At 34.3% G+C, this 144,179-nt stretch overlaps 3 protein-coding genes across 3 annotated transcripts; all 3 read right to left on the bottom strand.

Moving 5' to 3' along the window:
• Positions 1-30,924: 30,924 nt before the first annotated feature.
• Positions 30,925-33,080, bottom strand: LOC139839780 (monooxygenase 1-like). Its single transcript, XM_071829935.1, has 5 exons — positions 32,808-33,080; positions 32,585-32,632; positions 32,332-32,500; positions 31,671-31,899; positions 30,925-31,593 (listed from the first exon to the last, which is right to left on the bottom strand). Exons 1-5 carry the CDS (start codon positions 33,032-33,034, stop codon positions 31,079-31,081), a joined length of 1,188 nt encoding a protein of 395 aa, XP_071686036.1. The 5' UTR covers positions 33,035-33,080; the 3' UTR covers positions 30,925-31,078.
• A 9,497-nt stretch (positions 33,081-42,577) lies between these two features.
• Positions 42,578-52,320, bottom strand: LOC139844102 (monooxygenase 1-like). The gene is made up of 5 exons (XM_071834315.1): positions 52,094-52,320; positions 51,827-51,874; positions 46,010-46,178; positions 45,544-45,772; positions 42,578-43,089 (listed from the first exon to the last, which is right to left on the bottom strand). Exons 1-5 carry the CDS (start codon positions 52,318-52,320, stop codon positions 42,578-42,580), a joined length of 1,185 nt encoding a protein of 394 aa, XP_071690416.1.
• A 745-nt stretch (positions 52,321-53,065) lies between these two features.
• On the bottom strand, positions 53,066-91,965 carry LOC139840486 (monooxygenase 1-like). Its single transcript, XM_071830752.1, has 5 exons — positions 91,760-91,965; positions 91,493-91,540; positions 90,976-91,144; positions 90,510-90,738; positions 53,066-53,070 (listed from the first exon to the last, which is right to left on the bottom strand). Exons 1-5 carry the CDS (start codon positions 91,963-91,965, stop codon positions 53,066-53,068), a joined length of 657 nt encoding a protein of 218 aa, XP_071686853.1.
• Between the last annotated feature and the right edge of the window lie 52,214 nt (positions 91,966-144,179).

Raw genomic sequence — 144,179 nt, 5'->3', positions numbered from 1 at the left:
TTATTACTTTGATTGCTGAATATCTCGGTGTGGATATAAGTCGGGGGGATTATTAGTGGAAGAACCAGAACCCCGCGATACTATAGGTTTAAATGTATACCATGGTGCGAAGGTTTTGAAGAGGCGAAATAACGCCGCAGTACCATACCATGGTAGACATCCACAGGTTGAGAGAAACCAACAGCAAGGTAATGTAGGAGGGGGGAATGAGATGCTAGAAATGCAAAGGTTTATAGCTTCTCAGGAGTACGAAAATGCTAGACAGAGAGCATTTGAAGATTGGCAAGTTCATCAGAACCAAATCATAGCTCATTGCCAACATATAGGTAGAAACTATATTCCTACACTGAAACCCATCTTCCCTCCCTGGTCTATAGAGATGCAGCCACCGTATCCTACGTATAACCCTGCCGAAGCATTCTATAGCACCTATGGTTATGCTTGAAACCCCTATTGGTATCAATATCATCCCTAGTCTACTTATTTTTTTTTATTTTGTAATTTGTAATGATTGATACGTTTAATACTTTTGTTAATATTGTAATAGTTTTTATAATTGTCTAACTTTTATTCTTAGATTTTAATAATTTTTGAATGTGGGGTAATATACCAAACTTCAAAAATATGTATATATGTTTGCAGTTTATCTTATGTACACAACAGGGTAAAACAACGCATTTTCAAAGACTGGCATTAAGTTCAGCAAAAGCAACTAATTTTGACGACAAGATGCAAAATATATGTGAAATAACAACAAGACGGAATGAACAAATGATGTGCACCATTTATCATTCAGCAAACAAACGCCAATATATTTGGAAACTTTGGTAAAAATTTAATCATTTTCACACAAATCACCCTCAATAATTTAAATTGTTACTGATTTCTTGCAAATGAGGGCATTGCAAGATCTTAAGTGTGGGAAGGGGTTAAATTCTTTCGGATTTTAAAATTTTTATCTTAAACACTTGGTTACCATTAAAAATACTAGTAAAGCAGTAGTTGTATTAGAATCTAGTGCTCTCTAATAATAAAGAACAGCCCTAGTCTTATATACTGACTACCCAATTCTAGTAAAATTTTTCAAAATTTTCAATTAAATGAACTCAAAATCATGTTTATACATATTTATGAACGATAAAACTAGGTTTTAACACCGAAATTATTGTAACCTCGGAAAGGACATAAATTGAGAAACAAACCAAAATGTTAAAATTCATTTAAAATGGAATAGAGGACGATAAAAAGGAAAATAAAAGCCAAGTGTGGGAAAATTCTCCAAGTTATTCAAAACATATATCACATATTTTCTGTAACAAATAACTGAAAATACTTTTGCTTTGGACTAAACTAAACTGTTTTACCCGATGAAAGAAAAGAAAAGATGGATCTACACGATGAATCAATTCCATCATTAAAAGGAAGTAAAGTCTTCCGAAAAAGACACGCGCTTCTTGATTTAGGTCATGAAGTTGTCATCCAGACCAGCTGTAGGTTGACGAAAAATCTAGAAAAGTCATCACTAAAATCAGCAGGAAATCCATGGACCTCAGCATTAAACAGGGTCGCCAAGTGGTCAGATTTATCCTAACCATGAGAAGGATTTATCTCGTACAATGGGGGGCACCATGCAAATTAGCTTGATAAGACTAATGAATCAGATCCCCAGAAAGGATAATCTCCTTAAAAGATCAAAAATCAGCTTTTAAGCCTGATATTACTCAATCTTTGAGATTGACCTTAAAGATTGAGAATTACAAACTCATGGAATTCAATGATATCTAAACTCGAGCTTGAACGAGAAAATATTTTGATCAAAATTACAAACCGATTTGTTTTTTGAAAACCCTATTTTCAATGCGTTCATTACCATTGAACGTAAAATCCTAGGAATTCACCTGGAATTCATTAGGTCACCTGAACTAAATCGGGTGTCAACCGTAAGAACGGTGGTTGCATAGCATGGTCAAAGACAGGACCTTGTGCCAGATCGAAAAAATCATAAGGGTGAGCTTTACTATTGCTCCTACCAAGGATAGTAATTGTGTCCGACACGTTATAGGCCATAATTAAAAGCATGTCAGGGGACATTGCCTTAACAGTTGCTTGTTCAACGCTTTCCTTTACAACCGGACGGTAGTTTACCGAAAGGTAATATACGGGACAAGTAAACTAGACGTGTTGCTTTCCAAATACAAGGTTAGCAAGTGGGTGACACAAAACCATAAGTTTTGAGCTAAAATTTTCAAATCTGAAACCCACCAAACCCACAAAAATATTTTGCAAACACCGGTAAAGGGTTATTCCGGAAAACTTATCTAGGGTAAAAACTAGATTTAATTTTCAAAAGATCAAATGTTTTCATAAAGATCCAATTTCCTTAATGGATCTAAATTTTTATAGTCATGTGGGACTGTAAATCATATCATTACTACCATTGTTTATATCTCCGTATAGAAATCACTGATGTACAAAGTGTGAAGAATAAAGAAGTGATTCTAGTATTTCAAGACGATATTGCTTGAGGACAAGCAACGCTTAAGTGTGGGAATATTTGATAATGCTAAAAACGAACTAATATTTCATAGCATTATTCCTCAAGAAAGACAAGCTTTTAGTTGAAATTGTTCTATTTACAAGTGATATTCGGTAAAATAATAAAAGGTGAAGACAAAAGACAGATTCGATGAATTGAAGACGCAAATGACCAAAAAGCTCAAAAGTACAAAAGACAATCAAAGAGGTTCCAATTATTGATAAGAAACGTCTCGAAATTACAAGAGTACAAGATTCAAAACGCAAAGTACAAGATATTAAATTGTACGCAAGGACGTTCGAAAATCCGGAACCGGGACATGAGTCAACTCTCAACGCTCGATGCAACGGACTAAAAATTACAAGTCAACTATGCACATAAATATAATATAATATATAAATAATTCTTAAAAATTATATATATATTATATTAATATTTAAAACCGTCGGCAAGAAAGACTCCAAAAGGGACTGAGCTGTAATTTCAAACTCCGCGACTCGCGGAGTTTGAAGGCAAAAATGCCGCGAGTCGCGGAGCCCCAAAAGTCGAAAATCCCTATAAAAGCAAACGAATTCTGATCGCAAAAATCACCAAATATATCCATCTCTCTATCTATATCGTATATATTTATATTTATATTTTAATTTTAATTTTAATTTTAATTTTAATCCTAATAATAAGGGTATGTTAGCGAATGTTGTAAGGGTGTAAGTCGAAATTCTGTCCATGTAACGCTACGCTATTTTTAATCATTGTAAGTTATGTTCAACCTTTTTATATTAATGTCTCGTAGCTAAATTATTATTATGCTTATTTAATCCGAAGTAATCATGATGTTGGGCTAATTACTAAAATTGGGTAATTGGGCTTTGTACCATAATTGGGGTTTGGACAAAAGAACGACACTTGTGGAAATTAGACTATGGGCTATTAATGGGTTTTATATTAACTAAACAATACCTTGTTAATTTAATATACAAACTTATAATTCGACGTATTTATATATAACCACATACGCTTGACTGGGTACGGTGGGCGGGATATCTATAAATACCAATAATTATTCATTTTACCAGATACGGAACTGGATTAATATTTAATAGACTTGTTGAAACAGGGGTGAATTACATTCAAGGGTAATTGGTGTAATTGTTAACAAAGTAGTAAAACCTTGGTTTACAAGCAGTCGATAACCTGGTGTATTCATTAAACAAAGTATTAAAACCTTGTTACAATTCGAATCCCCAATTAGTTGGAATATTTGACTTCGGGAATAAGAATAATTTGACGAAGGCTTTCGCTCTTTATATTTATGACTGATGGACTATTATGGACAAATCCGTATGGACATATTAAATAATCCAGGACAAAGGACAATTAACCCATGGGCATAAACTAAAATCAACACGTCAAACATCATGATTACGGAAGTTTAACTAAGCATAATTATTTTATTTCATATTTAATTTTCTTTATTTTATATTTAATTGCACTTCTAATTATCGCATTTTTATTGTTATTGTATTTAATTTCACTTTTAATTATCGTACTTTTTAATTATCGCAAGTTTATTTTATCGCACTTTTATTATTCGCAATTTCATTATCGTTATTTAATTTATGCTTTAAATTAAGTCTTGTATTTATTTTTAATATTTTACATTTAGTTTTAACTGCGACTAAAGTTTTAAAATCGACAAACCGGTCATTAAACGGTAAAAACTCCCCTTTATAATAATAATATTACTTATATATATATATTTGTATTTTTATAAAAGTAAACTAATATATCGTTAAGCTTTGTTTAAAAAGATTCTCCGTGGAACGAACCGGACTTACTAAAAACTACACTACTGTACGATTAGGTACACTGCCTATAAGTGTTGTAGCAAGGTTTAAGTATATCCATTCTATAAATAAATAAATATCTTGTGTAAAATTGTATCGTATTTAATAGTATTTTCTGCTAAAATTTAATAGTATTTTATACCCCTTAGCTTTGACATCACGTATCTGTGCTAGCTTCTTTGACATTATTTCCGAAAATAACAACGCAATTTCTTTCCAAATTAGCCAATTTTGTTACAGCTCCAGCAAATCAACTTCAAGTTATTTATTCAAATAAACCCTATTATAAAGATTACCCTTTCATCATCGTTACCGGAGAATTCTTTTATATTCCACCATATTACCAGCAGACGTACCAGCAACCTCGTTGTTTTGTTTTGGCTTAAATCTCTCTGACAAATCATTATATTTATCGAAACTCTACCATATACTCATCCATATCTTGTAACAAGAACTGCCATAACAATTACTGGGAATCAGCAATCAGTACTTTGAAAACTCACAGCATATTTACATCAACAGTTATATGTATGACATTCATCTCTTAGAATTATGATCTCTCCTTCTGGAATCCTGAAAAGCACTTAGTCACAAATCAATACTCTGAATGTTGAAAAAACTGAATGAAGCAGCAGAAACCATAGACAACCGTAAACGACCATAATCATCAAAAGTTTGATGATAAAGAATAGTATGTTGGAAAAGCTCAGAAAAGTTAGAACTGGAAAACGAATTGATCTAACCACGAAGGAGATCGAGGATAAATACAAGGACCATACCATATATTCAAAGAATCCAGGTAATTCTGGATCCGATGAAACCTTCAAAGAATATTTTGCTCCGAAGTCTTGTTAAAATCTTGCGGAAAATCTTTCTCCATCAACCATCGAACTTAGAAATTCCAAAATATCATCATCAATATCTTCGATATTTCTGAGGATATTTTCATAAATATTCTCGTCCGAAATTATATACCTCTTCGTGCTTCCTGTGTATCATTATATTGGAAACATTCAATAGAAAATTTAGTACCGAAAAGCAGATTATGCGAAACTATGAAGAAAGTCGTGGACAAATCACAAAGAATAAGTTTGACTTCAAAGAATCCAAATGACTCAATGTCTGCTAAAAAGTCTTTAGTGAATATCTTGCTCCTTACTCTAAACCCTTGCAGACAATAGTTTCTATCATCCTCTGATCTTAGATATTCAAAGATATTATCGTATCTTTCATTATAAATATACTCCATATTTCTGAAGATATTTTCATGACTATTGTGACATCCCAGGTAAAACGTTCCCCGTAGCATGATATTGTCCGCTTTGCATAGATAGGGACGTACCCTTGTCTCCCCCGTAGGTTGCTCACGGATTTTTCTTGGCGACCACACATGACGAACACTTTCCCAGGAGGTCACCCATCCTGGTAGTGCCCTTGCCTGAGCACGCTTAACTGCAGAGTTCTAATGGGATCTGCTGCGCTTGTGGTCCCAAAACGCGTCATGCTAGGAAAGGTCTCCACACCCTTATAAGGCATGCTTCGTTCCCCTCTCCAACTGATGTGGGACGGATGTAACATGGATGTTACAATCCTCCCCCCTAATGGGACACAGCGTCCTCGCTGTGCACGTTTGGTCCGGGGCTTGGCTCTGATACCATCTGTGACATCCCAGGTAAAACGTTCCCCGTAGCATGATATTGTCCGCTTTGCAGAGATAGGGACGTACCCTTGTCTCCCCCGTAGGTTGCTCAGGGATTTTTCTTGGCGACCACACATGACGAACACTTTCCCAGGAGGTCACCCATCCTGGTAGTGCCCTTGCCTGAGCACGCTTAACTGCAGAGTTCTAATAGGATCTGCTGCGCTTGTGGTCCGATGTTACAACTATTCTTATCTGAAATCATTAATCTCTTCGCAATATCAGTGTTACATCATATAGAAACTGTTAGTTTCTATATTCTGTAAAATTTCGAGCTTAAAAATATGGATGTTATTGAAGTAAGGTTAGGAACTGATGCATGAGTTAGTATAATATAATGACACTTGATCAACGTGATTATATTACAGTAAGTCATGCTGAGTTTGTAATAGAACGTGATGATTCACAGATCATACCGTCATCACGTGCCATGTTACATAACTCTTTCATTATGCTTAACTTCTGAACATATCAAGAAAGTATATTCTTGATAGTTCTATTCTCAGTGATTCTGGTAATTTGATAAATCAAATCATGCTAATACATTAGTTCTTATTTAAAATATGATGTTTATTCGAAATTCCATACTTACGAATTCTGGACCGTTACTCGCTTTACTAGAGGACAGGAGGATAATAAAAAGGCAAAGAGATCCAAAATATAAGAGAATATATAAAGCCCAACAACAACACCGAAATTACAAACTGTGGATATCAGTGCGTATAGCAATATAAAGACACGGGAGGATTATGAATACAATAATCCCTAGAGCATAATAGAAATAAACAGATTCTTCAGGTGGGAGTTAAAAAAGAAGAACGATCATTGCGATAGTTAGAATAAGAACAAGGATCAAAACAGGGTTAAGCATTTTCATAAATCTTTTGAATTTGGGAATTAAGTATAGAAGTCATGAAAACAAATGGAACGGAAAAGGTAAATTTATAAAGGAAATATCAGACGTAGTAATCGGGGCAGATCACCGTATTTAATTAAAGAGATCTTAATTTCCATAAATCCCGAAGAATCAGATCTTATAGATTTCCAAGATTTTCTTTAAATCCCTTGAATTCCGGAATTCAACCATGTTTAGTCAAAAGTTATGATGAAACATGTCTTTCTCATTTCACTAGTTGGTGATAGCTTCACTCGTACTCTTCGAGTAATTGAATTATCTTATCCATATTACTTAACAGTAATAAACTCTATTTATCAACTCATAATCATCATGAAAACATTTTTATTGTTAGCCATGACCACCTCACTCAAATTTCAGGGCGAAATTTCTTTAACGGGTAGGTACTGTGATGACCCGGGAATTTCCGACCAAATTCAAACTTATCTTTATATGATTTCAATACGATAAGCAAAGTCTGTAAAGATGAGTCTCAAAATTTTCGAAATACTTTATAAAATCATTTAACCTCTGACTATTCTCGACGATTCACGAACAAATAATTGTATTAGATATGTGTGTATGTATATATATAATAATTCAAAATGTAATCTGAAGTATTATATGTTATTGTTATTAAAATTTAATAAAATAAAACTAGGATATTATAATAATTCTTATTTAAAATATATCTCTATATATAAATAAAGTATATTAAAAAAAAAATATTAAATGATTGTAATACTTGTTTGATGTTTCGATGGAGATTAAGCAAGTTAAATTTAAACTTATGTGATTTTAAAATAAACGGTGATCCAAAAATGTGTAATATAAATTTTAGGCTTATTAAATATGTATATAGATATATAGGTATATATATATATATATATATATATATATATATATATATATATATATATATATATATAAGTAATTATAATAGTTTGAAATTATAAAATATAATTTAAGCATTATAATTAATTACGTAAAACGTGATACAAAATAATATACAGAATAATTAAATTGCTATTAAAAGGAATATATAAATATATGCACATGGTTGCTATATCTAATTAATGTTATAGATATGAAATATATGAGGTATTAGACAATTGATATGTGTTATTAATGATGTTATCTATAAATATGAAATTTGTTATACAAAATATGAAATTTGTTATACATATATATAAATTGTTGTAGTTATCACTAATATTATTATCATTATTATAGTTAGTATTAGTATTATTAAAAATATTAGTGAGATAAACCTTATAATTATTATTATCACTTTATCTCTATCAATAATAAAAACCATATTATTATTATTATTATTATTATTATTATTATTATTATTATTATTATTATTATTATTATTATTATTATTATTATTATTATTATTATTATATAAAGAATATTATTATTAAATAAGACTAATTTATATACAGGTATAAAATTTCGCAGATATATAAATCTATACAGATATTTATAGGTCAGATAAATTACAGATATATAACAGATACATATAATTAATTTTACGCCAGTAATTTATATCACAATCAAGCTGTGATTAAGTGTTACTCTCGTTTACAAGTTGATTCCAATCCATCTGTTATCAAACAAAATTTGTTATGAATCAAAAGCAAGAGTGTACGAAATCTGATTAAAATACAATATATGTTTCCATCTTTATCTGCTTTATATATTTTTCTTCTGTCTTCTTCTCCTTGATTAGATTATGCTGTCGACCATTCATTTTATAAAGTGACCAATTCATGAAGGAAGGCATTCAATGAAATTCATTATCACTTAAAACTCAATACAACTTTTGTTTGATAGATTTTAAAACAGAAAAATGGAAGAACCAGTCGTCTTCTCTGTTCCAACCTCATTTTTTACAAAACTCGATTTTTCAACAAATTACAAAATCTATAAATGCAATCGTGTTAGGAATCCTTCCTTTAATCTTTCTGCAAAGTCCCCGATTCCAATTATTTATATCAAAGACGAATTTTCGAGTCAAAGTTTCAATACCAAAAAGTCAACTTTTTGTTCATCGAGAAATTTGATTTCGTTCTAATGTTTTCAGTTAAATTGATTATGTAGAAAGTTTATAGAAGTGATTTGGAATCTTTTTCATGTAGAAACTTTAAGCCAAAACGTTCGAAATCTTTAATTTGATTTATGGGTTCTTCGTGTAAAAATAATAACTGATACAGTTTTCTATTTATTTTTATTTTCTGTTTCAATTAAAATTCGTTAACACAGATAATCGTTTTTGTACATGTACTAAATTCTAAAGGTTAATAAGAAAACAAAAACTGATTTGGGTAGTCTTCTGGTCGATCTCAATTGAAGGAGGAGGAAAAAGAAGAACATGTAATAATACGGGTTAAATAAATATGAATTACGTATTAAAACAGAAAACAGGCAACAACCTGGATGGTTTATGGAGGTGACGGGTATTCGAGAGGTCGGGGGGTTCGAGTCCCTGTTGGGCAGTAGTTTTTTGGGCCGATTTTCAAAGGTAGTCTTCCAATATTTTACTTATTATATTATTATTACTATTATTATTATTATTATTATTATTATTACTAATATATATTATTGTTATTATTAATATTGTTATTATTAGTTAGTATTATTATTACTAGTATTATTGTTATCATTATTATTATGACTATAAATGAAATCCTTATCATTATTATTATTATTATTACCAGTATAAGTATTATTGTTATTGTTATTATTATTATGATTATGATTATTATTATTATTATTATTATTAAGAAAACAATACAATCTATTAATATAATCATAGTAATAAGTATTATAACAATTGTTATTACTATTATCGTAAGTGTTATTAATGTTATTTTTAGTATTATTAATATGAATATAAGTATTATTATGATTAGGATTATGAATTATTATTACGAGTATCATTTAGTAAACCATTACTAAAATTATTATTAGTAATAAAATGGTTATTTTTATAGTTATTAATAATATCAATAATATTATTGTTATCATTAAAACTAGGAGTACCTTTATTTTTAAACTATAATTTTATTAAAAACTAGGTAGTATCATTATCATTAACATCACAAATATTATTAAAGTTATCATCTTATATAAATTATTATTAAATATAATAGTATTATTATCTATATCTTAATAATTTCATTAATTTAACTAGCAAATGATATTCATATAACAATATATTTAATAACACAAAAGCAAACTATATTAATATCTTATTTTTTTTTCCTTTTTCTTAAATAAATAAAATGAATACAATGAAACATATAAATTATTGATATTAAAACTTATATTACTAATAATATACATATTTGTTCGATTACAAGTATATATATTAATATATGAATGAATGATATAGGTTCGTGAATCCGAGGCCAACCTTACTTTTGTTCAATGTCGTCATATGTATTTTTACTACAAAATACAATAGGTGAGTTTCATTATTCCCTTTTTACTCATTACATTTTTGGGCTGAGAATACATGCAAATGCTTTATTAACTGTTTTTACAATATTTATATGCGTGAGTTTCATTTGCCTTTTTACCCTTTATATTTTTGGACTGAGAATACATGCGCAATTTTTATAAATGTTTTACGAAATAGACACAAGTAATTGAAACTACATTATATGGTTGAATTATCGAAATCGAATATGCTCTTTTTATTAAGTCTGGTAATCTAAGAATTAGGGAACAGACACCCTAATTGACCCGAACTCTAAAGGTAGATCTATCGGGTCCAACAAGCCCCATCCAAAGTACCGGATGCTTTAGTACTTCGAAATTTATATCATGTCCGATGGAGGATCCCGGAATGATGGGGATATTCTTATATGCATATTATGAATGTCGGTTACCAGGTGTTCAATCCATATGAATGATTTTTGTCTCTATGCATGGGACGTATGTTTATGAGAAATGGAAATATGACATCTTGTAGTCTATTAAAATTATGAAATGATTATTTATGATAAACTAATGAACTCACCAACCTTTTGGTTGACACTTGAAAGCATGTTTATTCTCAGGTACGAAAGAAATCTTCCGCTGTGCATTTGCTCATTTTAGAGAAATTACTTGGAGTCATTCATGACATATTTCAAAAGACGTTGCATTCGAGTCGTTGCGTTCTTTAAGATTTTATTAAGTCAATTATAGTTAGATATATTATGAAATGGTATGCATGCCGTCAACTTTCGATGTAACGAAAGATTGTCTTTTAAAAACGAATGCAATGTTTGTAAAATGTATCATATAGAGGTCAAATACCTCGCGATGTAAACAACTGTTGTGAATCATTTATAATCGATATGGACTTCATCCGGATGGATTAGGACGGGTCCTTTCAAGTGACGAGTCCCCTTTCGTACTTTCGAATAAAGTATTTTTCAATATGAAATGATTTTCGGCTATCGGATGGTATTCTAATTACATAGAATATCTATATATATATATATATATATATATATATATATATATATATATATATATATATATATATATATATATATATATATATATATATATAGAACAAAAGATTTTGTAGATTACGGAGGAATTTACGGCATATGTCAGTCAAATCTACAGTATCAGATACGCTAGGATATGAATTATCAGATACACTAAGATATGAATTTTGTCAATACACTATTCATGCAATCAATGCAGTAAGATGTGTCTAGACTAGGAATGATAAGCAGGTAATTTCCAAAGGATGATAAGTAGATGATTTTCGATACGAAATGATAAGCAAACTTTTGACATGCAGACACGGTCGAAGTCCAGACTCACTAATGCATCTAAACAACTATCAGTTAGACACACTAATGTAAGACCTGGTTCGCTAAGACCACCGCTCTGATACCACATATAATGACCCGTCCTAATCTATCTGGACGAATACAATAACATTTGGTTACATCGCGAGGTACTTGACCTCTATATGATACATTTTACAAACATTGCATTCGTTTTTAAAAGACAAACTTTCATTACATCGAAAGTTGACAGCATGCATACCATTTCATAATATATCCAGCTATAATTGACTTAATAATAATCTTGATGAACTCAACGACTCGAATGCAACATCTTTTGAAATATGTCATGAATGACTCCAAGTAATATCTCTAAAATGAGCAAATGCACAGCGAAAGATTTCTTTCATACCTGAGAATAAACATGCTTACAAGTGTCAACTAAAAGGTTGGTGAGTTCATAGGTTTATCGTAATTAATCATTTCCATAATTTAAATAGACCTCAAGATTTCCTTCATTCAATAATCATACACTCACAAGTGTTTAAAAATCATTCATATGGATTGAACACCTGGTAACCGACATTAACAAAATGCATATAGAATATCCCCAAAACAGAAATCCATCTGTATTAATAACTCGAAGTACTAAAGCATACCATTTTCCAGTATGGGGGGAGTTAGTGCCCGTAGATCTACCTTTAGGATTCGCGTCAATTAGGGTGTCTGTTCCCTAATTCTTAGGTTACCAAGCTAAAAGGGGTGATATTCGGTTTAATAATCCAACCATAGAATGTAGTTTTGAGTACTTGTGTCTATTTCGTCAAACATTTATAAAAGCAGCGCATGTATTCTCAGTCCCAAAAATATATATTGCAAAAGAATTTAAAAAGGGAGCAAATGAAACTCACGATACAATATTTTGTAGTAAAAATATTCATACGACGAAACTGAATAATGCAGGGTTGGCCTCGGATTCACGAACCTATATCATTTGTATATTTATTAATATACATAATTGTAATTATATATATATATATATATATATATATATATATATATATATACATTTATTAGTTATATCCTTTTTATATTAATAATATATATATGTTTCATATATTCATTTTGTATATAAATATTAATTTTTGTTATGTTATATGTATTAAACATATTTGTATATATATATATATATATATATATATATATATATATATATATATATATATATATACAAATATCATTTTATTTGTTTGTTAAAATAGTAATTATAATAATACTAAATAATATTAGTAGTGATTAAATTAATGATAAAACCATTAATAATACTTATAATAATAATAATAAAAATAATAATAATGATAATAATAATTACAAATGTGATGATACTACTAATATTAATGATAAATATATTAAATTTCATTATGATAGTAATATTAAAACTAATAATACTTAATATTAATAATTAGGGATAATATTAATAATAATAATACTAATTATACTAATAACCATATTCTAATGTTAGTAACAATAATAATAATGATAATAATACTAATAACTATATTACTAATAATAATAACAATAATACAATAACAATAATAATTATAATAACAATAATAATAATAACAATAATTATAATGATTTCTAAAAAAAATTAAAAACTACCTTAGGAGCTTTTATAAAAAAAAAATGTTCCAGTCTAGGATTGAACTCGAGACCCCTCACAAACCCGCCAAGTACCCAACCATCCGTCTGTCACGTATCATCTGCTTATACACGGATTCAAATTCATATAAACCTACTTTTCTGTTTTACCTTTTTTTTCTTCTTCTTCACTCAACCAGTCGACCAAGGGAAAAATCTTAGCATTGAATTGTATATGATTTGGCTTTGAAATTGAAGCAGAAACCACTGGTTATGTAAATTAACAGACACAGAACAACAACAAAAGATATAAAGAAATTCTGCTGTTTGCAGCTCGTCGTGAGGAAAAAAAACATAATAGTGATTTTGTAAATGATAGTGTGTTAGATAAAAGTTATAACACGAAATAGGTTAGGAAACATTCATGGAAACTTTTCAAATCATTAATTTTATCAGAAACTTCAAAACGAAAATGAATTTGGCGAAGAACAAATTAGTTGACTTTTTCAATTTATACTTTGACTTCAAAATTCGATTTCAATTCATTGAATTGAGATTTGAAAACTTTCAGACAGATTAGATAGGATATTCCTAACACAATTGCATTTATAGATTTTGAAATTTAATGCAAAATCGAGTTTTTGATTTTTACCCCAAGAACAGAGTGTGTCGAGCATTTAATTTTCAGTTTTCTTTTAATCTAATTGCAGATGATATTATATATAATGAAGGGTTTGTGAACGTGATTGAATGAGACTGGTAACAAATTCCAACAGAAACAAAAATTTGCAACAGGTTAAATGATACGTGAATCTGAATGGATCTCCTTTTCTAATTTTTTTATAAATAATTAAGTACGATCGTGATTTAACAGTATCCAATAAAACATATATGTTATTATATATTTAATATTATTAATAATAAATAAATATAATAATAATAATAATAATAATAGAGTTATTAATATTAGAATTAATAAAGATACTAATAATAATAATAATAATAGAAATAATAATAATATTAATAATAATGAAAATATCGAAACAATACTAATTATAGTAATAATAGATATAATAATAGTATTAATAATAATAATAATAATAATATTAATGATAATGATAATAATTTGCATCTTAATAATAATAACAATAATAAATTTTAATAATAATGATCCTTAATGATAATGTTAGTAATAATATCTAATAGTAATACTAGTAAAAATAAAGATTTAATAATTTACATGTTTTAAATTTTCATATTTATGTTATATATATTGTAATAATATTAATATTAACATTTAATGATAATAATGAAAGTAACAATAATAATAATATTAGTAGAATATTTATATTTTACTTGTAATTAGATTTAATATATTTATATTACATATTATTAATCATGTATTATTTAATACTTATATAATATCATATATTTAATAGTTATATATTTTATCAATATACATATAATAATAATTATGTTTATATATATATATATATATATATATATATATATATATATAAACATAATTATTATTATATGTATATATATATATACATATAATAATAATTATGTTTATATATATATATATATATATATATGTATATATATATATATATATTCAAATTATTATATTTATGTTTTACATATCCAGCTTTATTACTTAGATGAATGTATTAATTATATACATTAAAATAATTAAACTTAAAGTATAACATTATATATTTAATACTTTGTTAATCGTTGACAATTTATGTATATTCAATCTACTCTCTATATTTACATCAATAGTTATTTATATATACATTTCTATTTACAATTCAAAGGTTCGTGAATCGTCAGAACAGTCAAAGGTTAGATGAATTCATAAAAATAGTTCAAAATTTTGAGACTCAATATTACAGACTTTGCTTATCGTATCGATATCATAATAAGATAAAGTTTAAATTTGGTTGGAAATTTTCGGGTCGTCACAATAAGCGCTCAATGTTTTAGATGAGTTTGGTAACATTCATGATGCATTTCATGCATCCAGCTTATTGAAGATGCCTGTAAGGCTAAAAATATCATCTTTCCTTTTGTGGATATATATATTCAGAGGACATGTTCATGTTAACAAGAAACGAAATCAATTTGTTGATCTCTTAGGACAAGAGACTTAATTAATGGCATATACCTATTCTTACTTTTATGCGCCCAAGTACCTTTCAAGGAAACTAACTCACTTCTGAGCCCTCGAGTCTCTCGAAACTTTGATACGCTCCTTCTTATTCAAAAATGGAACCACTGTTGGTCACTCCTCAAAATTTCGGGACGAAATTTTCTTTAACAGGTGGGTAATATAACGAACCGGCTTTTTCGACTTGCTTTGTGCCTTCGCGAAACTGCGTATATGTGCGTACTGAGCTAGTTTATGCTCTGAGATCTTATTTAATGGTTAATTACTTTCATTAATACCTTACAACGTGCTATTAAGTGTGTAATCACTTAACTTGATCCCCGAATGCTTTTACGACCGTTAGTGCCACTTATTGTTTAAAACGAGCTACGTACTTAGTGCACGATAAACTTTTGTCATAATTGGACTATTATGACTACGTAAACATAATTGTTATATATTTATGACAATTACTTGGCTTTATGATTCCTTAATTATGCTTAGTGTTTACTAATGCTTACTAGTTAGTTTTAATGGACTTAAGCCCTTAATGGACCTAGCTTATTAAAGGCTCAACCTACTTAACTTAATGGGCTCACTTAATGGACTAATTAATGGACTAGTTAGCCCATGAAGCATAAGACAAAACCCATTAGTAAATAAGACAAGTAGTAAGCATGCTTGATACTAATACTTACACATTTTAACCTTACACCCCATGCCACCCAACATGTACCCACACCACCATGTACTACCACCAATGCCAAGCAAATGGTCCCCTCCCCTTGCTCCCTTAACCGTCGACCACCAACACCACCTCACCACCACTTTATTTTTTTTTTAAATTTCACTTCATTCTCTCATTTCATTTCACAAAAACACACACTCTTTTTCTCTCAAGTTTCTCTCTAACTTTTCTTGAAGAACTTGAAGGTTTAAACTCTTTTTCTTTCTTCTTTTTTTGCTTCCAAAACCGTAATCATCATCATCTTTTATTATTCTTGGATTTTGGTTCTTCTAACTTAAATCCTTATGTTATCTTGCATTCTTTAATTACTTGTATGATAAAGAAGCAAGAACAAGGATCAAAGCTTTGTAGCTTTTGGTTCTACATGAAACTTGTGATAATCAAAGGATCAAATACTTTAAGATCCTCTTTAAGTTCAAGTATTGGAACTTTAAAGTTCATTTTATGAAGATTCAAGCTTGTAACTTGACATATCATCATATAAAGGATCCAACCTTGAACTTGTTTAGTTTTAACTTTAAATTTATCATTTATGTTTGAGAAATTCGATTTATATAAGCTCCTTGGTCAAAGATTTACTTGTTAACTTTGATCTCATAAATCTTGTAACCAAAGTCTAAATTTGAAGGTTCAAGAACAAGAAAGTTTAAGCTTCCTAGCTTATAACTTTCACTCATTTAAAGTTGATCTAAGTTAAGTAACTTAGGGTCATCTAGCTTGTCAAAACAAGAATTCATTAACTTGTGTTCACTTTACTTTACAAGATCTAAGTTTTGTAACTTATGGTTGTGTAAAAGTTGAAAGTCTAAGTATTATGAATTAGGGTTTCACCAAGAACATGAGATCTAGACTTTCTAGTCTAAGGTCTTTAATACTTAGCTAAGATCTAAGTTCTATAGCTTAAGGTCTTGCTTATTTAGTTGGATTTAAAGTTTATAGCTTAATAGGACTTGTATTTGTGTTGGAACTAAGAAATTGATGTAACTTTGGTTCATCACCTTGCTCAAACTCTCACAAGAGTTGTATTCTATTTCTTAGTCCTAACTTTGTGTGTTGATGGTTAAACCTTGGTTAAAGTGATGCTAAAACATCAAGAGTTGTATACTTGAGGCTCATACTCATCAAGGATGAGAATTGTGATGAGCATCAAACACCAAGAAACCCACCGGAGCACTTGCTTTCTGTTTTTCAGGGTCTGATCAGGCTCCTGGGCTTCTAGAAAAGTTTATTTCCAGATATTTCAGTTCAATTAGATAACTTTTTGTTTAAGACTCGTCTTAATCCGATTTACTGTTTAGGATTTGTAGCCTTCCGAAAGTCACTACGCCCTCGTAACGTTGTGCTGAAATTTCTGACCTACTCGCACTTAAACTGTCGCCACGGTCAAACGAAGACGAGTTAGGTTCTGAAAATTGGTCAACGGTTATAGGACTCACAAACGGAGCCTTGGCCACTGGTCTCACATCATTTCAGTTTGTATAGAGGTCGTAGAAGCTGAACGAAGTCAGCCTCTGTGTCGATCTCTATTCTTGATTGAAAACTTACTTCACTTTTTACGTATGATGTTGATGATGATGACACTTAAGACTTAACTTACGTACATTTAAACCCTTTTGGGAAAACTTACTGACTTAGTAACTTTTGACTTAGGTTGAGGACTTTCGGACCGACTTACTTGCTTACTTATCTCGTATCGACTTTTACCGCACTTTCACTGTGAGTTATAGCTTCCCTTTTACTTTAACTATTTTTGGGACTGAGAATACATTCGCTTTTATGTTTTACATACTAGACACGAGTACTTAAACTTTATATATGTGTGGGTGACATAACGGCACAAAGATTCCCCTTAGCTCGGTAACTTTTAGTCATTGGTTTATGAACCGGTGAACGCGAATCTTAGATATGGATCCATAGGGTTTGACATCCCCACTCGGGCTAGTCGCGCTAGCATTTAACGGGTTTTTAATACTTCGTAAACTTACACACTCGCCAAGTGTACTTTTAGGGGGTGATATATACGTTAAGTTAGTTACCAAGTGCCCACGGTTAAGCATATACTTTATCATACTGTTTTGAAACGCTGTTTGAAGCACTGAAATCTCGTGGTCTACATTACTTTACTGATTACAAACAAACTATAGCTCACCAACATTCGTGTTGACTTTTTAAGCATGTTATTTCTCAGGTGCTTAGACGTTTGTCGCTACCGCTGTATTAGACTCTCGGTGTTAGACTTCTGCTGCATTGCTTAGAGATGTCTTAATTACGAAACTTTTACTTTGCATTCATAACTTATGCTATATTTGAACAGTGGCTTTGTAATGACCTTCGTGTCACGTACTTATATTAATTCTTTCTATTCGTAGAAGCACGCTATCTTCTGTAAAACGTTATCTTTCCATGAATGTAAACTTCTTTTAAAATAGCATATAGTGTTGTAACCTTGTAATGGACATGTTGTTGATGATCTGTACACGTTAATTTTGTACGGGGCATCACAGTAGCAATTAACGATATTACGGTAGGGATTTAGCATGAATCAAAGAAAGACATCATAGTTAACAGTTGAGTACTTGTGTCTAAGTGTAAAACAGTTTAAAAGCAAGCATGTGTCTCACCCCAAAGTTGTAAAACAGTTATGAAATAGTAAAAAGTGGGCTATGAAGTTCACCTTAAATAGCAGTTGAAGATAATCCACAAAGAAAAGAAATGACGTAAGTAAGTAACAAAGATCTCAACCTAGAGATATAACGTTTAGTCAGTTATGTTCTAACAGACAAAAAGTATGTTTATTAATATAGCAACCATATTAACAGTGACGGTGTAACACCCTAATTAGTTTGTACAGCAGTGTAAATATGTTACATAGAGTGTGGGTGATGTTGTGCTGTTAAACAGAAGTCACTGAGTGAGCTGAGCCTAGTGCGCGCCGCGCACACTAAAGGGAGCGCGCCGCGCACCCCTTACTGTAGCCGGGTTCCAGCTTTTTAAATCAGATATTTTGATGGGCATTTTGGTAAATTCACTTATGGACGAATTAAAGGCCCTAGATCAGTTTGGTTGAGCCTCATTACTCCATTTCTAACCACCAAACTTCATCCACTTAAATCCTAGTGATAGAGTGTGATTCAAGTGTGAGAATGCTTAAATCCAAGAGGAAGGAGCTTGTTTTGGGTTAAAGTTCAAGCATTAAAGTCGTTCATCTTATCTCTAGCTTCGTTGTGGTAGTTGTGGTATGTTCTAATTTTATTTTCCTTACTTTGATTTAGTGTAAGGGTTAGGGTTTGAGTAAATGATGAACACAAAACCCATTATTGGTGATTTTGGGTGTTCTTGGGTAAAATTGAGTCTTGAATACTAATTGGTGACTAGTCTAGGGTTTCAAAGTATTAAATGATGTTTATGAACCCTAATTGGTGAGTTAATTGCTAACACACCTAGTTATTTAGTAAATGGGTGTTGGTTAGTTAGTGGATGACCCGAAATGGGTGTGTCGTCTTAAAATAGTTATTTGGGTAATAAATTGACCTAGTTTGGAAAGATGGGTATGAATTACCCTAATTATGTATTAGTTGGTGTTGTTGGACCTTAATCACTAGCTTTAAAGTGATTAGTGGTGGTCTTGACTTTAATTGGGCGGTTTTAGTATAAATGAGCGATTTAATACATTAAGTCATTAAATGCTCATGTGTAAGTGTTAGTATTGAGTCCACTTAGCTTGTGTGTTGATCAAGTACTTATTATATTAGGTACTTTGCTTTGAAGCTTGTGGAGGTTGAAATCGTCATCTAATTGTTAAGGTGAGTGGAATAATTATATGTGTAGGTATATAATGTATCTATTTGTTGTAGCGTGAAATGTGTAGTGTCGATGTGTTAAGACACCACGTTTCACGTGAAGAGTGTAGCATCGAGGTGTTAAGATGCCACTCGGGTGTAGCATCGAGGTGTTAAGATGCCACCTAGGAGCGTAGTGTCGAGGTGTTAAGACACCACTCCGTAAAAATAATGAGTGATGCATCGAGGTGTTAAGATGCCACTCGGGGTGATGTGCCGAGGTGTTAAGGTGCCACCCTAGGGGTTAGTGGTGCGAGGTTTTAAGTGCCCTAACGGATGTTATGAACACCGATGGCGTTTTCGCGAGCGCCGTTCCCTTGTACTATTGGTTAACCATGGTTACTTGTGTTGTAAGCATATTATATCATTTCGAGTTATATTATTATGCGGTTGTTGCTAGCTTGTGGTATTGGAGATTATAGCTTGTTAATGTGACGATAAGCTAATTGTGTTGCTAGCATGTTTGCGGTTGGTGTAAGTGTATGCAAGTAGGTATAATTATATATGTATTCGTATAATTATTGCATTCACTAAGCTTTGCTTACCCTCTCGTTGTTTACCATTTTATAGGTTCGGTTTTGGACAAGGGTAAGGGCATCGTATTGGACTAGAGATCCCGCTTGATACTAGGGGACGCTTTTGGCTTTAGTAGCTCTTGGAGTTTGACCGGTAGTTGGGTAGTTTAATCCCAAACGCCATGGTCATTGTGTAGTTTGGAACTTAAACTTTTTGGTGGTCGAAACTCTAAACTTGTATTAAACTTGTATTTTGGGTCGTGTGGGCCCCGCTTGTAAAACGTCATTTTTATGTTTGATTCGTGTTAGTTTTACATATATAAGTTTGTTGTGAAAAGCGTATGGTCTAAAAGCGTCGGGAAGTCAAAGATCTTTTCGCGAAAAATGGACATTTTGATCAGAACTGTCTCAGGCCTTGTGCGCGCCGCGCATAGGCAGTGGTGCGCGCCGCGCACCCTCCAGATCAGTTTTAAATTTTTTTTTTCGCGTTTTTGGTTGGTTAACGGGTTGGGTCGTTACAAGTGGTATCAGAGCATGGTCTAAGGGATTTAGGTGACTTGAGATAGGCGCCTAGACTTAGACTTTTTGTGTGTGCGTTATGCGGGACTTGTAGGACTTTGGGTCGGATCGGGATTGGTTTGTGCATAGGTTTATGTAAACTAATCATGCGCTATTTGTTATGTATGTTTGTTGTACTAGCAAGTTAATGCGACGTGCTCGCGTAACAATGATTAGCTACCATTGTTACGGGCGCAAATCGTGTTAAACAAGCAATGTACGACGATTGTTGAGCGAGATGGAGTAGTGTGGTATATATGTATATACACATGTAATTGTCCTTTCGTTTTTGTGGTTTAACCTATTTCGTTTTATAGAATGAAGACGAAAAACGGTCCCGATCATGATAACGGAAGTACAAGCGAGGACGCCGAGTTTTCGGCCAAGGTTGAGACCGTCTTTAAAAAGTTAAAAGCGGATTTTCTTACGGACGTCCGAAAGGTCTTTCAAGATTCGGTCGATGGGCAGGTGACCGATTTGATAAATGAACGAATGAAGGCCACTATCGAAGAGGCCCTTGACGCTAGGAATATCTATCCTCGCGGTGAAGGAGGCGAAGGAAGGCGGGACTTCCACTACAAAAACTTCAAGGATGCTCAACCCCCGATGTTTAATGGGGTGCAAGATCCCTTGAAAAGTACATGTTGGATCTCCGATATTGAGGGAGCTTTCCGTACCGCGGAATGTCCTCCCGAAAAGAAGACGAGGTATGGTTCTAGCATGTTACGCGAAGAAGCTAAGTTGTGGTGGGACGATAAAATCAACTTGTATGGTGAAGAACAATGTATGGGTTTGACTTGGGAAGACTTCAAGAAAAAGTTTTTCAAAGAATACCGAACTTCTTCCGACCTCGATAGAATCCGGGACGAGTTGCACCATTTGCAACAAGGTTCCATGGATTTAGTTACCCTCAAGTCTACATTCTTGGCAAAGACTCGTTTTTGCCCGGAATATGTTGGTGATGATCATAAGCTCATGAAGGATTTCTACCGTACTTTGAATGATGAGTACAAGGGGAAGATTAGTCGGGGTATGGCTAAGACTTTTGATGAATTGTTTGAGTTGGCTCGGGGTTTTGAGCCGGAGGTTCCAAGAAAGAGTGATTTCATGTTTTCCAAAAGAAAGTTTGAAGGTTTTAGTTACTCTAACGCCTCAAGCAAGAAGAGCAAGAGGGGGGCCGAAAGTGTCAATAGTGCAAAGAAGGGAACTACCGGTGGGTTTTCTTATACGTGCTACAATTGTGGGCAACCGGGTCATATGGCTCGTGAGTGTCCGAAACCATCTTCCGGAAACAAAGTCACTTGTTTTAATTGCGGAAAAGAAGGGCATAAGAAGCCGGAGTGTCCCGACTTGCGAAACAACAATGTGAAGCGGTTAGAGAAGGCGGCGGGTACGGCTAGGGGTCGCAACTATTTGATGACCAATGATGAAGCCAAACAATCGCACGAAGTTGTCTCAGGTACTTACATGGTTAATTCTAATCCGGCAAGGATTCTTTTCGATAGCGGTGCAAATTTGTCGTTTGTGTCTCCTAAATTTGTGCCTAAACTTAATAGACCGTTAGCTAAGTTAAGTCGTCCGATAGAAGTCGAAATAGCGGACGGCAAGACGGTGCTAGTGGTTGATGTGTGTGAAAATTGTGATGTTGTTTTTGGTGCCGAAACCTTTAAAATTGATCTTATTCCAATGACCTTAGGCGACTTTGATATTGTCGTTGGTATGGATTGGTTCGATCGTTATAGAGCCGATATTGCATGCCATGATAAGTTTATTCGTGTGAAGACCCTAAGTGGGAGAGAGTTAATTATTCATGGTGATAAGCGAAGGAGACCGGTGCCGATATGCACTTTTGCACGGGCATGTCGTTTTGTTGTTACCGGTGGCATGGCTTTCCTTGCTCATGTTGTTGATACTCGCAATGAGCCACCACCTATTCGTGAAATTCCGGTTGTTAGTGAATTCGAAGATGTTTTTCCGGACGAATTACCGGGTGTTCCGGCGGAAAGACAAGTTGAGTTTCGTATTGAGTTGGTTCTGGGAGCTACTCCCATTGCTAAAACTCCTTATCGTTTAGCACCAACGGAAATGCAAGAGTTGTTAAATCAAACCCAAGAGTTGCTCGAGAAGGGTTTTATTCGACCGAGTGCTTCGCCATGGGGCGCTCCGGTGTTATTTGTGAAGAAGAAAGATGGTAGTATGCGTATGTGCATTGATTACCGTGAGTTGAATAAAGTGACGATCAAGAATCGTTATCCATTACCTAGGATTGACGATTTATTTGATCAACTTCAAGGTGCAACGTATTTCTCTAAGATCGACCTACGGTCCGGCTATCACCAAATGCGGGTCCGTGAGGAAGACATAGAGAAAACGGCTTTTTGAACGCGTTACGGGCATTATGAGTTTGTAGTTATGCCCTTTGGTCTTACGAATGCACCGGCGGCATTCATGGATCTTATGAACCGAGTGTGCCAACCTATGTTGGATAAGACGGTAATAGTGTACATTGACGACATACTAGTCTACTCGAAAAGTATGAACGAATATGAACATCATTTGCGTGAAGTATTGAAGACGCTACGAAAGGAGAAGTTGTATGCAAAGTTCTCCAAATGTGAATTTTGGCTAAGGGAAGTTCAATTCCTTGGTCATATTGTGAACAAAAACGGTATTCAAGTAGATCCGGGGAAGATCGAAACGGTGAAGAGTTGGGGACGACCGACTACGCCTACGGAAATCCGAAGTTTTCTCGGATTGGCCGGTTATTATCATCGGTTTATCCAAGATTTTTCTAAGATCGCTTCTTCGTTGACGAAATTGACAAGGAAGAATGCGAGGTTTGTTTGGGAGAACGAGCAAGAAATTGCTTTTCAATTGTTAAAAGAGAAGTTGTGTCAAGCTCCGGTGTTAGTGTTACCGGAAGGTGTTGAAGACATGGTGGTTTATTGTGATGCTTCCTTAAATGGTTTCGGGTGTGTTCTAATGCAAAGAGGTAAAGTCATAGCTTATGCCTCTCGACAATTAAAGGAACATGAAACGAGGTATCCGACTCATGATCTTGAGTTGGCGGCGGTTGTGCATGCGTTGAAAATTTGGCGCCATTACTTGTATGGTGTCAAGTGTACGATTTATTCGGATCATAAGAGTTTGAAACATCTCTTTCATCAACGAGATTTGAATTATCGCCAACGTAGGTGGATGGATGTGGTGAAAGACTACGATTGTGAAATACTTTATCATCAGGGTAAGGCGAATGTGGTCGCGGATGCGTTGAGTCGAAAGAGTCAACATCCGGCGATACGAGTTGGATCGTTACGTTTGATTATTACCAACGATTTTCTTGAAAAGCTTGGTGAGATTCAAATAGAGGCTTATGTTCACAACAAGCATAAGGAGCGAATCGTGGGCCAATCGGAGTTTATTACTATGGATCCGCATAGTTTGTTGTCTTTCCAAGGAAGGGTGTGGGTGCCTAAGATGGGTGATTACCGACGAGTGCTACTTGATGAAGCACATAAGTCAAAATATTCCATTCATCCGGGCGCGACGAAAATGTATCTTGACTTGAAGAAAGATTATTGGTGGCCGGGCATGAAGCGTGATGTTGTGAAGTATGTTGAGCAATGCGTCACGTGTTTGCAAGTAAAAGCCGAACACAAAAAGCCGTATGGTAAATTGCAACCGTTAGAAATTCCGAAATGGAAATGGGTGCACATTACCATGGATTTCATAACAAAGCTACCTAAGACGGCGAGAACCCAATTTGATACGATTTGGGTGATAGTTGACCGGTTGACGAAAAGTGCTTTGTTTCTTCCCATTAAAGAAGCGATATCGTCGAAGACCTTGGCTAAGTTGTTTATCAAGGAAGTGGTCGCTCGACATGGGGTTCCTATATCTATTATTTCGGATCGAGATACCCATTTTACATCTCGATTTTGGGAAAAGTTTCATGAGGATATGGGTACACAATTGAAGTTGAGCACGGCGTATCATCCTCAAACGGACGGTCAAACCGAACGTACGAATCAAACTTTGGAAGATATGTTACGGGCGTGCATTATTGATTTCGGTGGTAGTTGGGACGAGCATTTGCCTTTGGTGGAATTCTCGTACAATAATAGTTATCACACTAGTATCGGGATGCCACCTTATGAGATGCTATATGGGCGGAGGTGTCGAACTCCCATTTGTTGGGGAGAAGTGGGTCAAAGAGAAATCGGGAGTACCGATTTGGTTTTAGAGACGAATAACAAGATTGATATTATTCGGGAACATTTGAGAAAGGCTCAAGATAGACAAAAGTCGTATGCCGACAAACGTAGACGAACGATCGAATTTCAAGAAGGCGATATGGTGATGCTTAAGGTTTCGCCATGGAAGGGTATTATTCGATTTCGAAAATGGGGAAAGTTAGCTCCTCGGTTTATTGGTCTCTTTAAAGTTTTAGTTCGTGTTGGTGAAGTCGCGTATCGTTTGGAATTACCCGAAGAGCTTGCGGGGATTCATAATACATTTCATGTTTCCCATCTCCGTAAGTGTCTTGCGGATGATTCATCATGGGTGCCGTTAGACGAAATTGAGCTAAACAATAAGTTAGAGTATATTGAGGAGCCGATTGCCATACTCGATGAGAAGGTCAAAAGGTTGAGGCATAAAGAGGTTAGGACTTTTAAAGTTCAATGGCGTCGTAGTAAGGGTTCCGAGTTTACTTGGGAGCCCGAAGAATTCGTGTTGGTTTATCTTCCCTCTTGTCATGCGGCTTGGATTGCGAGGACGCAATCCGAATAAGTGGAGGAGAGTTGTAAGACCCTAATCAGTTTGTACAGCAGTGTAAATATGTTACATAGAGTGTGGGTGATGTTGTGCTGTTAAACAGAAGTCACTGAGTGAGCTGAGCCTAGTGCGCGCCGCGCACACTAAAGGGAGCGCGCCGCGCACCCCTTACTGTAGCCGGGTTCCAGCTTTTTAAATCAGATATTTTGATGGGCATTTTGGTAAATTCACTTATGGACGAATTAAAGGCCCTAGATCAGTTTGGTTGAGCCTCATTACTCCATTTCTAACCACCAAACTTCATGCACTTAAATCCTAGTGAGAGAGTGTGATTCAAGTGTGAGAAAGCTTAAATCCAAGAGGAAGGAGCTTGTTTTGGGTTAAAGTTCAAGCATTAAAGTCGTTCATCTTATCTCTAGCTTCGTTGTGGTAGTTGTGGTATGTTCTAATTTTATTTTTCTTACTTTGATTTAGTGTAAGGGTTAGGGTTTGAGTAAATGATGAACACAAAACCCATTATTGGTGATTTTGGGTGTTCTTGGGTAAAATTGAGTCTTGAATACTAATTGGTGACTAGTCTAGGGTTTCAAAGTATTAAATGATGTTTATGAACCCTAATTGGTGAGTTAATTGCTAACACACCTAGTTATTTAGTAAATGGGTGTTGGTTAGTTAGTGGATGACCCGAAATGGGTGTTTCGTCTTAAAATAGTTATTTGGGTAATAAATTGACCTAGTTTGGAAAGATGGGTATGAATTACCCTAATTATGTATTAGTTGGTGTTGTTGGACCTTAATCACTAGCTTTAAAGTGATTAGTGGTGGTCTTGACTTTAATTGGGCGGTTTTAGTATAAATGAGCGATTTAATACATTAAGTCATTAAATGCTCATGTGTAAGTGTTAGTATTGAGTCCACTTAGCTTGTGTGTTGATCAAGTACTTATTATATTAGGTACTTTGCTTTGAAGCTTGTGGAGGTTGAAATTGTCATCTAATTGTTAAGGTGAGTGGAATAATTATATGTGTAGGTATATAATGTATCTATTTGTTGTAGCGTGAAATGTGTAGTGTCGAGGTGTTAAGACACCACGTTTCACGTGAAGAGTGTAGCATCGAGGTGTTAAGATGCCACTCGGGTGTAGCATCGAGGTGTTAAGATGCCACCTAGGAGTGTAGTGTCGAGGTGTTAAGACACCACTCCGTAAAAATAATGAGTGATGCATCGAGGTGTTAAGATGCCACTCGGGGTGATGTGCCGAGGTGTTAAGGTGCCACCCTAGGGGTTAGTGGTGCGAGGTGTTAAGTGCCCTAACGGATGTTATGAACACCGATGGCGTTTTCGCGAGCGCCGTTCCCTTGTACTATTGGTTAACCATGGTTACTTGTGTTGTAAGCATATTATATCATTTCGAGTTATATTATTATGCGGTTGTTGCTAGCTTGTGGTATTGGAGATTATAGCTTGTTAATGTGACGATAAGCTAATTGTGTTGCTAGCATGTTTGCGGTTGGTGTAAGTGTATGCAAGTAGGTATAATTATATATGTATTCGTATAATTATTGCATTCACTAAGCTTTGCTTACCCTCTCGTTGTTTACCATTTTATAGGTTCGGTTTTGGACAAGGGTAAGGGCATCGTATTGGACTAGAGATCCCGCTTGATACTAGGGGACGCTTTTGGCTTTAGTAGCTCTTGGAGTTTGACCGGTAGTTGGGTAGTTTAATCCCAAACGCCATGCTCATTGTGTAGTTTGGAACTTAAACTTTTTGGTGGTCGAAACTCTAAACTTGTATTAAACTTGTATTTTGGGTCGTGTGGGCCCCGCTTGTAAAACGTCATTTTTATGTTTGATTCGTGTTAGTTTTACATATATAAGTTTGTTGTGAAAAGCGTATGGTCTAAAAGTGTCGGGAAGTCGAAGATCTTTTCGCGAAAAATGAACATTTTGATCAGAACTGTCTCAGGCCTTGTGCGCGCCGCGCATAGGCAGTGGTGCGCGCCGCGCACCCTCCAGATCAGTTTTAAAATTTTTTTTTTTCGCGTTTTTGGTTGGTTAACGGGTTGGGTCGTTACAGACGGTTTTCGAGAAAAGTTCCTATTTCTCAAAAGTTTCTAATTTCGGAAACCTACTATTTATGGAAAGCTTTCACTTATAGTATGTTTCTAGTTTAGGAAGTTCGGGTTATAATCCTTCACAAAGAGTTGTACAACTTTGCCCATACCTCGTTGCTATCAAGTAAGTCACTCTGATGATCTGTTGTTACCGGGCGCCCAGGACTCTTGACCAGAATCTAAGTCTTGGCATTCGAGATCTACAAGCGATTCCCATAAGGCAACAAGGACCACCCTAGGCCGTAAGTAGCGGTGAGGTTCATATAAAGTGCACGTTATCTTTTAATTATAACCTTCACGTTATAGGTGTATACACACAACGAATTATTAATGTACTTAATAATTATATATATGATAATATAACCTAAGTATTATTTAATATTTAGTTATTATACCTTAGTATGTCTTATATATATTAAATATAATTACCTTTAAATAAATACCTAAATTACTTCAAAAATAATAGTGTTTTATTAATCAAACATTATCCAAAAATGTCTAAATAATTAATTAAATATCTATAAATTATATAAATAATTTTTATAGTCTTAGTCAATCATATAGATCCGTAGAAAAATTTAAAAAAACGTTTTTATTATATTTTTGTAATTATTTTTATTTTTACCCTTAATTTATTTACAAAAAAAGTTTAATTCTACATAATTACTAAATAAACCCAAACAATTATTTTCATAATTTTTTTAAGTTTCTATCAGTCTAATAACTTGTAAAAAAATATTTAAAAAATATTTTTTATTATTTTATATTTATTCTTAATTTACCTTCGAATTACATAATAATAGAGTTTAATTATTTAATAATTACTAATTTAACCCAAGTAATTATTTTTATAATTTTTACAGATCTATATAAGTTTTATAAACTCGGAAAAAAATTATATATTTTTTATTTTTGGTTAAAAATATTTATTACCAATTTTACATTGTTTTTACGTTTAAATACTACATAATTCGTATTTAATTATAAATAATATTCCATAAATTATTAAAATTATTTTTATACATCATAATACTTATAATACTAATTATAACATATAAACATAATTAATTTTGAATTTATAAAGAATATACAAAAAAAATAAAAGCAATTCGACATAAATAAAAAAAATATAGAAAATACCTCAAGTAGTTTTCCAAGTTTTTGAGAGAGTTTTTTTTTTCAAAGATTTGATACCAGTTTTTATGAAATGGAACTGGGTATTTATAGAAAAAAATGGTTGGTGAAAAGAAAAAAATATAAATAAAAAAAGGTGCCAATTTTGACAAAAAAAATAAAACATGTTAAAAATGTTTTTAATATGTTTTTGTCTTTGAAAATATTTAGTCAAAATTCATGGGCTCATTATTTAATTTATAAAAAAAATCTTATTTCTTTTTTTATATATAAGCTAAAAATATAAATAATGATTAAAATAACTTATCATTTAATTAATAATTATGTTACATATAGTTTTATATATAATACACATTAATATTAATATTAACTAAAGTTATTTTACATAATTAGTATAAACTTTAGTTATCAAAACGTGTCGACTAAAAATAAATATTTGGTCAACGTCACATTTAATCATATATTACGTACGAATAACAACCCTAAGGGCAAATTAGTCAAATCAAGTATGGAAAAGTGAGGGTTGTTATACATGTCATAAGGGAGACTTAATAAATTGGCGTTTATAGATTTTGAAAACAATATAATTGGAGTATTGATTATAAAGAGTTGACCAATAACTTTCGTACAAAAAAAGTTACGATGCTTGTTTTATATAAAGAACACTTTAGCTATAACGAGTTAGCAACTATTTGAGAATAACACTTTACTATTTGAGAATAACACTTTGCTACGGTTGTTATGAAAAATTTTAATTCTATTGATTACGTATCATAGTATAATATTTCATACGCATTGAAAAAGTTTAACGTTTACGAAGGCATATTTTTATATTTCGCACATGGTCTTCGAAATTAGCGTGATGGCCCTGATGGTCTTGGTTATATTAGTAATTTTGTTTCCATGTTCAAACGATAGATTTTTCTTTTAACTTTATTCAACAAAACCTTTTAGATATATACATACGTAAATTTTCAATGTTGGTATGCAATTTTGGTGTATGTGTATAGAACTAACAATTTGGTGTATGTGTATACAACAAACAAAATTGTTTTTGAGCTCTATATGTTTTTGTTTACTTTGCAGGTAAAGAAATTGTCTTGTGTTAAGATTGTAATTTAAGATCACCTTCATTCATTGTACAATTCTTTTTGGCACATCAGCGTCAATTCAACACTTGCTCCCTAAAACTGTAAAAAGAATGAACTCGTACCATACATGACACGCTTCTTAAAATCACTGTAATTAAACTAAATGTGAAACATTAATGCAAAGTGTACAAATATTTAAAGCATCTAGAATTACTCGTTCGTTTGAAAAGGGTGAGTGAGGGCGAAGGTTTGAGGAAGCTCAGTGTCTCCAAAACTTATTGAGAACTTAATGTAAAGAACTTATAAGTTATGCCAATGACACTGGTCTAATACGCTTTGATTTATGTCAGTTGGTATTAGATAGGAGTACTAAACGTTCCTTGTACAAGTAATCCACTTTGTGATTCATACAAATTAATTTAACTGTGAATGTCATGTATAACATAATCATACAACATTATGTAAACAGTTTTATCATTTGCATAAATTTCTATAAAAATAAGAAAATAACACGGAGTACTAAATTTTGACCTAGTGGTATCGTGGCGCCTTTTTAACAATGTTGAGAGTTCATGTACAAACTGAAAATAATAAGTAATGCTTACATATACAATCAAACTTACATAATCCAATGCATTACACAACTTATAATTATCTTTGCCCTGAATTTATCTGTAAACACGTTTAAGCCCAAGACCATAGTTATTATACGACTCACAAACTAACGCATCAAAGAACACCACAGTCATAATCAGTATGACCAACTGGGTTGCTAAAGAGAAGAGACAACAACACGAAATACATGACCTTCTCTAGACGCGAAGCAGCACCCAAAAGCATGCCGGTGAGGTAAGTTTGCAACGAAACTTTAACCACCCTCATCCTTCGTTGTTTAACATACATCTTAAACGCTTCTCCAACTCCTTGGACCATTAACTTTCCCTCATCATTCAAACCCAATTGACCCATATTTCTAGCCAGCACGACTGCATCTTCTAACCCTGCTGAACCACCTTGACCCAAAAACGGACCCATCACATGCATTGCATCACCAGCAACTGTAACAGTACCTTTACTAAATGTCCCCGTTAACAAGTCCCATGCTGTGCGATATCTTAAACGTGCAAAAGATAACGCTTTTGTGTCGGTTTTTTCGATCATTTCTTGAACTTCTTTGGGAAAATCGCTTACCCACTCCATGGTTGTTTGACGAATCACCTCTTGATCTTCCCAAATTCTTCTATCTGTTAATTTTTTTTTTTAAATATTAGCGAAACCAGTAAACCACACACATATAACACGATAATTATGCACATAGGACCTTTAAGAATATAGGGGTGTGCACAAAACCAGTAAACCAAAGTATCAGTCATTGGAATTCGTCCCACGAGGATGTTGTCTTTCCTGAAACGAACAAACTCATGGTCGAACGGATGACCATCTGGATAAGTCGTTAAACCTCTGATTCCACATAACGGAAACATCTTTGTTGGCTTTGGGTTGAAAAATTCGGCAACGACTGATTTGCCTCCTTCACAACCAATTACAACCTATATAGCATAAGCAAGTAAATATCATTATCATTATGATATTCATAGTTTAGCACTCAAAAAAATGACAAATTCTTTAAAAATGCCAATTTTTTTAACAGCAATTTTTTGGCATCAGTAGATCATTTATTTCAACGACCCTCATCATTTGCACGTGACACACACGTTCGGGCGGAAACCCGAACCCGATCGACGATACCCGGGAACACATCCATTCGGGCAGTGGTCCGGGTAGAGGTTCGTGAACGAATCCGGTAAAACCTCCCTATAGGGTCAATATATACCACCATTGCTGGTGTTCAATTGATTTAAAGAAAATCATGTCATCCCTAAAGATCGAACTCATGACCTCTCCCTATTCCATGACACAAAGTACATGGGGAACCGTTGGGCTATGCGATTTAGTTTGATTATTACTGAAAAAGTTAGTACCTTGGGGATGATTGAAGTTCCATCAGCTAATCTAAGAACTGGTTTGTTAGTATTTTGATCCAATTTTATGGTTTCAAGTTGGCAACCAAATTTAACAGTGTCCGAAGGAAGGGCATTATAAAGAGAGTCAATAATATCCTTCCTCAATACGGCACGAAATTCACCATTCCTGTTATCATCACATGAGAAACAAGTGTTGTATAATGTTATGTTGACACATAAGTGTTTTGATTGATACAGAGTAGTAACTTACGTTGAGCCTTCTTCTTGTTTCCCCTCGTTAAGCGATACAATTCGTTGCCTACACATGTCCGAGAAGTATTTTATGACACATTAGTAGGTCCGAGAATAGAATTGAGAAATTGAATAAAGTAAAAATAATTACGAGTAAAACAAAAAATGGGAACAGAGGCAAATTTAATTAATTAATTCAAACATTTAAACAATAAAAACGAAAATTGGTAGGTACGAGGTACCTTGGACAGTTAACAGCAGAGCGACGGAGGATGTCGGCGACACCGAGTTGATGGAGAGCTTGCCAGCCATTATTCCAGATTCCGATTGCAGTTCCGGTGTCGTTTCTCAGACTCTTGGATTTCTCCAGTACTAGACTTTTTATTCCTTTTTTATCAAGAGCTACAGCCGTTGCCAACCCACAAATACCTGCTCCAATTATCACCACTTGATCATTGCTATTATCCATATCCAAATGCCTTTTTCCAATCTTTTTTTTCCCTTCTCGAATTTAAAATCTATATATGACGGTCACATATATATACATATATACATATATATATATATACAGAGCTTGTGTATAAATATTTAAATTGATGGATAAGTAATCTCACATCACACATGGATATGGAAAATAGCGCTTCGTTATCACATGTCGTCATGGTCTACTTCAGTATCCATCCATTTAAATATTAAAAAATAACTTTAAAACTAGAAAAAAATACGACCGCGCGTTGCTGTAGTTATATTCAAAGTGCGGTCGAATTTGGATATACATTGTTTGGTACCTAATATATTTAATAGGTTGGGTTATTTGTTGTACGTTTATGTATATATATGAAATATAGCCCGAAATATTTAGTGTTTTTTAAACGTTGTCTGTTTCGCATATAGTTAGTCGCGTTGTGTTCGTAAAATTATTTGGAGTTGAATGGTGGTATCGGAAATTTAACTCGCACCGAGCGAAAAGATAGGACCAATTAAAAAATCGGGTGGAATTAGGTTCTTGTAATTATTAACCTACATACTAAAACACACTAAGATTTTCGTCGTTTCAGTTGTTTAGGATTGTCGTTTTATGTTTGTGTTCACACTGTAAACGGTCCATCAACTTTGTCTCAATTTCACAACGACCCCTTCAAGTTTACATTTTTTAGGGGTAAAAAGTGTAAATATATAATTTTATTAAGGTAGAAAGTGTAAATATATAATTTTATTATTTTTAATAAAATTATATATTTACACTTTCTACCCCTAAAAATGTAAGCTTGAGGGGGTCGTTGTGTAAATTGAGACAAAGTTGATGGACCGTTTACAGTGTGAAGTGTGAACACAAATACAAAACGACAATCCTAAACAATTGAAACGACGAAAAACTATAATAAAATTATATATTTACACTTTCTACCCCTAAAAATGTAAACTTGAGGGGTCGTTGTGTAAATTGAGACAAAGTTGATGGACCGTTTACAGTGTGAAGTGTGAACACAAATACAAAACGACAATCCTAAACAATTGAAACGACGAAAAGCTTAGTGTGTTTTAGTTAGGGGTGTTCAAAATATCCGAATCCGAAATCCGAATTCGAATTATCCGAAATCCGAATCCGAAAATATCCGAAAAATCGGATATCTGAAAATTCGGATATCCGAAAATCGGATATCCGATTTTTCGGATTCGGATATCGGATGGAGTTTTTAAAATTTTCGGATATTCGGATATCCGAATATCCGAAAATTTCTAAAAAATCCGAAAAAATCCGAAAAATATCCGAAAAATATCCGAATATCCGGAAAATTATCCGAAAATATTCGAAGTTCTTCAAAAATATCGGATATTCGGATAATCCGATATCCGAATCCGAAATTTCAGATATCCGAAAATCGGATATCCGAAATTTCGGATTCGAATTTCGGATGGGGTTTTTCACTATCCGAATTTTCGGATATCCGAAAATGAACACCCCTAGTTTTAGTATGTAGGTTAATAATAATAATTAATAATTAATAATAATAATTAATAATTAATTGATTGATAAAGTGAAGAAATGTCGATTTTTTTAAGTCCAATGAAAGAAAATATTAGTGGACCAATAAAAAAATATAATAGATGAATGATTATGAAAAAACAAAACATTGGATCCCAATGTTTATGTCATATACGAGTATTTAGTTTTCGAACATGTTTTCATGTCATATACTCGTATATATTCTTGTCAAATCGTATGTGAACTAACCTTGTGTCGTAGCTCATGTGGAAGTGATTTGTCTCTTTTAGTGAGAGGTCAGAAGTTCGACTTCCGTAAGGTGCAGCATTGAACACAAAGTTGCCCCTTAACCTTTGAATTCCACCGAAAAGTGCCTTTCGCACATCGCATTGCAGTGGCAGTGGGGGAAGTGGAGTTTTACCGTCCATGTCGTTAGATTGGGTTGGTTTCCTCCTAGGCAGCAGTTGGGGTCGGTTATGCAACTGCGAGAGATAAACGCGTAGATGGTTTAGTCCCTCTGGCAATCACGATCTGCTGTTCAAAATAAAAATTAAAAACCGTATGTGAACTCTATACTCGTCACACTTCTAAACTTCACAAATAACGTCAATTCTCACTTTCTTCAACACAAACATTGTTGTTATAACTGGTTTCCTATCAAATAGATAAATAGAAAGTAAGTCGCCAGTCAATATTATGTTAGTCCATCACTTATTCATGCTAGCTTTATCAGACGTGCCTATTGTGATAGATCGATCTTTTAATAGTATTATTAAACAGAACAAGCGGTTAGTTAAATTTGGACTACATGTGAATATTTGAACTTCAGTTTAATAATAATAGATGGGTAATGATGAGAAGTTTCATTTTGAATCAATAATTTAAGTTGAGATCTAAGGGATAAATTTAAGCCCTTAGATCAATTGCAGATGATTTCTCATCACCTTCAAATTGTGGGGAACTGCAACTGTTTGTGTTCATTATTTAAATCATGAATTATGTGATGATTTAGCTTCAGTTAATGATTCACGAGTGTTTATGATTGATTTTGAACAAATTTGGTGAAGGAAGCACAGTTTGAAAGTGTTTGATTCAAAAAATCACTCAAATTCAAATTCATATGAAGACTGTCGCTCGCTACTGTTCATCATCAGTACAATTCGATAAAAGTCAATCACATGTGATTGTAAAAATCTAATCACATGTGATTCTGCATGTCAAATCCAATAACATGTGATGGAAATTTGATCCAAGGACTGAAATTTGTCCATTGAATCTCAACTTAAATTAAGGATGCAAATGAATACAACTCGGGTAATGATAAATCCATTTTAATTTTTAACAAACTCATTAACAATATACTCCGTATATAATAGCCAACAACTATGAATAGTATCCGTATGATGTCACAACTACGTCATTATAGCGTCAACACTTTTGTCGTTTTTGTATTTTTTTTTAAATGTCATATTTTCGGTTCAAGTTTTTGGCCCAACGGAGTGGGCTATGGGCCACCATCTAGTTATATTTATGGATTAAAATATTGTACAGTACTAGTGAGTCATGCATAAATATAGTTCAAAACTTGAAGGGAACTCCATACTAAATATTTGTAGTAAAAAATCAAAAATGGGCCAACCCTTCATCCATTTTATGTTACGTAGTATTTTGTTTTCAAATGAATGACGTAGGGGATGACGCTTCGTCGACGTTATGGGTGACATCAGGAGTCTTCCACTTGCAATTTTATTGCTCTATCTTTTTCTATCTTTATATTGTTGGTTTAAATATGTTTTTTATATGAATTTTTTGAAAGTTAAAGCTATAAATCAGTTCCATAATTTCATTTTTATTGTTATAATTCAGTAGGCTTATAACTACCTTTAGTGGTTTGATTCTTGATGTTATAATTCAGTAGGCTTATAACTACCTTTAGTGATTTGATTCTTGATTTAGAATACTAATAATGAAGTGTAAGAACAAAGATGATAATGGAGAGAAAGAAAGAAACACTTTGTAAGTGTGAGAAATGGTGCAAGTTTAATGCTTGCATTCATGAGTATTTATAGCCTAAAATCTCAATATAAAAATACATACTTTGTGTACCAAAATTGACTATATGTATACACCAAAATTGACTATCCATATCTATATTATTATTATTATTATAACACTCCCCCTTGGATAGCAATTTTATTTTGTTGAAGATCAACTATAAATTACTGCCTCGTTAAAAACCTTGCTAAAGAAAACCCAGTGGGAAAAAACTTTAGCTAAGGGAAAAAGAGTGCAGCATGGAGTTGACTCCCCCTCAAGTAGACATCGCTTCAGCTGTTACATCTTTTGAACATGTCTCATGCCAATGTTATGAACGTGTGTTCTGAAAATAGCAGTTGAAAGTGCTTTCGTGAAAAGATCAGCAGAGTTTTTGCTAGATTGCACATATCTCATTTCAATCTGGTTGTCCTTAATGAGATTTTGAGTGTATGAGAAGAATCTAGGTGGTATGTGTTTTGTTCGGTCACTTTTGATATACCCTTCTTTCATCTGTGCTATGCAAGCTGCATTATCTTCATAGATAGTTGTTGGACTTTTATCGCGTTCTAGTCCACAAGAATCAGTAATGAGTTGTGTCATTGATCTCAACCAAAAACATTCTCGAGTAGCTTAATGTAATGCAATCACTTCGGCATGATTTGACGATGTAGCAACAAGTGTTTGTTTTTGAGAACGCCATGATATTGCAGTACCTCCATTTAGGAATACATATCCAGTTTGAGATTTAGCTTTATGTGGATCAGATAAATAACCTGCATCTGCATAACCAACCAAATCTTGTTTTGATTCGTTAGAATAAAATAATCCTAAATCAGTAGTTCCTCGAAGGTATCGAAATATGTGTTTGATCCCATTCCAGTGTCTTTTGGTAGGAGCAGAGCTGAACCTTGCCAACAAATTAACTGCAAAAGAAATGTCAGGTCTTGTACAATTTGTAAGATACATAAGAGCTCCAATTGCACTAAGATATGGTACTTCTGGTCCAAGAATGTCTTCTTGATCTTCACATGGACGAAATGGATCAGCTTCAACATTGAGTGATCTAACAACCATAGGAGTACTTAATGGTTTTGCCTTGTCCATATTGAAACGTTTCAAAATCTTTTCAGTATATGTTGTTTGATGTACAAGTAAACCATTAGGCATATGCTCAATTTGTAAACCAAGGCAATACTTGGTTTTTCCGAGATCTTTCATTTCAAATTCTTTCTTTAGAAGTTGAATGGCTTCATGGATCTCTTTATTTGTACCTATGATGTTAAGATCATCAACATAAACAGCTATGATCACATATCCGGATGTTGTTTTCTTAATGAAAACACAAGGGCAAGTAAGATTATTTGTATACCCTTTGCTTATCAAGTAATCACTTAATCGGTTATACCACATACGTCCCGATTGTTTTAACCCATATAAAGATCTTTGTAATTTAATCGAATACATTTCTTTGGGTTTTGCATTTGATGCTTCTGGTACCTTAAATCCTTCAGGTATCTTCATATATATATCACTATCAAGTGATCCATATAGATAAGCAGTCACAACATCCATGAGATGCATTTCTAAATTTTTAGAAACTGCCAGACTGATTAAGTACCTAAAAGTAATTGCATCCATAACAGGAGAATAAGTTTCTTCATAATCAATTCCCGGTCTTTGAGAAAAACCTTGAGCTACAAGTCTAGCTTTATACCTTGTAACTTCATTTTTCTCATTTCTTTTTCGGACAAAAATCCATCTGTATCCTACAGGTTTCACATCTTTAGGAGTGAGAATGATGGATCCGAAAACTTTTCTTTTATTGAGTGATTCTAATTCAGCTCGTATTGCTTCTTTCCATTGAGCCCAATCATGTCTATTTTGACATTCAACCATAGATGTTGGTTCTGGATCATCATCATTATTCATGATGTCATATGCAACATTAAATGAAAATTTCTCATCAAGATTTTTCATTTCATTTCGGTTCCATAATATTTTTGAATATGCATAATTGATTGCAATTTCTGTATTGACATCATCAATCTCCTCTGCAGTAGGAGTACTGATTTGTGGTTCTTCTTGAACACTTTCTTTTACTTCATTATCAGCTGATTTTCTTTTTCGAGGATTTTTATCCTTTGAACCGATTGGTCTTCCACGTTTCTGACGTGGCAAAGATTCATGAGTGACGTTATTGCCAGCTTTTGGAATTTCAATTCGAGCTGGAGTATTTACTGCTGGTATATATGATTTTGTCACCGTTTTTGTATCTGTAAATGCATCAGGCAATTGATTTGCAAGTTCTTGTATATGCATTATCTTTTGAACTTCTGTCTCGCATTCTTTTGTGCGAGGATCAAGATACTTTAATTGAGGTTCACACCATGAAACATCATTTTCTTTATTTTTCATTTCTCCCCCTAATCTAGGGAACAATGTTTCATTAAAATGACAATCAGCAAAACGTGCTGTAAAAACGTCACCTGTCATAGGTTCAATATACCTTAATATTGAAGATGTTTCATATCCAACATATATTCCCAACCTCCTTTGAGGACCCATTTTTGTACGTTGTGGTGTCGCAATTGGAACATACACTGCACAACCAAATGTTCTAAGATGGGAAATATTTGGCTCTTGACCAAAAGCAAGTTGTAGGGGGGAATATTTATGACTTGCACTTGGTCTGATGCGAATCAATGCAGCAGCATGTAAAATTGCATGACCCCATATAGATACAGGGAGTTTTGTTCTCATTATCAATGGTCTAGCGATTAACTGTAAACGTTTAATCAATGACTCGGCTAAACCATTTTGTGTATGCACATGAGCAACAGAATGTTCAACAACAATTCCTATAGACATGCAATAGTCATTAAATGCTTGAGATGTAAATTCACCAGCATTATCAAGTCTCACCCTTTTAATGGTGTAATCAGGAAAATGAGCTCTCAATTTAATAATTTGGGCAAGAAATTTTGCAAATGCCACATTACGGCTTGATAACAGACAAACATGAGACCATCTGCTAGATGCGTCTATTAGAACCATGAAATATCTAAATGGTCCACATGGTGGATGAATTGGTCCACATATATCACCTTGAATTCTTTCAAGAAACATTGGTGATTCTTTCTCAACCTTAAGTGGTGAGGGTCTAGTTATCAATTTTCCAAGAGAGCAAGATGTACATGGAACCATTGTATCATGATGGATTTTTCTATCCTTTAGTGGATGTCCATGAGTACATTCAATAATCCTTTTCATCATTGTTGATCCTGGATGGCCTAATCTGTTATGCCATAAACTGAATACACCAGGATCAATATATTTTTCGTTAACTACCATATGTATTTCTGGTACATTTATATGTGTATAATGTAATCCAGAACTAAGTCTTGGCAGTTTTTCAACCACATGACTCTTGTCAGTGATACTTAAATATTTCTCATTTTCTGTTGTCACTGACTGATAATCATACCCGTTAAGGTATATGTCGGAGAAACTCAATAAATTTCTGCTTGACTTGGGAGAAAATAAGGCATCATTTATTAAAAATTTTGTACCATTTGGTAGTATGAAATTTGCCTTTCCTATCCCTTTTATCAAGTTAGCAGGTCCTGATATTGTATGTATAGTTCCTTCCGTTGGTTTTAGATCAATAAAATATTTCTCGGATTTAAGTATAGTGTGTGTAGTTCCACTGTCTGCTATACAGAGATCTCCACCACTTGATTGATGTTGTATTCCAGCAAAATTCATATTGAACTTCATATATAAGAAATAAATAGTGAGTACATTAATATTACACAATATTTTAAACGCAAATAGATAGTACTGAAACATTTAGCAAACATAATGACAAAGACAGACGATATTAAATCGTTTATTTTTCAAAAGACACACAACTTAAACATTCAAGAAATCTTCATATAAATCAGATGGTTTCTCAGTGACTGTTGGATCAATATTATCCACAAAATTTACTTCCTTTTCTTTACCTTTCAGCGAATCCTGATACATCTTAACAAGATGTTTAGATGTTCGGCAAGTATTAGCCCAGTGGCCCATTCTACCACATCTGTAGCAAGATTCTTCAGAATTTTTAGAAGAATTTTCTTCAACATCTTGTTTAATGGGCTTGTTTTGTGGTTGATATTTATATTTTCGTGGATTACTATTTCTTTGACCACCACGGCCACGACCACGACCACGTCCACGCCCATTACCATTACCATAAGGATGGTTTCTACCATAGTTATGGCTTTTGGCATGATGATGGTGATGGTTATTATAACCACGACCTTGCCCGCGTCCTTGTCCCTGTTTATAATTATTTGCAGTATTTGCTTCAGGGATTGCAAGTGTACCAGTAGGACGGGATTGCTGATTTTTCATTAATAGCTCATCATTTTGCTCTGCAACTAAGAGATATGAATGAAGTTCAGGATATGTTTTGAACTTTAGCATTCTCAAATTTCTTTGCACTGTGATGTTTGCAGCATTCATTGTGGAGAAAGTTTTCTCCATCATGTCTGCATCACTAATTTCATGTCCACAGAATTTAAGTTGTGAACATGTATTATACAGAGCTGAGCTGTATTCATTTACTTTCTTAAAGTCTTGGAACCTTAATGTTCTCCATTGTTCCATTGCAGCTGGAAGTAAAATTTCTCTTTGATTATTGAATCTGCTTTTGAGACCTTCCCATAAAACATGGGGATCTTCTACAGTCACATAATTATTTTGTAAGCATTCATCAATATGTTGATGAATAAAGCAACATGCCGTAGCTTGTTCTTTTTCAGAACAAGTGTTGTTTTCATTTATGGTTTCAAGAATGCCCATTGATTTAAGATGCATTTTTACTTTTATAACCCATGGCATGTAGTTGTTTCCAGTTGATTCTAAAGGAGTAAATTTAAGCTTTTCCAGATTCGACATTTTCTATTATCAAAAATTAAAACAAACATCATGATAAATTAGAGTCAATTTATATTCATAAGTATATAAACATTAAACATAAATTTAATATAACATAAATGATAAGTAGGTGACAGTGTCGACCATGTGTAAGCAATCATAAATAAATGTTATATAACAAAAATATAAATATTAGTAAACATAAATGAAAATTTGGCGACAGTGTCGACCATATATTTTTTCAGGTGGTATAACCGACCTATATCATTCTGGTGGTATAACCGACCATATATCATTTTGGTGGTATAACCGACCATATATCATTTTGGTGGTATAACCGACCATATATCATTTTGGTGGCAGAGCCAACCATATTTAGTATTAAGATTATCGTGCTGATAACGTGTTATAATTCAGTAGGCTTATAACTACCTTTAGTGGTTTGATTCTTGATGTTATAATTCAGTAGGCTTATAACTACCTTTAGTGGTTTGATTCTTGATGTTATAATTCAGTAGGCTTATAACTACCTTTAGTGATTTGATTCTTGATTTAGAATACTAATAATGAAGTGTAAGAACAAAGATGATAATGGAGAGAAAGAAAGAAACACTTTGTAAGTGTGAGAAATGGTGCAAGTTTAATGCTTGCATTCATGAGTATTTATAGCCTAAAATCTCAATATAAAAATACATACTTTGTGTACCAAAATTGACTATATGTATACACCAAAATTGACTATCCATATCTATATTATTATTATTATTATAACATTTATAACTTAATAATGATTTATTGACAGAAACATTATTAGCAAAATGAAATAAAGATAACCCGTATTCAAAATTAATAATTAAAATGAGTTTTAAAACTTTAATATGGTAATCTTAACGTAGCACTAATAGTTACGTTCAATATTTTTTTTTATCACGAACATAACCGTTAGGACATGGAAACAAAAGAGCAAAGAAAGCAATGCAAATAAACATATTTATATGAATAATGGTTACAAATAGTACATCAATTTTAGTTGGATCAAATGCCCCTTGATGTTTGAACCCATTAAAGACCACCACAATCGTAATCAACATGACCATTTTTGTTGCTAAAGAGAACAGCCAATAACATGACAAATGCAACCTTTTTTAGTCCTGATGAAACAACTAGCATCCCTGTAACGTAAGTTTGCAACGATAAACGAACCACTCTCATTCTTCGTTGTTTTACGTACATATTAAACGCTTCCTCAACTCCTTTGACTGTTATCTTTCTCTCACTATCCAAACCCAACTGAGCCATGTTTCTAGCCGGCACCACTGCGTCTTCTAACCCGGCTGAACCACCCTGACCCAAAAACGGACCCATCACATGCATCGCATCACCAGCAACCGTCACTGTTCCTTTACAAAATGTTCCAGTTAACAAGTCCCATGGTGCGCGATATCTTAGTTTTGAAAAAATCAATGACTCCGTGTCTGCATTCTCAATCATGTCCTGAATTTGTTGAGGATAACCGCTTAGTAACTTTAGCGTTGATTGACGAATTACCTCTGAATCTTCCCAAATTCTTTCATCTACACGTTCACCATAACTGAAAACTATGTACACAAACTGAATATCAAAAATATGAATATTTAAAGATGATGGTAATCAAACAACTGTTGGTTTGATTTTTTGACTAATGGAAGAAATGTTTTTTGCTTAGTCCCACATCGGTGGATGGAAAGAGTGGGAAGTAATCTCTTTGGTTATAAAAGGAGCTTATGGGATTATTTCCAAATTGCACCAATCAATACACTTTAAGTATTTGATTATTTCTTTCTTTCTTTCTTACCCTTGTTTGAGAGTTGTATTAGTTAAATATTTTGGAGAGTGTAGTTGGCTTAAGAGAGTCGTCTATATCATTGTAACAATTTGTTATATAGTGTATTTCTCTCTTTGGGGGCCGGTGGTTTTTCTCCTGTTTTGGAGTTTCCACGTTAAATCTTGTGTTGTGTATTGTTCTTATTTCTTGACTGTTTTTCATTGGGCGTTTGTTGAGAATTAGTGAGGCCGTAATTTCCCAACAACTGGTATCAGAGCGTCAGGTTTGACGGGGGTCTCGGTTATAGGAGTCGGAGTATGCTTTGTGGTTGCCACGGGAGTGGATCGTCCACATCATAAACGAGTTCTATTGATCGTACATGGTATCTGGTTAGACAATATTTTTTCTGATTCGTAGTAATAGTTGGATTTGTTAGTGACGAGTTATGGATTTCCGATTTAAAGGGTCCTGGCTACCTGCTACATCTTTGGCTATTCGAAACGTGAACAAAATCAGATAAAGTGTTGTTTATAGGATACGGATACGATGTCAAAGTTCAGTCCAATGAGGTTTGATGTAGAGAAATTTTATGGGATGATCAATTTTGGCTTATGTCAGGTTCAAGTCAAGGATGTGTTGATTCAGTCCGGGTTACGCAAGGCATTGAAAGGTAAACCCACCTTTGTTCCCGGCAGTGATTCTAGCAATAAGTTTGATGAAGAAGAATGAGATGATATGGATTTGAGGGCAGCAAGTGCGATTCGTTTGTGTCTTGCAAAGAACGTGCTTGCAAATGTGCACGGGTTATCAACGGCAAAGGAGCTTTGGGTTAAACTAGAGCAGTTGTACCAGTGCAAGGGCATCTCAAATCGGTTGTGTCTTAAAGAACAATTTCATACTCTGCGTATGGATGGGGGTTCAAAGATTTCAGATCATCTAAGTATTCTTAACGGTATTGTTTCAGAATTGGAGGCTATTGGAGTTAAAACGGTTGATGAAGATAAAGCTTTGAGGTTGATATTATCTTTATCATCGTCTTATGAACACATGAAACCTATTTTGATGTATGAGAAGAAAACTCTGAAGTTTGAAGACGTTACTAGCAAGCTCCTATCCGAGGAGAAAAGACTGGAAGGTAACGGGGTCTCGTCATCAGGAGATACGATAGTGTTGTGTTCGGATAGGCGAAAGAGAAACTCTGGGAAGAATCTGGTATGCTGGAGGTGCGGGAAGACTGGGCATGTAAGGGTTAATTGTCCAGGTGGAGCTAATCCGGCAAATGGCTCCAAAGACGCTAACATTGTCTCCGTTGTTACGGAGAGTGACGAATTCCTCTGAAGTCACACCATCCTCATGGTGTGTCCGCGCCACCATGAAAAGGGATGTTCGTTAGCGATTCCACAATTGCACATGGGCATTGGTTTGGCATTGATGCAGGTTGTGTGGTGGAAACTGATGTTGTTGCTGATGAAACTTCCAGGGAAAGCCAAACAGGAAGTTGCACCATAAAGTTTCAGCTGGTTGTTCAACAACATGTGCCGAGGTGAAATGCTTGGAATGTGATATTCTAAGTGTTATACTCTTAATGGTGGAGTATGATAATTCTTGTTAAGAGTTATGATTGTCTGTGATGACAATGATTGTCGGGTCTTGACAATGTTCGATGAAGATGCAAGTTTTGTCTCTTGGGAGATAATGTCAACGACATGAAGATGAGGATCTTGAAGTTGTCGTCGAAGAAGCGTCTACATCGGTTATCCTTGCAATGTGGAAGCATGGTTATCTTCTTCTATCCAAAAGGTGGAGATTTGTTGGTTTGATATTTTGGCTAATAGAAGAAATGTTTTTTGCTTAGTCCCACATAAGTGGATGGAAAGAGTGGGAAGTAATCTCTTTGGTTATAAAAGGAGCTTATGAGATTACTTTCAAATTGCACCAATAAATACACTTTAAGTATTTGATTATTTCTTTCTTTCTTTCTTACCCTTATTTGAGAGTTGTATTAGTTAAATATTTTGGAGAGTGTAGTTGACTTAAAAGAGTCGTCTATATCATTGTAACAATTTGTGATATAGTGTATTTCTCTCTTTGGGGGGCCGGTGGTTTTTCTCCTGTTTTGGAGTTTCCACGTTAAATCTTGTATTGTGTATTGTTCTTATTTCTTTACTATTTTTCATTGGGCGTTTGTTGAGAATTAGTGAGGCCGTAATTTCCCAACAACAACCTCCAGGAATATAGGGATGGCCACAAAACCAGTAAACCGATTTATCATCAATCGGTATTCTTCCTACAAGATTGTTGTCACTTCTGAAACGAACGAATTCGGCGTCGAATGAATGACCATTTGGGCAGTTTGTTACGCCTCTAACATTACATGACGGAAACATCTTTGTAGGCTTGACGTTAAGATATTCGGCAACAATCGACCTGCCTCCTTCACATCCAATCACAACCTATGTGTGAGCATCAACAAGTATTAGGATCCAATGATTGTTTAATCAAAATCCTCAAAGCTAAAACAATGGACTAATTTGAAATATTATCAGGTTTCAATTAAAAATAATAGATATTGCGTATTAGTTAGTTATTACTATTTTAAGCTTAAAAAGGACACACAATTTCTTTCATAGTCCGATGTGGACGTGTTGTTACAATTTATATGTGTAGTTAATAATAATTAAGGTTAATACCTTGGCAATGATAGACCTTCCATTGATGAACCGAAGAACTGGTTTGTTAGTAGTCAGGTTCAATTTTATTGATTTAAGTTGGCAACCGAACTTTACTGTATCTGGAGGAAGGGCATCATACAGAGTGTTTAATAAGTCCTTTCTTCTTAAGCAACGAGTTTCGCCAATCCTATATTGTCCATTAAATCAACTAACAACATAAGAGAAACTCCTTAAACAAAAATGACAAGTGGAAGTTGTCTGAAAGGTGATAAAATTAATTTAATTACTTTTTTTCTTCTTCTTTTGAACGGCTGAAATTTTATTAGATAACCCCGAGCGAGAAGCTGGGGAAAAAGAAGATTACAAAACTACAAAGGCTTTTGAAGCGAGACGTTCCAACTAATACGCTTACGACCTCTATTATAATACCAATTAATTGAAGATTTCCAGCCTACAATCTAGAAGCCCACCTTCTAGATATTCAAAGTAGGCAACCTTGACAACTCATATGGAGGTAGCAAAGTTGATGATGATGACGGTCGCCAACATTCTCCGTTCACACCATTCCACCGCCATAGAATTTTTACTATAAATAGAGGTGCAAACCTCAGTTGTAAATCATCCCAAATCATTCAGAGAAGTGTAATCACAACCTAGAGAGTGTGTGTGAGCTTGAGAGTTTTTTTTTGTAAGAGTTTTGTAATACTCTGTAAATCTATTCTTGTGAGTAATAGAGTTGTTTTTCTCTCAAATTTATATCTCCCAACGTCCAGGCGATCCCCTCTTCCTAACAAGTGGTATCAGAGCCAGGTTAGAGACGTTGGTTGAGTTTTTGGGTTTTCGGAAGTTTTCTCAAAATTCAATTTTGAGTGTACCATTGGATTCGTCTCGTCGAACCGAGTCCAACGCAAAAAATGGCGACTTAAACGGAGTTATAACGAGCCCAGAAAACTCGGTCAAAGTTTGGTCAACTCGCCGGAATTTCGCCGGAGAAGACGACCGGTGCCGGAATTTTTGCCGGAGAAGACGATCACTGTAGCAATTCACTGTAGCAGCTGGCGGTACTGTAGCAAGTCACTGTCTCAGTACTGTAGCAGTACTGTAGCGGTACTGTAGCGGTACTGTAGCAATTCTGAAATTTTACAATTTGGTCCCTGAAATTTTCAGAATTTCATTCTTGGTCCCTGAAGTTTATAAAAATTATAATTTTGCCCCGTAAGTGGAATTTAAGTCGCGAAGTGTCTATTCCACCATTTTCAACCGTTCCGGACGTAACGGTGATCTCTGTTTTCTACAATTCAACCCCGTTTGTGTTGAAAAATTATTTGTAAGGTGATAATGTCCACAGAAGAGTCAACATCATCTTTCGGAGCTATGATTATGCTCACAGCCACAAACTACACGCTGTGGAAACCTCGAATGGAAGATCTCCTCAGCTGTAAGGATTTGTTCGATCCTATTGAATTGAAGGGTATAAACCCTGATTCTGCCAAAGAGAAAGAGTGGAAGAAATCAAACCGAAAAACTATTGGTCAGATCCGTCAATGGATTGATCATAGTGTCTTCCACCATGTTGCACAAGAGACAGACGCATATGTCCTCTGGAAAAAGTTGGAGGACATGTACCAGGCCAAGACTGCGCGGAATAAAGCCCTGCTGATGAGGCGTTTAGTCAACATGAAGCTCAAAAGTGGAACTTCAGTTGCCGAGCATACCAGTGAGTTCCAGAGCTTGGTCAACCAGTTATCGTCTGTAGAGATGCCGCTTGGCGATGAAGTTCAGGCGCTACTGCTACTTAGTTCCCTTCCCGATAGTTGGGAAACGCTGGTAGTAACACTCAGCAACTCAGCCCCGAATGGCAAACTTACCATGCCAATGGTCAAGGATGCCCTATTCAGTGAAGAGGCAAGGAGAAAAGACATGGGCACAGATCAGACCCATGCCTTTGTCACAGAGAATCGGGGGAGACAGCGAATGAGTAGCAAAAATAAATGGAGAGGCAGAAGCAAGAGCAGGGGCAGGTCAGCTGATGGCAGAAAACCAACATATAAATGCCATCATTGTGGATTAGAGGGACATATGAAGAAGAACTGCTATAGATTAAAAGAGGAACAAGGTCAAAGCAGTTTACAGCCGAAGAATAAGGGTGGAGAAACATTAGTGACTATCTCTGGTGATGTAGCTTATTGTTCAACCCATGATGAGACATGCCTTCACGTCTCACGAGAAGAAACAGAATGGGTGGTAGATACTGCAGCTTCCTACCACGTGACTCCATACAAGGAATACTTCACAACATACAAAGCTGGTGACTTTGGAGTTGTGAAGATGGGAAATTCCAGTTTCGCTGAGATTGTCGGAATTGGAGATGTCAGGATAAAGACAAGTTCTGGGAGCACAATCACTCTGAAGGATGTCCGCCATGTGCCAGATCTTCGGCTGAATTTACTTTCTGGGATAGCTCTCGACAAACAGGGCTATGATAGTCATTTCAGTAAAGACACATGGAAATTGTCAAGAGGCGCTATGATAGTCGCTCGAGGACACATTTGTGGCACACTGTACAAGACTCATGTGAAGATCTGCACAGACAGTATTAATGTTGCAGAAAAGGAGGCTTCACAAAATTTATGGCACCAGAGACTCGGTCACATGAGTGAGAAAGGGTTGTTTACCCTAATAAAGAAGGAGCTTATCAATGTAGACAAGGATGCTGCACTAGATCCTTGCAATCATTGTCTGTTTGGTAAGCAGCATAGAGTCTCATTTAATTCCTCTTCAACGAAAAAATCAGAGTTACTCAGTCTGGTACACTCTGATGTTTGCGGTCCCTTGGAGGTTGAATCAATTGGCGGCAATCGATACTTTCTGACGTTTATCGATGATACTTCTCGAAAGGTGTGGGTATATTTCTTACGAATGAAGGACAAGGTGTTCGATTACTTCAAATAGTTCCATGTCATGGTAGAACGTCAGACAGGAAAGAAGTTAAAGTGTCTTCGATCCGACAACGGCGGTGAATACTCTTCCAGACAGTTCGATGCCTATTGCAGATCATATGGCATCCGACATGAGAAGACGGTCCCACGTACCCCTCAACATAATGGTATAGCAGAAAGAATGAACCGAACAATCATGGAACGTGTTCGGAGCATGCTCAGTATGGCTAAGCTGCCAAAGCCATTCTGGGGAGAAGCAGTCAGAGCCGCTTGTTATTTGATCAACCGATCTCCATCAGTACCACTGAATTTTGAAGTTCCGGAGAAACTTTGGTCTGGAAAGGATCCATCATACTCTCACTTAAGAGTATTTGGATGTTTGGCGTACGCACATGTATCCAAGGAGCTCAGGAAGAAGCTGGATGCAAGGACCACTCCATGCATATTCATAGGCTATGGAGATGAAGAATTTGGATACAGATTATGGGATCCAAAGGAGAAAAAGGTGATCAGAAGTAGGGACGTGGTGTTCCATGAAAGCCAGACAATAGAAGATATTGAAAAACCCACAATATCTCAGAAGTCAAATGTTGCTGCTCAGGTGCCAGAGGCAACAACGGAATCATTCATGAGAAATGAATTTTCAGTGCAAGAAGAAATGCCAGAAGTAGAAGATAATGAGGAAAATGACGGTGCTGAGCAGGGGGAGCCACAACCCCATCTGCCAGACGTTCCAGCACCATCACAAGGTCAAGATGATGGTGGATCTCCTCAGAATGTTCCAGAAGTTCGTAGATCTGAACGAGGTCGGATTCCATTGAGTAGATATCCAGAATCCGAGTACCTTCTACTTACTGAAGATGGAGAACCGGAGAGTTTTCATGAAGCAGTAACTCATAAGGATAAAGAAAAATGGTTGCTCGCAATGCAGGATGAGATGGATTCTCTGCAGAAAAATCAAACTTACGAGATTGTAGAACTTCCACGCGGGAAGAAGGCACTAAAAAATAAATGGGTGTTCAAGCTGAAAAAGGATGGTAGTGGAAAAGTGGTGAAATACAAAGCACGACTTGTAGTCAAAGGATTCCAACAGAAGAAAGGGATTGATTTTGACGAGATATTTTCACCAGTAGTCAAGATGACTTCAATTAGAGTCATACTTGGATTGGTCGCAAGTATGAACTTGGAGCTTGAACAGATGGATGTAAAGACAGCTTTTCTTCATGGAGATTTACATGAAGAAATTTACATGGAGCAGCCAGAAGGTTTTGAGGTTTCAGGAGATAACCTCGTATGCAAGCTGAAGAAAAGTTTGTACGGCTTGAAGCAGGCACCTAGGCAGTGGTACAAGAAGTTTGACTCGTGCATGGTGAGTCACGGGTACAAGAAAACTGCAGCAGATGAGTGTGTCTACATTCAGAAGTTTTCTGAAGGAGATTTCGTTGCTCTTCTACTTTATGTAGACGATATTTTGATCGTAGGGAAAGACGTAACGAAGATCAACCAGCTGAAGAAGGAACTCTCTAAGTCTTTTGACATGAAAGACTTAGGACAGGCTCAACAGATTTTAGGAATGCAGATAACCCGAGATAGGAAGAATAAAAGGTTATGGCTATCTCAGGAGAAGTATATTGAACGAGTGCTTTCACGTTTCAATATGAACAATGCCAAACCTGTTAGCATTCCATTAGCTAATCATTTCAAGTTAAGCAAGAGTTCTTGTCCCTCATCCAAGGAAGAGATCGGGGAGATGTCTTCAGTACCATATTCTTCAGCAGTTGGAAGTTTGATGTATGCGATGGTGTGTACAAGGCCCGATATTGCTCATGCAGTGGGAACGGTGAGTCGTTTTCTCTCGAACCCCGGAACAGAGCATTGGGAGGCGGTAAAATGGATTCTCAGATATCTTAAAGGTACAAAGAATCTATGTCTTTCTTACGGGGGAGCTGATCCAATCTTGGAAGGCTATACAGATGCGGATATGGCCAGAGATCCTGATAGTAGGAAATCTACTTCAGGATTCATTTACACTTTTGCAGGGGGAGCTGTTTCATGGCAGTCAAGACTACAGAGGTGTGTTGCATTATCCACAACTGAAGCAGAGTATATTGCTGCCGCAGAAGCTGGAAAAGAAATGTTGTGGTTAAAGCGTTATCTTCAAGAATTTGGAATCAAGCAAAAGGAGTACAAGGTATATTGTGACAGTCAAAGTGCTATAGATTTGAGCAAGAACTCCATGTACCATTCTCGTACAAAACATATTGATATTCGCTATCATTGGATACGCGAGGTAATTGATCGACAACTGTTGAGACTAGTGAAGATCCATACAAAGGAGAATCCTGCGGATATGTTAACAAAGGTGGTGACTCGAGAGAAGTTGGAGTTATGCAGAGACATAACTGGAATGTTTGTGGATTCGGCTGGAGGGGGAGAATTGAAGATTTCCAGCCTACAATCTAGAAGCCCACCTTCTAGATATTCAAAGTAGGCAATCTTGACAACTCATATGGAGGTAGCAAAGTTGATGATGATGACGGCCGCCAACTTTCTCCGTTCACACCATTCCACCGCCATAGAATTTTTACTATAAATAGAGGTGCAAACCTCAGTTGTAAATCATCCCAAATCATTCAGAGAAGTGTAATCACAACCTAGAGAGTGTGTGTGAGCTTGAGAGTTTTTTTTGTAAGAGTTTTGTAATACTCTGTAAATCTATTCTTGTGAGTAATAGAGTTGTTTTTCTCTCAAATTTATATCTCCCAACGTCCAGGCGATCCCCTCTTCCTAACATTAAATGACACATCACGAATGAAATCAAAGAGCCCATTTTTCCTAATTAAATTTATAATGTTAGAGACAATAAAATGTTTTGATCTGTATAATGGTAACTTACATTGAACTCTGCTGTTGTTTCCCCTCCTTGAGTAATACCATTCGTTCCCTAGACAAGTATTATGACATGTTACTAGTAATGTTAATACGTTAAGGGTAAGATCGATGATAACAACATGCAACCGACAAGATGTTTTAAGTTGCTAGTCATGAAAGCATGTTAGTGACTTAACAACAACCTTAAGACACTCCAAAGATACATTTATTAATGAAGCAATAACATATTCTAACTAGTGTTTCAATGTTTGATAAAAACAACTAGAGGAACCTCTGAAGAGAAATAGCAGTAGGGCGGAGGATGTCGGCAACGCCAAGCTGATCGAGAGCTCGCCAACCATTTTGGCGGATTCCGATTGCGGCTCCGGTGACGTTTCTCAGACTCTCTGATTTCTCCATTACTACACTTTTTATTCCTTTTTTATTAAGTGCCACAGCTGTCGCTAGCCCGCAAATACCTGCCCCAATTATCACCATTTCCTCATCATCATCATCCATGGCTCGTCACCTACTTCTTTAGATCAAACTGGGGTTCTCGATCGATCTAGTGTTACAATATTTATATTATTCGGAGTATACAGATTATATTGTTGTTGACTTGAAAGTAGAATATTTGTCGTATAATTCAAAGTATCAAACAACAAAATCAACAATCCATTCATTCAAGCATTACAAATCAGTAGTTTTCATACACTAAGCTACTTGCAATAAACTACTTGCAAATCGACACGTAGCTTTTCATTATCTACATTCAACCACCAAAACGGCCCCATGATTGAAATTTATTTCTGTTAGCATTTTCTTGCTGCAAAAGTCTCGTAGCCTTCGAGAATCTATTCAATCACCCCACACATACCAAAGGCTAGCGGTATTCGAAGAGCCTTTCAACCAAAGTGGTTGGGAGTTCAAACCCCGTAGTGGGCATATTCGTGAATAAATTTGTGTCGGGTGTGTGAGTTGTCGTTCTAAAAAAAATCACCCCGCACATATATACGTTATGTGTTAAATCAGTTATATAAGTTTATAACAGCCAAAACTAAAAGATTAAATGACTAAACACAACTAGGCAAGTATACCTGATCGTATAGTAGTAAAATATCAGTAAATCCAAGGAATTCGTTTCATGGGACAGTGTCGAGTATCTACTCAAAGTTCACTCTTTTGAAATATAGTTTGTGTAATTCTGTTTAGCTAATAAATTAGACATATACAAGCATAAAGTAGTTACTATTGCGGGGTGGGTCTAGCCTGAACCAAAACAAACCAATTTTCAGTTGCATATAAAATATTGTGTTTTGACCTTAACAAAATTTGACCTATTACTTACTGGCACACTCATTTTGCAGGATCAAGAGTAACCCTAAGTGTTTGTAATATGAAGAGCAACAGGTGGGAACACCCGGTTGCTTACGGTGTGAATACGCAGGTTAGTAGTTTTACCAAATACTGGCGAATTGCGTGACCTCTTGGGTTGTAATATAATTAAAATACATATATTTTACAATTTTTAGAACACTTCCACTTGTCATTTTGATGTACCGTGAACGTCGTTTATTGTAATTTTTTTTTTATATATTTGCAGTTTGACTTCTGTTAAAAAAAAAAAATGCAAATTTTCAAATGGGATTAGGTACATCCAAATGGGATCAAACCTTCTTCCCATAAAAGCACTACAAATATCCAAGAGAGATCAATTAGCAAGGTATGATCATATAAAGTAAAACTTAAATAAACAAACACATAGCTGACAAAATCTATATCAAAGACTAAGCATAGCGACAGATACAGGCATGCAACACTTACTGTGTAGCGAGACTGCCGCCATGTCCCACTAAATAAGTTCCCGACATCGGAGTGTTTCCTATTCTCGTCATAAGCATTTACCCTTCCGGCAATTTGCTCTGATTTCTTTCATTTCATTAAAGCACGTCTGATAGGCTAGTGAAAGGAGGCATGTTGCAGCTCGTCCAAACACGAAGACATTTCCAAACTATGGAAGCAATGTCACAAGCAAAGTAAACATGATTGCTATTATCTACACCGTAATTGCATATCGGACATACGATAATTCGATCTCAATCTCTTTCAAAGATAAATTTCCACCTGTGGGAAGCTTGTCTTGAGCTAATCGCCACATGAACACGTTTATTTTAGGAGGAATGAATTTGGCCCAGATAGTACTGCAATTATTATTGGTTACCGTAAGGAAACAATTCGACAAACGGATATGGCTACTTCACGCATAATTTCCCTAACATAACCCTAACATAGAATAGCTTAATATAATGTCCTAATAACTCCAGTAGAAATGAAAAATAATCGAATCGAATCGAATCGAATCGAGTCAAATGAGTAAATATATAATACCTCCGATGAGTCCGACGCCGAAACTAACACCACAACCGGCGCCAATGCCAAAATTAGGACCTAAATCTGTTAGCATTATATAATTATACTAGTTTAAAGAATCGTGAAATCACGGGCTTATTAAAAAAACTTAACTAAAAATGATTGTAAGAAAACATACATAATCATTAAATTTTTTAAAAGTAAAATCAAAACACAATAAAAACCAAGTTTTTTACAATCATAAATAAAAAGTCTTATAACCTTTATCGCACGTCTTTGTAAACTCCGTTCGTCGTCGAGGATAATTTAGTGTAATTTTAAGGGTGCATTTGATAAATCTGAATAATTAAGCACTGAATGATTCAAAACTTCTGAATGAATTCAATTCTGAATAGCAATAAGCTGTTTGATAATTATTTTAAATAAAAAATACAAATGAATTAAATCAACTTGTTATCGTTTAACATAAACAAAAACTTCAATATTTTTTTTTTTTTTTTTTTTTGAAAAGCAAAAAGTATTATTATTATATGGAATATATCAATACAAGTCCCTATATGCATCTATACAATGTTATAAACAATCGGAACAGACAAGAAAGATATGGGATAATTATCTAAACTATATGATCGGAAGAGACGTAGACTAGATAACACTATGAGGGACGAACTTGAGTAAAAAACACAAGCGGGGAAGGAGGGGGCAACCGTGCCGATCAAGCGGTGACAAAGTTGACACACAACCAACCCATTTAATCTAACCCACATATGCTAAATAGAATAACGAACACTACCCGATTTAAATTAAGACATGTTAACCGACACCTATGCGGTTTGAAGGAGGTAACACGTAAAATGACGGGTTGAGTAGCCATTGATGCCAATCGATTGGTGTTTTCTTTCGCGAACGGTTTGAGATCCAACTAAAGCTTTGAGATTGAATCTCGGAGATTATCACTGTTATGGACAAAAACCAGACGAACATATTAAATAATCCAGGACAAAGGACAATTAACCCATGGGCATAAAACTAAAATCAACACGTCAAACATCATGATTACGGAAGTTTAAATAAGCATAATTATTTTATTTCATATTTAATTTCCTTTATTTTATATTTAATTGCACTTCTAATTATCGCATTTTTATTTATTGTCATTGTATTTAATTGCACTTTTAATTATCGTACTTTTTAATTATCGCAATTTTATTTTATCGCACTTTTATTTATTGCAATTTCATTATCGTTATTTACTTTACGCTTTAAATTAAGTCTTTTATTTATTTAATATTTTACATTAGGTTTTAACTGCGACTAAAGTTTTAAAAATCGACAAACCGGTCATTAAACGGTAAAAACCCCCCTTTATAATAATAATATTACTTATTTATATATTTTTATTTTTATAAATTAAAACTACTATAGCGTTAAGCTTTGTTTAAAGATTTTTCCCTGTGGAACGAACTGGACTTACTAAAAACTACACTAGTGTACGATTAGGTACACTGCCTATAAGTGTTGTAGCAAGGTTTAAGTATATCCATTCTATAAATAAATAAATATCTTGTGTAAAATTGTAACGTATTTAATAGTTTTTCCTAGTAAAATATAAGCTATTTTATATACACCTCGCACAACATCAAGTATTTTTGGCGCCGCTGCCGGGGATTTTAATCTAGCTTAAAAGCCGGAAGCGCAACGCTAATATATATAAAAAAAAGATTTTTATTTTTAGTTTACTTTTATAAAAATACGTTTTTGTAAAAATACGTTTTAAATATTCGAAAATATAAAAAGAAAAAACAAAAATATAAATATTTTTAAGAGTTTGTTAAATATTTAAGTTTTATAAAGTTTCTTTATTTTTATTTTATAAAAATATAAGTTTTATTTAAATATTTTGTGTTTATTTAAAAAAAATAAACCGAAAAATATATATATATATATAAATCTATTTTTAAGATTTTATTTCTATTTTAATTTTAGTTTTTAAAACATAAGTTTTTATATAATTTATATAAATATTTTATTTAATTATTAAAACAAAAAATATAAAACAGAAAAATATAAAAACAAATAAATAAATAAAAAACCTGTCGAACGAAACCAGCCTGTGATTTGAATTTTCAAACCCCGCGACTCGCGGAGTTTGTTGCCAGGTGTACCGTGACTCGCGGAGCCACCCTGACACGCGTGTCAGCAACCCTAATCAGCATTAATTACGTATTATTATTAATTATTATTATTAATAAACCCTAATAAGTTTTATTATTATTATTATAATTTAGTTTAAGTTTTTAATTAATATTAATTAGTTTAAGTTATAATTTAATTAGTATAATTAATTATAATTAGTTTTAATATATATAAAAATTAAGGCTTTTATAAAATAAATATAAAAATTATATTTCTATAAAAATTGTAATCTTATCATTTTTAGCTTCTTTTTATATTTGTTTCTTTTTAATTATTTAATCGTAATATTTGTATTTTTATTGTTCGTAGTTAGTTTTAAGTTTAGTTTTGCCGTAGCTTATTATTTTTACTTCTAGATTTTTAGGCTTTGCCGTAAAATCCCTTAAGTGCTTTTTCTTTAGACTAAGATTTAGGTGCTTTAGAATTTTGCGACGCCTTTTTAAGTTTTAGTACCTTTTTAAGATATTGCCATTTGGAATATAGTTTTACTTGTAAGCTTTAATATTTTTAGACGCAACTTTTAGTTTTTAGTTTTTAGTTCCTTTTTAAGTTTCAACGCGCTATTTTCTTATTTTTTTTTCGACGCCTTTTACCTATGTATCAATTATCACTCCAATTAGTAATCTCAATTTGCAATTTTAATTTTAAGTTAGTGATAATAATAAGGTTGGGTTAGTCGAGTGTTTTAAAGTTTTATAAGTCACTCTTTTTCTTTCTTATTTTTCGACGCCTTTTATTTTTCAACCCTTTTCTTTTTCGACATTTTTCGACGCGCTCTTTTTCTTTCTTATTTCTCGCCATTCTAGTTTTAGGACATAGATTTTTATTCTACTTCTTATCTAAATTTCTTAAAATTATGAAAATTTATTTTAAGTGGTTAAATTGATAGACATCAAAATTTTCTGGTTCGTAGTAATAGTTGAATTTGTACGTGGACCGGGTTATTGGAGCCAAACAGTACTCAATTATATTGAGACCAAACGAATCCTGCCCCTCTGCTGCATCTTTTGGCTATTCGAAACGTGGGCAAAATCAGAAAAGTCTATTAATTGAATAACTTATATAATTTTTCTTTCCTTTTAAAAACTAATAGGATATTCAGTGAATGCACCGAGCAAGACGTTCACCACCTTTTGTACGTTCACCACCTGTAACTCGATCAAGACATCTAGCTAATATTACCGCCGTTGATTTTTCTTTAGAATCGTCATCCAGTCGACCAAGTACTCCAATTCAAATTTCCGATAATCCATTTTTTGAACCCGACCTCACAATTGAGAATCCGGAGAATATTCAGGGACGATTCATAGTTCCTGAACCATTAATTTTTCCTCCGGAACCACCAATTCAAACAGAGATTGTTGAGGAACGAACCATTAAATCAGAATCCTCTAGTGATTCAGATTTAACAAATTCAATCATGGAGAATCTGGAACCTTTAAGTATGGAAGACCGAATGCGAGCTAAACGCACTGGCCAAGGTCACGCAATTACTCATCCAGACATTAATGCGCCAGATTATGAAATCAAAGGACAAATTCTACACATGGTGACTAATCAATGCCAATTTAGTGGTGCGCCGAAGGAAGATCCAAATGAACAACTTCGTACCTTTAATAGGATCTGCACACTATTTAAAATAAGAGAAGTTGAGGATGAACAGATATATCTCATGTTATTTCTCTGGACTTTAAAGGGAGAAGCCAAAGATTGGTTGGAATCGTTACCAGAAGGGGCGATTGATACATGAGACGTTTTAGTTGAAAATTTTCTTAAACAATTCTTTCCGGCATCTAAAGCCGTAAGACTTCAAGGAGAAATTGTTACGTTCACACAGAAATCGAATGAAACTCTATATGAGGCGTGGACAAGATTTGAAAAGTTATTAAGAGGATGTCCGCAACATGGTTTAGACACTTGTCAAATAGTACAAATATTCTACCAAGGATGTGACATCACTACAAGGAAAGACATCGATATAGCAGCTGGTGGTTCTATTATGAAGAAAACAGAAACTGATGCTTACAAAATTATTGATAACACTGCTTCCCACTCACATGAGTGGCACCAAGAAAAAGATATCGTTAGATCATCTAAAGCAGCTAGAGCCGATTTTAGCCATGACTTAGATTCCATTTCTGCAAAGATAGATGCTGTCGAGAGACGAATGGAAAAGATGACTAAGGATATACACTCAATATGAATTAGTTGTGAGTAGTGTGGAGGACCACAATTGACAAAAGATTGTCTCAATATTGAACTAACAATGGAACAAAGAGAGAATATTTCATACATAAACCAAAGGCCTGGAAATAATTATCAGAATAATTATCAACCGCCAAGACCAATTTACAATCAAAACCAGAATTATAACCGAAATATTCCATACAACAACCAACAAGGTCCTAGCAATCAACAAGTATCCAATAATACTTACAATCAGCAAAGACCTAATTTTCAAAACAAACCACCACAACCCGATGATAAAAATCCAAATTTAGAAGATATGATGACGAAGCTAGTTGAATCTCAAACGCAGTTTTTCACATCTCAAAAACAAACAAATGAACAAAATGCTCAAGCATTTAGAAATCAACAAGCTTCTATTCAAAATTTGGAACAAGAAGTAAGTAACCTAGCAAGGTTAATAGGTGAAAGAAAACCGGGAAGTTTACCTAGTGATACAAATGCTAACCCCCGGAATGAAACAGCTAAAGCCATTACCACAAGAAGTGGTATTACACTTAAACCACCTGAAATACCTGTAACTTCTGATGAAGCTATTCCTACTCCACAAGAACCACAACCTGATCAAGATAAGGAAAAAGAACCGGTAGTTGAAAAGGTTAATGAAGATAACACAGTTAAGGCTAAACCTTATGTTAAACCATACCAACCACCACTTCCTTATCCGAGTAAAATGAAAAAAGAGAAACTTGAAGCCGAGCAATCCAAATTCTTGGATATGTTTAAACAGATAAATGTAAATCTTCCTTTCATTGATGTAATTTCAGGAATGCCTAGATATGCTAAATTTCTGAAAGATCTAATATCGAATAGAAAGAAAATGGAAGAACTCTCGGCCGTTACTATGAATGCTAATTGTTCAGCAGTGCTGTTGAATAAGATACCAGAAAAACTATCTGATTCAGAAAGTTTCACAATTCCATGTTTTCTGGGTAGTCTTAGTTCAATAGAAGCATTGGCAGACTTAGGTGCTAGTATAAATTTAATGCCGTATTCACTATACGCTAAACTAGACCTTGGAGAATTGAAACTAACAAGAATAAGTATACAACTAGCCGATCGATCAATAAAATATCCTAGAGGGATAATGGAGAACATGCTAGTTAAAGTTGGTACTTTAGTATTTCCAGTAGATTTTGTTATTCTGGACATGGAAGAAGATTCTCAAGTTCCTCTCATATTAGGAAGACCATTCTTAAACACGGCTAAAGCAATGATAGACGTGTTTGGTAAGAAATTGACCCTAAGTATAGAGGACGAGAGTGTTACCTTTTCAGTTAATAGAGCAATGCAACAACCGCAATCTGCAGATGATACATGTTATTATATTCAAACTATAGATTCACATGCAGAATTGTTAGAAGAATTTCCAGAATTACAAGGAACAGGAGAATGTTCTTTAGGAGAAGGAACTGAACCAATTGATGAAACTGAAATGTTAGCTACACTAATAGCTAATGGATATGAACCAACAACAGAAGAAATTCAAATGCTAAAAGAAGAAGACAGATATCGATATAAATCATCGATAGAAGAACCTCCGACATTAGAGTTAAAGCCACTTCCAAATCATTTGGAATACGCTTATTTACATGGTGAATCTGAATTACCTGTAATAATATCGTCTTCTCTTACTGAAAATGAGAAATCACAACTCATTTCTGTGTTGAAAGCTCATAAACCAGCCATTGCATGGAAGATTCATGATATTAAAGGAATAAGTCCTTCGTATTGCACACATAAAATCCTTATGGAAGAAGGTCATAAAACGTATGTGCAACGCCAACGAATACTAAATCCTAATATGCAAGATGTTGTTAAAAAGAAATTATTAAATTGCTAGATGCAGGTTTAATTTATCCAATTTCTGATAGTCCATGGGTAAGCCCAGTTCAATGCGTGCCTAAGAAGGGTAGCATGACTGTCATTACAAATGAGAAAAATGAGCTTATTCCTACTAGGACTGTAACAGGATGGTGTTGATAAGGCTAAAAAGGAACATATATTTCATAGCAATATCCCTCCTAAATAATAGGTTTTCATATGTAATTGTATTATATTTTCATTGTAATTGTTTAAATAAATAAGTGCGAAGACAAAAGGCGAAAACGAAGATTTGAAGACACAAACGTCCAAAAAGCTCAAATGTTCAAGATACAATTCAAAAGGTTCAATTTATTGATGAAAAACGTCTAAAAATGACAAGAGTACAAGTTACAAAATGCAAAGTACAAGATATTAAATTGTACGCAAGGACGTTCGAAAATCCGGAACCGGGACATGAGTCAACTATCAACGCCCGACGCAATGGACCAAAAATTATGAGTCAACTACGCACAAGAATAAAATATAATATATAAATAATTATATAAATTATTTATATATTATAAATATATATATAATCATGTCGACAAGCTATGAGACAAAGGATCCTGAGCTGGATTTTCAAACTCCACGACTCGCGGAGTTTGAAGGCCAAAAACTCCACGACTCGCGGAGCTGTCAGAAATCAAAACACCTATAAAAGGCCATGCATTCGTTTGATAAAAATAATAAATAATAATAATAATACTCTGTAATAAATAAATAAATAAATATATATATAATATATATAGTATAGGGTAGTTTTATATTAGATTAGTTCGGGTTATGTAAAGGTTATTTTACGGGTTTTTGAAGTCGAAATTCTGTCCGTGTACCACTACGCGATAAATAATCAATGTAAGCTATGTTCTCCTTTTTAAATTAATGTCTCGTACTTAAGTTATTATTATGCTTATTTAAGACAAAGTAATCATGATGTTGGGCTAAAATACTAAAATTGGGTAATTGGGCTTTGTACTATAATTGGGGTTTGGACAAAAGAACGACACTTGTGGAAATTAGACTATGGGCTATTAATGGGCTTTATATTTGTTTAACTAAATGATAGTTTGTTAATTTTAATATAAAGATTTACAATTGGACGTCCCTATAAATAACCATATACACTCGATCGGACACGATGGGCGGGGTATTTATATGTACGAATAATCGTTCATTTAACCGGACACGGGAATGGATTAATAGTCTATGGACTTATTAAAACAGGGGTGAAGTTATGTACAAGGACACTTGGCGTAATTGTTAACAAAGTATTAAAACCTTGGGTTACACGCAGTCGATATCCTGGTGTAATTATTAAACAAAGTATTAAGACCTTGTTACAGTTTAAGTCCCCAATTAGTTGGAATATTTGACTTCGGTTATAAGGATAATTTGACGAGGACACTCGCATTTTATATTTATGACTGATGGACTGTTATGGACAAAAACCAGACGGGCATATTAAATAATCCAGGACAAAGGACAATTAACCCATGGGCATAAAACCAAAATCAACACGGCAAACATCATGATTACGGAAGTTTAAATAAGCATAATTGTTTTATTGTATTTTTCATCGTACTTTTATTTACTCGCTATTTTATTTAACGTCATTTATTTATTGTCATTTATTTTTCGCTACTTTAATTATCGTCATTTATATTTTGCATTAGGTTTTAATTGTAACTTAAAATATAAATCGACAAACCGGTCGTTAAACGGAAAACCCCCTTTTATATATTATTATATATATATATATTTATATATTTTGTACAAATATAGTTGTTTAAAAATATAGTGTGCAATAAACCCGCTCCCTGTGGAACGAACCGGACTTACTAAAAACTATACTACTCTACGATTAGGTACACTGCCTATAGTGTTGTAGCAAGGTTTAGGTATATCCATTTTGTAAATAAATAATTAAAACTTGTGTAGTTTGTATCACTTTTCGTAGTAAAATATACTACTATCACGTACCCCCACGCTACCACATCAAGTTTTTGGCGCCGCTGCCGGGGAACTCGGCGAAACGCTATATTTTTATTATATATTTGTATAAATATATTTTTAGAAAAACAATATAAAAAAAACCGAAAAAAATATAAATATATATAATTTATTTTTTTTAGATTTCTATTTACAAAATTATAAATTATTTTTATTTTAGTTTTTAAAGTTAAGTTTTATTTAATTTATATAAATATCTTATTTAAATTAAAAAAACAAAATATATATATAAATCTGAACCTACACGAATTTGACCTGCACCTCTTTTGGACCTGCAACCTCCGCGACTTGCGGAGGTTTTGAACTGGGATCACCGCGACTCGCGGAGCCGTCTGACACGGGTCACACAGAAGCCCTGAATCAGCATTAATTACGGATTTTTATTATTATTATTTAAATTAAACCCTAATTAGGGTTATATTTTTATAATAATTAGTTTAGTTTTATTATTTATTTTGTATTTTTAGTTTATAAGTTTAATTAATTTATAAACTTAATAGTTTTATAAAATAAATAATATAAAAATAATATTTTTATAAAAATTGTACTTTTTACAACTTTTAGCCTATTTTTATTTTTGTATCTTTTTATCATTTAATCGTAATATTTGTATTTTTATTTGATCGTAGCTAGTTGTAAGTTCTAGTATTTTGCCGTAGCTTATTTTTATTTTTAGATTTTTAGGTTTTGCCGTAAAATCCCTTAAGTGCTTTTTCTTTAGACTAAGATTTAGGTGCTTTAGAATTTTGCGACACTGTTTATAAATTTTAGTACTGAAACAACCCAACCCGTATTCCATACGATAAATTTTTTTTTTTTTATACAACACATTTACGCGCCAATTAAATATGTAAACCATTCCACAAGATCCACTTAAACGTACAACAATTTAAATGTTTACAAAAGGCACGAAGGCCATTAATCAAATTCAATACAAGTTTGACCCACTACAATTGATAGTTTATAATCCAAACGACACTCGAGCATGGTTTGGGACTAAACTACCCAAAACATTAGGCCAACTTCCAAGCTTCAACAAAACATCATCAAGGGCCACTTAATGCCCGATAACCCCCTTGCCCTTATCCGTACCTGCGACTAAAAAGATAAACAACGAGAGGGGTAAGCTAACGCTTAGTGAATGCAATAATTATATACGTACATATATAATATACTTACTTGCAAACACTTAAACACATACCGCATACATGCTAGCAACACAATTAGCTTATCATCTCAATTATAAACTATAAACTTCCAATATCACAAGCTAGCAATGCAATAGCATATATACAAACCGTACAATATAATATGCTTACACTACAACACAATAACCATGGTTAACCAATCGTACAAGGGATGGTACTCGAATTTCCCATTGGTGTTCATAACATCCATTAGTGTACTTAGCACCTCGTATCACTAACCCCCGGGTGGCATCTTAACACCTCGATACTTCACCCTCGGGTGGCGTCTTAACACCTCGACACTTCACCCTTTAACATGGAGTGGCGTCTTAACACCTCGACACTTCACTCCTAGGTGGCATCTTAACACCTCGATGCTTCACCTCGAGTGGCATCTTAACACCTCGATGCTTCACTCGTCACGTGAAACGTGGTGTCTTAACACCTCGACACTTCACATCTCACGCTACCACAAATAAATATATTATATACCTACGCATATAATTATTCCACTCACCTTAACACTTCGGTGGTGATTTAAATGCTTCCGAAGGCTTCAAAGCAAAGTACCTAATTACATAAGTACACATTCGATTACACAACTAGTGGAATTAACCACATTACACTTACTTGAGCATTTAATGACCCAATTCGCATTAAATGACTCAACCATACCAAAACCGCCCTTAAATGGCCAAGACCCGACTTTAATCACTAAAGCTAGTAAATTAAGTCTACTAACATCAACTAACACAAACTTAGGTTAATTCATACCCATTTTACCCAAACTAGGTCAACTAGTCCATTTTGGATCCATTTAACACTTTCACTACCAAACTTGTCAAACATGACCCAAATAACATCTCTTTCAACTTTAACAAGCGTGTTAGTGACTAAAAATGCCATTTAACATTTATAACCCCGAATCATAAGACCAAACCCTAGGTTATGGCCATTTGGGTTTTCTTTCCTCAACACAACCCAAGTTCGCCCATTTTAACCCCAAATGGGTCACATAAGTTCCAAATGAACAAAACCCTAGCATAAACTAATTAAAACTCAAAACTTAGAGTTAGAACTTACCGAGACTATCAACGCGTAGCTAGAGACACAAGGAACAACTTTAATTCTTGCTCCAAAGATCAACCCTCAATCCTTCACTCTCAAATCTTGCTTTTAATTCAATTGGGTTTTAAGTTTTGAGAGAGAAATTGGAAAGAAAAGAGAAAAGAAATAGATGAATTGTCGCGGCGCGGCGATATATGTCGCGGCGCGACATTACGAAGGAAAAACAACCTCTCTTAACCCACTTTCTGAACCTGGTTCGCTTGAAATGCCGCGGCGCGGACCCCTTTGTCGCGGCGCGACACATAAGGGGAAAATCGACCCTTCTTAATCCAATTGCTGATCTGGATTTGCTTTATATGCCGCGGCGCGGCCCAATGTGTCGCGGCGCGGCATTGGCCGTCACCTGGACACTTCGGCAACCTTAAACAAAATTTGATTTTATTTAATTCGTACACTTAAATCTCGCTTCCTATATTCGCCTAACCTTCAACAATAGTCTCATAAGACTTAACGCTAACAAAGCCCATGTATAAACTTATATTCGCACACATTATCAAGTATATATATAAATATCTAGACATTTACGCATAGTCTAGCAAGTTACAAACGTACAATGATTAAGTATGTACCTTTCAATATGTAAGGGAAAAACGGGATGTTACAACTCTCCCCCACTTGAATCGGAGCGCGTCCTCGCGATCCAAGCCGCATGACAAGAGGGAAGATAAACCAACACAAATTCTTCGGGCTCCCAAGTAAACTCAGAACCTTTACTACGACGCCATTGAACTTTAAAAGTCCTAACCTCTTTATTTCTCAACCTTTTGACCTTCTCATCGAGTATAGCAATCGGCTTCTCAATATACTCTAACTTATTGTTTAGCTCGATCTCGTCTAAAGGCACCCATGAAGAATCATCCGCAAGACACTTACGGAGATGGGAAACATGAAATGTATTATGGATCCCCGCAAGCTCTTCGGGTAATTCCAAACGATATGCAACTTCGCCAACACGAGCTAAAATCTTAAACGGACCGATAAACCGAGGAGCTAACTTTCCTCGTTTTCGAAACCGAATAACACCTTTCCATGGCGAAACCTTAAGCATCACCATGTCACCTTCTTGAAATTCGATCATTCGTCTACGTTTGTCGGCATACGACTTTTGTCTATCTTGAGCCTTTTTCAAATGCTCTCGAATCATATCAATCTTGCTATTCGTTTCTAAGACCAAATCGGTACTCCCGATTTCCCTTTGACCCACTTCACCCCAACAAATCGGGGTTCGACACCTTCGCCCATAAAGCATCTCATACGGTGGCATCCCGATACTAGTATGATAACTATTATTGTACGAGAATTCCACCAAAGGTAAGTGCTCGTCCCAACTACCACCAAAATCAATAATACACGCACGTAACATATCCTCCAATGTTTGATTCGTACGTTCGGTTTGGCCGTCCGTTTGAGGATGGTACGCCGTGCTCAATTTCAATTGTGTACCCATATCTTCATGAAACTTTTCCCAAAATCGAGATGTAAAACGGGTATCTCGATCCGATATAATAGATATAGGAACCCCATGTCGAGCGACCACTTCCTTGATAAACAACTTAGCCAAGGTCTCCGACGATATCGCTTCTTTAATGGGAAGAAACAAAGCACTTTTCGTCAACCGGTCAACTATCACCCAAATCGTATCAAATTGGGTTCTCGCCGTCTTAGGTAACTTTGTTATGAAATCCATGGTAATGTGCTCCCATTTCCATTTCGGGATTTCTAACGGTTGCAACTTACCATACGGCTTTTGGTGTTCGGCTTTTACTTGTAAACACGTGACACATTGCTCAACATACTTCACAACATCACGTTTCATGCCCGGCCACCAATAATCTTTCTTCAAGTCAAGATACATTTTCGTCGCGCCCGGATGAATGGAGTATTTTGACTTATGTGCTTCATCAAGTAGCACTCGTCGGTAATCACCCATCTTAGGCACCCACACCCTTCCTTGGAAGGACAACAAACCACGCGGACCCATAGTAATAAACTCCGATTGGCCCACGATTCGCTCCGTATGCTTGTTGTGGACATAAGCCTCTATTTGAATCTCACCAAGCTTTTCAAGAAATTCGTTGGTAATAATCAAACGTAACGACCCCACTTTTATCGCCGGATGTTGACTCTTTCGACTCAACGCATCCGCGACCACATTCGCCTTACCCGGATGATAAAGTATTTCACAATCGTAGTCTTTCACCACATCCATCCACCTACGTTGGCGATAATTCAAATCTCGTTGATTAAAGAGATGTTTCAAACTCTTATGATCCGAATAAATCGTACACTTGACGCCATACAAGTAATGGCGCCAAATTTTCAATGCATGTACTACCGCCGCCAACTCAAGATCATGAGTCGGATACCTCGTTTCATGTTCCTTTAATTGTCGAGAGGCATAAGCGATGACTTTACCTCTTTGCATTAGAACACACCCGAGTCCATTTAAAGACGCATCACAATAGACCGTCATGTCTTCTACACCTTCCGGCAACACTAACACCGGAGCTTGACACAACTTCTCTTTTAACAATTGAAAAGCAATTTCTTGCTCGTTCTCCCAATTAAATCTCGTGTTCTTTCTCGTCAACTTCGTCAATGGAGAAGCAATCTTAGAAAAGTCTTGGATAAACCGACGATAATACCCGGCCAATCCGAGAAAACTTCGGATTTCCGTAGGCGTAGTCGGTCGTCCCCAACTCTTTACCGTCTCTATCTTCCCCGGATCTACTTGAATACCGTCCATATTCACAATATGGCCAAGGAATTGAACTTCCCTTAGCCAAAATTCACATTTTGAGAATTTTGCATACAACTTCTCCTTCCGCAACGTCTTTAACACACACCGCAAATGATGTTCATGTTCCTTCATACTCTTCGAATAAACGATTATGTCGTCAATGAACACAATTACCGACTTGTTCAACATAGGTTGGCACACTCGGTTCATAAGATCCATGAATGCCGCCGGTGCATTCGTAAGACCAAAAGGCATTACCACAAACTCAAAATGCCCATAACGCGTTCGAAAAGCCGTTTTCTCAATATCTTCCTCACGGACCCGCATTTGGTGATAGCCGGACCGTAGGTCGATTTTAGAGAAATACGTTGCACCTTGGAGTTGATCAAACAAATCGTCAATCCGAGGCAATGGATAACGATTCTTGATCGTCACGTTATTCAACTCCCGATAATCGATGCACATCCGCATACTACCATCTTTCTTTTTCACAAACAAAACCGGAGCGCCCCATGGAGAAGCACTCGGTCGAATGAAACCCTTTTCAAGCAACTCTTGGGTTTGGTTTAACAACTCTTGCATTTCCGTTGGTGCTAAACGATAAGGAGTTTTAGCAATGGGGGTAGCCCCCGGAACCAACTCAATGCGAAATTCAACTTGTCTTTTCGCCGGGACACCCGGTATCTCATCCGGAAAAACGTCTTCAAATTCATTAACCACAGGGATTTCACGAATGGTTGGTGGCTCATCACGAGTATCAACAACATGGGCAAGAAAAGCCATGCCACCACTAACAAGGAAACGACGTGCCCGTGCAAAAGTGCATATCGGTACAAGTCTCCTTCGCTTATCGCCATGAATAATTAATTCTCCCCCACTTGGGGTCTTCACCCGAATGAATTTATCATGGCATGCAATATCGGCTCTATTAAGATCGAGCCAATCCATACCAATAACAATATCAAAATCACCCAAAGTCATCGGAATAAGATCGATCTTAAACTTTTCGGAACCAAATACAACATTACAATCCTTACACACATCAACCACTAGCGCCGTCTTGCCATCCGCTATTTCAACTTCTACCGGATGACTTAACTTAACTAGCGGTTTATTTAACTTAGGCACAAATCGAGGCGACACAAAGGACAAATTAGCCCCACTATCAAAAAGTATCCGTGCCGGATTAGAGTTAACTATGAAAGTACCTGAGACGACTTCATTGGATTGCTTGGCCTCATCATTGGTCATCAAATAGTTGCGACCCCTAGCCGTACCCTCCGCCTTCTCTAGACGCTTAACATCATCGTTGCGCAAATCGGGACACTCCGACTTCTTATGCCCTTCTTTACCGCAATTAAAACAAGTGAGCTTGTTTCCGGAAGATGGTTTTGGACAATCACGAGCCATATGACCCGCTTGCCCACAATTATAGCACGTAAAAGTAAAACCACCGGAAGCGCCCTTCTTCACGCTATTGACACTTTCGGAACTTTTCTTGTTCTTTTTGTTCGAAAAGTTTGAATAGCTCGAACCTTCACTTTTTCTCATGCCAAAAGTAAAACCACTCTTTCTTAAGATGAGCGACTCGAAACCTTTGGCCATGTCAAACAACTCATCAAAGCTTTTCACTACGTTCACACTAATCTTATCTTGATAGTTGTCGTTCAAGGTTCGATAGAAATCTTCCTTCAACATTTTATCATTCCCGACGTACTCCGGGCAAAATTGGGTTTTGGACAAAAACACGGATTTGAGAGTGTTCAAATCCATCGACCCTTGCCTCAAGGAACGTAACTCGTCCTTAAGCCTAGTAAGATCGGTCGAAGTTCGGTATTCCTTGAAAAATTCGGACTTGAATTCATCCCAAGTGAATTCCATGCATTGCTCTTCACCATAAACTTGGAGCTTTGCGTCCCACCACAACTTGGCATCGCCCCTCAACATACTACACCCGTACCTTGTCCTCTTATCGAGAGGACATTCACAAGTACGGAAGGCCCCCTCCATATCGGAGATCCAACGGGCGCTCTTAAGAGGATCTCTTTTACCATCAAAAGAGGGAGGTTGAGAGTCCTTGAAATTCTTATAGAAAAAGTCCCGTCTTCCCACATTATCTTCGCGAAGAATGGCCTTAACTTGCTCCTTTACCACATTGACTAATTGCTCGTCAATCGTATCTAGGAACATCTTCTTAACGTCCTCGAGAAAAGCCTCATGATGCCTTTTCAAAATGGCCTCAACCTTGGCCGTAAACTCGACTTCTTCACTAGTACCTCCGCCGTTGATATCATGCCCGTTTCTCATCTTCATTCTATAAGACGGAATAGATTAAACCACAAAAACGAAAGGACAAATTACATATGTATATACATATACGCCACACTACTCCATCTCGCTCAACAATCGTCGTACATTGCTTGTTTAACACGATTTTCACCCGTAACAACGGTAGCTACTCGTTGTTAAGCGAGCACGTCGCATTCACTTGCTAGTACAACATCCGTCTTGCTTGATGATTGCTAAACACAACACAAAACAATTAGCACAAGGTTAATTCACATAAACCTAAGCACTAATCAACTCTCGGTCCGACCCGTCTCCTACAAGTCCCGCATAACGCGCAAACACAATAAAGTCTAAGTCTAGGCGCCTATCTCAAGTCGCCTAAATCCCTTAGACCATGCTCTGATACCACTTGAAACAACCCAACCCGTATTCCATACGATAAATTTTTTTTTTTATACAACACATTTACGCGCCAATTAAATATGTAAACCATTCCACAAGATCCACTTAAACGTACAACAATTTAAATATTTACAAAAGGCACGAAGGCCATTAATCAAATTCAATACAAGTTTGACCCACTACAATTGATAGTTTATAATCCAAACGACACTCGAGCATGGTTTGGGACTAAACTACCCAAAACATTAGGCCAACTTCCAAGCTTCAACAAAACATCATCAAGGGCCACTTAATGCCCGATAACCCCCTTGCCCTTATCCGTACCTGCGACTAAAAAGATAAACAACGAGAGGGGTAAGCTAACGCTTAGTGAATGCAATAATTATACACGTACATATATGATATACTTACTTGCAAACACTTAAACACATACCGCATACATGCTAGCAACACAATTAGCTTATCATCTCAATTATAAACTATAAACTTCCAATATCACAAGCTAGCAATGCAATAGCATATATACAAACCGTACAATATAATATGCTTACACTACAACACAATAACCATGGTTAACCAATCGTACAAGGGATGGTACTCGAATTTCCCATTGGTGTTCATAACATCCATTAGTGTACTTAGCACCTCGTATCACTAACCCCCGGGTGGCATCTTAACACCTCGATACTTCACCCTCGGGTGGCGTCTTAACACCTCGACACTTCACCCTTTAACATGGAGTGGCGTCTTAACACCTCGACACTTCACTCCTAGGTGGCATCTTAACACCTCGATGCTTCACCTCGAGTGGCATCTTAACACCTCGATGCTTCACTCGTCACGTGAAACGTGGTGTCTTAACACCTCGACACTTCACATCTCACGCTACCACAAATAAATATATTATATACCTACGCATATAATTATTCCACTCACCTTAACACTTCGGTGGTGATTTAAATGCTTCCGAAGGCTTCAAAGCAAAGTACCTAATTACATAAGTACACATTCGATTACACAACTAGTGGAATTAACCACATTACACTTACTTGAGCATTTAATGACCCAATTCGCATTAAATGACTCAACCATACCAAAACCGCCCTTAAATGGCCAAGACCCGACTTTAATCACTAAAGCTAGTAAATTAAGTCTACTAACATCAACTAACACAAACTTAGGTTAATTCATACCCATTTCACCCAAACTAGGTCAACTAGTCCATTTTGGATCCATTTAACACTTTCACTACCAAACTTGTCAAACATGACCCAAATAACATCTCTTTCAACTTTAACAAGCGTGTTAGTGACTAAAAACGCCATTTAACATTTATAACCCCGAATCATAAGACCAAACCCTAGGTTATGGCCATTTGGGTTTTCTTTCCTCAACACAACCCAAGTTCGCCCATTTTAACCCCAAATGGGTCACATAAGTTCCAAATGAACAAAACCCTAGCATAAACTAATTAAAACTCAAAACTTAGAGTTAGAACATACCGAGACTATCAACGCGTAGCTAGAGACACAAGGAACAACTTTAATTCTTGCTCCAAAGATCAACCCTCAATCCTTCACTCTCAAATCTTGCTTTTAATTTAATTGGGTTTTAAGTTTTGAGAGAGAAATTGGAAAGAAAAGAGAAAAGAAATAGATGAATTGTCGCGGCGCGGCGATATATGTCGCGGCGCGACATTACGAAGGAAAAACAACCTCTCTTAACCCACTTTCTGAACCTGGTTCGCTTGAAATGCCGCGGCGCGGACCCCTTTGTCGCGGCGCGACACATAAGGGGAAAATCGACCCTTCTTAATCCAATTGCTGATCTGGATTTGCTTTATATGCCGCGGCGCAGCCCAATGTGTCGCGGCGTGGCATTGGCCGTCACCTGGACACTTCGGCAACCTTAAACAAAATTTGATTTTATTTAATTCGTACACTTAAATCTCGCTTCCTATATTCGCCTAACCTTCAACAATAGTCTCATAAGACTTAACGCTAACAAAGCCCATGTATAAACTTGTATTCGCACACATTATCAAGTATATATATATAAATATCTAGACATTTACGCATAGTCTAGCAAGTTACAAACGTACAATGATTAAGTATGTACCTTTCAATATGTACGGGAAAAACGGGATGTTACAAGTACCTTTTAAGTTACGACGCGCTATTTTCTTATTTTTATTTTTCGACGTTTTTCGACGCGCACTCTCTTTCTTTCTTATTTCTCGACACGCTAGTTTTTAGGACTTATAAATTTTCTCTACTTCTTCTCTAAAATTCCAAACGAAAAATTATTTTAAGTGTTTAAATTGATAGACATCCAAATTTTCTGCTTCGTAGTAATAGTTGGATTTGTTAGTGGCTGAGTTGTGAGCTTCCGATTTATAGGGTTCTGGCTCCCTGCTGCATCTATTGGCTATTCGAAACGTGGGCAAAAGCAGAAAAGTCTATTAATTTGATAACTTATATAATTTTTATATTTATAACTAATAGGATAATTAAAATTTGGTAATAAGCGCATTATGAAAAGTCTCGAAGATATTTTGGAAACTCTTTACGACATACGAAATCAATACTCTCTACCGAGTGTTGATGACAATTCGTTCGGTCAATCTTGGATCACGAATGACGAAACAATAACTGGTTGTGAAATCTGTGGAGATTATCACTCAACATGGGAATGTTATTATTACATTCCTATGGAAAATTACGCACCCACGGAACCCGAATGGAATGATTATGAAGAATACAATTCAAATTGGGATTATTCCCAAGAATATTTCCAAACTCAACAACCAGTAGACGAGGAAAATTACGTGTCTGAAAATTTATTAGACAATATGAAAATCTAACTCGAAGAACTCAATGCTCAAAATGAACAAATGAGAGAGTTTGTAAACCGGCAAGCTGAAACTCTATCAGACTACACACCTGTTGATCTGAGGAGTATTGTACAAGAAAATCTCATATCATCGAATTTTGATGAATTCGAGAGCTCCGAAATCACCAATTATCCCGACGATACTTTTTATTCAGTTTTACCAATTTCACAACATATCGACACATTAGCCTCTACCAACGAAATCATCGATCAATCAATAAATGAAGAAGAAGTAAGGGTGACAAATTGGTACTCTTGGGAAAACGATAACGTTGAAAATTTTACCCCCGAGACCAAAATGGTGAGACCAATAAGTACCATTAATGAAGAAGAATCTACTTCGATCCCGAAATTCACCATTCCACAACCTTCCAACCCAATATTCTCAATAGATGAGTCATCTATCGAAGATGAACTACGAGCTGTAATAGATAATGACACCTCAGATTTCACCCAATTGGGTAATAGAGGTGAAAACTTTGATCTCAAGAATAAAAGGAAGGAAACGTTAGAAATTGTCCACCCTATAATATGTATGTCGGTGTATATCGATCCATTTGACCAAGAACCAAAAAAGAGACATATCCATTTACTAAAAGCTACACTTAAAAAAGAATTAAGTAGTGATATTCGGGTGGGTCTAAACTTTAAACTCATTGATATATTTTATACCACCCGAGATGTAAATAAGTGGCTCACTATTTTAATTCGTGGAACTTATTCTACCGACTTCACATGTCGTAAGCTAAGTGTGGGGAAGTCTAACCCCACTTAACGTTAAATTAGGGGTTCAGGTTAGTGCATAACTCGTTAAATAAACATGCATAATAAGTAAGGGTAAAAGACGCATTTTCAAATATTAGCAAACAGTTCAGAAAAGCAACCGTTTTTGAAGAAAAACATGTGTGATCAAACAAGAAGGAATGAACGATGAGGCGCGCCATCTATCATTCGACGAGCTTTGTAATTACAAACTGGGTATTTTCAATCACTTTTCTACACTAATCACCCTCATGAATTTATAATTATAGTCTGATTTCATGCAAATGAGGGCATTGCATGATCTCAAGTGTGGGGAAGGGTTATAAATTCTCTCGGGTTTGCACTTAGTTTATTTGCCAAATTTTGTGAAAATTTTAAAAATTTTCAAATAAATGAATTCAAAATCATGTTTATACATATTTATGAACGATGAAAATTAGGTGTTAATACCGAAATTATCGTTACCTCGGAAAGGACATAAATTGAGAAACACCCTAAAACGCTTGAATTCATTTAAAATGGAATAAAGGAGAATAAAAAGGCAAAGAAAGAAACTAAGTGTGGGGAGAATGTACCTAGTTATTCAATTAAAAACTATCATGCACATGTTTCTGTAAAGTTTATTGCAGGTGCTTTTGTTTTGGACTAAATTAACTATTTTACCCGATGAAAGAAAAGAAAAGATGGATCTACACGATGAATCAATTCCATCATTAAAAGGAAGTAAAGTCTTCCGAAAAAGATACGCGCTTCTTGATTTAGGTCAAGAAGTTGTCGTTCAAACCAGCTGTAGGTTGACGAAAAATCTAGAAAAGTCATCACTAAAATCAGCAGGAAATCCACGGACCTCAGCATAAAACAGGGTCACCAAGTGGTCAGATTTATCCTAACCATGAGAAGGATTTATCTCGTACAATGGGGGGGCACCGTGCAAATTAGCTTGATAAGACTAATGAATCAGATCCCCAGAAAGGATAATCTCCTTAAAGATTAAAAAATTAGCTTTTAAGACTGATATTACTCAATCCTTGAGATTGACCTTAAAGATTGAGAATTACAAACTCATGAAATTCGATGATATCTAAACTCGAGCTTGAACGAGAAAATATTTTGATCAAAATTACAAACCGATTTGTTTTCTGAAAACCTATTTTCAATGCGTTCATTACCATTGAACGTAAAATCCTAGGAATTCACCTGGAATTCATTAGGTCACCTGAACCAAATCGGGTGTCAACTGTAAGAACAGTGGTTGCATAGCATGGTCGAAGACAGGACCTTGTGCCAGACTGAAAAATTATAAGGGTGAGCTTTACTATTGCTCCTACAAAGGATAGTACTAGCATCCGACACGTTTATAGACCATAATCAAAAGCATGTCACAGGACATTGCCTTAACAGTTGCTTGTTCATCGCTTTCCTTTACAACCGGACGGTAGTTTGTCGAAAGGTAATATACGGGACAAGTAAACTGGACGTGTTGTTTTCCTAATACAAGGTTAGCAAGTGGGTGACACAAAACCATAAGTTTTGAGCTAAAATTTTCAAATCTGAAACCCACAAAACCCACAATAATATTTTGCAACACCGGTGAAGGGTTATTCCATAAAACTTGTCTAGGGTAAAAGCTAGATTGAATTTTCAAAAGATCAAATGTTTTCATAAAGATCTAATTTCCTTAAGGATCTACATTTTCATAGTCATGTGGGACTGTAAACCGCCTTTCAAATGTGCACTTTGCTTTGGAAACCGAAAATAAATCGGCTATTTGATTGCAAGTGTCGTTGACCTAAACCCGAGGCAACTGTGGATGACACACCCACCTTTAACCATGGTTCTATCGTTACTATCATTGTTTATACCACCATATCAAAATCACTAATGTACAAAAGTGTGATGAATAAAAAAGTGATTCATGTATGTTTTTATTTCAAGTTCTGTATTGCTTGAGGACAAGCAACGCTCAAGTGTGGGGATATTTGATAAGGCTAAAAAGGAACATATATTTCATAGCAATATCCCTCCTAAATAATAGGTTTTCATATGTAATTGTATTATATTTTCATTGTAATTGTTTAAATAAATAAGTGCGAAGACAAAAGGCGAAAACGAAGATTTGAAGACACAAACGTCCAAAAAGCTCAAATGTTCAAGATACAATTCAAAAGGTTCAATTTATTGATGAAAAACGTCTAAAAATGACAAGAGTACAAGTTACAAAACGCAAAGTACAAGATATTAAATTGTACGCAAGGACGTTCGAAAATCTGGAACCGGGACATGAGTCAACTATCAACGCCCGACGCAATGGACCAAAAATTATGAGTCAACTATGCACAAGAATAAAATATAATATATAAATAATTATATAAATTATTTATATATTATAAATATATATATAATCATGTCGACAAGCTATGAGACAAAGGATCCTGAGCTGGATTTTCAAACTCCACGACTCGCGGAGTTTGAAGGCCAAAAACTCCACGACTCGCGGAGCTGTCAGAAATCAAAACGCCTATAAAAGGCCATGCATTCGTTCGATAAAAATAATAAATAATAATAATAATACTCTGTAATAAATAAATAAATATATATATATATAATATATATAGTATAGGGTAGTTTTATATTAGATTAGTTCGGGTTATGTAAAGGTTATTTTACGGGTTTTTGAAGTCGAAATTCTGTCCGTGTACCACTACGCGATAAATAATCAATGTAAGCTATGTTCTCCTTTTTAAATTAATGTCTCGTACTTAAGTTATTATTATGCTTATTTAAGACAAAGTAATCATGATGTTGGGCTAAAATACTAAAATTGGGTAATTGGGCTTTGTACTATAATTGAGGTTTGGACAAAAGAACGACACTTGTGGAAATTAGACTATGGGCTATTAATGGGCTTTATATTTGTTTAACTAAATGATAGTTTGTTAATTTTAATATAAAGATTTACAATTGGACGTCCCTATAAATAACCATATACACTCGATCGGACACGATGGGCGGGGTATTTATATGTACGAATAATCGTTCATTTAACCGGACACGGGAATGGATTAATAGTCTATGGACTTATTAAAACAGGGGTGAAGTTATGTACGAGGACATTTGGCGTAATTGTTAACAAAGTATTAAAACCTTGGGTTACACGCAGTCGATATCCTGGTGTAATTATTAAACAAAGTATTAAGACCTTGTTACAGTTTAAGTCCCCAATTAGTTGGAATATTTGACTTCGGTTATAAGGATAATTTGACGAGGACACTCGCATTTTATATTTATGACTGATGGACTGTTATGGACAAAAACCAGACGGGCATATTAAATAATCCAGGACAAAGGACAATTAACCCATGGGCATAAAACCAAAATCAACACGTCAAACATCATGATTACGGAAGTTTAAATAAGCATAATTGTTTTATTGTATTTTTCATCGTACTTTTATTTACTCGCTATTTTATTTAACGTCATTTATTTATTGTCATTTATTTTTTGCTACTTTAATTATCGTCATTTATATTTTGCATTAGGTTTTAATTGTAACTTAAAATATAAATCGACAAACCGGTCATTAAACGGTAAACCCCCTTTTATATATTATTATGTATATATATTTATATATTTTGTACAAATATAGTTGTTTAAAAATATAGTGTGCAATAAGCCCGCTCCCTGTGGAACGAACCGGACTTACTAAAAACTATACTACTCTACGATTAGGTACACTGCCTATAGTGTTGTAGCAAGGTTTAGGTATATCCATTTTGTAAATAAATAATTAAAACTTGTGTAGTTTGTATCACTTTTCGTAGTAAAATATAGTACTATCACGTACCCCCACGCTACCACATCAGGCGTGTATGTATTGATTATAGAAAATTAAATGACACCACCAGAAAAGATCACTTTCCCTTACCTTTCATTGATCAAATGTTGGAAAGATTAGCCGGAAATAGTTACTATTGTTTTCTTGATGGTTTTTCCGGATATTTTCAAATTCCAATAGCACCCGAGGACCAAGAGAAAACTACATTCACGTACCCTTATGGTACTTTTGCTTACAAACGCATGCCATTTGAACTTTGCAACGCCCCTGCAACCTTTCAAAGGTGCATGATGGCGATTTTTCACGACATGATAGAAGAATGCATGAAAGTTTTCATGGATGACTTTTCAGTCTTCGGTGATTCATTTGAATCATGTCTAGTTAATCTTGAACGAATGCTTATTAAATGTGAACAATCAAATCTAGTACTTAATTGGGAGAAATGCCATTTCATGGTTAAAGAAGGCATCGTTCTTGGTCATAAAATTTCAAATGAAGGAATTGAAGTGGATAGAGCTAAAGTAGATGTAATTGCTAAACTTCCACATCCCACCAATGTTAGAGGAGTTAGGAGTTTTCTAGGGCATGCCGGTTTTTACCGACGTTTCATTAAAGATTTTTCTAAAATTGCCACTCCTATGAATAAACTCCTAGAAAAGGATGCTCCATTCGTCTTTTCAGATTAATGCATCAAATCTTTTAATATTCTTAAAGAGAAACTCACTAATGCGCCGATCATGATAACACCAAATTGGAATCTACCGTTTGAACTAATGTGCGATGCAAGTGATTTTGCAATGGGAGCCGTTTTAGGACAAAGGGTTGAAAAATGATTTCAACCTATATATTACGCTAGTAAGACGTTACAAGGAGCACAAACAAATTACACAACTACTGAAAAAAGAACTCCTTGCTATTGTCTTTGCTTTTGACAAATTTCGTTCATATCTCGTTCTAGCTAAAACGGTGGTCTATACCGACCATTCTGCTCTTAGATACCTATTTTCGAAACAAGATGCCAAACCAAGATTAATCCGTTGGATCTTACTCTTACAAGAATTCGATATTGAAATCCGAGATAAAAGAGGAGCAGAAAATCTCGCAGCCGATCATCTTTCTCGTCTTGAAAATCCCGAATTAGAAGTTCTAAATGAATCGGCCATACAAGACAACTTTCCTAATGAATATCTATTGGAGATGGATTATAATGAAATACCATGGTTTGCAGACTATGCAAACTACTTAGTATGTGGATTCCTTGAGAAAGGATTGTCGTACCAAAAACGAAAGAAATTCTTCAGTGATATAAAACACTATTTCTGGGAAGATCCACATTTGTTTAAAAGTTGTCCCGATGGAATAATACGCCGATGTGTATTCGGAGATGAAGCTAGTAAAATCTTAAACCATTGTCACACAGGACCAACAGGAGGGCATTATGGGCCTCAACTCACAGCAAGAAAAGTTTATGATGCTGGATTCTATTGGCCTACAATTTACAAAGACGCACACCTTCTTTGCAAATCCTGTGATGCATGTCAAAGGGCCGGAAAAATAAGTCAACGTGATGAAATGCCACTAAATGTCATTCAAGTATGTGAAGTATTTGACATTTGGGGTATTGACTTTATGGGTCCATTTCCAAAATCTCATAATAATCTCTATATTCTCGTAGCCATTGATTATGTATCTAAATGGGCGGAAGCACAAGCTCTCCCAACTAACGATGCAAGAGTTGTAGTCAACTTTTTAAAACGTCTTTTTGCAAGGTTTGGAACACCGAAAGCTTTAATAAGTGATCGGGGAACTCATTTTTGTAATAATCAACTTGAGAAAGTTCTTAAAAGATATGGAGTAACTCATAAAATCTCCACCGCATATCATCCACAAACAAGTGGACAAGTTGAAAATACCAACCGAGCTTTAAAACGTATTTTAGAGAAAACCGTAGGATCAAATCCAAAGGAATGGTCCATTAAATTGGAGGATGCACTCTGGGCTTTTAGAACAGCCTACAAAACTCCAATTGGAACCACACCTTTTAGACTCGTTTACGGAAAATCATGTCATCTTCCAGTAGAAATTGAACACAAAGCATTTTGGGCTTTGAAGACATGTAATCTTGATTTACATAAACTGGACGTCTACGGTTAAGTCAATTAAACGAATTAGAAGAATTAAGACATGAAGCATACGAAAATTCGTTAATCTATAAGGAAAGAACGAAGAAATGGCATGATAAAAGAATCAGAAGTTCAAAAGAATTTAAAGAAAGAGACAAACTTCTTCTTTTCAATTCACGATTCAAGCTATTTCCTGGAAAATTGAAATCAAGATGGTCTGGACCATTTATAGTCAAAAGAGTTTTCCCATACGGAACGATAGAATTGATAAATTCAAATGGGATTGAATTTAAGGTTAATGGTCACAGAGTTAAACATTACATAGATAGTCCGATGGAAGTTGACAACGAAGTTAATCACAATTTCGACACCACAGCTAACTAAGTGTGGGGAGAATCAAGTTTTTAAAGGATAATATGTATTTCTGTTAGAATTAGATTTTCTGTTTTTGTGTAGTTCTCTAAAATGGAACCCGAATGGTCTTTCCCTAGCAGACCCTAAAGAACTAGTCTTCTCCCCCCATTCTGAATTTTTATTTTTTTAGGTTTTTACGAAATGAAGACTTCATGTGAACTAAACCATGGTCTAATGCTACACGCTTTGATCACTAAACGTAATAATGACACACTTCCGAGTGAAATAGTATCATTAATCAGAGGTAAATTGGACGGAGTAAGAAAAGAATCCAGATGCGAAGATAATAAGTTACAATTTGGTAAAGGAAAATCAAAATCCGCAGCGAAAAGAAGAGCACGACACCTTGAAAGATGTCTCAAATGCGGAAAATGGTCACACGAAGGTAAATGTTTAAATAATCAAACCTATTCAAACACCGAATTTGTTACTTTATGCAGAGATGGACCGTTCATATGTTTAGAAGAAAAAACATTAAATGCTCGAGGTTACGCCTATGTAGCCATGAAAAATCAATTAGTCCGACTATCTTATGAGTGGGCTAGAGCATATCACTAAGAATACTATTTCACAGGTAAGTTTGTACAGTTTTTATTTTTATTTTTATTTTTAACCTTTTGATAATAAACGCTAATTTGTTCGCTATAAAGTATTAAATTGGTATTCGATAAAATTAGGTCTTGCGACCGAAATTATTGATATCATACAAAAATTTATTACATCACTGCGAAATTTAACGTTTATTCTTAAGGTATAAATATCTTTAATCATTCAACCCAAAATATTTCAAAAATTCGTCATGAGTTAAATTAGGTTATGGAATCGAAATTACTTTACCGAAAAGAGGGGCGCATATTTTTGATAATATTTGATTGATTAAACTGGGATAAAAGCCAAAAAGATTTTTAATTTTATTTTTACCATGTTTTTAAAATTAATATATAAATATTAAATTAATATTGTAAACCTCTTTAAAATTGTAAATATTTAAAAAATTAATATTTTTAATATAAGTTTGTATGTATAAAAACAAAAATATAATTTAAGTTTGGTGTGAATTTAAAAAATAAAAATTTACTTTATTTCGCTAAGTTAAAAATATGATTTTTAAAATTCGTCGTGAGTTGAAGACTAGGTCGTTGAACCGAAATTGCTTTACCCGAGGGAGGGACGAGAACTTTTATTATCATTATTTTTAATCTTATTGAATTAAAGTATGCCAAAAACATTTAAAAAAAACCCAAAAATCTTTGCTTTTAAAACCGCGCTTTAAATAGACAAATTTTAAAATTTTGTCGAGGGACGGACTAGGACATCGATCCGAAACGACCTCGTCCTAAATAACAAGGGAAACGAAATTTTAAAATTAATTAAATAATTGTTTTAATTAGTATAAGATCAGTTATTAAAAAAAAATGCCGCGACTCGCGGAGTTTAAAGGGGAGGAGTACCGCGACTCACGGAGCTTTTAAAATCCAGAAAAAAATAAAAGGGGCCAAACAGATCAGTCAACACACAAACATCCCACAAAAACTGTGAAAATACACACGAAAAACACACACAAAATCGAATTTTTTCACCATTTTTTATCAAATCTTTCACAAAATCATTTTGAGAAGAATGCTATCAAGGAATTACTCAAGGAAAACGGTAAATTTCTACACCTAAACACCATTTAATCCGAAAATTAGTGTTCTTGAACAAATTTATACCCAATTCAATTTTGATGCTTTTTAGTGTAATTATGCTTAAATTACTTGTGTATTATGCTTGTATAACCTAGATTGATGCTATTTAACATGATTAGAAGCCTTAAACTTCAAATTTTGAGTAATCTAGGGTTTGTGTTCTTGAGCAATTTGGGGCTTTTTGATATAAACAGGTTATGGCCGATTTTTGTCATGAATTATTGCTAAATTAAGTAGTGTAACATGTTTAGGTAGTTAAATGATCCAAACTTTGAGCCTAAACATGATTTTTGAAAATTAAAGTGGACTTTTTCAAGTCTAAAATTCATGAACTTTATTTTTGAGAGATAATGCCATTTGAAACTTGTTTAATTACTAATAATGATTATTTTGACATGTTATTTGAGTTGAATGCTTATGAACTTGGCGAACATTTTCGTATATGCTTATTTGAAAAAGTGTAGATTTGATAAAAATATGAAAATGAGCATAAGTTTGATATAAATTGAACATGTCATTGTAATTATTTTGATTGATGATTTTGCTGACACTAATGCATATTTGGATGCACAAAAATTGTGTTTGATGTGTTTTGCAGACTGAAAGGGGTGAATCTTCATCCCAAGCTCGCATTGCTCCTCCTGAGAATGAGGAACAACAGGATGTTGATAACTATTACAAATAAGATATACCTCATCCAGTTATGACATTTTCAGATATGCACATGGAAAATTTGCACCCGAACTTGAGATTAGACAGACGTTGGATAGATTATCCAAAAAACCAAAGGGGCTTGCATACTCTTCATTCTAAAGCTGTTGAAGTACCTAGGGTAATAGAATGGGAACTGTTAGAAGCTGTAGAATTGGCCGAGCCAATTAGAGAATTACTTACACAGAGGTATGGTAATTCTACTTTTAACGATTAGGTACGATTATTCAACATGCGTAGACCTGTATATAAAGTATGGTGTGAAGAATTATTGTGTAGTATAGAAATAAATGATCGGGTAACTAGTTTAACCGATCGAACTTTTATTAGATTTTTGTTAGGAGGTTCGATGCGCAGCATGTCTCTACTAGACATGGCTCAGGCCTTACATATATATACGCCTGAGGAGCTAGCATCTGCCGATTGTCGAGGGTTGATATTAAATGGTAGGAAGATTGATGAAAATTTTGATACGCATGGTGTATGGAGTCAAATGACTAGCCATCACCGATTTAAAGGGGGAAATTACTCTTATTTGGATATAGATAGAGCTGAGTTAAGAGTAATTCACAGGTTTTTAGCCAATTTGATTACACAACGAGGTAAAAATAAGGAAAAGGTAAATGAGCAAGATTTATTTTACCACATGTGTATTCGAGACCCACAAAGCGTTGTAAGTATACCTTATTGTGTGGGTTATTATTTATCAGCTATGGTTAGGGGGATGAGACCACACAGTATAATAGGAGGTGGTATATTTATTACATTAATTGCTGAGTATCTCGATGTGGATATAAGTCGGGGGGATTATTAATCGAAGAACCAGAACCCCACGATACAATTGGTTTAAATGTATATCATGGTGCTAAGGTTTTGAAGAGGCGAAATAACGCCGCAGTACAATATAATGGAAGACATCCACAGGTTGAGAGAAATCAACAGCCAGGTAATGTGGGAGGGGGAAATGAAATGATAGAAATGCAAAGGTTTATAGCTTCACAAGAGTATGAAAATGCTAGACATCGAGCATTTGAAGATTGGCAAGTTCATCAAAACCACATCATAGCTCATTGCCAACATATAGGTAGACACTATATTCCTACTCCAAAGCCTGTATTTTCTCCCTGGTCTATAGAGATTCAACCACCGTATCCTACTTATAACCCAGCTGAAGCATTTTATAACACATACGGTTATGCATGGAACTCCTACTGGTATTAGTATCAACCCTAGTTTATTTAGTTTTATTTATTTTTGTAATGTTACTACATTTAACACTTATGTTGATATTGTAATAGTTTTTATAATTTTCTAACTTTTATTATTAGATTTTAATAATTTTTGAATGTGGGGTAATATACCAAACTTCAAAAATATGTATATATGTTGCAGTTTATCTTATGTACACAACAGGGTAAAACAACGCATTTTCAAAGACTGGCATTAAGTTCAGCAAAAGCTACTAATTTTGACGACAAGATGAAAAATAAATGTGATGTAACAACAAGACTGAATGAACAAATGATGTGCACCATTTATCATTCAACACAAACAATAATATGTTTGGAAACTTTGGTAAAATTTAATCATTTTTCTACGCTAATCACCCTCAATAATTTAAATTGTTACCGATTTCTTGCAAATGAGGGCATTGCAAGATCTTAAGTGTGGGAAGGGGTTAAATTCTTTCGGATTTTAAAATTTTTACTTTATATACTTGGTTACCATTAAAAATACTAGTAAAGCAGTAGTTGTATTAGAATCTAGTGCTCTCTGATAATAAAGAACAGCCCTAGTCTTATATACTGACTACCTAATTCTAGTAAAAAATTTCAAAATTTTCAATTAAATGAATTTAAAATCATGTTTATACATATTTATGAACGATAAAACTAGGTGTTAACACCGAAATTATTGTTACCTCGGAAAGGACATAAATTGAGAAACAAACCAAAATGTTAAAATTCATTTAAAATGGAATAGAGGACAATAAAAAGGAAATTAAAAGCCAAGTGTGGGAAAATTTACCAAGTTATTTTAAACATATATCACATATTTTTGTACAAATAATTGAAAATACTTTTGTTTTGGACGAAAATAATCAGTTTTACCCGGTTTATGGTAATACTTTTGAAAGAACGATGGATCTACACGATGAATCAATTCCATCATTTAAAGGAAGTAAAGTCTTCCGAAAAAGAAACGCGCTTCTTGATTTAGGTCATGAAGTTGTCGTCCAGACCAGTTGTAGGTTGACGAAAAACCTAGAAAAGTCATCTCTAAAATTAGCAGGAAATCCACGGACCTCAGCATAAAACATGGTCGCCAAGTGGTCAGATTTATCCTAACCATGAGAAGGATTTATCTCGTACAATGGGGGGCACCGTGCAAATTAGCTTGATAAGACTAATGAATCAGATCCCCAGAAAGGATAATCTCCTTAAAAGATCAAAAATCAGCTTTTAAGACTAATATTACTCAATCCTTGAGATTGACCTTAAAGATTGAGAATTACAAAATTATGGAATTCAATGATATATAAACTCGAGCTTGAACGAGAAAATATTTTGATCAAAAATACAAACCGATTTGTTTTCTAAAAACCCATTTTCAATGCGTTCATTACCATTGAACATAAAATCCTAGGAATTCACCTGGAATTCATTAGGTCACCTGAACCAAATCGGGTGTCAACCGTAAGAACGGTGGTTGCATAGCATGGTCGGAGACAGGACCTTGTGCCAGACCTAAAAAATTATAGGATGATCTTACTATTGCTCCTACAAAGGATAGTAATTGCGTCCGACACGTTATAGACCATAATTAAAAGTATGTCAGGGGACATTTCCTTAACAGTTGCTTGTTCAACGCTTTCCTTTACAACCGGACGGTAGTTTATCGAAAGGTAATATACGGAGCAAGTAAACTGGACGTGTTGCTTTCCCAATACAAGGTTAGCAAGTGGGTGACACAAAACCGCAAGTTTTGAGCTGAAATTTTCAAATCTGAAACCCACCAAACCCGCAAAAAGAATTTGCAAACACCGGTGAAGGGTTATTCCGGAAAACTTATCTAGGGTAAAAACTAGTTTGAATTTTCAAAAAGATCAAATGTTTTCATAAAGATCCAATTTCCTTAATGGATCTAAATTTTATAGTCATGTGGGACTGTAAATCACATCGTTACTACCATTGTTTATACCGCCGTATAGAAATCACTGATGTACAAAGTGTGAAGAATAAAAAAGTGATTCTGGTATATTTCAAGACTATATTGCTTGAGGACAAGCAACGCTCAAGTGTGGGAATATTTGATAATGCTAAAAACGAACATATATTTCATAGCATTATTCCTCAAGAAAGACAAGCTTTTAGTTGCAATTGTTCTATTTACAAGTGATATTCGTTTAAATAATAAAAGGTGAAGACAAAAGACAGATTCGACGAATTGAAGACGCAAACGACCAAAAAGCTCAAAAGTACAAAATGCAATCAAAGAGGTTCCAATTATTGATAAGAAACGTCTCAGAATTACAAGAGTACAAGATTCAAAACGCAAAGTACAAGATATTAAATTGTACACAAGGACGTTCGAAAATCCGAAACCGGGACCAGAGTCAACTCTCAACGCTCGACGCAACGGACTAAAAATTACAAGTTAACTATGTATATAAATATAATATAATATATAATTAATTATATAAATTATATATATATTATATTTATATATTAAAACCGTCGGCAAGAAAGGTTCCAAAATGAGATGAGCTGTAGAAACAAACTCCGCGAGTTGCGGAGTTTGAAGGCCAAAAAGGTCGCGACTCGCGGAGTCTCCCTGGACAAAAATGCCTATAAAAACCAGCGGAATTTGACGTTTTAAATATCCATATATCCATCCTCTCTATCTATATACGTAAATATATATATATATAATTTATATTTTAATTTTAATTTTAATTTCTAATAATAAGGGTATGTTAGCGAATGTTGTAAGGGTGTAAGTCGAAATTCTGTCCGTGTAACGCTACGCTATTTTTAATCATTGTAAGTTATGTTCAGCCTTTTTAATTTAATGTCTCGTAGCTAAGTTATTATTATGCTTATTTAATACCGAAGTAATCATGATGTTGGGCTAATTACTAAAATTGGGTAATTGGGCTTTGTACCATAATTGGGGTTTGGACAAAAGAACGACACTTGTGGAAATTAGACTATGGGCTATTAATGGGCTTTATATTTGTTTAACTAAATGATAGTTTGTTAATTTTAATATAAAGATTTACAATTGGACGTCCCTATAAATAACCATATACACTCGATCGGACACGATGGGCGGGGTATTTATATGTACGAATAATCTTCATTTAACCGGACACGGGAATGGATTAATAGTCTATGGAATTATTAAAATAGGGGTGAAATTATGTACAAGGACACTTGGCATAATTGATAACAAAGTATTAAAATCTTAGGGTTACACGCAGTCGATAACCTGGTGTAATTATTAAACAAAGTAATAAAACCTTGTTACAGTTTAAGTCCCCAATTAGTTGGAATATTTGACTTCAGGTATAAGGATAATTTGACGAGGATACTCGCACTTTATATTTATGACTGATGGACTGTTATGGACAAAAACCAGACGGACATATTAAATAATCCAGGACAAAGGACAATTAACCCATGGGCATAAAATTAAAATCAACACGTCAAACATCATGATTACGGAAGTTTAAATAAGCATAATTATTTTATTTCATATTTAATTTCCTTTATTTTATATTTAATTGCACTTCTAATTATCGCATTTTTATTTATTGTCATTGTATTTAATTGCACTTTTAATTATCGTACTTTTTAATTATCGTAATTTTATTTTATCGCACTTTTATTTATTGCAATTTCATTATCGTTATTTACTTTACGATTTAAATTAAGTCTTTTATTTATTTAATATTTTACATTAGGTTTTAACTGCGACTAAAGTTTTAAAAATCGACAAACCGGTCATTAAACGGTAAAAACCCTCCTTTATAATAATAATATTACTTATTTATATATTTGTATTTTTATAAATTAAAACTAATATAGCGTTAAGCTTTGTTTAAAGATTTTTCCCTGTGGAACGAACCGGACTTACTAAAAACTACACTACTGTACGATTAGGTACACTGCCTATAAGTGTTGTAGCAAGGTTTAAGTATATCCATTCTATAAATAAATAAATATCTTGTGTAAAATTGTATCGTATTTAATAGTTTTTCCTAGTAAAATATAAGCTATTTTATAAACACCTTGCATAACATCATATGTCGATCTCGAGCATTAGGAATGTTATACACTATGACCTGACCTAGCTTGATAGACATTTATTGACCAACATATGTTCTCTAGGTTGAGATCTACGGTTATTTGATATTCCGAGTTTCGGTCACGTTTTGGTGAACAACTTTATGTGCTGCTAAGGTGAGTTTCATTTGCTCCCTTTTTAATTGCTTTTGCAATCTATATTTTTGGGCTGAGAATACATGCACTTTATTTTTAAATGCAATGGATACAAGTACATACTAAATTCTACACTGAGTTTGAATCGAAAATCCCTTAGCTTTGGTAACTAGTAACTGCCAGTTATAAGAACTGGTGGGCGCGAGTAGTAGTATATGGATCCATAGGGCTTGATATCCCCGTCCGAGCTAGAGCACTAGACTTTTAACGGACGTATGCTATTTGAGAAGCGTACACGTTGGTTTGCGTGTATTATTAAGATGATTATACAAAGGGTACAAATTATATATACGTTAAGTTTAGTTACCAGGGTGCTCAATTTTGTAGAATATTTTGATAAACGTTTCTGGATGAAACAACTGAAATCTTGTGATCCACCTTTATACACAGATTATGCGAAACATTAAAACTATGAACTCACCAACCTTTGTGTTGACACTTGTTAGCATGTTTATTCTCAGGTTTCCTAGAAGTCTTCCGCTGTTGCTTATATGTTAGACAAGCTATGTGCATGGAGTCTTACATGACATACTTTTCAAGGAAACGTTGCATTCACCAAATTATCACCATGTATCTTATTTTGACTGCATTGTCAACGGAAGTACTATTGTAAACTATTATTTACGGTGATTGTCTATATGTAGAAATCATCAGATGTCGAAAACCTTTGATTTAAATATTCATTTATAGTGTGCCTTTTCAAAAGAATGCAATGTTTACAAAACGTATCATATAGAGGTCAAATACCTCGCAATGAAATCAATGAATGACGTATTGTCCATATGGATTTGGAGCGATTGTCACATTTGTTCCCGGCAGTGATTCTAGCAATAAGTTCGATGAAGAAGAATGAGATGATATGGATTTGAGGGCAGCAAGTGCGATTCGTTTGTGTCTTGCAAAGAACGTGCTTGCAAATGTGCACGGGTTATCAACGGCAAAGGAGCTTTGGGTTAAACTAGAGCAGTTGTAACAGTGCAAGGGCATCTCAAATCGGTTGTGTCTTAAAGAACAATTTCATACTCTGCGTATGGATGGGGGTTCAAAGATTTCAGATCATCTAAGTATTCTTAACGGTATTGTTTCAGAACTGGAGGCTATTGGAGTTAAAACGGGTGATGAAGATAAAGCTTTGAGGTTGATATTATCTTTATCATCGTCTTATGAACACATGAAACCTATTTTGATGTATGGGAAGAAAACTATGAAGTTTGAAGACGTTACTTGCAAGCTCCTATCCGAGGAGAAAAGACTGGAAGGTAACGGGGTCTCGTCATCAGGAGATACGATAGTGTTGTGTTCGGATAGGCGAAAGAGAAACTCTGGAAAGAATCTGGTATGCTGGAGGTGCGGGAAGACTGGGCATGTAAGGGTTAATTGTTCAGGTGGAGCTAATCCGGCAAATGGCTCCAAAGATGCTAACATTGTCTCCGTTATTACGGAGAGTGACGAATTCCTCTGAAGGCACACCATCCTCATGGTGTGTCCGCGCCACCATGAAAAGGGATGTTCGTTAGCGGTTCCACAATTGCACATGGGCATTGGTTTGACATTGATGCAGGTTGTGTGGTGGAAACTGATGTTGTTGCTGATGAAACTTCCAGGGAAAGCCAAACAGGAAGTTGCACCATAAAGTTTCAGCTGGTTGTTCAACAACATGTGCCGAGGTGAAATGCTTGGAATGTGATATTCTAAGTGTTATACTCTTAATGGTGGAGTATGATAATTCTTGTTAAGAGTTATGATTGTCTGTGATGACAATGATTGTCGGGTCTTGACAATGTTCGATGAAGATGCAAGTTTTGTCTCTTGGGAGATAATGTCAACGACATGAAGATGAGGATCTTGAAGTTGTCGTCGAAGAAGCGTCTACATCGGTTATCCTTGCAATGTGGAAGCATGGTTATCTTCTTCTATCCAAAAGGTGGAGATTTGTTGGTTTGATTTTTTGGCTAATAGAAGAAATGTTTTTTGCTTAGTCCCACATCGGTGGATGGAAAGAGTGGGAAGTAATCTCTTTGGTTATAAAAGGAGCTTATGGGATTACTTTCAAATTGCACCAATCAATACACTTTAAGTATTTGATTATTTCTTTCTTTATTACCCTTGTTTGAGAGTTGTATTATTTAAATATTTTGGAGAGTGTAGTTGGCTTAAAAGAGTCGTCTATATCATTGTAACAATTTGTGATATAGTGTATTTCTCTCTTTGGGGGGCCGGTGGTTTTTCTCCTGTTTTGGAGTTTTCACGTTAAATCTTGTATTGTGTATTGTTCTTATTTCTTTACTATTTTTCATTGGGAGTTTGTTGAGAATTAGTGAGGCCGTAATTTCCCAACAACAACCTCCAGGAATATAGGGATGGCCACAAAACCAGTAAACCGATTTATCATCAATCGGTATTCTTCCTACAAGATTGTTGTCACTTCTGAAACGAACGAATTCGGCGTCGAATGAATGACCATTTGGGCAGTTTGTTATGCCTCTAACATTACATGACGGAAACATCTTTGTAGGCTTGACGTTAAGATATTCGGCAACAATCGACCTGCCTCCTTCACATCCAATCACAACCTATGTGTGAGCATCAACAAGTATTAGGATCCAATGATTGTTTAATCAAAATCCTCAAAGCTAAAACAATGGACTAATTTGAAATATTATCAGGTTTCAATTAAAAATAATAGATATTGCGTATTAGTTAGTTATTACTATTTTAAGCTTAAAAAGGACACACAATTTCTTTCATAGTCCGATGTGGACGTGTTGTTACAATTTATATGTGTAGTTAATAATAATTAAGGTTAATACCTTGGCAATGATAGACCTTCCATTGATGAACCGAAGAACTGGTTTGTTAGTAGTCAGGTTCAATTTTATTGATTTAAGTTGGCAACCGAACTTTACTGTATCTGGAGGAAGGGCATCATACAGAGTGTTTAATAAGTCCTTTCTTCTTAAGCAACGAGTTTCGCCAATCCTATATTGTCCATTAAATCAACTAACAACATAAGAGAAACTCCTTAAACAAAAATGACAAGTGGAAATTGTCTGAAAGGTGATAAAATTAATTTAATTACTTTTTTTCTTCTTCTTTTGAACGGCTGAAATTTTATTAGATAACCCCGAGCGAGAAGCTGGGGAAAAAGAAGATTACAAAACTACAAAGGCTTTTGAAGCCAGACGTTCCAACTAATACGCTTACGACCTCTATTACAATACCAATTAAATGACACATCACGAATGAAATCAAAGAGCCCATTTTTCCTAATTAAATTTATAATGTTAGAGACAATAAAATGTTTTGATCTGTATAATGGTAACTTACATTGAACTCTGCTGTTGTTTCCCCTCCTTGAGTAATACCATTCGTTCCCTAGACAAGTATTATGACATGTTACTAGTAATGTTAATAAGTTAAGGGTAAGATCGATGATAACAACATGCAACCGACAAGATGTTTTAAGTTGCTAGTCATGAAAGCATGTTAGTGACTTAACAACAACCTTAAGACACTCCAAAGATACATTTATTAATGAAGCAATAACATATTCTAACTAGTGTTTCAATGTTTGATAAAAACAACGAGAGGAACCTCTGAAGAGAAATAGCAGTAGGGCGGAGGATGTCGGCAACGCCAAGCTGATCGAGAGCTCGCCAACCATTTTGGCGGATTCCGATTGCGGCTCCGGTGACGTTTCTCAGACTCTCTGATTTCTCCATTACTACACTTTTTATTCCTTTTTTATTAAGTGCCACAGCTGTCGCTAGCCCGCAAATACCTGCCCCAATTATCACCATTTCCTCATCATCATCATCCATGGCTCGTCACCTACTTCTTTAGATCAAACTGGGGTTCTCGATCGATCTAGTGTTACAATATTTATATTATACGGAGTATACAGATTATATTGTTGTTGACTTGAAAGTAGAATATTTGTCGTATAATTCAAAGTATCAAACAACAAAATCAACAATCCATTCATTCAAGCATTACAAATCAGTAGTTTTCATACACTAAGCTACTTGCAATAAACTACTTGCAAATCGACACGTAGCTTTTCATTATCTACATTCAACCACCAAAACGGCCCCATGATTGAAATTTATTTCTGTTAGCATTTTCTTGCTGCAAAAGTCTCGTAGCCTTCGAGAATCTATTCAATCACCCCACACATACCAAAGGCTAGCGGTATTCGAAGAGCCTTTCAACCAAAGTGGTTGGGAGTTCAAACCCCGTAGTGGGCATATTCGTGAATAAATTTGTGTCGGGTGTGTGAGTTGTCGTTCTAAAAAAAATCACCCCACACATATATACGTTATGTGTTAAATCAGTTATATAAGTTTATAACAGCCAAAACTAAAAGATTAAATGACTAAACACAACTAGGCAAGTATACCTAATCGTATAGTAGTAAAATATCAGTAAATCCAAGGAATTCGTTTCATGGGACAGTGTCGAGTATCTACTCAAAGTTCACTCTTTTGAAATATAGTTTGTGTAATTCTGTTTAGCTAATAAATTAGACATATACAAGCATAAAGTAGTTACTATTGCGGGGTGGGTCTAGCCTGAACCAAAACCAACCAATTTTCAGTTGCATATAAAATATTGTGTTTTGACCTTAACAAAATTTGACCTATTACTTGCACACTCATTTTGCAGGATCAAGAGTAACCCTAAGTGTTTGTAATATGAAGAGCAACAGGTGGGAACACCCGGTTGCTTACGGTGTGAATACGCAGGTTAGTAGTTTTACCAAATACTGGCGAATTGCGTGACCTCTTGGGTTGTAATATAATTAAAATACATATATTTTACAATTTTTAGAACGCTTCCACTTGTCATTTTGATGTACCGTGAACGTCGTTTATTGTAATTTTTTTTTTTTATATTTGCAGTTTGACTTCTGTTAAAAAAAAAAAAATGCAAATTTTCAAATGGGATTAGGTACATCCAAATGGGATCAAACCTTCTTCCCATAAAAGCACTACAAATATCCAAGAGAGATCAATTAGCAAGGTATGATCATATAAAGTAAAACTTAAATAAACAAACACATAGCTGACAAAATCTATATCAAAGACTAAGCATAGCGACAGATACAGGCATGCAACACTTACTGTGTAGCAAGACTGCCGCCATGTCCCACTTAATAAGTTCCCGACATCGGAGTGTTTCCTATTCTCGTCATAAGCATTTACCCTTCCGGCAATTTGCTCTGATTTCTTTCATTTCATTAAAGCACGTCTGATAGGCTAGTGAAAGGAGGCATGTTGCAGCTCGTCCAAACACGAAGACATTTCCAAACTATGGAAGCAATGTCAAAGTAAACATGATTGCTATTATCTACACCGTAATTGCATATCGGACATACGATAATTCGATCTCAATCTCTTTCAAAGATAAATTTCCACCTGTGGGAAGCTTGTCTTGAGCTAATCGCCACATGAACACGTTTATTTTAGGAGGAATGAATGTGGCCCAGATAGTACTGCAATTATTATTGGTTACCGTAAGGAAACAATTCGACAAACGGATATGGCTACTTCACGCATAATTTCCCTAACATAACCCTAACATAGAATAGCTTAATATAATGTCCTAATAACTCCAGTAGAAATGAAAAATAATCGAATCGAATCGAATCAAATCAAATGAGTAAATATATAATACCTCCGATGAGTCCGACGCCGAAACCAACACCACAACCGGCGCCAATGCCAAAATTAGGACCTAAATCTGTTAGCATTATATAATTATACTAGTTTAAAGACCCGTGAAATCAGGGCTTATTAAAAAAACTTAACTAAAAATGATTGTAAGAAAACATACATAATCATTAAATTTTTTAAAAGTAAAATCAAAACACAATAAAAACCAAGTTTTTTACAATCATAAATAAAAAGTCTTATAACCTTTATCGCACGTCTTTGTAAACTCCGTTCGTCGTCGAGGATATTTAGTGTAATTTTAAGGGTGCATTTGATAAATCTGAATAATTAAGCACTGAATGATTCAAAACTTCTGAATGAATTCAATTCTGAATAGCAATAAGCTGTTTGATAATTATTTTAAATAAAAAAATACAAATGAATTAAATCAACTTGTTATCGTTTAACATAAACAAAAACTTCAATATATCTATTTGATAAGTGTTCTAAATACAATTTAAGAAGACATATATACATCTTAATGGTTAAGAGAGTGTTTCAACTCTGAATGATATAGCTAGAGCGGAAATATGTGGGGCAGGGTGGGGCACCCGCCCCAAGTGTATTTGTAATTTTCAGTGCAAAAATTTTGAATTTTTCGATTTTGCCCCCAGTGGTTTTTTTGCGGCCAAAAGTCTCTATATTTTGCCCTAAAGCTTCCCTATTTTGCCCAAAAGCCTCCGTATTTTGCCCAAAAGCCTTCGTATATGGCCCAAAAACCTCCTTATTTTGCCTAAAAATAGGGATGGTAATGGGCGGAAAAAAACCCGTGACCCGCGGGTACCCATGCCCGTGACGGGCGGGTACTTATGAAAAAATGTACCCGCGCGTACGGGTCGGGTAAAATTTTGTACCCGTTGGCAGGTCGCGGGCGGGTCGCGGGTAATTCATACCCGTCGCGGGTAAAACCCGACCCGTCAATCCGTGATGCCCGTTTGAGCTACCGGCGTGTAAACCCGTTTACCCGCATACATATACTAAATAGTATATTATATAATTTAATTTTTTAATATACTTTCTTAATTATTCGCGGGTTTACCCGCTGGTAGCGCGTATCCGTGACTAAAAATTAGTTAGAATTACACATTATGTAAACCCGCGGGTTTACCCGCGGGTCGCGGGTACGGGCAGAAAAATTTACCCGTTGGCGGGTAAACAGGTACCCGTGGGCATGGTTGTAAAACTCGGCCAATTCGGCCGAGTAATCGGCGATTACTCAGTTGGAAGAAAAAAGCGAGTAATCGGTGTCTAACTCGTCCAATTACTCGGTCAACGCCGGTCAACAGCTCCGGAAAACTCAGAATTTACCGGGAACGAGAAAATATGAAGAAGAAAAACATAAAAAAGGAAAAAGAAGAAGAGAGAATCGAGGATACGATCGGAGTTTTATTGATTTTGAGTTGTACCTCCCGTATTATACCGTAACAAATGAAAGGAAAGGAGGGTCCTTTTTTTCAGATCTGAAAATCTGTACATTAAATGGCAATATCAACCAAATCTCCACTTAGCTGTAAAGCATATATTGGAAACGGTGATATATTAATTTCTTTTTCTTTTATTAAATGTCAATACCAGCCCCTCAACTTTTACCAAACATTAATATGAATAACAAACTTGATGCACATTCTTAAACATTTAATTAAATGACAATAACAACCCCTGTTATTTATTTATATATATATATATATATATATATATATATATATATATATATATATATATATATATATATATATTAAAAAGTCAACGAAAGTCAACATCCGATTACTCCCCCGAGTACTTCCAGAGTCGCCGATTACTCCTCAAAAACCTCCTGCCGAGTACTCCCCGAGTCGCGAGTTTTACAACCTTGCCCGTGGGTAAAGAAAATTTTTGACGGGCGGGTCGCGGGTATTAAGGATCCGTGCCCGTCGCCCGCGGGTGTCATTCCTACCTAAAAACCTCCATATTTTGCCCAGAAAAAATTACTACGCTTTTAAAAAAAGATTCGCCGCCGGTAAAAAAAAAAAAAATTTATTCCGCCACTGGGTAGAACACTGATTACTGAACTATTCAGCACCATATGTCATTCAGATGTTAGAAACAAACGCACAACGCACTGAATGTTGAATGTTTCAACATTCAATGCTGAACCATTTCATTAAAAGGTAAACAAACGCAACCTAAGAGACATTAGTTATAACTAAAATTTTCTAGAGAAGACGAAGGAACTACTAATAGAAACCAATAATGCATTATGCACAACATGCAAGTCCCTTGAAGCTTATATGATCTATTTACATTACGAACCATCCATAATATCTTGTACAATACTACACGTCTACACAATATCATACAAATGAAATTTCATATCACTTCATGTCTCTAATTTCCCTTATACCACATGTCTATTACTTGACCCGTTCCTTCCAAATCAAACCCTTGCAGACACATCACTACATTCTTACAAATCCAATACAATTTCAGAATAATATTGAGTGCTAGCCCTTCCAATTTGCTCAAGTTCATGCTTAAACACAATAATATAGTAATACAAGTTTGATCAACACCTAAAAACATAATCATGAAACATAAAATCCATATTTTCATAACATAGTTCAATAACAGATTATACATTCAAATTTGGGCTGCATTTTCTAAATATTATTTGCCAAGATGTATAGATGAAATGAACATAAAATCCATATTTTCAGGTTAAAACAATGCATTTAGGTAGCAAGCTGCTAACACGAGTAGCACAATTCAAATTCAAATATAATTATACAACAAAATTGAGACATCATATAATTCAAACATTAGAAGCTTCTTTATTCTTAAGCAATATGTCCCTACGCCATATCCTTCAAGAAACTATAGATAAATAAAATTAATGTATAAGAAGGAATAAGTACGTGAAAGCATGTATGTGATTTAGCATTGAAAAGGAAAGATCGCATTGGAAACCGATTTAATCCTAGAACATGTGGGCACAAATTAATAGAATAGAAGACAACATATTGTGAAGAATAATGAGTGCTTAATTAAACACTTAATATTAACTGTAAATGGGTCAAGATTAGAACATCTAACTAATTCCATAGTAAAATAGCCCCGGTAATAACATAAGGTATTAGAAACACAAAATACACATGTGTTAGGCAAACAACAACTTGATCAATTGGCATTATTATTACTCTGTACTATATATAGATAAAAACAATAATTCTATTTTTGGATCTAAATCTTAAATTGTGGGCACACATTAGACTCTTGAAAATAAGCACTCTCACTCACTTCAAAAGAAAACGGTGGTTGCTCTTTATTATACTCATGATCGACTTGGGTATTATTAACCAAAGCTTCATTCATGCAGTCAAGTTTTAGCTACTAATCTATCAAGTTATCCTCAAAACAACAACCAATTGACTCTACTATGAAATACTCGATAAAACACTTAAAAAGTCTCTGCGAAATAAATCACCTTTAAACAAAACATGTAGTCAGATTTGAACATCATTGAAATAGTTAAGATGAACCTGAGATAAGTCATCTAATCACCTTTAGAGCACTTGTTGAGGTATCAAAATCACTTTAATAGACGGGTAATTATGAATTACGACTTGCTGCAGACCGTCTGTGTGTGTTATAAAATCAACTGGCTCATTGTGGGCTAATATTCCCAAATGTGGCAAAGCTATTAATAAACTGTAATTACAATGCAAAAAATATTAATATTATATCATCATTAAAATTATGGTTATAACTAATTACTCATTTGGATTTTGGATCCAATATACGTTTGATTTTGAATGTGATTTGGAACCAATATTTGCCTATACTTAAAACATGCTCTCCTATCATAATAAGTTATGCTATTATCTTATATTGAAATTATTTTATCGAAAAGCTTCAACGGTCGAAGCACGTAGCAGTTGAGTTACTACAAAAGTAATTCATGTCCACGTAATCAAAAAAATTTGACAACAATTTTGCAGATACATACGTGTATATATATATAAGCATTAAAATGATAAGGACATGTCAATACGATAATCTAGCCATTAATTTACTAAGTAATTAGTAGGAAAGCAATGTTTAACATTTAGAAACAAATGAATGGCTAGTTTAGTTAATATCTCGACAATATTGCGTTAATAACATATCATCAATCATTAATCAGAAAAGAGATCAGGTAATGGGAATTCTCTTTCCAGAACATAACGATTCATAAGAAAGTAACTTTGAAATATAAGAGTACGGGAAAATACTTTGAAATAGGTAGTTACAGTTGTATTTGGCATTTGATCGAACATCTTGTGTGCAAACATCAAGGTCTCAAATTGATTAGTGTCACACCGTGCTGATATAACAATTAGACAAACAAATATCAGATAATCTTGTAATTAACCAAAACACAAATAAAATGAATAACCTTTATATGTTAAATTCGCAATCAAGTATTATTAAGTTGAACCTAGGAGGAAGAAGTTGACACCATTTGTAAGGATTGAAAGAAAACAAACCTGGAACAATGAATAACTGCATATGGAAATCATAAGTTGAGAAGATTATTCATAAGAAAAGCCAAATCCACTATAGAAATCGATAGAGAAAGGTATGGTATGTATATATAAGAACGGAATACAATCACTAAGATTATCTTAGAGAGAGGCATTAAAATTATGAATTTATTTTAATTGTTGGATAATTTGGAACGTGTATTCAATTACATGGGCTTTTGAATTGAATTTTTTAATTTTGAATTGTAAACCGTATGTGAGAGCTCGAGGTAGCCTATAGGTGAAATAGAATGCAGAAAGATTCAATGGAGGATAAGGCGGTCGTGCAAAAGCTCGAGGTAGCGCATGCAGATAATTATTACAGAGTATCCATTTATTATTATTTTTCTTATTCACATTCATAATAAAAATACCTATAATTAACATTTTTTTTAAAAATCATTTCGTTGCAAGATAATAGATAATTTATAATTTAAATATTTTTATTATCAAAAGAGATGACATCATCAAGTTTACTCTGATATTGACACATCATCACAATATTATATAAGAATATGCCAACTAAGCATAAGTGACATCATATATTTACAAATTACGGAGTATTAGAATATATATATATATATATATATATATATATATATATATATATATAGGGAGATGATTCTCACACACACTTTTTTGATCCTCACACACCTATTTTAACCTTTTACTCTTCTAATAACACTCAATTGGTGTGTGAGGATCAAAAAAGTGTGTGTGAGAATCATCTCCCATATATATATATATATATATATATATATATATATATATATATATATATATATATATATATATATATATATATATCGATATATAGATATACGATTTGAATAGGAAACTGTCAACAGGTAGCTTCCGTAAACCTTTATCATCATCGTTGTCGTTACTGTAAGGCATTTTGATTCGTTGAAATTTGAGGGTTTATTTATTAGAGAGTATCATAAACTAGCAGATAATTTGACGTTTAACTTTCGTAAATGATATGAAAGGTGTGTGTGCAAAGTGCAAACTAACACCACTGATTCGATGATCAAGAAAAATATAAATATAAAATAAATAATCTATCTATCTATCTATTCGATATATAATAACAAAATCTAAAATAGATCATTTTAAATAGTAAAACTAATTTTAGCCATCTATTAAATTAATTATTAATGATCTAGACCCTTAATTTTCTCCTAATCTTTTTAATGATCTCATAATCCTAGCATTGAATTGTTTGATTATGAAACTACCCTTATACAAAATAAAAGGGGCTTTATTCTTTTTTTTTTTCTTTTCAAAAGTGAGTTTTAATGGTGTTCATAGAAGATGATTTATATAGTTTGCTGGATCCTTACACATATACGTACTAATAATATATTTTTTAATTTATTCATTCACAGTTAACTAATCTTAGCCATCTATTAAATTAATTATAGTTTGCTAAATCATTTTAAATAGTAAACTAATCTTAGCCATCTATTAAATTAATTATTAATTATCTAGACCCTTAATTTTCTCCTAATCTTTTTAATGATCTCATAATCCTAGCATTGAATTGTTTGATTACGAAACTACCCTTATACAAAATAAAAGGGGCTTTATTCTTTTTTCCTTTTCAAAAGTGAGTTTTAATGGTGTTCATAGAAGATGATTTTTATAGTTTGCTGGATCCTTACACATATACGTACTAATAATATATTTGTTAATTTATTCATTCACAGTTAACTAATCTTAGCCATCTACTACAAAATAATAATATTTTTATATTTAATATAAACAATAATAGAGTTAATAATATTGATAATAATATAATTAAGTTTAATAATAAAATAATAAAGTGAGTTCATGTGATGGTATATTATGATTGGGAGTGAGTTGTGATGGGTTAGTGATAGAAAAGAAATCAGGAAATGATGATGTGCTCTAACAAAAAATTAAAACCCCATCTACCAACAAATGAACTACGGCAGCAATGGTCAATACAAAGTAAACACATAGACACTAACACACGCTAAAACGTCATTAGTGTTCTCCGTAAAAAAAAAGCTAGGGTTTTTACAGTCAGACAAATGGAGGTTGATCCTCTGTTAACGGTATGTAATCGGAATAGTGCACCTATTCGAAAGCCTATAATGAAATCGTTAAATTATGTCGATCATACTACCGTTGATGCGAAGAACAGGTAAAATAACGACATTATTAGTTTTATTTCTGATTTTGTTTCACATACACTCAATCATTTTTGTGTAAACAATTATATAAAGTGGTAGGATTTTGTGTTTACATGTGGTATATTGATTTACTGTTAAACAACTTTTAGTTACAAATAGTTCAACAAACCTTGGATTCAATCAGGTAAAATTATATAAAAGGATCGTGATAATTTTTTTCATTTTCTGGTTTCACATGTTCTGATTTATTGTGTTGAAATTATATATTAGTGTATTTTTATAAATCATAATATTGTGGCGTTTTGAATGCACACTAGGTGTTTGATGTAATGTCAATGAAAATTGCAGGACCATGTTTTTATCAATATGGTGGTGTTTTAGGCTTTATCAGTAAGTTTTCATACCCACTAAAGGCTTGAATGTTTGATGTACCCAGCTAGAAACCAGTGTTCTGTATTGCATCTCATCTTTAACACCGGATGTTTTGGTCGTTGAAGTATGGGTTTATGGGTATCCAAACTCGCTTTCAAGATATTTAAGCTTTTGAGTTTATGGGTATTCAAACTCACTTATATATATATATATATATATATATATATATATATATATATATATATATATATATATATATATATATATATATATATATAATAGAATTGTATCATATACATATGAGTGACAATGTAAAACAAATGTATATGTTTGAATATCAAACTGTAGGTATACACATGATCATGAATCAAATGTTGAATCCTAAAGCTGCAGGCCCCGAATGGTCATTAATCGTCTCGAGCTTCGACCCTCACTCGGAATCAGTCTTTTTTTCAAGGTAGATATTGTCACTGTATTTTATTGATTTGTTTGATATTAGTTGATCCTTTGGATGATTATGTGTTTTGTGATTGGAATGTGATCTGTCACGTTTATTTAGCTCATTTGGTGAAAAATCTTATATTTAAATGTTCTTTGATATAGTTAATAATTGTATGTATTAGAGGAAATGTTGCATGGCTTTCTGAAAGTAAGGTAGATTTTGCTTACGTTCGATCTAATTAATTTTAGTTTTATTGATCTTATATGGTGTGGATCATGATCATGATTATATTATGTTTTAATCAGTAATAGGTCAAGAATTTTAAAATTTTTAATTTAAATTTATGACACATAAAAACATATGTGCTAATATGCTTATGATGCAATGAGTTTCATAAAACCTGCAACAACTATAACCTATAAAATATATAGTGTTATATATTGAATATGTACTGGCAATTTTGACATGTGGAGATTATTTGAGACACATTTCTGGACTCGGAGAATGAAGAGATAGAAGGGTAATGGGGTCAGAAATACAAAAATATTTATTGGAGTTACATTTTTCAGCCTATTTAACGGGCTAGAAAAATAACTCGATGTATACACACATTCTTAATGTGAAGGTGTTGCATTTGACGGGTCAGAAATGTAGTGACCCGAACTTTTCCATGTTTATATATATTAATTGAGATTGATATTTACATGATTAAATGTTTCCAACATGTTAAGCAATCAAACTTGTTAAGACTTGATTAATTGAAATATGTTTCATATAGACAATTGACCACCCAAGTTGACCGGTGATTCACGAACGTTAAAACTTGTAAAAACTATATGATGACATATATATGGATATATATATATATATAGTTAACATGATACTATGATAAGTAAACATATCATTAAGTATATTAACAATGAACTACATATGTAAAAACAAGACTACTAACTTAATGATTTTTAAACGAGACATATATGTAACGATTATCGTTGTAAAGACATTTAATGTATATATATCATATTAAGAGATATTCATACATGATAATATCATGATAATATAATAATTTAAAATCTCATTTGATATTATAAACATTGGGTTAACAACATTTAACAAGATCGTTAACCTAAAGGTTTCAAAACAACACTTACATGTAACGACTAACGATGACTTAACGACTCAGTTAAAATGTATATACATGTAGTGTTTTAATATGTATTTATACACTTTTGAAAGACTTCAATACACTTATCAAAATACTTCTACTTAACAAAAATGCTTACAATTACATCCTCGTTCAGTTTCATCAACAATTCTACTCGTATGCACCCGTATTCGTACTCGTACAATACACAGCTTTTAGATGTATGTACTATTGGTATATACACTCCAATGATCAGCTCTTAGCAGCCCATGTGAGTCACCTAACATATGTGGGAACCATCATTTGGCAACTAGCATGAAATATCTCATAAAATTACAAAAATGTGAGTAATCATTCATGACTTATTTACATGAAAATAAAATTACATATCCTTTATATCTAATCCATACAGCAACAACCAAAAACACCTACAAACACTTTCATTCTTCAATTTTCTTCATCTAATTGATCTCTCTCAAGTTCTATCTTCAAGTTCTAAGTGTTCTTCATAAATTCTACAAGTTCTAGTTACATAAAATCAAGAATACTTTCAAGTTTGCTAGCTCACTTCCAATCTTGTAAGGTGATCATCCAACCTCAAGAAATCTTTGTTTCTTACAGTAGGTTATCATTCTAATACAAGGTAATAATCATATTCAAACTTTGGTTCAATTTCTATAACTATAACAATCTTATTTCAAGTGATGATCTTACTTGAACTTGTTTTCGTGTCATGATTCTGCTTCAAGAACTTCGAGCCATCCAAGGATCCGTTGAAGCTAGATCCATTTTTCTCTTTTCCAGTAGGTTTATCCAAGGAACTTAAGGTAGTAATTATGTTCATAACATCATTCGATTCATACATATAAAGCTATCTTATTCGAAGGTTTAAACTTGTAATCACTAGAACATAGTTTAGTTAATTCTAAACTTGTTCGCAAATAAAAGTTAATCCTTCTAACTTGACTTTTAAAATCAACTAAACACATGTTCTATATCTATATGATATGCTAACTTAATGATTTAAAACCTGGAAACACGAAAAACACCGTAAAATCGGATTTACGCCGTCGTAGTAACACCGCGGGCTGTTTTGGGTTAGTTAATTAAAAACTATGATAAACTTTGATTTAAAATTTGTTATTCTGAGAAAATGATTTTTATTATTAACATGAAACTATATCCAAAAATTATGGTTAAACTCAAAGTGGAAGTATGTTTTCTAAAATGGTCATCTAGACGTCGTTCTTTCGACTGAAATGACTACCTTTACAAAAACGACTTGTAACTTATTTTTCCGACTATAAACCTATACATTTTATGTTTATATTCATAAAATAGAGTTCAATATGAAACCGTAGCAATTTGATTCACTCAAAACGGATTTAAAATGAAGAAGTTATGGGTAAAACAAGATTGGATAATTTTTCTCATTTTAGCTACGTGAAAATTGGTAACAAATCTATTCCAACCATAACTTAATCAACTTGTATTGTATATTATGTAATCTTGAGATACCATAGACACGTATACAATGTTTCGACCTATCATGTCGACACATCTATATATATTTCGGAACAACCATAGACACTCTATATGTGAATGTTGGAGTTAGCTATACAGGGTTGAGGTTGATTCCAAAATATATATAGTTTGAGTTGTGATCAATACTGAGATACGTATACACTGGGTCATGGATTGATTCAAGATAATATTTATCGATTTATTTCTGTACATCTAACTGTGGACAACTAGTTGTAGGTTACTAACGAGGACAGCTGACTTAATAAACTTAAAACATCAAAATATATTAAAAGTGTTGTAAATATATTTTGAACATACTTTGATATATATGTATATATTGTTATAGGTTCGTGAATCAACAGTGGCCAAGTCTTACTTCCCGACGAAGTAAAAATCTGTGAAAGTGAGTTATAGTCCCACTTTTAAAATCTAATATTTTTGGGATGAGAATACATGCAGGTTTTATAAATGATTTACAAAATAGACACAAGTACGTGAAACTACATTCTATGGTTGAATTATTGAAATCGAATATGCCCCTTTTTATTAAGTCCGGTAATCTAAGAATTAGGGAACAGACACCCTAATTGACGCGAATCCTAAAGATAGATCTATTGGGCCTAACAAACCCCATCCAAAGTACCGGATGCTTTAGTACTTCAAAATTTATATCATATCCGAAGGGTGTCCCGGAATGATGGGGATATTCTTATATATGCATCTTGTTAATGTCGGTTACCAGGTGTTCACCATATGAATGATTTTTATCTCTATGTATGGGATGTGTATTGAAATATGAAATCTTGTGATCTATTGTTACGATTTGATATATATAGGTTAAACCTATAACTCACCAACATTTTTGTTGACGTTTAAAGCATGTTTATTCTCAGGTGAATACTAAGAGCTTCCGCTGTTGCATACTAAAATAAGGACAAGATTTGGAGTCCATGTTTGTATGATATTGTGTAAAAACTGCATTCAAGAAACTGATTTCGATGTAACATATTTGTATTGTAAACCATTATGTAATGGTCGTGTGTAAACAGGATATTTTAGATTATCATTATTTGATAATCTACGTAAAGCTTTTTAAACCTTTATTTATGAAATAAAGGTTATGGTTTGTTTTAAAAATGAATGCAGTCTTTGAAAAACGTCTCATATAGAGGTCAAAACCTCGCAATGAAATCAATTAATATGGAACGTTTTTAATCAATAAGAACGGGACATTTCAAGAAACATATCAAAATGGGTTTCGACATAAATAGGTAATATTTTTGCAATCATCTTCCCTTGTGTAATATTTTCTTTCTTTTTTCGTTGAACAAGTTCGTATATGTATTTATTCCTAATGTTCAAATTCATACTAAAGATTGTTTATTTGTAAATACTAGATGCTTGGATCCAATGTTTTGTAGGGCATTTTTTTTTTTTTGATAAATTGCCAGTAGTGACTATCTTTGATAAGTTGATTTATATTTACACTGTATTTGTTTCTTTAGTTGTGGTGGCTATGATTAACTTCCCATAAAAGGTACACTGTAATGTGACTAGAATGAATACATTCAATTGTTTGACAGAAATTGAGCATATCGTGTTTTTTGTTTTGAATGTCGTTTGTGAATTTGTAAAGATGTGTTTAATGGGAAAGCAAATATGAAGCTACAATTTGCGAATATGTCAATGGTTAGTAATGACATTTTTTTATACAAACTTATTGTTAGCTTTTATCTAGATTATTATGTGGATATAAACCATTAATGGGTTGAAATTGCCACCTTAAACATCCATTTGTCTATACTTATTTCTAACTTATTATTCCTAACTTATTAGGCATTTTCAACTCTATCTTTTAGGTTTGCTTATCGGTAATGCTAATTTGGGGACACTTTGATTTGTGATAGTTAACAGAACTCTTTTAGGAGTAAGTAGTTGTTTGCAACCAAGATCACTCATGAGTTTGCTACTAAAACAATAGAGATTTTGTGGTCAACCCTTTCAAATAACTGGGTCAAAATTGGCTCATTGCTGTATCATGGGTTTATTACTCTCCGATTTTTTTTTTTTTTTTTTTTTTTTTTATGTTTTGCTTTTCCGGATGTTACTTTTAATTGCATATGTTATTTTCCCTCATGTGTTTGATTATTGTTGCTTATGAGGTAATTATATGGTGTTTGATAGTAGTTGTTGTCATTTTTTGTGTTGTTTTTTCTGCTGTTTCAGGAAGGTCTTTTAAATCATCAAACGTCGCTATCTTTACATCAACACGTCAAGAGATTGGAAACGTGAAATAATCTATGGGAAACAAGACCTAAGTTTAAGAATTAGACTTGCATTTATGGGTTTATTTGTTATCTTTTGCTCAACAACTATATAGCAATATTCTATCTATGATTGTGTCCGTTACTGAAAACTACGAAAATTATATAATGTTTCACATTAAGTATTTTCTAACTAATGCTTGCTTAGTCCCATAAAATAGCCCCGCAAATTTACGGGCATTAAGCTAGTAATACTATATATACTATTAACAAAAGTGGATTCTCATTTGGTTGGAGTTACTATTCATGACATACTATTTGATTTTCTTCTTTTTTTTCCGGTAATTACGAGTAAGCATAAACTCAAAATACTCGCTACGAAGTGCGATTAAACCTCAATTCTTGTTGGAAACATAACTAAAAGAAAAATCTTACACTAGAAAACAATAAAAAAAAAAATTCATACGAATCATCGTTGTAGAATACTAAATTACATTAATGATCCTTATCTTTTTCGAATTTTACGTTCATCCCAAACTATATAAGAATCGCAAAACCTTTTCATTGAGATTTGTTAAATTATTTTGTTACATCTAACATGTAAATGGTAACTTACTAACATGGTCTTTCTTCACTCGTTATTCATCTCAGTCCATCTACTTTGTCTTTCTTATTCTTCCTCTTTATACTTTACTCACCTACAATCTACAATGGTAATCTTCTTTTACTATAGCGAGCAAATACAGTCAATTGTTCTGGAAAATCATTTATAACAATAAATATCATTATATATATATATATATATATATATATATATATATATATATATATATATATATATATATATATATATATATATATATATATATATAACGTTAAGTAACGTCAAATAACGTTAAGTTACATTAACGTCAGGTAACGTTAAGTAACGTTTAGTTACGGCTAGTAACGTGAAGTAACGTCAACTAACGTCAAGTAACGTTAAGTAACGCCAAGTAACATTCAGTAACGTCAAGTAACATTAAGTTACGTCAAGTAACATTCAGTAACATCAAGTAACGTCAAGTAACGTCAAGTAACGTCAAGTAACGTTAAGTAACGTCAAGTAACATTCAGTAACGTTAAGTAACGTCAAGTAACATCCAGTAACGTCAAGTAACGTCAAGTAATGTTAAGTTACGTCAAGTAACGTTAAGTTACGTGAAGTTACGTCAAGTAACATCAAGTAACGTCAAGTAACGTGTAGTTATGTCAAGTAACGTCAAGTAACGTCAAGTAACGTCAAGTAACATCAAGTAACATCAAGTAACGTTAACTAACGTGAAGTAACGTCAAGTAACGTTAAGTAACGTCATGTAACGGTAACTAACGTCAAGTAACGTTAGCTAACGTCAACTAACGTCAAGTAACGTTAAGTTACGTCAAGTAACGTTAAGTAACGGGAAGTAACGTTAAGTAACGTCAAGTAACGTTAAGTTACGTGAAGTTACGTCAAGTAACGTCAAGTGGCGTCAAGTAACGTCAAGTAACGTTAAGTTACGTTAACGTCAAGTAACGTTAAGTAACGTGAAGTAACGTCAAGTAACTTCAAGTAACGTTAAGTAACATCAAGTAACATCAAGTAACGTTAAGTTATGTCAAGTAACGTCAAGTAACGTCAAGTAATTAGGTCACCGAAAGTAACGTTAAGAAACGTCAAGTAACGTTAAGTAACGTCAAGTAACGTTAAGTAACGTGAAGTTACATCAAGTAATGTTAAGTAACGTCATGTAACGTTAACTAACGTCAAGTAACGTTCACTAACGTCAACTAACGTCAAGTAACGTTAAGTTACGTCAAGTAACGTTAAGTAACGTCAAGTAACGTGAAGTAACGTTAAGTAACGTCAAGTAACGTTAAGTTACGTGAAGTTATGTCAAGTAACGTAAAGTGATGTCAAGTAACGTAAAGTAACGTCAAGTAACGTTAAGTTACGTTAACGTCAAGTAACATTAAGTAACGTTAAGTTACGTCAAGTAACGTCAAGTAACGTCAAGTAACGTCAAGTAACATCAAGTAACGTTAAGTTATGTCAAGTAACGTTAAGTAACGTCAAGTAACGTCAAGTAACATTAGGTCACGTCAAGTAACGTTAAGTAACGTCAAGTAACGTTAAGTAACGTCAAGTAACGTCAAGTAACGTCAACTAACGTCAAGTAACGTCAAGTAACGTCAAGTAACGTGAAATTATGTCAAGTAACGTCAAGTAACTGACAGAATTAATAAATCGTATAGTCCAACAACATGTACAACATATAAGTCCAAGAGTCGATCCTTTTCTAAAACCAATTGGTGATAGAGGGACTTCCCCTTTGACTTATATGCATACATTTGTTTTCGTCCATGACCGATGTGGGATAAATTTCCCAATACGCCCCCTCACAACGAGGCGTGGAACGGTTGTAGAGATGGCGGCAAGAAGAAGCCCTGACTCAATCTCTTTGTAGCGACGGCGACACACTCATGGGGGCCTGACTCGGACTCGCTGTAGAACAAACCGTCCACCTAAGCTCTGATACCATGACAGAATTAATAAATTGTATAGTCCAACAACATGTACAACATATAAGTCCAAGAGTCGATCCTTTTCTAAAACCAATTGGTGATAGAGGGACTTCCCCTTTGACTTATATGCATACATTTGTTTTCGTCCATGACCGATGTGGGATAACTTTCCCAACAGTAACGTTAAGTAACGTCAAGTAACATTAACTAACGTCAACTAACGTCAAGTAACGTTAACTAACATCAAGTAACGTCAAGTAACGTTAAGTAACGTCAAGTAACGTTAAGTAGCGTGAAGTTACATCAAGTAACGTTAAGTAACGTCATGTAACTTTAACAAACGTCAACTAACGTCAAGTAACGTTGAGTTACGTCAAATAACGTTAAGTAACGTCAAATAACATTAAGTTACGTGAAGTTACGTCAAGTAACATCAAGTGACGTCAAGTAACGTCAAGTAACGTTAAGTTACGTTAACGTCAAGTAACGTTAAGTTACGTCAAGTAACGTGAAGTAACGTCAAGTAACTTCAAGTAACGTTAAGTAACATCAAGTAACGTTAAGCTATGTCAAGTAACGTTAAGTAACGTCAAGTAACATTAGGTCACGTCAAGTAACATTAAGTAACGTCAAGTAACGTTAAGTAACGTCAAGTAACGTTAAGTAACATGAAGTTACATCAAGTAATGTTAAGTAACGTCATGTAACGTTAACTAACATCAAGTAACGCTAACTAACGTCAACTAACGTCAAGTAACGTTAAGTTACGTCAAGTAACGTTAAGTAACGTCAAGTAACGTGAAGTAACGTTAAGTAACGTCAAGTAACGTTAAATTACGTGAAGTTACGTCAAGTAACGTCAAGTGACATCAAGTAACGTCAAGTGACGTCAAGTAACGTTAAGTTACGTTAACGTCAAGTAACGTCAAGTTACGTTAAGTTACGTCAAGTAACGTGAAGTAACGTAAAGTAATGTTAAGTAACATCAAGTAACATCAAGTAACGTTAAGTAACGTCAAGTAACATTAGGTCACGTCAAGTAACGTTAAGTAACGTCAAGTAACATTAAGTAACGTCACGTAACGTTAAGTAACGTCAAGTAACATTAAATAACATCAAGTAACGTTAACTAACGTCAATTAATGTTAACTAACGTCAAGTAACGTCAAGTAACGTCAAGTAACGTCAAGTAACGTTAAGTAACGTGAAGTTACATCAAGTAACGTTAAGTAACGTCAAGTAACGTTAACTAACGTCAACTCACGTCAAGTAACGTCAAGTAACGTCAAGTAACATTAGGTAACGTCAAGTAACGTTAAGTAACGTGAAGTTACATCAAGTAACGTTAAGTAACGTCAAGTAGCGTTAACTAACGTCAAGTAATGTTAACTAACTTCAACTAGCGTCAAGTAACGTTAACTAACGTCAAGTAACGTGAAGTAACGTTAAGTAACATCAAGTAACGTCAAGTAACATTGAGTTATGTCAAGTAACGTTAAGTAACGTCAAGTAACGTTAAGTAACGTCAAGTAACATTAGGTAAAGTCAAGTAACGTTAAGTAACGTCAAGTAACGTTAACTAACATCAAGTAACGTCAAGTAACGTTAAGTAATGTGAAGTTACATCAAGTAACGTTAAGTAACGTTAACTAACATCATGTAACGTCAACTAACGTCAAGTAACGTTAACTAACATCATGTAACGTCAACTAACGTCAAGTAACGTTAAGTAACGTTAAGTAACATCAAGTAACATCAAGTAACGTCAAGTAACATTAGGTCACGTCAAGTAACGTTAAGTAACGTCAAGTAACGTTAAGTAACGTCAAGTAACATTAACTAACGTCAAGTAACGTCAAGTAACGTCAAGTAACGTCAAGTAAATTCAAGTAACGTCAAGTAACGTTAAGTAACGTCAAGTAACGTGAAGTTACATCAAGTAACGTTAAGTAACGTCATGTAACGTTAACTAACGTCAAGTAACGTTAACTAACGTCAACTAACATCAAGTAGCGTTAAGTTACGTCAAGTAACGTGAAGTAACGTGAAGTAACGTTAAGTAACGTCAAGTAACGTTAAGTTACGTGAAGTAACGTTAAGTTAAGTCAAGTAACGTTAAGTAACGTTACGTAATGTTAAGTTACGTCAAGTAACGTCAAGTAACGTCAAGTGACGTCAAGTAACGTGAAGTAACGTTAAGTAACATCAACTAACATCAATTAACGTGAAGTTACATCAAGTATCGATAAGTAACGTCAAGTATCGTTAAGTAACGTTACTTAACGTTACTTGATGTAACGTGAAGTAACGTTACTTAAAGTTACTTGATGTAACTTCACGTTACTTGATGTTACTTGACGTTACTTAACGTTACTTAACGTTACTTAAAGTTACTTGACGTAACTTAATGTTACTTCACGTAACTTAACGTTACTTGACATTACTTAACGTTACTTCACGTTACTTGACGTTACTTAGTGTTACTTGACGTTTGTTAACGTTACTTGACGTTAGTCGACGTTAGTTAACGTTACTTGACGTTAATTAATGCTACTTGACGTTAGTTGACGTTAGTTAACGTTACTTGACTAAGTTAACGTTAGTTGACGTTAGTTGACGTTAGTTAACGTTACTTGACTAAGTTAACTTTACTTGACGTTACTTGATGTGACCTAATGTTACTTGACGTTACATGACCTTACTTAACGTTACATGACATAACTTAACGTTACTTGATGTTACTTAACGTAACCTAACGTTACTTGACGTTACTTAACGTTACTTAGCGTTAGTTTACGTTAGTTGACGTTAGTTAACGTTACTTGATGTTAGTTCACGTTAACTTAACGTTACTTCACATTACTTGACGTAACTTAAACGTTACTTGACGTTAGTTAACGTTACTTGACGTTACATGACGTTAGTTGACGTTAGTGAACGTTACTTGACGTTAGTTAACGTTACTTGACGTTACTTAATGTTACTTAACGTTACTTAACGTTACTTGACATGACCTAATGTTACTTCACGTTACTTGATGTTACTTAACGTTACTAGACATAACTTAACGTTACTTGATGTTACTTGATGTTACTTAACGTTACTTGATGTTACTTGATGTTACTTGACGTTACTTGACGTTACTTAACGTTACTTAACGTTACTTTAAGTTACATGACGTTACTTGACGTCACGTGACGTCACTTCACGTAACTTAAAGTAACTTCACGTTACTTAACGTTACAGCACGTTACTTGAAGTTACTTAACGTTACTTAACATTACTTGATGTTAACTTGACGTTAGTTAACGTTACTTGACGTTACTTAACGTTACTTTACGTAAGTTCACGTTACTTCACGTTACTTGACGTTACTTGACGTTATTTGACGTTAGTTGGCGTTAGTAAACGTTGGTTGACGTTAGTAAACGTTACTTGACATTAGTAAATGTTACTTGACGTTACTTAACGTTACTTGACGTGACTTAACGTTACTTGACGTGACCTAATGTTACTTGACGTGACCTAATGTTACTTGACGTTACTTAACGTTACTTGACGTTACTTAACGTTACTTGACGTAACTTAACGTTACTTAACGTTACTTGATGTTACTTCACGTAATTTAACGTTACTTCACGTAACTTAACGTTACTTGACATTACTTAACATTACTTCACGTTACTTGACGTTACTTAACGTTACTTGACGTAACTTAACGTTACTTGACGTTAGTCGACGTTAGTTAATGTTACTTGACGTTAGTTAACGTTACATGACGTTACTTAACGTTACTTGATGTAACTTCACGTTATTTAAGGTTACTTGATGTTACCTAACGTTACTTGACGTTATTTGACGTTAGTTAACGTTACTTGACGTTAGTTGACGTTAGTTAACGTTACTTGACTAAGTTAACGTTACTTGACGTTACTTGACATTAGTTGACGTTAGTTAACGTTACTTGACTAAGTTAACGCTACTTGACGTTACTTAACGTTACTTGACGTTACTTAACGTTACTTGATGTGACCTAATGTTACTTGACGTTACCTGACCTTACTTAACGTTACTTGACATAACTTAACGTTACTTGATGTTACTTAACGTAACCTAATGTTACTTGACGTTACTTAACGTTACTTAGCATTACTTGATGTTAGTTGACGTTAGTTGAGGTTAGTTAACGTTACTTGACGTTAGTTAACGTTACTTGACGTTAGTTCACGTTAACTTAACGTTACTTCACGTTACTTCACGTTACTTGACGTTTCTTAACGTTACTTGACGTTAGTTAATGTTACTTGACGTTACATGATGTTAGTTGATGTTAGTTAACGTTACTTGACGTTAGTTAACGTTACTTGACGTTACTTAATGTTACTTAACGTTACTTGACGTTACTTAACGTTACTTGACATGACCTAATGTTACTTTACGTTACTTGATGTAACGTTTACTTGACATAACTTAACGTTACTTGATGTTACTTGATGTTACTTAACGTTACTTGACGTTACTTGATGTTACTTGACGTTACTTGATGTTACTTTACGTTACTTCACGTTACTTGACGTAACTTAACGTTACGTGACGTTAACGTAACTTAACGTTACGTGACGTTACTTGACGTCACGTGACGTTTGTAGTGACCCGAACTTTTCCATGTTTATATATATTAAATGAAATTGATATTTACATGATTAAGTGTTTCCAACATGTTAAGCAATCAAACTTGTTAAGACTTGATTAATTGAAATAGGTTTCATATCGACAATTGACCACCCAAGTTGACCGGTGATTCACGAACGTTAAAACTTGTAAAAACTATATGATGACATATATATGGTTATATACATAATTAACATGATATTATGATAAGTAAGTATCTCATTAGGTATTTTAACAATGAGTTATATACATAAAAATGAGACTATTGAATTTAAGAAACTCGAAACGATATATATAACGATTATCGTTATAACAACGTCTTACTAATTACATATGAATCATATTAAGATATTGTTACACTATGTTTAATCATGATAAATGATAAGTAAACATGTCATTATGTATATTAACAATGAACTACATATGTAAAACAAGACTACTAACTTAAGAATTTCGAAACAAGGCATATATGTAACGATTATCGTTGTAACGACATTTAACTGTATATATATCATACTAAGATATATTAATACATCATAATATCATGATAATGTAATAATTTAACATCTCTTTAGATACAATAAACAATGGGTTAACAACATTTAACAAGATCGTTAACCTAAAGGTTTCAAAACAACACTTACATGTAACGACTAACGATGACTTAACGACTCAGTTAAAATGTATATACATGTAATGTTTTAATATGTATTCATACACTTTTGAAAGACTTCAAGACACTTATCAAAATACTTCTACTTAACAAAAATGCTTACAATTACATCCTCGTTCAGTTTCATCAACAATTCTACTCGTATGCACCCGTATTCGTACTCGTACAATACACAGCTTCTAAATGTATGTACTATTAGTATATACACTCCAATGATCAGCTCTTAGCAGCCTATGTGAGTCACCTAACACATGTGGGAACCATCATTTGGCAACTAGCATGAAATATCTCATAAAATTACAAAAATATTAGTAATCATTCATGACTTATTTACATGAAAATAAAATTACACATCCTTTATATCTAATCCATATACCAACGACCAAAAACACCTGCAAACACCTGCAAACACCTACAAAAATATAGGTATTCTATAACTTTAAAAATTGAAGTCGTTGGTATATGGATTAGATATAAAGGATGTGTAATTTTGTTTACTTGTAAATAAGTCACGAATGATTACTAATATTTTTGTAATTTCATGAGATATTTCATGCTAGTTGCCAAATGATGGTTCCCACATGTGTTAGGTGACTCACATGGGCTACTAAGAGCTGATCATTGAAGTGTATATACCAATAGTACATACATCTAAAAGTTGTGTATTGTACGAGTACGAATACGGGTGCATACTAGTAGTATTGTTGATGAAACTGAACGAGGATGTAATTGTAAGTATTTTTGTTAAGTAGAAGTATTTTGATAAGTGTATTTAAGTCTTTCAAAAGTGTATGAATACATATTAAAACACTACATGTATATACATTTTAACTGAGTCGTTAAGTTATCGTTAGTCGTTATATGTAAGTGTTGTTTTGAAACCTTTAGGTTAACGATCTTGTTAAATGTTGTTAACCCATTGTTTATTATATCTAAAGAGATGTTAAATTATTACATTATCATGATATTATGATGTATTAATATATCTTAATATGATATATATACATTTAAATGTCGTTACAACGATAATCGTTACATATATGCCTCGTTTCGAAATCCTTAAGTTAGTAGTCTTGTTTTTACATATGTAGTTCATTGTTAATATACTTAATGATATGTTTACTTATCATAATACCATGTTAACTATATATATATATCCATATATATGACATCATATAGTTTTTACAAGTTTTAACGTTCGTGAATCACCGGTCAACTTGGGTGGTCAATTGTCTATATGAAACCTATTTCAATTAATCAAGTCTTAACAAGTTTGATTGCTTAACATGTTGGAAACACTTAATCATGTAAATAACAATTTCATTTAATATATATAAACATGAAAAAGTTCGGGTCACTACAGTACCTACCCGTTAAATAAATTTCGTCCCGAAATTTTAAGCAGTTGGAGGTGTTGACGTATCTTCTGGAAATAAGTGCGGGTATTTATTATTCATCTGATCTTCTCATTCCCAGGTGAACTCGGGTCCTCTACGAGCATTCCATCGAAACTTAACAATTGGTATCTTGTTTTGCTTAAGTCTTTTAACCTCACGATCCATTATTTCGACGGGTTCTTCGATGAATTGAAGTTTTTCGTTGATTTGGATTTCGTCTAACGGAATAGTGAGATCTTCTTTAGCAAAACATTTCTTCAAATTCGAGACGTGAAAAGTGTTATGTACAGTCGCGAGTTGTTGAGGTAACTCAAGTCGGTAAGCTACTGGTCCGACACGATCAATAATCTTGAATGGTCCAATATACCTTGGATTTAATTTCCCTCGTTTACCAAATCGAACAACTCCTTTCCAAGGTGCAACTTTAAGCATGACCATCTCTCCAATTTCAAATTCTATATCTTTTTTTTAATGTCAGCGTAGCTCTTTTGTTGACTTTGAGCGGTTTTCAACCGTTGTTGAATTTGGATGATCTTCTCGGTAGTTTCTTGTATTATCTCCGGACTCGTAATCTGTCTATCCCCCACTTCACTCCAACAAATTGAAGACCTGCACTTTCTACCATAAAGTGCTTCAAACGGCGCCATCTCAATGCTTGAATGGTAGCTGTTGTTGTAGGAAAATTCTGCTAACGGAAGGTGTCGATCCCAACTGTTTCCGAAATCAATAACACATGCTCGTAGCATGTCTTCAAGCGTTTGTATCGTCCTTTTGCTCTGCCCATCAGTTTGTGGATGATAGGCAGTACTCATGTCTAGACGAGTTCCTAATGCTTGCTGTAATGTCTGCCAGAATCTTGAAATAAATCTGTCATCCCTGTCAGAGATAATAGAGATCGGTATTTCATGTCTGGAGATGACTTCCTTCAAATACAGTCATGCTAACTTCTCCATCTTGTCATCTTCTCTTATTGGCAGGAAGTGTGCTGATTTGGTGAGACGATCAACTATTACCCAAATAGTATCAAAACCACTTGCAGTCCTTGGCAATTTAGTGATGAAATCCATGGTAATGTTTTCCCATTTCCATTCTGGGATTTCGGGTTGTTGAAGTAGACCTGATGGTTTCTGATGCTCAGCTTTGACCTTAGAACACGTCAAATATTCTCCTACGTATTTAGCAACATCGGCTTTCATACCCGGCCACCAAAAATGTTTCTTGAGATCCTTGTACATCTTCCCCGTTCCAGGATGTATTGAGTATCTGGTTTTATGAGCTTCTTTAAGTACCATTTCTCTCATATCTCCAAATTTTGGTACCCAAATTCTTTCAGCCCTATACCGGGTTCCGTCTTCCCGAATATTAAGATGCTTCTCCGATCCTTTGGGTATTTCATCCTTAAAATTTTCCTCTTTTAAAACTCCTTGTTGCGCCTCCTTTATTTGAGCAGTAAGGTTAGTGTGAATCATTATATTCATAGCTTTTACTCGAATGGGTTCTCTGTCTTTTCTGCTCAAGGCGTCGACTACCACATTTACCTTCCCTGGGTGGTAATGAATCTCAAAGTCGTAATCATTCAACAATTCAATCCACCTACGCTGCCTCATATTCAGTTGTTTCTGATTAAATATGTGTTGAAGACTTTTGTGGTCGGTATATATAATACTTTTGACCCCATATAAGTAGTGCCTCCAAGTCTTTAATGAAAAAACAACTGCGCCTAATTTCAAATCATGTGTCGTATAATTCTGCTCGTGAATCTTCAATTGTCTAGACGCATAAGCAATTATCTTCGTTCGTTGCATTAATACACAACCGAGACCTTGCTTTGAGGCATCACAATATATCACAAAATCATCATTCCCTTCAGGTAATGACAATATAGGTGCCGTAGTTAACTTTTCCTTCAATAATTGAAACGCTTTCTCTTGTTCATCCTTCCATTCAAATTTCTTACCTTTATGCGTTAATGCAGTCAAGGGTTTTGCTATTTTGGAAAAATCTTAGATGAATCTCCTGTAATAACCAGCCAGTCCTAAAAATTGACATATGTGTTTTGGAGTTTTCGGGGTTTCCCACTTTTTAACGGTTTCAATCTTTGCTGGATCCACCTGAATACCTTCTTTGTTCACTATATGACCGAGGAATTGAACTTCTTCCAATCAAAATGCACACTTTGAAACTTAGCGTACAATTTCTCTTTTCTCAGCAACTCTAGCACTTTTCAAAAATGTTCTTCGTGCTCTTGATCATTCTTCGAGTAAATAAGTATGTCATCGATGAAAACAATGACAAACTTGTCAAGATATGGCCCACACACTCGGTTCATGAGGTCCATGAACACAACTGGTGCGTTAGTCAATCCAAACGGCATAACCATAAACTCGTAATGACCGTAACGCGTCCTAAAAGCAGTCTTTGAAATATCATCCTCCTTCACCCGCATTTGATGATACCCAGAATGTAAATCAATCTTCGAATAAACCGACGAGCCTTGTAGTTGATCAAATAAGTCGTCGATTCTCGGTAGTGGGTAGCGGTTCTTGATGGTAAGTTTGTTCAACTCTCGGTAGTCGATACACAACCTAAATGTACCATCCTTCTTCTTGACAAACAAAACAGGAGCTCCCCATGATGATGTGCTTGGTCAAATGAAACCATGCTCCAAAAGTTCCTGTAACTGACTTTGTAATTCTTTCATTTCACTGGGTGCGAGTCTGTATGGAGCACGAGCTATTGGTGCAGCTCCTGGTACAAGGTCTATTTGAAATTCAACGGATCGATGTGGGGGTAATCTCGGTAATTCTTTCGAAAATACATCGGGAAATTCTTTTGCGATGGAAACATCACTGATGTTCTTTTCTTCAGGTTTAGCTTCCTTGATGTGTGCTAAAATGACGTAACAACATTTTCTTATTAGTTTTTGCGCCTTTATACTACTAATAAGATTTAATTTCGCGTTGTTCTTTTCTCCGTACACCATTAAAGGTTTTCCTTTTTCACGCACAATGCGAATCGCATTTTTGTAACAAACGACCTCTGCTCTTACCTTTTTCAACCAGTCCATGCCAATTATTACATCAAAACTCCCTAACTCGACTGGTATTAAATCAATTTTAAACATTTCATCCCCCAGTTTAATTTCTCTATCCCGACATATATTATCTGCTGAAATTAATTTACCGTTTGCTAATTCGAGTAAAAATTTACTATCCAAAGGCGTCAATGGGCAACTTAATTTAGCACAAAAATCTCTACTCATATAGCTTCTATCCACACCCGAATCAAATAAAACATAAGAAGATTTATTGTCAATAAGAAACGTACCCGTAACAAGCTCCGGGTCTTCCTGCGCTTCTGCCGTATTAATATTGAAAACTCTTCCGCGGCCCTGCCCATTAGTATTCCCCTGATTCGGGCAATTACTTCTAATGTGGCCCGGTTTTCCACATCCATAACACACAAAGGCGGCATTACTTGTTTCGACACTATTTGTCCCTTTAGTTCTGTTAAACTTTGGTCCGTAGACCTCACACTTTTTCGCACCATGACCAGTTCTTTTACACTTAGTGCAAAATGTCGTGCAGAACCCATTCTGGTGGTACTCTTCACACCTTTGGCATTTTTGGTTTTTGTTACCGTTGTTGTTATTGAGGTTGTTGTTGGGATTGTTATTGTTGTTGGAATGGTTGTTGTAGTTGTTATTGTTGTTGTTGGGACGTTTGTTGTAGTTATTGTTAGGATTGCGGTTATTGTTGCGATTGTTGTTGCGGTTGTTGGGATAGTTGTTGCGATTGTAGTTGTAATTGTTATTGTTGTTGTACTGGTGATTTTTGTCATCGTTTTCCTCCCACTTCCTCTTGAGTTGTTTCGTGTTGGCTTCTTCGGCCTCCTACTCTTTAATTCTTCCCTCAATCTGATTTATGAGTTTATGAGCCATTCAACTTGCCTTTTGTATGGAAGCGGGCTCGTGTGAACTCACATCTTCTTGAATCCTTACTGGTAACCCTTTTATAAACGCGTCGATCTTCTCTTCTTCATCTTCGAATGTTCCTGGACATAATAGGCACAATTCTGTGAATCTTCGTTCATATGTGGTAATGTCGAACCCTTGTGTTCGTAACTCTCTAAGCTCTACCTTGAGCTTATTGACTTCGTTTCTAGGACGGTACTGCTCGTTCATCAATTGCTTGAATGCCGACCACGGTAGTGCGTAAGCAGCATTTTGTCCTACTTGTTCAAGATAGGTGTTCCACCATGTTAATGCAGTACCTGTGAAGGTATGCGTAGTGTACTTAACTCTGTCCTCTTCAGTACACTTACTTATGGCAAACACCAATTCGAGTTTCTCGGTCCACCGTTTCAATCCAATTGGTCCTTCAGTTCCATCAAATTCCAAAGGTTTGCAGGCAGTGAATTCTTTGTAGTAGCATCCTACACGATTTCTTGTGGAATTAGTTCTACTGCTAGATCCAGAGTTATTGTTATTTTGCATCGCAGCCTATACTGCGGCTATGTTTGCTGCAAGGAAAACACGGAAGTCTTCCTCGCTCATGTTCAAATTCTGACGAGTCGTCGGTGCCATTTACTTCAAAAATAGCCAAAAGAATTGAGTTAATCATATAGAATTTAAGAGTAGTCAATAGTATTTCGTAGCATTATATGAACTTATTTATAAAAGCTTTTTCTTCATATTAGCATTTTATAGTTTTAATTCGGGTAGTACCTACCCGTTAAGTTCATACTTACTAGCTACTATACAACTCAACTACTATGCTTCTATATGAAAAACTTATTACAATAATATTTCGCGTTCAAACTTTATACAATATTTTACAAACATACAATCCTACTATTATACATATAGGATGAAATATAGCACATAATATCTTTGCTACTCAGCAGCTATAAAGGCAATTCTAGGTAATACGCAAGTTGTTCAGCAAAAGAAATAAAGACACGTAATTCATAAGTCCAGAAACAAGTCATGCATTCAGGTTTTAATAAGACGACTTCCCATCCTTGATCTTGTGGAAAGTAACCGTTATGACCATTGGCTAGGCAGCATGTTGTAATGTCGTCAAAAGGACGAGGGTTTCGTAATGTCCAACAGCCTTGCAATAATCTAAAAACCTTGTTTCTCACCTCAACTACTGAATCCGTCACTTGTGGGAAGGTTTTATTTAAAAGTTGTAACCCGATGTTCTTTTTCTCACTTTGGTAAGAAGCGAACATCACTAACCCGTAAGTATAACATGCTTCTTTATGTTGCATGTTAGAAGCTCTTTCTAACTCACGAAATCCTATGTTGGGATATGTTGAGTCAAAATAGGTTCTTAACCCGTAGCGTAAAATTACATTTGGGTTCCCCGCATTTAACGCTTTAAAGAAAACACGGTGTAACTTACAGTCTCTCCAATGTGATATACCCCACCTATCAAAGGAAAGCCTTTTATAAACTAAGGCATTTCTGGAAAGTCTTTCAAATGTTTGACAAGTTAATTTCGTCATAACTAAATGTGCTGATGAATTTCGACCGACTCTAGACAAGATTTCCTTAATCATATCCTCTGGTAGGTCTTCTAAAATATTCAGTTGTCTACCCTTAACGTCCATTTTATTTTTATACTGTAAAATAGACAAGGATTAGATTCGTAAAAGATAATTAACAAACAACACAAGAAATTTTTACGTGGAACATAAATTACAAGCACACTATAATACATATAATACACAACATGATTACAACTCTCTAATCAGAATCACTGGTTTCATCTTCTTCGGACTTGGTTCGTTTTCCTAATTTTCTAGGGATATATGATGTTCCTCTAATACGAGCCGTCATTTTCCACAATGGTTTAGAAAAACCTGGTGGTTTAGAGGTTCCCGGGTTATTGTTACATTTTAGGAAATAAGGACGTTGCCGATACATATAAAGTTCATCGGGGTTGGAATCAGGTTTCTCTATTTTTATATATTTTCCCTTATTATTTTCTTTTGCTTTATTAAATTGAATCGAGGTAATTTCTATAACATCATCGGAATCCTCATCGGGATCCGATTCATCAAAAAATTGGTACTCTTCCCAATATTTTGCTTCCTTGGTGGAAACACCATTGACCATTTTTTACTTTGGTCCGTTGGTTGAGGATTTTCTTTTATTTAATCGATTTACTGTAGGTATAAATATTTCTTCCTCCGGAGCCTCTTCTTCTTTCGGTTCTTCCTCTTCCGGTTCCTCCTCTTCCGGTTCCTCTTCTTTCGGTTCCTCATCTTCCGGTTCCTCCTCTTCCGGTTCCTCCTCTTCCGGTTCTTCTTCGGGAATTTGTGAATCTTCACAAAATATATTCGACTCTTCATTATTATTAGGTGAATCGATGGGATTTGTACTAGTGGTAGACATCTATCACACAATATTAAACACATTAAGATGTTAATATATCACATAATATTTACATGTTAATAATATATAGTTTCCAACAAAAGTGTTAAGCAATCGTTTTTAAAGAAAACACGGTCGAAGTCCAGACTCACTAATGTATCCTAACAAACTCGATAAGACACACTAATGCAAATTTCTGGTTCTCTAAGACCAACGCTCGGATACCAACTGAAATGTCCCGTTCATATTGATTATAAACGTTCCAATTTAATTGATTTCGTCGCGAGGTTTTCACCTCTATATGAGACGTTTTTCAAAGACTGCATTCATTTTTAAAACAACCATAACCTTTATTTTATCGATAAAGGTTTAAAAAGCATTACATAGATTATCAAATAATGATAATCTAAAATATACCGTTTACACACGACCATTACATAATGGTTTACAATAAAAATATATTACATCAAAAATAAGTTTCTTGAATGCAGTTTTTACACAATATCATACAAGCATGGACTCCAAATCTTGTCCTTATTTTAGTATGCAATAGCGGAAGCTCTTAATAATCACTTGAGAATAAACATGCTTAAAACGTCAACAAAAATGTTGGTGAGTTATAGGTTTAACCTATATATTATCAAATCATAATAATAGACCACAAGATTTCATATTTCAATATACATACCATACATAGAGATAAAATTCATTTACATGGTGAACACCTGGTAACCGACATTAAAAAGATGCATATAGAATATCCCCATCATTCCGGGACACCCATCGGACATGATAATTTCGAAGTACTAAAGCATTCCAAATTCCAGAATGGGGCTTGTTGGGCCCGATAGATCTATCTTTAGGATTCACTTCAATTTGGGGGTCTGTTCCCAAATTCTTAGGCTACCAAGCTAAAAAGGGGCATATTCAGCTTCGATCATTCACCCATATAATGTAGTTTCATTTACTTTTTTCTATTTCGTAAAACATTTATAAAATTTGCATGTATTCTCATCCCAAAATATTAGATTTTAAAAGTGGGACTATAACTCACTTTCACAGATTTTTACTTCGTCGGGAAGTAAGACTTGGCCACTGGTCGATTCACGAACCTATAACAAATATGTACATATATATCAAAGTATGTTCAAAATATATTTACAACATTTTTAATACGTTTTAATGTTTTAAGTTTATTAAGTCAGCTGTCCTCGTTAGTAACCTACAACTAGTTGTCCATAGTTAGATGTACAGAAATAAATTGATATATATTATCTTGGATCAATCCACGACCAAGTATATACACGTCTCAGGCTAGATCACAACTCAAAGTATATATATTTTTGGAATCAACCTCAACCCTGTAAAGCTAACTCCAACATTACTGCATATAGAGTGTCTATGGTTGTTCCAAATAATATATATACATGGGTCGATATGATATGTCAAAACATTTGCATACGTGTCTATGGTATCCCAAGATTACATAATATATTAGAATACATGTATAATACAATATAAGTTAGCTAGGATATGATTTGTATAGAATTGTTACAAAATTTCCCGTAGCTACAATAATAAAAAATATCCAATCTTGTTTTACCCATAACTTCTTCGTTTTAACTCCGTTTTGAGTGAATCAAATTGCTATGGTTTCATATTGAACTCTATTTTATGAATCTAAATAGAAAAAGTATAGGTTTATAGTCGGAAATATAAGTTATAAGTCATTTTTGTAAGAGGTAGTCATTTCAGTCGAAAGAACGACGTCTTGATGACCATTTTGAAAAACATACTTCCACTTTGAGTTTAACCATGATTTTTGAATATAGTTTCATGTTCATAAGAAAAATCATTTTCCCAGAAGAACAACTTTTAAATCAAAGTTTATCATAGTTTTTAATTATCAAACCCAAAACAGCCCTCGGTGTTACTACGACGGCGTATGTCTGGTTTTACGGTATTTTTCGTGTTTCCAGGTTTTAAATTATTAAGTTAGTATATCAAATAGATATAGAACATGTGTTTAGTTGATTTTAAAAGTCAAGTTAGAAGGATTAACTTTATTTGCGAACAAGTTTAGAATTAACTAAACTATGTTCTAGTGATTACAAGTTTAAATCTTCGAATAAGATAGTTTTATATGTATGAATTGAATGATGTTATGAACATCATTACTACCTTAATTTTAGTAGGTAAACCTACTGGAAATGATAAAAATAGATCTAGCTTCAAAGGATCCTTGGATGGCTTGAAAGTTCTTGAAGCAGAATCATGACACGAAAACAAGTTTAAGTAAGATTTCCACTCGAAATAAGATTGTTATTGAAATGTCCTGTTCATATTGATTATAAATGTTCCATATTAATTAATTTCGTCGCGAGGTTTTGACCTCTATATGAGACGTTTTTCAAAGACTGCATTCATTTTTATAACAACCATAACCTTTATTTTATCGATAAAGGTTTAAAAAGCATTACGTAGATTATCAAATAATGATAATCTAAAATATACCATTTACACATGGCCATTACATAATGGTTTACAATAAAAATATATTACATCAAAGTAAGTTTCTTGAATGCAGTTTTTACACAATATCATACAAGCATGGACTCCAAATCTTGTCCTCATTTTAGTATGCAACATCGGAAGCTTTTAATAATCACCTGAGAATAAACATGCTTAAAACGTCAACAAAAATGTTGGTGAGTTATAGGTTTAACCTATATATTATCAAATCATAATAATAGACCACAAGATTTCTCATTTTTCATAAATATCATTACACTCGCAAGTGCATAAAAATCATTCACATGTTGAACACCTGGTAACCGATGTTAACTTAATGCATAGAATATTCCCAAAACAGAACCTCGTCTGTATAATAATCTCGAAGTACTAAACCATCCATAACCTGAATGGGGGTTGTTAAGCCCAATAGATCTATCTTTAGGATTCGCGTCAATTAGGGACCATTTCTTTAATTCTCAGGCTACCAGACTTGAAGGGCGATATTCGGTTTAATAATCCAACCATAGAATGTAGTTTTGCGTACTTGTGTCTATTTTGTAAAACATTTATAAAGCAGCATGTATTCTCATCCCAAAATATTAGATTTTAAAAGTGGGACTATAACTCACTTTCACAGATTTTTACTTCGTCGTGAAGTAAGACTTGGCCACTGGTCGATTCACGAACCTATAACAAATATGTACATATATATCAAAGTAAGTTCAAAATATATTTACAACATTTTTAATACGTTTTACTATTTTAAGTTTATTAAGTCAGCTGTCCTCGTTAGTAACCTACAACTAGTTGTCCATAGTTAGATGTACAGAAATAAATCGATATATATTATCTTGAATCAATCCACGACCCAGTGTATACACGTCTCAGGCTAGATCACAACTCAAAGTATATATATTTTTAGAATCAACCTCAACCATGTATAGCTAGCTCCAACATTACTGCATATAGAGTGTCTATGGTTGTTCCAAATAATATATATACATGGGTCGATATGATATGTTAAAACATTTGCATACGTGTCTATGGTATCCAAAGATTATATAATATATTAGAATACATGTATAATACAATATGAGTTAGCTAGGATATGATTTATATAGATTTGTTACAATATTTCCCGTAGCTACAACAATCAAAAAAATATCTAATCTTGTTTTACCCATAACTTCTTCGTTTTAAATCCGTTTTGAGTGAATCAAATTGCTATGGTTTCATATTGAACTCTATTTTATGAATCTAAACAAAAAAAGTATAGGTTTATAGTCGGAAATATAAGTTACAAGTTGTTTTTGTAAGAGGTAGTCATTTCAGTCGAAAGAACGACGTCTTGATGACCATTTTGAAAAACATACTTCCACTTTGAGTTTAACCATGATTTTTGGATATAATTTCATGTTCATAAGAAAAATAATTTTCCCAGAAGAACAACTTTTAAATCAAAGTTTATCATAGTTTTTAATTAACTAACCCAAAACAGCCCGCGGTGTTACTACGACGGCGTATATCCAGTTTTACGGTGTTCATCGTGTTTCCAGGTTTTAAATCATTAAGTTAGCATATAATATAGATATAGAACATGTGTTTAGTTGATTTTAAAAGTCAAGTTAGAAGGATTAACTTCTGTTTGCGAACAAGTTTAGAATTAACTAAACTATGTTCTAGTGATTACAAGTTTTAACCTTCGAATAAGATAGCTTTATATGTATGAATCGAATGATGTTATGAACATTATTACTACCTCAAGTTTTGTGGATAAACCTACTGGAAAAGGGAAAAATAGATCTAGCTTTAAAGGATCCTTGGATGGCTTGAAAGTTCTTGAAGCAGAATCATGACACGAAAATAAGTTCAAGTAAGGTTTCCACTCGAAATAAGATTGTTATAGTTATAGAAATTGAATCAAAGTTTGAATATGAGTATTACCTTGAATTAGAAAGATATCTTACTGTAAATAAGAAAGATTTCTTGAGATTGGATGATCACTTGAAATGGATTTGCATGATTGGAAGTAAGCTAGCAAGATTTCTTGAAGTGTTCTTGAATGGTTGTTTTTATGATGATTAAAGCTTGTAATTGAAGCTAAAAGATGGTGAAAATGCTTGGATATGATCAAGTATGATGTTAGGAGTATTTTGAGAGAGAATTTGGAGTGTAAGTATGAGAAAATGGAATGGAAAAATGGGGTGAAATCATAAAAACGAAATTACTTGTTATAAAGAAAAAAAAAATTCTTAAGTTTGTTTTTATCTCATTAGTCATACAAGTTGTTAAATAATGGTTCCACATGTCTTTGACTCTAAGATGGCTGCTAAGAATGAATGATTAAAGGTGTATATACCAATAGTAAATACATCTAGAAGCTGTGTATTGTACGAGTACAAATACGGGTGTACACGAGTAGAATTGTTGATGGAAACGAATGGGAATGTAATTTTGAGCATTTTTGCCAAGTAGAAATACTTTGATATATGTCTTGAAGTCTTTCAAAAGTGTATTATTACATCTTAAAAACTACATGTATATACATTTTAACTGAGTCGTTAAGTCACCGTTAGTCATTACATGTAAGTGTTGTTTTAAGACATTTAAGTTAACGATCTTGTTAAATGTAATTAACCCATTGTTATTATACTTAAATGAGATGTTAAATTATTACATTATCATGATATTATAATGTATGAATATATCTTAATATGATATATATACATTAAAATGTCGTTACAACGATAATCGTTACATATATGCCTCGTTTCGAAATCATTAAGTTAGTAGTCTTGTTTTTACATATGTAGTTCATTGTTAATACACTTAATGACATGTTTACTTATCATTTATCATGATTAAACATAGTGTATAAATATCTTAATATGATTCATATATATTTAGTAAGACGTTGTTATAACGGTAATCGTTATATATATCGTTTCAAGTTTCTTAATTCAATAAACTCAATTTTATGTATATAACTCATTGTTAAAATACCTAATGAAATACTTAATTATCATAATATCATGTTAACTATATATATAATCATATATATGTCATCATATAGTTTTTATAAGTTTTAACGTTCGTAACTCGCCGGTCAACTTGGGTGGTCAATTGTCTATTTGAAGCACATTTCAAATAATCAAGTCTTAACAAGTTTGATTGCTTAACATGTTAGAAACATTTAATCATACAAATATAGTTTTCATTTAATATATAACATGGAAAAGTTCGGGTCACTACAGTACCTACCCGTTAAATAAATTTCGTCCCGAAATTTTAAGTTGTAGAAGGTGTTGACGAATCTTCTGAAAATAGGTGCGGGTATTTCTTCTTCATCTGATCTTCACGCTCCTAGGTGAACTCGGGTCCTCTACGAGCATTACATCAAACCTTAACAATTGGTATCTTGTTTTGCTTAAGTCTTTTAACCTTACGATCCATTATTTCGACGGGTTCTTCAATGAATTGAAGTTTTTCGTTGATTTGAATTTCGTCTAATGGAATAGTGAGATCTTCTTTAGTAAAACATTTCTTCAAATTCGAGACGTGAAGTGTTATGTACAGCTGCGAGTTGTTGGGGTAACTCAAGTCGGTTAGCTACTGGTCCGACATGTTCAATAATCTTGAATGGTCCAATATACCTTGGATTTAGTTTCCCTCATTTACCAAATCGAACAACATCTTTCCAAGGTGAAACTTTAAGCATGACCATCTCGCCAATTTCAAATTCTATATCTTTTCTTTTAATGTCAGCGTAGCTCTTTTTTCGACTTTGGGCGGTTTTCAATCGTTGTTGAATTTGGATGATCTTCTCGGTAGTTTCTTGTATTATCTCCGGACCCGTAATCTATCTATCCCCTACTTCACTCCAACAAATCAGAGACCTGCACTTTCTTCCATAAAGTGCTTCAAATGGCGCCATCTCAATGCTTGAATGGTAGCTGTTGTTGTAGGAAAATTCTGCTAACGGCAGATGTCGATCCCAACTGTTTCCGAAATCAATAACAAATGCTCGTAGCATGTCTTCAAGATTCTGTATCGTCCTTTCGCTCTGCCCATTGGTTTGTGGATGATAGGCAGTACTCATGTCTAGACGAGTTCCCAATGCTTGTTGTAATGTCTGCCAAAACCTTGAAACAAATCTGCCATCCCTACCAGAGATTATAGAGACTGGTATTCCATGTCTGGAGACAACTTCCTTCAAGTATAATCTCATCAACTTCTCCATTTTATCATCTTCTCTTATTGGCAGAAAGTGTGCTGACTTGGTGAGACGATTGAATATTACCCAAATAGTATCATAACCACTTGCAGTCCTTGGCAATTTAGTAATGAAATCCATGGTAATGTTTACCCATTTCCATTCTGGGATTTCATGTTGTTGAGTAGACCTGATGGTTTCTGATGTTCAGCTTTGACCTTTGAACACGTCAAACATTCTCCTACATATTTAGCAATATCGGCTTTCATACCCGGCCACCAAAAATGCTTCTTGAGATCTTTGTACATTTTTCCTACTCCGGGATGTATTGAGTATCTGGTTTTATGTGCTTCCTTAAGTACCATTTCTCTCACATCTCCAAACTTTGGTACCCAAATTCTATCAGCCCTATATCGGGTCCCGTCTTCCCGAATTTTAAGATGTATCTCCGATCCTTTGGGTATCTCATTCTTCAACTTTCCTTCTTTTACAACCCCCTGTTGCGCCTCCTTTATTTGAGTAGTAAGGTTAGTACGAATAATTATGTTCATAGCTTTTACCCGTATAGGTTCTCTGTCCTTTCTACTCAAAGCGTCGGCTACCACATTCGCCTTCCCCGGGTGGTAACGAATCTCAAAGTCGTAGTCATTTAACAATTCAATCCACCTACGCTGCCTCATGTTTAGTTGTTTCTGATCAAATATATGTTGGAGACTTTTGTGGTCGGTATATATAATACTTTTGACCCCATATAAGTAATGCCTCCAAGTCTTTAATGCAAAAACAACAGCGCCCAATTCCAAATCGTGAGTCGTATAATTTTGCTCGTGAATCTTCAATTGTCTAGACGCATAAGCAATTACTTTCATTCGTTGCATTAATACACAACCGAGACCTTGCTTTGAGGCGTCACAATATATCACAAAATCATCATTCCCTTCAAGCAATGACAATATAGGTGCCGTAGTTAGCTTTTTCTTCAACAATTAGAATGCTTCCTCCTGTTCATCCTTCTATTCAAATTTCTTTCCTTTATGCATTAATGTAGTTAAGGGTTTTGCTATTTTGGAAAAATCTTAGATGAATCTCCTGTAATAACCAGCCAGTCCTAAAAATTGACGTATGTGTTTTGGAGTTTTCGGGGTTTCCCACTTTTCAACGGTTTCAATCTTTGCTGGATCCACCTGAATACCTTCTTTGTTCACTATATGACCTAGGAATTGAACTTCTTCTAACCAAAATGCACACTTTGAAAACTTAGCGTACAGATTTTCTTTTCTCAGCAACTCTAGCACTTTTCTCAAATGTTCTTCGTGCTCTTGATCATTCTTCGAGTAAATAAGTATGTCATCGATGAAAACAATGACAAACTTGTCAAGATATGGCCCACACACTCGGTTCATGAGGTCCATGAACACAGCTGGTGCGTTAGTCAATCCAAACGGCATAACCAAACTCGTAATGACCGTATCGCGTCCTGAAAGTAGTCTTCAGAATATCATCCTCCTTTACCCGCATTTGATGATATCCGGAACGTAAATCGATCTTCGAATAAATCGACGAGCCTTATAGTTGATCAAATAAGTCGTTGATTCTCGGTAGTGGGTAACGGTTCTTCATGGTAAGTTTGTTCAACTCTCGGTAGTTGATACACAACCTGAATGTACCATCCTTCTTTTGACAAACAAAACAGGAGCTCCCCATGGTGATGTACTTGTTCGTTGATGTGCGTAGAGGTGTATATGAAATAGCTTATATTTTACTAAGAAAAACTATTAAATACGATACAATTTTACACAAGATATTTATTTATTTATAGAATGGATATACATAAACCTTGCTACAACACTTATAGGCAGTGTACCTAATAGTACAGTAGTGTAGGTTTTAGTAAGTCCGGTTCGTTCCACAGGGAAATCTTTTAAACAAAGCTTAACGCTATATTAGTTTTAATTTATAAAAAAATACAAATATATATATAAGTAATATTATTATTATAAAGGGGGGTTTTTACCGTTTAATGACCGGTTTGTCGATTTTTAAAACTTTAGTCGCAGTTAAAACCTAATATAAAATATTAAAAATAAATACAACTTAATTTAAAGCGTAAAGTAAATAACGATAATGAAATTGCGATAAATAAAAGTGCGATAAAATAAACTTGCGATAATTAAAAAGTACGATAATTAAAAGTGCAATTAAATACAATAACAATAAATAAAAATACGATAATTAGAAGTGCAATTAAATATGAAAATAAAGGAATTATGCTTATATAAACTTTCGTAATCATGATGTTTGACGTGTTGATTTTAGTTTATTCCCATGGGTTAATTGTCCTTTGTCCTGGATTATTCAATATGTCCGTCTGGTTTTTGTCCATAACAGTCATCAGTCATAAATATAAAGTACGAGTATCCTCGTCAAATTATCCTTATACCCGAAGTCAAATATTCTAACTAATTGGGGACTTAAACTGTAACAAGGTTTTAATACTTTGTTTAATAATTACCCCAGGATATCGACTGCGTGTAACCCAAGGTTTTAATACTTTGTTAACAATTACGCCAAGTGTCCTTGTACATAATTTCACCCCTGTTTTAATAATTTCATAGACTATTAATCCATTCTCGTGTCCGGTTAAATGAACGATTATTCGTACATATAAATATCCCGCCCATCGTATTCGATCGAGTGTATATGGTTATTTATAGGGACGTCCAATTGTAAATCTTTATATTAAAATTAACAAACTATCATTTAGTTAAACAAATATAAAGCCCATTAATAGCCCATAGTCTAATTTCCACAAGTGTCGTTCTTTTGTCCAAACCCCAATTATGGTACAAAGCCCAATTACCCAATTTTAGTAATTAGCCCAACATCATGATTACTTCGGCTTAAATAAGCATAATAATAATTTACCTACGAGACATTAAATTAAAAAGGTTGAACATAACTTACAATGATTAAAAATAGCGTAGCGTTACACGGACAGAATTTTGACTTACACCCTTACAATATGCGCTAACATACCCTTATTATTAGAATTAAAATTAAAATTAAAATTAAAATTATAAATATATATATATATATATATATATATATATATATATATATATATATATATATATATATATATATATATATATACGTTGAGAGTTGGATGGATGGATAAATATATTTTTACACTGAACCAAACACGCGAATTTATAGGGCTGTGGCCAGATACTGTTGGCCATGCGATCGCATGGGAATTACTCTTCAAGGCCATGCGATCGCATGGCCTCTATTTCCAGCTCACATGAGCTTGTTTTCTTATGCCGACGGTTTTTAAATATAATATAATATATATATTAATTTTAAGAATTAATTATATATTATATTATATTCATGTGCATAGTTGACTTGTAATTTTTAGTCCGTTGCGTCGAGCGTTGAGAGTTGACTCTGGTCCCGGTTCCGGATTTTTGAACGTCCTTGCGTATAATTTAATATCTTGTACTTTGCGTTTCGCGTCTTGTACTCTTGTAATTTTGAGACGTTTCTCATCAATAATTGGAACCTCTTTGATTGTACTTTGTACTTTTGAGCTTTTTGGTCATTTGCGTCTTCAATTCGTCAAATCTGTCTTTTGTCTTCACCTTTTAATATTTAAACGAATATTCCTTGTGAATAGGACAACTGCAACTAAAAGCTTGTCTTTCTTGAGGGATAATGCTATAAAATATATGTTCGTTTTTAGCATTATCATATATTCCCACACTTGAACGTTGCTTGTCCTCAAGCAATATAGTCTTGAAATATACTAGAATCACTTCTTTATTTTTCACACTTTGTACATCAGTGATTTCTTTACGGCGGTATAAACAATGGTAGTAACGATGTGGTTTACAGTCCCACATGACTATAAAATTTAGATCCATTAAGGAAATTGGATCTTTATTAAAACATTTGATCTTTTGAAAATTAAATCTAGCTTTTACCCTAGATAAGTTTTTCGGAATAACCCTTCACCGGTGTTTGCAAATTCTTTTTGTGGGTTTGGTGGGTTTCAGATTTGAAAATTTTAGCTCAAAACTTGTGGTTTTGTGTCACCCACTTGCTAACCTTGTATTGGGAAAGCAACACGTCCAGTATACTTGCTCCGTATATTACCTTTCGATAAACTACCGTTCGGTTGTAAAGGAAAGCGTTGAACAAGCAACTATTAAGGCAATGTCCCCTGACATGCTTTTAATTATGGTCTATAACGTGTCAGACGCAATTACTATCCTTTGTAGGAGCAATAGTAAAGCTCACCCTTATAATTTTTCGGTCTGGCACAAGGTCCTGTCTTTGACCATGCTATGCAACCACCGTTCTTACGGTTGACACCCGATTTGGTTCAGGTGACCTAATGAATTCCAGGTGAATTTCTAGGATTTTACGTTCAATGGTAATGAACGCATTGAAAAATGGGCTTTCAGAAAATAAATCGGTTTGAGATTTTGATCAAAATATTTTCTCGTTCAAGCTCGAGTTTAGATATCATTGAATTCCATGAGTTTGTAATTCTCAATCTTTAAGGTCAATCTATAGGATTGAGTAATATCAGTCTTAAAAGCTGATTTTTGATCTTTTAAGGAGATTATCCTTTCTGGGGGTCTGATTCATTAGTCTTATCAAGCTAATTTGCACGGCGTCCTCCCCATTTTACAAGACATATTCTCTCATGGATAGGATAAGTCTGACCACTTGGCGACCCTGTTTGATGCTGAGGTCCGTGGATTTCCTGCTTATTTTAGAGATGACTTTTTTAGGTTTTTCGTCAACCTACAGCTGGTCTGGACGACAACTTCATGACCTAAATCAAGAAGCGTGTTTCTTTTTCGGAAGACTTTACTTCCTTTTAATGATGGAATTGATTCATCGTGTAGATCTATCTTTTTTTTCAAATATATTACAGTAAATGGGGTAAAACTTTTTAGTTTAGTCCAAAGCAAAAGTATCTTCAATTATTTGTTACAGAAATATGTGACATATGTTTAAAATAACTTGGTAAATTTTTCCACACTTGGCTTTTATTTTCTTTTATTTGCCTTTTTATTGTCCTCTATTCCATTTTAAATGAATTCTAACATTTTAGTTTGTTTCTCAATTTATGTCCTTTCCGAGGTAACAATAATTTCGGTGTTAACACCTAGTTTTATCGTTCATAAATATGTATAAACATGATTTTGAATTCATTTAATTGAAAATTTTGAATTTTTTTACTAGAATTGGGTAGTCAGTATATAAGACTAGGGCTGTTCTTTATTATCAGAGAGCACTAGATTCTAATACAACTACTGCTTTACTAGTATTTTTAATGGTAACCAAGTGTTTTAAGTTAATAATTTTTTAAAATTCCGAAAGAATTTAACCCCTTCCCACACTTAAGATCTTGCAATGCCCTCATTTGCAAGAAATCAGTAACAATTTAAATTATTGAGGGTGATTAGCGTAGAAAAATGATTAAATTTTACCAAAGTTTCCAAACATATTGGCGTTTGTTTGCTGAATGATAAATGGTGCACATCATTTGTTCATTCCATCTTGTTGTTTCATCACATTTGTTTTTCATTTTGTCGTCAAAAGTACTAGCTTTTGCTGAACTTAATGCCAGTCTTTGAAAATGCGCTTTTTTACCCTGTTTTGTACAATCGACAATATACATACATACAAATATAAACATGCATGGCAATTTGAAATGGGACTTAATATCCCACTTTCAAATCCTAAATGTGAAATATTAGTACACAATAATAATAAAAATGATAAAAATTACATAAATATATCCAATAACATAAGTTTAAACATGAAAAAGTAAAAAGATAAAAAGATAAAAATCATAAAAATAACCAATGGAACTAAATCAGTCTGGATAGGGGTTCCAGTTCATCTCGTCAGGTGGGTTCCATTGTTGGTTATAGGTGTCCTGATAGGCTTGGTTATAGTCATACCGGTTAAAGGGTGGTCGGATGTCGGGGTTGTGTGGCGGAAAATGAGCAGGTCGAGTAGGTACGTAGTTATTTGGTACCTGATATAATAGCTGGCTCATGATTTGGTGCTGATGAACTAACCAGCTATCGTGTTGGCGTCACCTATAATCCTCGTATACTCGCTCGGAGTTCCACTGCTCGTACATACTATGTCTGGCCGCGTTCGTCATTAATTCCTCATCTATACGAACGTGGACGTCAAGAATAGCATCTCGAAAGACATCTCTAATGTCTTCCGCTTCCTCCATTTCCTCGCCTGAGCCCCTTTCTACCTGTGGATGAGGGCCCTCATAGGGTACTGCCTGGTTGCGTCTACTTTTCAATACCTTAGCACCCACATAAACTTTCAATCCTAAAGGCTCAACCTGTTCTCTACAAAGCTGTAATGGACCCCCTTAGTTCCTATCAACACCTAAATACTCTCCAATGAGAGTAACAAAAATACCTCCTCCTATTATACTCCCGTCCTGCATTCCTTCTCTTTGTGTAATCGAGTTAGCCAAAAATCTATGAATGATACGAAGCTCGGCTCTGTCAATATGTGTATAGGAGTGTCCTCCCACTCGTGTAAAAACATCAAAATGTGACATACGCCTCCAAATGGCGTCAGCGTCAAAGTTGCTATCTACCCTTTCACCATAATGAATCAAATTTGTACAATTGGGTAGTAGCAACTCACCAGGAGTATATATCTGTAAGGCCCTGGCCATGTACAGCATGGACATTCTGTACATCCTACCGCCAAGGATAAACCTAAGAAATCTTCTATCATCTATTCTAACTATATTTGTATCAAGTGATATAGTACTCATGAGCTCAACACACCATTCCTTATATACAGGTCTACGAATGGTGAAAAGACGTTCCCAATCTGTAAAAGAAGAGTTCCCGTACCTCTGAATCAGTAGCAGTCTGACTCTATTAGCTAGCTGAACTATTTCCAAATGATCCCAATCGATTACCCTTGGCACCTCTACATTTTTAGTTACCAATCTAAATTTGTTCCTTTGATATGTCTCGTAATCTCTCCATCTTCTATCAAATCTCAGATTAGGATGCAAAGTGTGCTCAGGAATCGTTGGGTATTCTACTGGAAGCCTCATCGGGAATACTATGAATTCATTAACAAACTGTACCGGATCCTAATAAGGTACGTGTTGATCAGGCTGTTGTTGTGGTTCCTGTTGTGATTCTTGTTCGTGTTCTGGCTCGTGTTGCATTTCTGGTTCTGGTTCTGGTGCTGGAGCAGGTCGTCTAGATGATGATGCTCCTGAACCTCCAGTATCGACTTTCTGCAAAACACATTAAACACAAAATTTGTGCATCTAAATATGCATTAGTGTTAGCAAAATAACAACTTAAAACAATCACAATAACATGTTAAATCAAAATTAAACTTATACACATTTTCACAATTTTTCACAATTCTACACTTTTCCAAATAAGCACATATGAAAATGTATACAAAGTTCATAAGCATTTAACTCAAATAACATGTCAAAATAGTCATTACTAATAATTAAACAAGTCTCAATTGGCAATTATATCAAATTAATCAAGTTCATGAATTTTCGCCTAAAAAGTCCACTTTAATCTTTAAAAATCATGTTTAGGATCAATGTTTGGATCATTTAACTACCTAAACATGTTACACTACTCAATTAAGCAATAATTCATGACAAAAATTGGCCATAACCTGTTTATATCAAAAAGCCCCAAATTGCTCAAGAACACAAACCATAGATTTCTAAAAATTTTGAAGTTTTTGGCTTCAAATCATGTTAAATAGCATCAATCTAGGTTATACATGCATAAAATACTAACAATTTATCACTAATTACACTAGAAATTAACAAAATTGCATTAGGTAAAATATTGGTAATTATCACAAAAACTAGGAATTTATAGAGTTTAAGGGTGTAATTTTTACCTTTTTGCTGAAGAATGAAAATCTAGGCATGATTAGAGCAAAAAATTTGACGAATTACGGTGGAAAAATGATGAAATTTGGTGAGATTTTGAGAGAATTTCGTGTATGTGTGTGTGTTGTGGTGAGGAAGAACAGCTCACTGCCCTTTTCTATCTGGCCTGTTTTTCAGCCTCATGCGATCGCATGAGGTTGAAGTGTAAACCCCATGCGATCGCATGGGGTGCCGGGTACAGTGATTTGGCTTTTTTTTTTTTTTTTTAAACCTTATACTTTATAAAACTTATAATTAATTAAATTCTAAAAATTATGTTTTCCTTTAGGAGCGAGGGTATTTCGGATCGTTGTCCTAGTCCGTCCCTCGACAAAATTTTAAAATTTCGTCAATTCAAAGCGCGGTTTTAAAAGTAAAGATTTTTGGGTTTTAAAATGTTTTTGGCATACTTTAGTTCAATAAGATTAAAAATAATGATAATAAAAGTTCTCGTCCCTCCCTTAGGTAAAGCAATTTCGGTTCAATGACCTAGTCTTCAACTCAAGACGAATTTTAAAAATCATATTTTTAACTTACGAAATAAAGTAAATTTTTGTTTTTAAATTCATACCAAACTTAAATTTAAAATGCATAAAATTAAAAATTCATATTTTTAAAAATTCACACCAAATTTATATTATATTTTTGTTTTTATACATACAAACTTATATTAAAAATATTAATTTTTCAAATATTTACAATTTTAAATATATATTAATTTTAACAAGCTTACAATATTATTTTAATATTAATATATTAATTTTAAAAATATGGTAAAAATAAAATTAAAAATCTTTTTGGTCTTTTATCCCACTTTAATCAATCAAATATTATCAAAAATATACGCCCCTCTTTTCGGTAAAGTAATTTCGGTTCAACGACCTAATTTAACTCATGACGAATTTTTGAAATATTTTGGGTTGATTGATTAAAGATATTTATACCTTAAGAATAAACGTTAAATTTCGCAGTGATGTAATAAATTTTTGAATGATATCAATAATTTCGGTCGCAAGACCTAATTTTATCGAATACCAATTTAATACTTTATAGCGAACAAATTAGCGTTTATTATCAAAAGGTTAAAAATAAAAATAAAAATGAAAAATGTACAAACTTACCCGTGAGATAGTATTCTTAGTGATATGCTCTAGCCCACTCATAAGATAGTCGGACTAATTGATTTTCCATGGCTACATAGGCGTAACCTCGAGCATTTAATGTTTTTTCTTCTAAACATATGAATGGTCCATCTCTGCATAAAGTAACAAATTCGGTGTTTGAATAAGTTTGATTATTTGAACATTTACCTTCGTGTGACCATTTTCCGCATTTGTGACATTTTTCAAGGTGTCGTGCTCTTCTTTTCGCTGCGGATTTTGATTTTCCTTTACCAAATTGTAACTTATTATCTTCGCATCTGGATTCTTTTCTTACTCCGTCTAATTTTTCTCTGATTACTGATACCAGTTCACTCGGAAGTGTGTCATTATTACGTTTAGTGATCAAAGCGTGTAGCATTAGACCATGGTTTAGTTCACAGGAAGTCTTCATTTCGTAAAAACCTAAAAAAATAAAAATTCAGAATGGGGGGAGAAGACTAGTTCTTTAGGGTCTGCTAGGGAAAGACCATTCGGGTTCCATTTTCGAGAACTACACGAAAACAGAAAATCTAACTCTAACAAAAATACATATAATCCTTTAAAAGATTTGATTCTCCCCACACTTAGTTAGCTGTGGTGTTGAAATTGTGATTAACTTCGTTGTCGACTTCCATCGGACTATCTATGTAATGTTTAACTCTGTGACCATTAACCTTAAATTCAATCCCATTTGAATTTATTAATTCTACAGTTCCGTATAGGAAAACTCTTTTGACTATGAATGGTCCAGACCATCTTGATTTCAATTTTCCAGGAAATAGCTTGAATCGTGAATTGAAAAGAAGAACTCTGTCTCCTTCTTTAAATTCTTTTGAACTTCTGATTCTTTTATCATGCCATTTCTTCGTTCTTTCTTTATAGATCAACGAATTTTCGTATGCTTCATGTCTTAATTCTTCTAATTCGTTTAATTGACTTAACCGTAGACATCCAGCTTCATGTAAATCAAGATTACATGTCTTCAAAGCCCAGAATGCTTTGTGTTCAATTTCTACTGGAAGATGACATGCTTTTCCGTAAATGAGTCTAAAAGGTGTGGTTCTAATTGGAGTTTTGTAGGCTGTTCTAAAAGCCCAGAGTGCATCCTCCAATTTCATGGACCATTCCTTCGGATTTGATCCTATGGTTTTCTCTAAAATACGTTTTAAAGCTCGGTTGGTATTTTCAACTTGTCCACTTGTTTGTGGATGATAAGCAGTGGAGATTTTATGAGTTACTCCATACCTTTTAAGAATTTTCTCAAGTTGATTATTACAAAAATGAGTTCCCCGATCACTTATTAAAGCTTTCGGTGTTCCAAACCTTGGAAAAAGACGTTTTAAAAAGTTGACTATAACTCGTGCATCGTTAGTTGGGAGAGCTTGTGCTTCCGCCCATTTAGATACATAATCAATGGTTACGAGAATATAGAGATTATTATGAGATTTTGGAAATGGACCCATAAAGTCAATACCCCAAATGTCAAATACTTCACATACTTGAATGACATTTTGTGGCATTTCATCACGTTGACTTATTTTTTCGGCTCTTTGACATGCATCACAGGATTTGCAAAGAAGGTGTGCATCTTTGTAAATTGTAGGCCAATAGAATCCAGCATCGTAAACTTTTCTTGCTGTTAGTTGAGGCCCATAATGCCCTCATGTTGGTCCTGTGTGACAATGGTTTAAGATTTTACTAGCTTCCTCCCCGAATACACATCGGCGTATTATTCCATCGGGACAACTCTTAAACAAATGTAGATCTTCCCAGAAATAGTGTTTTATATCACCAAAGAATTTCTTTCGTTTTTGGTACGACAATCCTTTTTCAAGAAATTCACATACTAAATAGTTTGCATAGTCTGCAAACCATGGAATTTAATTATAATCTATCTTCAATAGATATTCATCAGGAAAGTTGTCTTGTATGGCCGATTCATTTAGAACTTCTAATTCAGGATTTTCAAGACGAGAAAGATGATCAGCGGCGAGATTTTCTGCTCCCTTTTTGTCTCGGATTTCAATATCGAACTCTTGTAAGTGTAAGATCCAACGGATTAATCTTGGTTTAGCATCTTGTTTCGAAAATAGGTATCTAAGAGCAGAATGGTCGGTGTAGACCACCGTTTTAGCTAGAACGAGATATGAATGAAATTTGTCAAAAGCAAAGACAATAGCAAGGAGTTCTTTTTCAGTAGTTATGTAATTTGTTTGTGCTCCTTGTAACGTCTTACTAGCATAATAAATAGGTTGAAATCGTTTTTCAATCCTTTGTCCTAAAACGGCTCCCATTGCAAAATCACTTGCATCGCACATTAGTTCAAATGGTAGATTCCAATTTGGTGTTATCATGATTGGTGCATTAGTGAGTTTCTCTTTAAGAATATTAAAAGATTTGATGCATTCATCGGAAAAGATAAATGGAGCATCCTTTTCTAGGAGTTTATTCATAGGAGTGGCAATTTTAGAAAAATCTTTTATGAAACGTCGGTAAAAACCGGCATGCCCTAGAAAACTCCTAACTCCTCTAACATTGGTGGGATGTGAAAGTTTAGCAATTACATCTACTTTAGCTCTATCCACTTCAATTCCTTCCTTTGAAATTTTATGTCCAAGAACGATGCCTTCTTTAACCATGAAATGGCATTTCTCCCAATTAAGAACTAGATTTGATTGTTTGCATCTAATAAGCATTCGTTCAAGATTAACTAGACATGTTTCAAATGTATCACCGAAGACTGAAAAGTCATCCATGAAAACTTCCATGCATTCTTCTATCATGTCGTGAAAAATCGCCATCATGCACCTTTGAAAGTTTGCAGGGGCGTTGCAAAGTCCAAATGGCATGCGTTTGTAAGCAAAAGTACCATAAGGGCACGTGAATGTGGTTTTCTCTTGGTCTTTGGGTGCTATTGGAATTTGAAAATATCCGGAAAACCCATCAAGAAAACAATAGTAACTATTTCCGGCTAATCTTTCTAACATTTGATCAATGAAAGGTAAGGAAAAGTGATCTTTTCTGGTGGCGTCATTTAATTTTCTATAATCAATACATACACGCCATCCTGTTACAGTCCTAGTAGGAATAAGCTCATTTTTCTCATTTGTGATAACAGTCATGCCACCTTTTTTAGGCACGCATTGAACTGGGCTTACCTATGGACTATCAAAAATTGGATAAATTAAACCTGCATCAAGCAGTTTAATAATTTCTTTCTTAACAACATCTTGCATATTAGGATTTAGCCTTTGTTGGCGTTGCACATACGTTTTATGACTTTCTTCCATAAGGATTTTATGTGTGCAATACGAAGGACTTATTCCTTTAATATCATGAATCTTCCATGCAATAGCTGGTTTATGAGCTTTTAGCACAGAAATGAGTTGAGATTTTTCATTTTCAGTAAGAGAAGATGATATTATTACAGGTAATTCAGATTCACCATGTAAATAAGCGTATTCCAAATAGTTTGGAAGTGGCTTTAACTCTAATGTCGGTGGTTCTTCTATCGATGATTTATATCGATATCTGTCTTCTTCTTTTAGCATTTGAATTTCTTCTGTTGTTGGTTCATATCCATTAGCCATTAGTGTAGCTAACATTTCAGTTTCATCAATTGGTTCAGTACCTTCTCCTAAAGAACATTCTCCTGTTCCTTGTAATTCTGGAAATTCTTCTAACAATTCTGCATGTGAATCTATAGTTTGAATATAATATCATGTATCATCTGCAGATTGCGGTTGTTGCATTGCTCTATCAACTGAAAAGGTAACACTCTCGTCCTCTATACTTAGGGTTAGTTTCTTACCAAACACGTCTATCATTGCTTTAGCCGTGTTTAAGAATGGTCTTCCTAATATGAGAGGAACGTGAGAATCTTCTTCTATGTCCAGAACAACAAAATCTACTGGAAATACTAAAGTACCAACTTTAACTAGCATGTTTTCCATTATCCCTCTAGGATATTTTACTGATCTATCGGCTAGTTGTATACTTATTCGTGTTGGTTTCAATTCTCCAAGGTCTAGTTTAGCGTATAGTGAATACGGCATTAAATTTATAGTAGCACCTAAGTCTGCCAATGCTTCTATTGAACTAAGACTACCCATAAAATATGGAATTGTGAAACTTCCTGGATCAGATAGTTTTTCTGGTATCTTATTCAACAGCACTGCTGAACAATTAGCATTCATAGTAACAGCTGAGAGTTCTTCCATTTTCTTTCTATTCGAGATTAGATCTTTCAGAAATTTAGCATATCTAGGCATTCCTGAAATTTCATCAATGAAAGGAAGGTTTACATTTATCTGTTTAAACATATCCAAGAATTTAGATTGCTCGGCTTCAAGTCTCTCTTTTTTCATTTTACTCGGGTAAGGAAGTGGTGGTTGATATGGTTTAACATAAGGTTTAGCTTTAACTGTGTTATCTTCATTAACCTTTTCAACTACCGGTTCTTTTTCCTTATCTTGCTCAGGTTGTGGTTCTTGTGGAGTAGGAATAGCTTCATCAGAAATTACAGGTATTTCAGGTGGTTTAAGTGTAATACCACTTCTTGTGGTAATGGCTTTAGCTGTTTCATTTCGGGGGTTAGCATTTGTATCACTAGGTAAACTTCCTGGTTTTCTTTCACCTATTAACCTTGCTAGGTTACTTACTTCTTGTCCCAGATTTTGAATAGAAGCTTGTTGATTTCTAAATGCTTGAGCATTTTGTTCATTGGTTTGTTTCTGAGATGTGAAAAACTGTGTTTGAGATTCAACTAGCTTCTTCATCATATCTTCTAAATTCGGCTTTTTATCATCGGTTTGTGGTGGTTTGTTTTGAAAATTAGGTCTTTGCTGATTGTAAGTATTATTGGATACTTGTTGATTACTAGGACCTTGTTGGTTGTTGTATGGAACATTTCGATTATAATTCTGGTTTTGATTGTAAATCGGTCATGGCGGTTGATAATTATTCTGATAATTATTTCCAGGCCTTTGGTTTAGATATGAAACATTCTCTCTTTGTTCCATTGTTAGTTCAATACTGAGACAATCTTTTGTTAAATGTGGTCCTCCACACTGCTCACAACTAATTCATATTGAGTGGATATCTTTAGTCATCTTTTCCATTCGTCTCTCGACAGCATCTATCTTTGCAGAAATGGAATCTAAGTCATGGCTAGAATCGGCTCTAGCTGCTTTAGATGATCTAACGATATCTTTTTCTTGGTGCCACTCATGTGAGTGGGAAGCAGTGTTATCAATAATTTTGTAAGCATCAGTTTCGGTTTTCTTCATAATAGAACCACCAGCTGCTATATCGATGTCTTTCCTTGTAGTGATGTCGCATCCTTGGTAGAATATTTGTACTATTTGACAGGTGTCTAAACCATGTTGCGGACATCCTCTTAATAACTTTCCAAATCTTGTCCATGCCTCATATAGAGTTTCATTTGGCTTCTGTGTGAACGTAACAATTTCTCCTTGAAGTCTTACGGCTTTAGATGCCGGAAAGAATTGTTTAAGAAATTTTTCAACTAAAACGTCCCATGTATCAATCGCCCCTTCAGGTAACGATTCCAACCAATCTTTGGCTTCTCCCTTTAAAGTCCAGGGAAATAACATGAGATATATCTGTTCATCTTCAACTTCTCGGATTTTAAATAGAGTACAGATCCTATTAAAGGTACGAAGATGTTCATTTGGATCTTCCTTCGGTGCACCACTAAATTGGCATTGATTAGTTACCATGTGTAGAATTTGTCCTTTGATTTCATAATCTGGCGCATTAATGTCTGGATGAGTAATTGCGTGACCTTGGCCAGTGCGTTTAGCTCTCATTCGGTCTTCCATACTTAGAGGTTCTAGATTCTCCATGATTGAATTTTTTGAATCTGAATTACTATAGGATTCTGATTTAATGGTTGGTTCCTCAACAATCTCTGTTTGAATGATTGGTGGTTCCGGAGGAAAAATTAGTGGTTCAGGATCTATGAATCGTCCCTGAATATTCTCCGGATTCTCAATTGTGAGGTCGGGTTCAAAAAATGGATTATCGGAAATTTGAATTGGAGTACTTGGTCGACTGGATGACGATTCTAAAGAAAAATCAACGGCGATAATATTAGCTAGATGTCTTGATCGAGTTACCGGTGGTGAACGTACAAAAGGTGGTGAACGTTTTACTCGGTGCATTCACTGAATATCCTATTAGTTTTTAAAAAGAAAGAAAAATTATATAAGTTATCCAATTAATAGACTTTTCTGATTTTGCTTACGTTTCAAATAGCCAAAAGATGCAATAGAGGGGCAGGATTCGTTTGGTCTCTATATAATTGAGTACTGTT

This window comes from Rutidosis leptorrhynchoides, chromosome 4 (genome assembly GCF_046630445.1).
Source record: "Rutidosis leptorrhynchoides isolate AG116_Rl617_1_P2 chromosome 4, CSIRO_AGI_Rlap_v1, whole genome shotgun sequence".
In the NCBI taxonomy this organism is placed as follows: Eukaryota; Viridiplantae; Streptophyta; class Magnoliopsida; order Asterales; family Asteraceae; genus Rutidosis; species Rutidosis leptorrhynchoides.
This window is presented reverse-complemented; position numbering and strand designations above follow the sequence as displayed.

Coding starts and splice junctions, on each gene's coding strand:
- LOC139839780 (XM_071829935.1), bottom strand. CDS start 33,034: ATGGATAATAGCAATGATCAAGTGGTGATAATTGGAGCAGGTATTTGT. Junction 32,633..32,807: donor TCTGCTGTTAACTGTCCAAG/GTACCTCGTACC, acceptor GGACATGTGTAG/GCAACGAATTGTATCGCTTA. Junction 32,501..32,584: donor AAACAAGAAGAAGGCTCAAC/GTAAGTTACTAC, acceptor TGATGATAACAG/GAATGGTGAATTTCGTGCCG.
- LOC139844102 (XM_071834315.1), bottom strand. CDS start 52,320: ATGGATGATGATGATGAGGAAATGGTGATAATTGGGGCAGGTATTTGC. Junction 45,773..46,009: donor GAAGGTCTATCATTGCCAAG/GTATTAACCTTA, acceptor GCTCACACATAG/GTTGTGATTGGATGTGAAGG. Junction 43,090..45,543: donor CCATCCCTATATTCCTGGAG/GTTGTTGTTGGG, acceptor GTGAACGTGTAG/ATGAAAGAATTTGGGAAGAT.
- LOC139840486 (XM_071830752.1), bottom strand. CDS start 91,965: ATGGTGATAATTGGGGCAGGTATTTGCGGGCTAGCGACAGCTGTGGCA. Junction 91,541..91,759: donor ACTGCTATTTCTCTTCAGAG/GTTCCTCTCGTT, acceptor ATACTTGTCTAG/GGAACGAATGGTATTACTCA. Junction 91,145..91,492: donor AAACAACAGCAGAGTTCAAT/GTAAGTTACCAT, acceptor TGGACAATATAG/GATTGGCGAAACTCGTTGCT.